The 123,609-nt window shown below is 43.1% G+C and overlaps 2 protein-coding genes across 4 annotated transcripts; one reads left to right on the top strand and one right to left on the bottom strand.

Moving 5' to 3' along the window:
* Positions 1 to 8,909: 8,909 nt before the first annotated feature.
* Positions 8,910 to 81,809, bottom strand: LOC126210319 (protein lin-52 homolog). 2 transcript variants are annotated; one of them, XM_049939517.1, is made up of 4 exons: positions 81,691 to 81,809; positions 81,512 to 81,595; positions 78,677 to 78,778; positions 8,910 to 9,882 (listed from the first exon to the last, which is right to left on the bottom strand). In XM_049939517.1, exons 1-4 carry the CDS (start codon positions 81,734 to 81,736, stop codon positions 9,743 to 9,745), a joined length of 372 nt encoding a protein of 123 aa, XP_049795474.1. In that variant the 5' UTR covers positions 81,737 to 81,809; the 3' UTR covers positions 8,910 to 9,742. The 2 variants fall into 2 exon arrangements, with proteins under 2 accessions (XP_049795474.1, XP_049795473.1); XM_049939516.1 differs by having other exon boundaries at positions 81,678 to 81,741.
* A 455-nt stretch (positions 81,810 to 82,264) lies between these two features.
* Positions 82,265 to 112,621, top strand: LOC126210376 (protein FAM177A1). Of its 2 annotated transcripts, XR_007540655.1 has the most exons (5): positions 82,265 to 82,494; positions 82,601 to 82,726; positions 84,870 to 85,034; positions 109,601 to 110,797; positions 110,850 to 112,621. XR_007540655.1 is itself a non-coding variant. In XM_049939605.1 (4 exons), the coding sequence occupies exons 1-4, from the start codon at positions 82,438 to 82,440 to the stop codon at positions 109,784 to 109,786; spliced, it is 534 nt and encodes a 177-aa protein (XP_049795562.1). In that variant the 5' UTR covers positions 82,265 to 82,437; the 3' UTR covers positions 109,787 to 112,621. The 2 variants fall into 2 exon arrangements, 1 of the variants encoding a protein (XP_049795562.1); XM_049939605.1 differs by having other exon boundaries at positions 109,601 to 112,621.
* The last annotated feature ends 10,988 nt before the right edge of the window (positions 112,622 to 123,609 follow it).

Here is a 123,609-nt window from a genome sequence, read left to right as displayed (position 1 = left end):
GCAGTTACTTGTGCCACTGGAATACTGCCTTTCTGGAACAAAAAAGCGTAGCCAGTGAAGGCCTTCCTATCTGATGAACCACTGGTTGAATCAGTGTTAATAATGTTATTTCTGTGGAATCTAATGAAACACCTGCAGAACCTCAGTTCGGTGGATACCTTAAAACTCCTAAGTCAGTGTTAAGTTTAATGAGTTATTGCAGTATTAACTTTTTTACAGCTATAATCTCTTATCTTATGAGATGTTGATATTCTACCCTCAGTTATGTATGCATCATTATTAACTGATTGGTATTCAACATTGTCACTCATTCTAGTGATGAAATTGTCAATACAGTGTTTCTTCCACATTCTCTTCTGTTGGTTCAGCCTCTTGGATGTATCTATGTCAGTATCTTTATCACAGTTCTGTGATTTTACTCTTAATGGTGTTTGTGTCAACATCAGCTACCTCATACTCTTTGATAGACTCACAACAGCCAACATAACATGGGAATTTGTGTTAGTTGGTGGGCTCAATATTCTCATACAGTGTATACAGTGAAACCTCTTTATGACATTCCTCCATATATTATTTCCCTTTCCATCTTTTCTGGTCCCAACCAAAAGCCCATACACACAATGCTAGTTTCCTCTTTACAACACTCATATTTTGTGAATCACTAACCAGTTATTTCTCTGTTTATAGCATTTAAGCCACTGATGTAGGTGCTTCGTTTTCTGCTCTGTGGTGGATTTGCACAGGCTCCAAAAGGCCAAGCACAGTGTGTGTCACACATCAGCATCAGTGCCCGAGTTACACGAGATGTGACTCACATCGTGCTTGTCGTTTGTCTCATTGGTGCTTTCTTTTTGTTTTGCTTTTTGTGTAAGCAAATTGTGAACATCTGTACAGTTAGTTTAACACTGTGTGCCTACTACACGATACACCTGAGGTGCGCCCATGCATACATCTTCGGAACTGCAGACTGGCTCATGTCGACCAATTACGTGGTTCACACAAAATATTCCTGTTGTGAATCCAGGCATGCACACTAGATGGAATAGTGCTTGAATACGTAAGGGGAACAAGTGTTTTTTTTAATCTGACAAGTGAGTTCAACACTTCTTTTAAGTAATATTCTCTTAAGTAGCTATTACTGAATTATGTTATTGCTATTCTGAAATATCGTTAAACTTTTGTATTATGACACTTGTTTGGTCAATATTATTTTATCTAAATTTATAACAATAATAGAAATAACAGTAAGGAGCAATATGTAAGATAAGGGAAAGGCAACTACTCACCTTCTATACAAAGGATCGATGTGTGGAGCATAGAAACACTGAAAAGAAACAGCATTCATACTAGCTTTTGCACATTTGTTGTTGTTCCAGCAGTAGTACAAACAACCACGCAGGTTTTACAATTTACTGTTTTTCTGTAGTATATCCTCAGTAAAATTTTACTCTACTTTTATCATCAACTGGAAGTCTTCCTCTTTAGTGTTTTATTCCATACAATGTTCACAATTTGTGGACCCTTAAAAAAAATGTTATGCAGAGGTTTCACTGTATCAGATTTTGTACCTGACCGTATCTCCAAAGAATCTATCAGTTGCTTTGGCAGGTAACCTACTGATAATATAGGCAGCTGTCATTGTTTCCTGTCCAGAACATGATTTTGCTCACAGTGTCAACATTTCTTGATGATAAAAAAAGTAATGAGGTCAGGCCATTTGTCTGTTTAAACCACTGTCATAGAACTCTTGCTCCAATTCCAAAAGACCTCCTTAACTGTAGGTGGGTCTTCCACATTTATAATTGAATCCAATAGGGTCATTCCATGTCAATTCAACCAATTTGAGAAAATGTTCCAGCTGATATTTTGCTGAAATTTAGCACACCAATGCTACCAAGTGTGGAACATTCGTGTACAAAATTTTAGTTTCCCCTGCCAATTAGTTCCAGAATTATGGCTTCTGAAAGAAGGTGGCATGACCTGGAAATTGCAACCCGCATCTGGCAATCTATCTTCAGACCCAACTTCAGGTCTTAATAACTTTGGAACTATCCTGCACAGTCTAGTGAAATTTTTACAACCCAGTAACATCAACTTAGAGAACACACTCAATGAATAAAAACACCAACAACATATTTGAGGGAAAATAATAAATTCCAAAATGTGATTAAAAAAAATGTAATATGTTAAAAGGTACATATTGTAGGTGCCCTCTATGCCAAATATAATTCACTCAAAAAGGGTATAAATTTTGTTGTGGTAAGCTTAATGTGGCCTAAACACACACAGAACTCATCTTGCCCATATCCATCACACAAACAGTTACATGCACACAAAAATTCAAAAATTACCTGAAAGACATGGATTTTCTAAGTGTGGTAGCACAAAAGGGACAAGTGATATCCAAGCCAAATTTCAAACACTGCATAAGTAGACCATAATATATGTGGCAAAATTTCAACTTGTTGTTGCAAGGCATTTGTGTACAATAAAAATTGACAGATGTATTTTATTTGGTTACGTTTCTTTTAACATGATTTAGCAAGTAATAGTGATGATGCAGACCGCTTGTTTCAGATAGAGCTGCAGCAATTGTTGGGAACCATTAGGCAACAGAAAGCTAAACAATAGTTTTCAGGGTCAGAATGAGTCATTGTTAGGCAGGAACAACAAAGGAAACAATTACAAGTTACTCATGTTTTTAAGATTCTAGTTCAGACTGGTCAATACTGTTGTGGAAAGTCAGTATGGAGGCAGAAGAGTGTACTAGTGGTGCTTTTGTTCAAACAAGTTGCAGTATTGGTAGAGCACAAGCATCTGAATGTCATAAAACAACATATGGAACAAAATGTGGCATTCACTTTGTACTGTATGATCTGGATGAATCGGACCAACATTTGTTGCTATAGAGATCCGGGATACGCCCTATGGGCACAAGAACTACAGTTCCAGGAAACTTAAGTGTTTCTGGATAAGTATTATTTCCTACAAAGAAGTTGTTTTGATCCATTTCGGATTCATAAGAAGACAGTGAAGTGTAGCCTCAGAGAAATTGATATAAAATCAGTATTGAAAGTGAATCAGTGCATGGGACTTAACATGAAACCAGGACAAGTTATGTTCCAGGTGTGTACACTGCTAAAAAATGAAGAAAATTCTGATAATTTACATGACAGTGATGAAGAGTATCAGCCACCTACAACCAGTGGATGAGCAATTAAATACTTTAGTGACTGCTCTTGGTTTGTCTCCCATGAAGACACACAAAGTTGGGAAAAAGAGACAGGCTCAGCTATGGTAGAAGGAAACTACAAGAAGCTCAAATGGAATTAAAACACAAAATAGTTCACACACGAATGGTGGAAGAGGAAGAACTATCTGCTCCAAAGGAACAGAAATCATGCCAGAAATGCTCTGATTTGGACAAAATTGTGCATGATTTGAAAGAAAAATGTGTCATATCCACATGCCAGAACAAAGTAGCTATTCTTACACTTGCACCTTCCAGCTAGTCTGTTGACTACACTGCAAAGGAATTCAGTGTTTCTACATATATGGTAAAGCAAGCTAGGAAAATAAAAGCAACCCAAGGAGTGCTTCCACAACTTCAGCGGGCTCAGGGTAAGCAATTGAATTCAGAAATAAAGGTGCTAATGTCAGAGTTTTATGAAAATAATGACTACAGCTGAATAATGCCTGGAAAAAAAAGACTATGTAACGGTGAAAATGGGAAATGTACGTGTACAGATGCAAAAAAGACTGTTGCTATGCAACATTCATAACTATATGTAGAATTCAAGGAAAAGTATCCCAATACCAAAGTAGGTTTAATCATCTTCAGCCAAAATGGGTTGTGCCTATAAATGCAAGGGGCACACACAATGTTTGTGTATGTGAGACCCATCAAAATGCTAAGCTGATGTTTGCTGCTATAAAGGATTCTAGTCTGGATTACAAAGGTGCAATGAAGCTGCTAGTGTGTGACATCAGTTTCTACCAGTGCATGATACACAGGTGTGAAAAGTGTCCTGGTAAGGCAAATCGTGCCAAACACATGAATAACAAACTGTTTCGTTAACTCCTTATGGATGACGGTGATCTTATTTCTTATAAATAATGGACACACACGGATCGCACAAGTCTAGAAACAAAGCAAAGTACAGTGGAAGATTTTGTCAAAAAACAGAAACTGGCTACACACAGCAACAGCACAATTGGCTTATCTCCAGTTTTGTAAGGATAGATTGAAACAAGATGAAACAGTAGACTTTTCTGAAAATTATGCATTTATAGGTCAAGATGCCATCCAAGGATATCATTGGGACAACAGTCAAGCAACTCTCCAGCCATTTGCAATTTACTATAGAGGGAATCAGGTGACGTGTCTGTCATGAACTTATGCGTTTTTAGTGACTGTTTAATTCATGATGATGCCATTGCAGTTCATGCTCACATTCGCACTGCCATGGCATATGTGAAAAACAAGTTGCCTCACATACATTTTGCGAAATACTTCAGTGATGGGGCAGCTAGTCAGTAGAAAAACTGTAAAAATCTCAAATTTATGCATGCATTACCATGATTTTCAGATTCACTCATAATGGGATTTTTTCGAAACAAGACATGGTAAAAATGTATGTGATGGTATCGGTGCGACCATTAAGCACATGGCATCACGAGCTAGTCTGCAGCACCCTACAGGTCACATTCTAGCATCTCTTCAATTATTTACCTGGGTACAGAAAAATATCTCTGGCATACAATCATTCTGTTTCAAAAGATGAGGTGAAATCAATTGAAGAGTTGCTAAAAAGCAAACTACAATACGTTAAAACTGTTGCAGGCACAAGGAGCCATCATCACTTCTCTCCAGCGACTCTGACAATGTGCAGATGACCAGACTGTCCGGTTATAACTATAGGTTCATGCACAACATGTGTCTTCAGTGTGTGTGACTCAGGATTCAGAAGCAAAAGCAGCAACATACAACCAGGTTGCTATGTTATTGTTGTTTATGATGACAAATAGTACTTAGATTGTGTAGCAGAGTGCTGTGAAGCAGAAGGTGATGTATTTGTGAACTTCATGGCACCAGCAGGACCATCAAGATAATTTCATTGGCCACATTTGGCAGACAGGTGTCGGATTCCTTTTGAACATATTCTTATGTCAGATCCAGTTCCTACCACAGTGTCAGGAAGACAGTACAATTTGCCACTCAATGTACAGAGTACAGTAGGCTAAAGTGTGGGAGAACTTCTGTTCGAAGCACAATCGACTGGCTTTTAGCAGTTAAGGTGCAGTAAACATTAATGATAGGTTGTGTTAATCTGTCTATATGTTGTTGCTTGGTGATTAAACAGTTGTGGGAGATGATAAGAAGAGGCAGAACAGTTTATGATATGTTTTTACAAAATTGTGTTGTGGAACAATGGCCACATCACCAAATACATCTGTCAGCTTCCATTGTACACAAATGTCCTGCAATAACATGCTGAAATTTTGAGATCTATCATTATGGTCTACTTATGCAGTGTGTGAAATTTGGCTTGGATACCACATGTCCCTTTTGTGCTCCCACACATAGAAAATCAATGTTTTTCGGGTAATTTTTGTATTTTCGTGTGCATGTAACTCAAGTTTTTGTGACTGATATGGGCATGACGAGTTCTGTGTGTGTTTAGGCCACATTAAGCTTACCTCAACAAAATTTATACCCTTTTTGAGTGAATTATATTTGGCATAGAGGGCACCTACAATATGTACCTTTTAACGTATTACATTTGTTTTAATCACATTTTGGAACTTTTTATTTTCCCTCAGAAATATGTTGGTGTTTTGATTCACAATGTGTGTTCTCCAAGTGTATGTTCCTGGGTTGTAAAAATTTCACTGGGCTGTGTGGAATAGTTCTGAAGATAGATTGGTCACCTTCTTTCACAAGTCATAATTCTGGAACTAATTGGCAGGGGAAACTAATACTTTGTACGCGAGCGTTCCACACATGGTAGAATTAGTATACTGAATTTCAGTCAAATCTGAGACTGAGCTGGAGCCCCTGATTGAACTGACATGGAATGACCCAATAATAAAATTGTGTGGGTACCTCTTACACAGTGCCAAAGTTACTAATGCTCTAAATATACTTTTACTGAGAACTCTCACACCTCATAAGAACCACGTACAGTCGACATGGAACATTTTGGTTGGAACTTTTGAAATATCAAGTACAGAAATAGCATCAGCATATCACACTCACAACAGTGAAAGCTCCTTTCTCAGCACCAACTCAAAAGACAAAATATCACAGTGGAATAAATAACTGCAAACTACATTGCCTCCGTGAAAAAAATTTACTGGAGTTATTAGCAATAAAAGAAGAGCCATTAAAAGTGGTTTAACATAATTACAGAAAATATAATCTTTCTTTACTTCTCAGATTATACAGAACATAGCCCCACAGCCAGCAAATATTTTGTTCCCTAATCTCAAGACAGTGTTTTGCATTCCAATATCTAAAAGTCTCACTCCAGGCAGAGAGAGAGAGAGAGAGAGAGAGAGAGAGAGAGAGAGAGAGAGAGAGAGAATGTGCCATGTACCACTATTACAGGCACAACATATTGTTGAACTTCAGGTCTTTTCTGGAAGTACCACAATGGTTTACAACCCAGTCATCCTCCAAACATATAGTTAAAGCACATTTCAAAGTTTAAGCTTAGGCTTATGAATTGTGAATTAATCCATGGTGATGCATAACTCATTTGAGTAAATGCAATCAGACAATAAAAATGAAAACTACAGTTATGTACCAAAAGGCAAAACGTGGAGCAAATTGACATGCAGAATAATTGGGAAAGAAGGAAGAACATACATGGAAAGGTAGTGCGCATTAAAAGAAGATATCCAACATCAAGAGAGAAAACAACTGTATGAAAAATCTGGTCATTATTTGTTTTATATCTATGCAAGAATTAACATTACTTACACTTTCAAATGATAGCTCCAATATAAAATGTTTACTATTCTTTTATAATGGTAACCTTTAATGACAAATGTTTACATTTAAAGGCACATTATTAGGCATACTACACAACTGCAGATTCACTACTAAACTTTACTCAGTTGATGTTGCTATTCCAGCACTAACTGAAATGTGATTACTGGAAACAATCCATACCATAGCAATTCTGTACATGGGCCCACTAGTCAACACGCAGTGGGCTGCATTTACAACTGTAACAGTCATTAAAGAAAAACAACTATAAAGCAGCTCAAACTGGATTGCTATTCGCCATATGGCAGAGATCTTCCGAGTCACCCGGACAACAACAAAGATGTCAAACAAGTAAGCTAACTCACACACATGATCGCAGTCTAGCTGCAGAGGCTACCGTATTTACTCGAATCTAAGCCGCACTTTTTTTTCCGGTTTTTGTAATCCAAAAAACCGCCTGCGGCTTAGAATCGAGTGCAAAGCAAGCGGGAGTTCTGAAAAATGTTGGTGGATGCCGCCACAACTAACTTCTGCCGTCGAATATATGTAGCGCCACACAGGCATGCTTTGTAGGCACAAAGATAAATACTGGCACCAAAATCTCTGCGTCAGTAAATAAATTTTAAAAAAAAGTGGAAGACGAGCCTTTTTCCTCTGCCCACCACTGCATTTTGGTACATTATCCAACGAAGTAAATACAAATTTTGTATTGTTCTTCGAATGTAGCAGCATTTCAATGTACTACGAAAATCCGACTGGCAAGACTGGGATGTTTGTCAATATGGCCAACTCTACGTTCTGAATTTTTTCCTACCTGTGAGAAGAGATGGTTGCTAATAGCTTTTATGAATTGTGAATCACATGTAGTATTCTCTTCGCCATAAGATTAATACGAATATAAACATTTTGCCATGTATTGTTTCGTGTTTGCTACTATCTCATTTAAATCCTGTCTGCCTAATAAACTACGAAACTAGAGTGAGACAACAGCAAACGCGGAAGAATGTACATATCATGTCATGTTTATATTCGTATTATTCTTATGCCTGGTAGTGATACAGTCAGAAATGAAGCACGGCAACTGACTAGATTTTTAAATCTAAGATGACTAATTTCTGTGCAGAATGTAATGAACTAAAGAGGCGCCTGCAAAGATTTTGGAACGGAGAAAAATTTTCGCTAAAATTTCGTTCAGAACATCATCTATCATACGCAGTCTGTTAGTTGGTTCTTGTTGATCATTATCAAAGAAAGCAGTAGTGTAAGTAACAACAAATGTTTCGCTAATGAGACGACTCCTCTATTTTTTATTTGTAAGCGGCAGTAGCGCGCACAAAAGCAAGCCACGCCGCGAGTGGCGACAAGCCGTAAACACGCACTATCAGAATGCGTCAAACAATGCATGACACATTGCAGTAATGCATTTTCAGCTTGGAGTGACGTAAACACCTTTAACAAAGAGAACTGCACTTATCAGATCAAAGAAAAATAAGCAATCAATTCAAACCAGACGAAGCACGTGAAAAAGGAAGGATATCCGTATAAATACGGACGGAGCGCGTAGCAATGGCTACCTGGTAAACCGCTACTGCTAAGCTTACGACTCGAACCAAACTACTGCAGCTGTATCGTCATTCATTCGACCTAAATTGTCGAATATTACAACTAGACGAACTTTGTTTCGATTTGGAGGTGCGACCTAAAACTTTTCTCTCACCTTGAATTTCGAGTCTCAAATTTCAGGTGCGGCTTAGATTCGGGAAAAAATTTTTTCCTTGATTTCGAGTCTCATTTTTCAGGTGCGGCTTACATTCGAGTAAATACGGTAGTCTGGCCTTTAATCTCTGGCTGTAAAGGTTCCCCCCCCCCCCCCCCCAGTTTTCCACGAGTGTACATGTGTATGCTATCTAATGCCTTTTTTTTTTTGCCGAAAGCTTACTTTTTTTTAATAATCTTTCTGTTCTGCCTATCTGTTACTTGGCATCTGCTATATGGTGAGCAGCAATCTATCCTTTCCAAAATATTGTCATTATTCCATGCTGGACTTCCTATTTTTTGAAGCTCAAACTAGTTATCTCCTTTTTAAATTACAAAAAAGGGAAGGGAGATAATTAGGAAAAATGTAAGAACAGATTACCATAAGTGAATGGAACTTTGCTTATTGGTTTTCTTAAACATAACTGTAGCAAATTCTTCTGTGACATGAAAAAAAATAACAAAACAACCTGACAGTGCTGCAAGTATGCACAGCCCAGATATTTCTGGCACACAGACAGATAACATTCCTGGTAGTATGAGAACATATTAAATGTAACATTACATTTTAAATTGAATCTTTCAAGTTAGCAGCTAACAGTAATATAATAAAACAATTAGCAGCTAGAGTGGAAGATTCAATATAAAATGTCATATGACAATGCATTTCATTTCATGCAGCTGACCCAACTGTACAAAAAAATGTCGTTCTGTTGCAATGACCAACTGCAGATCCTAATATTAGTCTTGTCACATCATCCAGGGGAAAGTGAAAGAAAACTGCTGGAAATGGCATGTCACGTTGAAAAGGACATCAAAAGTGCAACAATTGATGAGATTTGTATCTCTCTAAAATAAATGAATAATTAAACCTTTCCCTCATTTTCTCTAGATGGTAAATTATATAATCAGGCTAATTTGGGGACACAAATTTTATCCACACATTTTGCTTTACTCCTTGAAACTGTATGATAATGATAGCAAGCACAAGTGCTAATGCTGACTGCGACTAAGGATGTTCAGGTACTTCCCACGTGTCATCTCCTTCGCTTCCTGGAGTCCCAGCTCATATGCTATATCGTGTAGTTTCTTCACTTCTCCAATGAGGCTGGCAGCAGTAAGGCTGCCAAATTCTGAAACATTTTTTGAATACAAATCAGTAAAAAAAGGGTCTCATTTTGAACTGCAATTGCAGCAAATACTGTAGACATTTTAAAGTTTGCCACATGATGCAGACAGCACCAGGGAACACTTTAAAAAATTTGTTTACTACACACAAAACTAGGAAATACAAGGTGGCACAAGGAAATGGAAAAATTTGAAGTAAATCTCACGAAAGTGACAAATTTACAAATTTTATTGTTGAACTTAACTATGCCGAGATTTGGCATAACACTGAAATATTTCCAAGGGAATTGCAATGATTTCTTAGAAACTGATCCCTGTAAGAAATATGGTAACCCGCAGTCTTGTCCATGCTAAACAGAAATTATGGGATGGCAACAGAGAGTGTTGAACAGTCAGCTGCACTGCTAATGGAAACACTGCTTCGTTGTGACAAAGACTAGACAGAAGATCAGCATAGATTATGAACTACATTAGCGGAAAACTATAGAAACAATAAGCTTGTGTCCTTTTGCAGCAGAAGAAATTAGGCAGATAATTCTCAGGCAGATAAAAGAAAAATCTCCAGGACCAGATGTGATCCCTGCCAAAATCAAAGACTACTGGAAAGGATATACCCTCACCAATACAGGTTTAGCAGAGCCGAGTCAAGTGAACACACAGTTAACCCATTGGCTCATACAGCCAGTTCACAGATTTCAAGTCCGTTCTTACACTGCCAGCCGAGAGAGAGAGACCGAGCAGCTGTAGCTGCTTAGTGCTCCTTCTCCATACATCGCATACCATTGGAAAGCTGAAAAACTGATGTATTTCTTTAAATATTTTGCGAGTTATAAGCAACTGTTTTCAGGTTTTGTTACAAAGGTAGGAGCATGTGGAATAAGTTAACAGCTTGCAATGCGGCTTCCTGGAAACCTAGCGATATGGAATCTACCTGATGCCCTTCATCCATAGCTCTTAGTATGAGAAAAGGGAAAGCAGAGTTGTGCAAAAGCGATGCTTTCTAAAACCGTGCCAATTCGTAGACACAAGCTTTTCAGTCACAAGAAATTTTGCTATATTCAAACTGAGAAAATGTTCAAGGATGATGTGGCAAACAGAAGTTAGGGATATTGGATTCTAATTTTGCGGGTCCGTTCTTTTACCCTTCTTATATACTAGAGTCACCTGCATTATTTTTTACTCATTTGGGACTTTGTGCTGGGCGAAAGATTCATGATGAAGGCAAGCTAGGTTGGTTGGTTTAAAGGCGGGAGTAGGGACCAAACTACGAGGTCATCGGTCCCTTGTTCCTAATAAAACAACGCCACAAGTCTGAGAATACAACGGACGAAACATATAACAGAAAACGGAGCGGAAAAGCAACAAGAACGAAGGGAAGGCAATGAACACTGAAAGGAACAAAAGAGGACAAGAAAACAACAGAGAGACACTAGAAACACAACAGAGTAAAACATGAAAGATTACAGTGGCTGGCCAACTATGAGAATAAAGAGGGAAAGCCAGACACTCTGCAACACAGTAAAACCTCCACCCTAAAAGCACTAGGGTGGAGGACACAGAGGGACAAAGGACATACGCTAAAACCTACATAGAAGTATAAAATGTAAAACTAAAGCTGCTGTGGAGGCATTGTCGCCCAACACCGAAGGCAGGGTGCTGGGAAAGTTAAAAAGTCTGCCGCAGAGCGGGTGAAAGTGGGCAGTCCAGCAAGAGGTGGACAACTTTCATTTGGGAGCGACACTGAGGTGGGTCCTCGCGAAGGAGTAGCTAACCATGCATTAGCCACATATGGCCAATGCGGAGCTGGCAGAGGACATCTCATTCCCTGCGAAAGACCTGCATGGAATACTTCCACACATTCACAGTCTCCTTAATGACGTGCAGTTTGTTGTGCGTGCTGTTATGCCTATCTTCAGAAGCGTTTCCGCGTCGCCTGTCAGCAAGTTCGTTGGCGGGGATTCCGACGTGTCCTGGGGTCCACACAAACACAACGGAACGGTGGGATTGTTCCAGGACATAGATGGACTCCTGAATTGACAATACTAGAGGGTGGCGAGGGTAGCACTGGTGAATAGCTTGTAGGTGCTCAATGAGTCAGTACGCAGGAGAAACGACTCGCCAGGGCATGAGCGGATGTACTCAAGCGCACGAGATACGGCCGCCAGGTCTGCAGTGAAAACACTGCAGCCAACTGGCAAGGAGCGCTGCTCAATATGTCCTCCATGAACATATGCGAAGCCTACGTGACCATCAGCCATTGGGCCATCGGTGTAAACCACTTCAGAGCCCTGGAACACGTCAAGAATCGAGAGGAAGTGACAGCGGAGAGCGGTGGGGTTAACTGAGTCCTTAGGGCCATACAAAAGGTCCAGACGAAGCTGCAGCCGAAGCGTACACCATGGAGGTGTACGTGAATGGACCGCAAGTAGAGGTGGTAAAGGGAAGGACTCCAGTTCGAAGAGAAGGGACCGCATGGGAACCGCAATCGTTAGCCCCGATCTGGGCCACCAATGTGGGAGATGGACTGCCACAGGTGGGAAAAGGAGACTGTGCACATCTGATATGCAGTGGAGGGACACCATCCTCCACCAGTACACTGGTCACCAGACTCGTCCTAAAAGCTCCTGTTGCTAATCAAACCCCACAGTGGTGCACAGGGTTGAGTAAATGCAATGCTGAAGGTGCTGCCAAACCATAAACCACACTCCCATAGTCAATTCGGGATTGAACAAAGGCTCTGTAGAGCTAAAACATCTTACAGCGATCTGCACCCCAATTGGTGTTGCTAGGGCAACGGAGGGCATTGAGGTGCTGCCAGCACTTCGGTTTAAGCTGACGCAGATGAGGGAGCCAAGTCAATCTAGTGTCGAAAACGAGTCCTAGGAATTGATATGTCTCCACTACAGTGAGTGGATCGTCATCAAGGTAAAGTGCGGGTTCCGGATGAATGGTACGGCATCGACAGAAATGCACGTCACATGACTTTGTGGCTGAAAACCGGAAGCCTTGGCCTAGAGCCCATGACTGCACCTTGTGGATGGTTCCCTGAAGGTGCCGCTCAGCAACAACAGTACTGGAGCAGCAGTACGAAATGCAGAAGTCTTCTGCATACGGAAAAAGTGAGACAGAGGGCCCGACAGCTGCTGCTAGACCGTTAATGGCCACTAAAAATAAAGAGACACTGAGTACAGAGCCCTGCGAGACTCCTTTCTCTTGGATATGGATGGAACTGAGGGAATCACCAACTTGGACACGGAAAGTACGGAGCGATAGGAAGTTTTGGATAAAAATCGGGAGTGGTCCCCAGAGACCCCACTCATACAATGTGGCAAGGATATGACGTCGCCAAGTCGTGTCTTATGCTTTACTAGGTGTTGCCGTCTGGAAAAGGCTTTTCGGATGGCAGATGCGATGGGCACAATATTATCAGTGGTAGAGTGACCCTGGCAAAAGCCGCCCTGATATGGATCCAGCAAGCCACTTGACTCGAGGACCCAACCCAACCGCTGACGTACCATACGTTCCAGCAGCCTACAAACAACATTGGTGAGGCTGATGGGCCGACAGCTATCCACATCAAGCCCGTTTTTACCGGGTTTGAGCACCGGAATGATGGTGCTCTCCCGCTATTGGGATGGAAAGACGCCATCGCACCAGAGCCGGTTGAAGATGACGAGATGTCGCTTGTAGTCAGATGAGAGATGTGTAATCATCTGGCTGTGGATGCGATCAGGCCCAGGAGCTGGGTTGGAGCAATGTCCAAGGCCACTGAGGAGCTCCCACTCTGTCAATAGGGGTCGAACTACTGCGCGTTGAATTGAGCTCGTGTCCGCTTAGAGACTGCTGGTATTTCACCACCAGCAAGAGATGATGGACTACGCTTCATTGTGTGTCATCCGCCCTGACGCCACCCACTCCGACCAAGGGCCCTCCCCACGAACACCACCGAGCCGCAGTCAAGGCCGGGAGCCCCAATGCCCCAGGGGGATGAGCATCTACCCCTTGGCATACACGGGGAGTTAACGGTGCAGGCATCAGCAGAGCGACCCCTGTGTGGTCAGGGGTACATGGCGGTCCCACCACAACAGACTGGCAACCATGCTGGATATTGGCTGCAAAGAAATCCACGGTCATCGTTGACACAGAAATCGACACTGCATAGCTCATGGTGGAAAACGCAACCAGGAATGTGTCCTCGCCCAAGAGATGGAGAATGGGCAGGTCTGCGATACAATGAGAAAGTGGGCAAAAGATCTCTTTTTGCATGTTTTGTTGAATTTTATGTGCTGTATGATCTTATGGATACAGCACATAAAATTCAACAAAACATGCAAAAAGAACGATTTAATTCCAAGTTACATTAATGTAAAGGTTAAAAACAGTTCTACAGTGGCACAAAAGTCAAAATCATTTGCAGAATGATATTGGTTACTACATGAAATTAAGATGCACTATTCGAAAAAACAGCACCTAAACATGATGCTCTATGAGACTCATCTAGAACTGGCAAAAGGCGTAGGAAACGCCGCAGTTTTCATGGCACTAGTAGAAAAAACTGAACACAACACATACACAACAATGAAACATTTACAAAACAAACAAACAGAAAATAATGAAACTAACAGTAAAAAAGACGCAAAAATACATTTACATTTTAAATGTGAAAACACATGAACACCAACACACATTACATCCACACTCAGTTAACCTAAAGAGACAGAACTACACGAAAATGAAAAAATGCTCTTGGAAAAAGGTTTGAAACACTGCACCAATAGCAAAGTGAACAATCAAGACATAGAAAATCTCATAGTAGAAACTGAACACATTCTTACACGTGAAGAACAACAAAATAATTGTGAAATAAACATAGGACTGACAAGAGAACTAGTAAAAGAAGAAATAAAAGGCATAATAAAACAAACACAGCAGACACACAATAAGAACAACCAAACAGAAACAGCCACTATGAAAAGGTTAAAACAAAAGTTAACAAACAATAACGTATTAATAACAAGAGCAGACAAGGGAAATGTAACAGTACTCATGGATAAAGAGCAATACATCACAAAAACCAAGGAATACATAAACACCAATGCCATACAAAAACTGAAGTCAGATCCAACCACACGATTCCAGGCAAATGTGAAACAAACACAGAAACATTGAACACACACTCACAGACAAACAGAAATACTACTTAACACAGAAAAACCCACAAGCACCAACACTCCACAGTCAACCGAAAGTACATAAAGACGGAATACCAATGAGAGCTGTTATCAACTTCAAGAAAGCCCCAACATACCGCATAGCCAAACACCTCCGAAAGTTAGTTACAAAACACTATAAAGTAGAAAACAGGACAGTGATAAACACAGGAAACCTAACAGAACATACAGGTACCACACACAGCATCACTGATTTCATTCGATATAGAAAATATGTATACCTCCATCCCTATCACAGAAACAATAGAAATCATAGAACAGAATCTCTCATCCCACAGCAACCTCACCACAGATGCAATAAAAGAAATAACAGATATGCTCAGACTGACAACTGAACAAAACTACTTTCAGTTTGAGAAAGAATATTATCTACAAACTGATGGACTGCCCGTGGGATCCCCAATATCAGGAACACTGATGAAAATGTTTGCTAGTCACCTAGAAAATCAGATATTTGAAAAGATAACCACAAATGAAAGTTTCAAAATCATATATTGGTACAGATATGTGGATGACATTATTTGTCTGGTAGGTGAGCCAAGTGAAAAAAATAGATGAACTCCATTCAGAAATAAACAAAGCTCATCAGAACATAAAATTCACACTTGAAAAAGAAAAAGAAAATCAAATACATTTTCTTGACATTACAATTAAAAAAGAAAATGGCAAACATACATTTAACATCTTTAGAAAACCAACAGCCACAGACACAATAATACATTCCACATCCAACCACCCCCTCAGCCAGAAACTTGCAGCACTACGACACGTGTTACATAGATTAAACAGAATCCCACTCAGCAAGAGAACCTATGAACAAGAAATGAGTACAATCATACAAATAGCTGGGAACAACGGGTATGACACACATGTGGTACACAGGCTCAATCAAAAAAATAAAAAACAAACAACATTTCCAGAATACAAAAGAACTCAGAAGCTGAAAACTTACAAACACACACAATGAGAACACCACACAGAAAAGAACCAGATGGTACACCATGACCTACACACATAAACTAACACACAGAGTTGCATACATCCTAAAGAGACAGGGCTTCAAAATAGCATATAAGCATGGGCAAACCCTTCAATCACACCTAAGCCAGCCAGCTACCAAGAGGGACAAATTCCAACAATCAGGAATATATGAACTTGAATGTCAAAGTTGTGATGCGGTATACATAGGCATGACATGCAGGAATTTTGAAACACGATACAAAGAACATATCAGATGTTGGAAGTATGAAACAAACCACTCCACATTTGCAGAGCATTTAAAACACTACAACCATTATCCTACAAACATGGAACAAGAAATGAAAATAATCAGAATAAGCAACCATGACAAACATCTTACACAAACGCAAGAAAACTTCCACATCCAGAAAGCCATATCAGAAAACAAACATGTGATAAATGAACAAACACACATCAGCACAGGTTCCCTACTGCACTTAATAAAGGAAATGATAACATAAAACAAAAAAACTCTTCCCCACACCATCTGGACACAAAAAAAAAATCGTACCACGTCAAAATACAGACACACACACACACACACACACACACACACACACACACACACACACACACAAAAATGCATACACGAACAGACCACAGATACTTCAATAGTTACACTCATAAGTTTGGCAATAACATTCGATCTTTGGCAAAAACATTTGACGGTCGACAACAGAAACCAAAACATTGCAATTAAAACAGGCGTTCAGTGCATAGTGCTGTGGAATGTCGAAAAAACCGCAAATTGGCGATCATAAGAAGAGAAGAACAACACCAAAAATGCAACAGGAGCGTAATATGTAAGAAATTTTCCACGCAACCTGTAAGTACAGTTCGAAACATTACTACTTAATAGGAAATACCAACCACCACAACTGTTTATAACCTATAGGGACAGTGACAAAAATGTAAATAAAATAGCTAACATATGTACATATTCTAGGCCACTGATGATGCCTTGCAGAAAATAAAGGCGTATGGCACTAAAACTGTGTTTTATTCAGTTGCTGTCAGACGGTCGATAAGTAAAAATTATCAATATACCGGCACATTCGTATGTCCAGATTCCCAATGAAGTAGACCTCGACCTGATATTAAGCTTTCAGTGTGGTTTTCGGGATGTAAATTTTCTTGGCGCACCAGTACTGAATTATATCATGTTTTGTTCTTTATTATGCCATAATGCCATACGTGCTAGAAGATGAAAACGTGTATTTGAAATGCAGCAAACAGTTGAAACTAGCCAGTACTGTGGAATTAAACATTTCGTTTCAAATACATTGACTGCCTCTGCGGAAAATGTTAACAAAACTCAAATTTCTTTAGCAAACAGACAAAAGTAACTTCTTTGTTCCGCAAGGTGATTAATGCTCGACTGTCATAAAGGTGGAAGTAAAATAAAATCTGAAACTAATGACATATTTCAGTCTTCCTTAATTACGTGAATGTGTTTTAATTCACTCGATAGCTCCCAGCCACTGATATTCGTTTTGTTTTCATTTGACGTGAGAGTAAATGAAGGGAAACAGCAAAATCACTAAATGTAAACACGGGTCACTATAACTCAGACTGCTCTACGCATCAGCCCCGGATCTACGACATTTGCGAACTGGGTCACAGCAGAACGATGGCTGGTAAAAATATCCAACAATTAACTTGGTGTCACTTACAACTGTTGTACACAACCAGATGACTTCACTGTCACACTTAACTTCAACCTCAACAGAGACAATATTTTTGTCAACAGCAATAAACACTCTGCCTACTATGGCCTCTAATCTGTCTTTCCGATATACATTTCACGAATCTCTAAATATCTTGCAGCTTTCCACTTCGGGTTTCAGCCGTCTCTCGGTTCCGAGAATAATTTGAGTGCAACAACTTATCTGGAGGGCAGTAAATATGCTAGGCCCCAAAGCATCCCTGAGCAACAAGTCAGGCTGGCACATCTTTGATGATACTGCAGCTGCAATATACACGAAGGTGAAAGGAGACTTCCCTAGGCATTCAACTGCACGGCAGTACGCTACCTTCCCGGCGAGATGAAATACTGTACAGATAGAAGGAGGCAACTGAGATCGGGACCACAGAATGCAACTGTTTTCAAGAATTTATATTGTGTCAATGAAAGTGATCACAGAAGTGTGAATTTTGAGACATTCCAATGAAATGTGGAATTGTTTGGAAAGTGGAAATGCTATTGATGTGCTGCTCTAAGTCCAATGAACCCAACAGACAACTGCTATTGGCCATGGCAGTACGAGGGTGGATACAGCAGCGGAAACAAATGCGAATAGTTTAGATGCACCATAACAAATGGCCATACAGAAAAGAATCTGTAGCACTGAAGTAGTGTTAATAGCTGGGTATTTGTTTTTTTATTGATTTTTTTGTGGTATGGAATAATTTTAGTAGTAGCATTTTTGTAGAAGTGACTGCATGATCTATGTTATCTTTCTAGATAATAGGCTGTAATATGCATAATGAATAACTCAATAAACAGATAAATAACAATGTTTATATTCTATAACACACCTTCCAAACTTCTGAAGCAACAGATAGGTGAACAAAGGATAACAGCAATAGTGGTAAAAAAATGGTGTAACAACAATAGGATTCAATACGAATGGGAAGGCAAGGCAAAGCGTGAGTTACTGTGCACAGTCCAGCTGTAGGATTAATTTCATCAGAACCAACAGCAAACCAAACTGACAACAATAGTACTGATATACGAGACTATATCACAAGCATAAAATGAGATGCGGAGCACGTATAAGGACATTCTGTGGGTAACTATTTTGTGTTAACAGAGAGCTAACAAAGAACACAGGCTCAGTAATAGAAATGATACAGGAGAAAGACCACGAGTTCTGGAATAAATATGAGCTAACAATAACAAATAAGCTTTCGAAGTATACACTCAGCAAAGGCCCAAAGACAGGAACAGATATTCTGAAATCAGATAGTGGACTGTAAGGCACACCCAGGAGCAGATATAGATTCACATCACAATTCAGTAATGATGAAGAGTAGGCTAAAGGTTAAAGGCATTGTCAGGAAGTATTGTGATACGACTTCATGTTCATTCAGAGTAAGATGTTGCACATCTTCCTCACAATCAGATGACAGATCCTCGTGTAAAAATGTTCTTTACGTAGTAGATATGTAGAGAAATTTCCAGTATACACACAATGGTCTGATGGCTGCACAAGTCCGAGCAAGATGCACGAGCATATAACGACACCGACATGTGACTGTGATCGAGCCTCTCCAACCGCTGTGAAGGGGTCGCTTACACTTTTGGCGTTTTGGCTCGGTGGTGTTTTGGAAGGCAGAGAACAAGATATGATGCTGACAATGACAATGCCTGGCAAAGTAGTGGACAGAGGCTTTTGCAAAATGTCATTTAATTCTGTTCTGAGATTCTGTTCTAAGAGTGTTTGGAGACAATGTTCTGAGGTACTGTCGACCGGAGTGGCCGTGCGGTTCTAGGCGCTGCAGTCTGGAACCGAGCGACCGCTACGGTCGCAGGTTCGAATCCTGCCTCGGGCATGGATAAGTGTGATGTGCTTAGGTTGGTTAGGTTTAATTAGTTCTAAGTTCTAGGCGACTGATGACCTCGGAAGTTAAGTCGCATAGTGCTCAGAGCCATTTGAACCATTTTTTTCTGAAGTAATGGTTATAAGAGGTCTGTTCACCCAACATTATAGCTGTTACATTGGAACAAAAAATACACAAGAGTTATTGAAACACATTTATATTATTTAGTAGCTCGAATATATCAATGCTTTCTTCCAGCCCTCAACCCTCTGTGGACAGAGAAGAAGTCACAAAGCAAGAGTTGATGGCAGTGCCCAGTAATTCCGCTGCATCGAGGTAATTCAAGAAATGTGACCATACAAGAAAATTATTAATGGAAAAAGGAACCCAGCATACCACCAGGGTGACATCGTTTGGAAGGTAACAACATCTGGGCTCAGTGCAGTTGCAGAACAGTGAAGCTGCATTCCATTTTGGCACCCTAAGTGCAGGGCACAGATAACAGAGGGTAGAGAAGTGAGTTTTATGAAAAATACGAAGAATTTTCAAGACAAAATGTATTAAAATATGACGATGCCTAGAGTGATCGAGATAACCAGTGAAGGATATATAGACGAGCACACATTTCAGTGTTGCCCAAAGTAATTAAAATATTTAAGAAGAAAGAATTTCCATTTGGTGAAAAACCGAAGGAATCTCAATTGTTGCACAGAAGTGAATGAAAGGAAATAGCTGGCCACAGTAACCAGGCCAACAGCAAGATATATTCACGTGCTCAACTCAAAACTTTTGGCATACGAGTCGAAAAGCAGTACGCCACTGGTACGTAAGAATTCAGAGTGCCGATTTCGAGGCTGCGAGTGGAGCAGCAATCTTCAACAGTTTCTGTGGCAGCTGACCAGCAAAATGGCAGCACTTATTCATTTCACAGTGCAGTGGCCAGTCAGCTCATTACACTCACTGTAGCGTCGCTCTGCCCCCGCATGACAAACTGACAGTGCAGTATAACTTCCTGTGTGCCCGATTAGATGATGTGTAAAAAGCCCCAGGCTGAGATCTTTCTAGTGGTTTGTCATGTGGAATTTTAGATATCCATTTGTCTAGAGTCATGCTGTGGTGTCTAATTATTTGCCGGGTATAAAGTTGTTATTGTGTGCCTGTCACTACACACAAAATGGGGGTCAAGAGAAGGAAGGCTAAAACTCGTCAGCTTTGACTGTCTATGTCATATTTAACTTGTAGATGATAATTAGTTTATTTCTGAGCCAAATGGAAGAGCTAATAGTTCTCACAAAAGTTCAAGTGGAGGAATTAAAAAATTACCAGATGTTCTTAAACACATTAAACAATTCTCTGACAGTACGAACACCAGAAACACAAGGAAAGGCAGTAGCTTTTACTTTAGTAAAATTAACTAAGGAATTACAGCATGAAAAAAAAAAAAAAAAAAAAAAAAAAAAACAGTGTGATTTACTCCAAGAGGAGGTTGTATTGTAAAACAGTTTAAAGAGGTAGATGGCAAAACAAAACAGAGGAACTACCCACTAGGTAGTTCGAAAGCATCAACAACCGTACCTCACACGTGCAACATCGGGTAGTTGCTTTAGAATGAAGTAGAGAACTGATTAATGTAACAAGTGACGCAAATGCTTTGAATACTTTGGAAGAACAACTACAGGAATTTGTGGAAATAAAACTACATAAGAAAGCTGAGCATCCTTTGACAATATTGTAGCCCACGAGCAGGAATTTCTAAAGTTCAAACCAGATGGTTCAGTACTCCCCATTAAGGAACTGTTAGCCAAAGGCTGGGCAGATTCCACTAAAGTTAACTTTATTGTTAAACATGACAACATGAAGCAGTAGATTGGAGTTCTAAATGCAAAGATAGGTCTAAGACATTGATTCAATTTGAAGTGTAAGAGAAAATTTACGTATATATCCTAGAAAGTATACTCGAGTATATGACAATGGTAAAGCTAATTACAAAAAAACATATAAACTGTAATGAATACTCGGAGGAGGAATTAAGCATTGTGTGTGTGTGTGTGTGTGTGTGTGTGTGTGTGTGTGTGTGTGAGGGAAGTTTGACAACTAGTGTAGATGCTAAGATATTCATTATTTATAACCATTATTATAATGAAAATAGGAACATATATACAAATGGAGTACTAACACTAAAAGGACCGCACTAGTCTATCTGACAGGTGAGTGTTGTTTAATAGTTAATAAATACTGTAAGTTTTAATTGATGGGGCTTGAATTTCACGACTTTTGATATACTTTGGTGGTTCATCATTTCTGAAAAAGACAAACAACTGTTACAAAAGCTGAACGAATTATAAACATTTTTACCTTAAAGGACAGTAGCCAGTCATTTCAACCAGCATGCTATTTTTTTAGGTTTCATGTATCTAAAAAGCATAATAATGGATTTTTACATCCGCTCATCTAATTTTATTTCATTGTTGTCATCTCGTTCACTCTTTCCCTTTACATTTTACATCTACATCCATACTCCTCAAGCCACCTGCTGGTGTGTGGTGGAGGGTTATTTGGTCGAACAGTGGGCATACTTTAATTGCTGTGCCCTGTCAATATGTTGTGCTCTCCAGAAGTTAAGTGCACCTCGTTATTATGGTGAATGGGTGTTTGCATTCAGATGAGCTTTTACAATTCCATAAAATTTGGAACTAATATTCTGGACCAGACATCTCGTCTGGTCAGTGCACTGTCTAGTACAGCTGCTGAAGATGGCCTATGCACATTTCTTTTCAACGTGCTAGACCTTGCTGAAAGCAGCGCACGGATCCTTTACAGAGAGACGACAGGAGAAAAGGTTACCCTGTGAATGTTTCTTTCCAGATTAGAATAATATCTCTTCTATTTGAATGTATAATCAAGGAACGGTCCAGTTCATACATTTACTGCCACTACTGAAATACATAAAGTATCAGTGTGAAAGACTTGCCAGATAGGAGGATGCACAAGTCATACAAAACCAAAAATCTGCATGTGCAGTGCATGAAATTCATATGGGATCCATATGTGGAACATGTTCAGTATGGATGTGTGAAGTGTTTTGATAAAGATGATGGCTTTGACTGAAAACAATGTTAAAATTAAAGACTAAGTTAGGAACACTTATTTTCTTGTTTTCTCCAAAAAATTTCTGCTCCAAGATACTGCCCTCCAAAGATGACACAGCACATACCATTTTGAAGATGCGAATTTTGGAAAATATTTTAAAATGCTGTATCTCTGGAACAGTTCTAAGTATTTTGTTTTTTTTTTTTTTTTATTATTTGAAAGATAATTGCTTTAAGATTACAAAGAAATCCTCCATTTGGACTTATCTGTCAAAGTTGTGAACTTATTTTATAATTTGTGGATTTTTTTTCCAAAAATGCCAATCCATAAAATTTTGATTTCTTTTTCTGTTGATTAGTACCATATAGTTCTACATTCCCTGAAAAGGAGAGCTTCCACTTTCAGGCTGAACAGGTTTTACAAACAACTGAAATTTTTGTCATACATAAAACCTGTTCTATTACCACATTATCGCATAACAGGCTCACAAAAATAAAAACCTAGCCTTATTTAACATAATTTTAGTTTTGAAAGGTGAGTAAGAGACTTATTTCAAGCATTTTAAATGGTTCCAAAATGTATGCGAGAGGTCCAAAGACTTAAAGGTTTCAATTTATACAGCTTCTGTGCACTCTGTTTTGTGCTGAAATTAGCCAGTCAATGAACTAAAAATCTTCCTTTGATATAGACTTATGCCTTCTTTTTGAACCAACAGGAACTGGAGCACATACAATCTTCAAAACATTGTAAATCGGAAGTGAACACTGATGGTGTTGCTGCTGTCCTTCACATGGAAACCTATATCCAGCAGCTGGTCCATGTGGTAGCATAAAGTTCACCACAATTTCATTTAACTCATAACTGGTGCCTACAATCTCTACAATCCACTAGTTACAGTCATTCACACATGCCACAAACATCCCTCTTCTCAGGTTGTGAATCTGAATATTATCCTGCTGTTACTGAGGTGTTGGCCGAACAAACGAAATTTCTTCTTTCTCGCTCTTTAAAGTGCACGCAGTACAGGTTTGCCCATCACTTTGAGTCCAAAAATATGTCTTCTGAATTCCTTTCACAGGAGTCGTTTGTTTGGACCATTCTGCTTTTTCCTGCTCACAGAATTCTTCGATTTCCTCTCAGTACAAAAGAATGACGGTTGTGGATGTGTAAAATTTCACGAGTCTCGTAAAATCCTCCGCATTCTGAATTGCAGCTGTATTTGGTCTGGAAAGATTGCGTTTTTTTTTAGCACAGTGCTTCAGTAGGCCTCGTACACCATCATCACTAGGCCCCTTCCCGTGACCAGTAGCATTGTAAACCCAGTCAGTTGGCACACGCGACTTACTCAATTCAAACAGCTGGCAACGATTTTTAAAATGACTAGGAGCACCATCAGAAATACTGAAGGTCTTCTCTGCCTCTGTTTGCAGTTGAAGAGTTTTACACATTGCTAGCAAAGCACGTGCTGAGTCGTGTCCTGTGTCATCACTTGTAACTGCAACACTTGTGGTCTTGTTTTGAAAGTATGTGACTCCTGTAAATATTGATACACTTGTACTTCTTGTGGGAGAATTAGAGACCAGTTCTCAGAAAAATCACAGTGAAGCACTAAACATTGTTCTTCAGCCTGTACACTCCCTTTCACTTCTGCAATGTGTTGCTGTTGCAGTGTTACTGCTTTCACTGACCATTTACCAAGTTCATCAATGAAACTGTCAAAGGCAACAGTTTTCTTAAATTAGTTTACTTTCCTCCCATGTCGCATATGTAATTTCTGCAGAGTTATCTGCTATGTCTTCCAGGCCAAGTGTCTGTAAAGAAAGTCCTCCCTTTCCAGGGCAGTCACCACATTATTGCAACAAACATGTCTCTCGCTTTACGTCACAGACTACTAATGACTTCACATGCCCAACCGAGGTGTCATATGTCACGTGTTCAAGTAAGTTCTTCATCAAAGCTACCACACAAAGCTCAAATTCATGCGGTACACACATAAACAGCCATCTGGGCAGGTGTGGAACTACCCACTTAGGTCGTAATGCATAAAATTTGTATCTTTCAATATGTGAAATTGTATAGATGCTCTTATAAATTGTGAAAGTTCAAATGGTTCAAATGGGTCTTAACATCTGAGGTCATCAGTCCCCTAGACTTAAACCTAACTAACCTAAGGACATCACACATCCACGCCCAAGGAAGGATTCGAACCTGCGACCGTAGCAGCAGCACGGTTCCGGACTGAAGCGCCTAGAACCGCTCGGCCACAGTGGCCAGCTAATTGCAAAAAGTTTCTTTAATACTGCGAGTCATGTACTTCTTCACTTTCACAATTTTTTGACCTTCAACTGTTACAGTTTTAGTGTCTTTTTTTGTTGGCACTCTGGCGAGAACAGTCCCATGTATCTTCCACATAAAATGACTGCACTATTTGAACTTTAGCTGCTTCTACAGGATGACCATAAGACTCCAAAGACTCCTTTTAGATACCTCACATTTCTTGATTTGTCTATCATGTACTTTGATACTGATGGAATGTGGTTAAAAATTGTTTTCTTTGAAAATGTCTCTGGAATAACAGTTAAAACTTGCACCTTTTCACTGTAGGACACACAATATTCAATAGCTGAATTGATATTTGTGAAAAATTCCTGGCAAGAGGTGCAGGAGTGCTTTGGTTCATTTTCTTCTGGAGATGGAATTTCTACTTTGAAGAGTGTGGTCAGTTTTGCTGTAGTGTATTCATCCATAGCTTTCTTGATACATAGAGTTCATGACTTGACTTCACTGACCATGGTTGCTTCACAGGAGTAACACATACCTCTGTAGGTGACTGATTCAGGTTATTTAATTCTTCCTCTATTAATGCAAAATCTGCACTATGGGAGGCCTCACCTTGGCCAGATACTATCATTGTTGTTATTCTGTCAAAACATTTAGAAAACAAAAAGTCGTCACTGGAAACATCTTCACTTTGAAACAGTCTTCAAATGAGAACACTTATTCCCAACCTGAACAAAGTCTTTTTTTTTTTTTTTTTGTTTTTTGTTTGTTTGTCTTATATATCACCCTTTTACCGATATGCACGCTTCACTCTCCTGTGGCCCCAGTTAGAAGACATTTCAAACAGTCCTTTTCAAGACATTTCAAACTGTCCTTTACACAAAACCCACTGCAACTGTGTCAACTGGCAAAATCCTTACAAAAACAACAGAACTCACTGGATGATCTCAGTGTTCTTAGAAGCCTCTTCAGTAAACAAATTAGCACTGAACAAGTAAAATACAGAAACCTGCAATGAACAACCACGACAAAGAAACTGACAAGAAACTACCACAAAGTTTAACAAATATCTGCCACAATGAAGTGAATAAGAAATGACTGCAACAATGAAAGTGGATAAGAAATGACAGCAACAAATACAATAGAAATAAACATTGTAACAAAGAAATTAGTAAGAAACAACTTCAGTGAAGACTTACCTTACCCTTGAACAAAAAAAAATAATTTTTTTTTTTTTTAAGTAACACCTGCCCAACTTAAAAGTGGAAGCTCTCCTTTACATAGTTACATGGTACTAATCAACAGGATGAAAAAAATAAATAAATTCTGTAAACTATAAAAAAAATTCAAAAGGCGACAGTAAAAGAACTTTGAAAGATATGTCCAAATGGAGGATCCATTGTAATCATAAAGCAATTATCTTTCAAATAAAAAACTAACAAAAATCTAGAACTGTTACAGAGATACAGCATTTTAAAATTTTTTCCAAAGTCACAACTTCAAAATGGTGTTCGCAATGTCATCTTTGGAGGCCCATATCTCAGAGCAGGAATTTTTTTTGAGAAAACAAAAAATGTGTGTTTCTTACTTACTCCTGAATTTTAACAGATGCTAAATTCAATAACATCTGAGACTATGAAGGTAACCTTGCCTGAAGTAATACAGATTATGCCGTTATTTTCTCGTAATTGCCACAGCAGTTTACGTCAATTTTTCTTTGTATTTCCTAATAAATGTATGTTCACAGACTGTTTGGGGCTTTAATGGAGAACCAGTCATAGTGATAAAAATGGTATTTTATCATTGTATGTTTTTTGGATTTGTAAGTTGAGTAACATGGTTTAGTTTTGTGAATACTGTATTTACACTGTATTCTTTACTTTGATTTTTTAGTTAATTATAGTTTCTATAGAAAACTTGAAGTATAACACATCAATACGGTGAGAAAAATATTTTAGCAACATTTAAAGTCACCACACTGAAGTAAATTAACATATTACACTACTACACTACATGGGGGAGGGGGGGATAAATGTCACCGGTCAAACTGACTGGTAGCAGTCATTCCAGGTAGTTTGCTAATGCTGGTCCTATTAGTGTTAAGCTATGAATGCATCTTACGTAACAGACTGTCAATTGTCGAAGGGAGGAAGTTCGTTAATAGTGGAACCTGTGCTATTTCGAGCATCCTACTTTCTGTAGACGAACAGTATTTACTAAGAACAAGGGTACTAATCAACACAAATATGAAACTTAAAAGATTTAAGATATATCTATTTTCATGATCCTGGAGGTGGCTATCACATATATTAGGATGATATTATGGGTACACTGTGCCTCGCACAACCAGTCAAAGAGATGGAAAATAGACTCATTTATTTTAGTTGTACAATTATATTTGCCTGAATGACTTACCTGAGGCATTACTGGTTCATAATTAAAAACAATTTGACTGAAAAGTTTAAGTTTTTTTGTAACATAATGAATGTTAAATACAATAACTGGTTCAAGAGCAGAGCACAAGTTTAACACTTCGATTTTTTTTTTTTTTTTTTTTTTTTTTTTTTTTTTTTTTTTTTTTTTTTTTTTTTGCAGGCACTAAGGACTTGCTGCTTATTAAACCTTGTATTCACTTTAAAGAAACTGAGCATTAAAGAAATATAATAAGTGTTGAGTATTTATGTTAGTGATGTGTAAAGCACTGGTTGGTTGGTTGGTTTGTGGGATTAAAGGAACCAGACTGCGATGGTCATCGGTCCCTTTTTCCAAAAAAAAAATTAAAACCGCCCAAAGAGAATAAAAAAAACAAACAGCAGGAAAGACGTCAGACGACACAGGACGAGAAAGACTCCGACAGAGATCAGACAAAACAAAGTAAAACACACAGAGTGTGACGGTGGTTGGCCGACCATAGAGAAAAAAAGAGGAAAAGCCAACCACCAAGAACACATTAAAAACTCAGTTTAAAATCAGAGGCTAAAAGCCAGAATCAACGCTAAAAAAAACACTCAGATTAAACTATAAAAACCCCCTGCCCGAATAAAACGCAAAACTAAGTCCACCATGGCAGAGTCATCTAGTAAAAGGGCAGGGAGCGTATCAGGCAGTGCGAACGTCTGCCTGAGCACAGCTAAAAGCGGACACTCCAATAAAATGTGCACCACAGAGAAAACGGAGCCGCAGCGACACAGAGGTGGGTCCTCACGGCGCAATAAGTGGCCGTGTGTCAGCCGAGTGTGCCCAATGCGCAGCCGGCAGAGGACAACAGACTCCTGGCGGGAGACCCGAATGGACGACCGCCACACAGTCGTCGACGCCTCGATACAACGGAGTTTGTTCGGTACGGGCAGGTTGCGCCATTCAGCGTCCCATAAAGCGAAAATTTTGCGGCGTAATAGTGCCCGCAAATCAGTCGCCAGGAGGCCAATCTCCAGAGGTGGTTGACTGGTGGCCTCTTTCGCCAGGCGGTCAACATTCTCATTCCCGGGGATCCCAACATGGCCTGGGGTCCAAACAAAGACCACAGAGCGGCCGCAACGGTCAAGAGTAGACAGGGACTCCTGGATAGCCATCACTAGACGGGAACGAGGGAAACACTGGTCGAGAGCTCGTAAACTGCTCAGGGAGTCGCTACAGATAACAAAGGACTCACCTGAGCAGGAGCGGATATACTCTAGTGCTCGAAAGATGGCGACCAGCTCAGCAGTGTAAACGCTGCAGCCAGCCGCCAAGGAACGTTGTTCGGACTGGTCCCCTAGAGTGAGCGCATAACCGACACGACCAGCAACCATCGAACCGTCAGTGTAAACAATTCCAGAGCCCTGATACGTGGCCAGGATGGAAGAAAAGCGGCGGCGGAAGGCCTCTGGAGCGACTGAGTCCTTCGGGCCCTGTGCCAAGTCGAGCCGAAGGTAAGGGCGAGGAACACACCATGGGGGTGTACGCAAAGTGGCCCGGAAAGGAGGTGGAACAGGGAAAAATCCAAGCCCGGAGAGAAGCTCCTTAACACGCACGGCGATCTGACAACCCGACCGGGGCCGACGCTCTGATATTTTCTCCTTTCATCAATTAAATTCAATATTTCTTCTGTTACCCAAGGATTTCTACTAGCCCTCGTCTTTTTACATACTTGATCCTCTGCTGCCTTCACTACTTCATCCCTCAGAGTTACCCATTCGTCTTCTACTGTATTTGTTTCCCCCATTCCTGTCAATTGTTCACTTATGCTCTCCCTGAAACTCTGTACAACCCCTGGTTTAATCAGTTTATCCAGGTCCCATCTCCTTAAATTCCCACCTCTTTGCAATTTCTTCAGTTTTAATCTACAGTTCATAACCAATAGATTGTGGTCAGAGTCCACATCTGCCCCTGGAAATGTCCTACAATTTAAAACCTGGTTCCTAAATCTCTGTCTTACCATTATATAATCTATCTGATACGTTTTAGTATCTCCAGGATTCTTCGATGTATACAACCTTCTTTTATGATTCTTGAACCAAGTGTTAACTATGATTAAGTTATGCTCTGTGTAAAATTCTACCAGACGGCTTCCTCTTATTTCTTAGCCCCAATCCATACTCACCTACTATGTTTCCTTCTTTCCCCTTTCCTACTGTCTAATTCCAGTCACCCATGACTTAAATTTTCATATCCCTTCACTACCTGAATAATTCCTTTTATCTCAATCTTAGCCAAGAAGAATGAATGGAATTTAATTTAAAAGGAATATTTACTCATTTTAACGCACAGTTAGACAAGAAGTCAATTCATTCTCAATATTTTAAAAGTGCAGTGGTTAATATATATTTAAATATTTTCAAGAAAATATAAGTACTAATATTATACGAAGTTAGAAATAAATCAAGTGTAGACTATGGACAGTGAAATACTTTGACTTTGGTGAATTACTCCTCTATTTTGATTTTAACTTTTACGAGTTTGGAGAAGTTAAATTATGAGGTTTCTCTTTCTCCTCTTTTTTTTGGTGGTCAAAACTCTTGTGAAGCCTTAACCACTGTGGGTGTAGGAATGTAAGAAGAGTAGGTAGCTCCAGGATCCACAGTGCGCAGTTCCCACAGCCACAGGCCGGTGACGGGCCTCTGATATGTCAATTTTGTAGGGGAGAGAGTCGTGTTGGCAATAGACACCGGCTGCCGCTTCTCCACGGCACTGCTCCTGACTGGTACAGTATGCACGATGGGGAAGGACCTGTCACTCCAAGGTCGAGTTTACTTGTGAAACTGTCGGATGTTGGCATCGAAAGAGTAAATATTCGGGGTACAGTCAATATCACAGAGATTCAGTAAAATGATCAAGTGTTTTCTGAGCTCGAAAATATGAGAGGCAGTATGTGTGTGACCTTTAGTTGCCAGATTTTGCATTCCTTAAGTAGGTTACCACATTTGGGGGATCGAGGAGGGCTGCCATTTCCTCAGCTGATGCGGACAGGTGGTATTTTTGTGAAGTGGCCTACCACAGTTTCTACAAATCGGGCTGTACATATACTGGGAAGTCACACACCCGAAGTGCCAGCATTTAAAACATCGCAGCAGAAGTGAGAAATAAGCTTTGTGTCACCGCAGCAACACACGATTTTGACCTTTTCTGAAAGCGAACCCTCTTCAAAAGTGAGGATGAATGCACCTTCTTGTTCGGCAGACCTCGATGTAAGAGATGTATGAAGTGCTTCCAAGTGTTTGTGTACTTCTTCGCCCGTCTGCAGGGCTAGTTGCAGTGGAAAACCTGTATCTTTTTGAGGCCCTTATTGGAATGTGAAGGAAAAACGTACATCACCAAGTTGTTTACAAGAGAGTTACGCCTAGGACTAGCTAGGATTTATTGCCGACCGAGACAAATGCAGCAACAGGGAAGTAATGGCTTTTGTGTCGTTTACGAGTTCCTAACCGGGAGCGAATTTTATTGTATCATCTGTGTTCTTTAATAGTTTAGTTTCTCGAGTTTCTGCATGTAAATTTAATATCTAATACCCACAGTAGCTGCGTTTTCACTTGCGTCGGAAAGTAAACAGATTTTGTGACATTTTACAAGTTCCTAATCAGGGCCAAATTATTTGGTTTCACCTGAGTGCTTTGGCAGTTAGGTTTTCGAATATCTGCGTATTACTAGACACCGTTTGTGCATTTCTGTCAGCACGTGCCGATAGTCCGTTTATCTGCATAGTTTAGTTTTCCACGGTCTTTAGAATGGACAGGGACTGCGATTGGTGTGGGCGGATGCAAGCCGAGTTGGTGACACTTCACTCTCGGCTTCAGGCTGTGATGGCTTCGGTTACAAGCTCGAGGCTGCAGTGGATGGGCACCACTGTTGTGGGCCGGTCGTGGGGATCCAACAGACGTCCAGCACGTCAGAGTCCTCCGATTAGTCCTCACTGGTGGCCAACCCAGTTACTGCTCACACTAAGGCTGACCCTTCACCTGTGGTCGAGTGGGAGGTCACCCTGTGGCGAAGCAGGCAGTGAAAAACTTCCCAGACGGCTGCACGTAAGGCCTCCCTGGTTTGTCTTACAAACAGGTTCCAGGTGCTGTCTGTGGCTGACACTGTCACTGAGCCAGATGCTGTCGCCTATCCTGTTTCAGAGGAAACCAGTCAGCCTGCAAGATCCGGGCACTTGCAGAGGGTGGGGTAGTTGGTAGCTCCAACGTTAGGCGCGTTATGGGGGCCCCTAGGGACTTGGCTGACAAGAAGGGTAAGAAAACCCATGTGCACTCTGTGTGCATACCGGGTGGAGTCATTCCAGATGTAGAAAGGATCCTCCCGGATGCCACGAAGAGCGCAGGTTGCAGCAAACTGTAGGTGGTTGCTCACATCGGTACCAATGTGTGTCACTCTTGGATCAGAAGAGATTCTCTCTAGTTTCGAGCGGCTAACAGAAGTGATAGAGGCCGCCAGTCTCGCTTGCAAGATGAAAGCAGAGCTGACCATATGCAGCATAGTCGACAGGACGGATTGCGGACCTCTGGTACAGACCCGAGTGGAGGGTCTGAATCAGTGGCTCAGACGGTTCTGCGACCGTGTAGGCTGCAGATTCCTCGACTTCTGTCAAAGGATGGTTGGGTTTTGGGTTCCGCTGAATAGGTCAGGTGTCCACTATATGCAGGAGGTGGTTACACGGGTAGCAGGGGCTGTTTTTTAGGGGAATGGGCTGTTTTTTAGGTTACAGGGTCTCAGGAAAACACAAGAAGGGCTTCAGTCACAAAGGGTGCAGGCTGAACTCAGGAAGCACGTAGATACAGGAACCATTGGTATAACAGTTGTAAATTGTCATAGCTGTGTTGGGAAAGTACCAGAGCTCCAAGCGCTAATAGAGAGCACTGATGCTTAAATCATTATAGGCACTGAAAGCTGGCTAAAGCCGGATATAAGCACAGCCGGAATTTTAGCGAAAAACCTAACGGTGTTCCGAAAGGATACACTTAACAAGGTTGGCGGTGGCATGTTTGTTGCTGTCAGAAGTAGTTTATCTTGTCACGAAATTGAAGTAGATACTTCCTGTGAGTTAGTACAGGCAGAGGTCATTGTTGGCAACCGGAATAAAATAATAATTGGATCCTTTTACTGACCTCTCAATTCAGATGATACAGGTGCTGAAAGATTCAAAGAAAACTTGAGTTTGATTCCAAACACGTACCCGACTCATACTATAATAGTTGGTGGTGACTTTAATTTACCCTCGATTTGCTGGCAAAAATACATGTTTAATTCCAGAGGTATGCATAAAATATCATCTGAAATTGTGCTAAACGCATTCTCTGAAAATTATTTCGAGCAGTTAGTTCACGAGCCCACACAAATAGTAAACAGTTGTGAAAACACACTTGACCTGTTAGCAACAAATAATCCTGGGTTAATAACGAGCATCAAAACCGATATAGGGGTTAGTGAACACTCGTAGCGAGATTACAATATTCAATCCCCAAATCCTCGAAAAATAAGCAAAAAATATACCTATTTTTTATATATAAAAAAAAAAAACAAAAAAAAAAAACACCCACTCATTCCAAATTAATATTATAAGTGTAGAACAGATGTAGCTTCAATTCAAAGAAATAGCATCCAGCAATTGAGTGATTTATACCAAATAAATTAACAAACGATGGAGCTGATCCTCCTTGGTACACAAAATGGGTTAGAACATTGTTGCAGAAAAAATGAAACAAACATGGCAAATTTAAACAGACGCAAAATCCCTAAGATTGACCATCTTTTACAGCAGCTCGAAATTTAGCAAAGTCTTCAATGCGAGATGCCTATAACAGTTTTCACAACAAAACTTTGTCTCGAAACCTGACAGAAAATCCAAAGAGATTCTGGTCGTATGTGAAGTATGTTAGTGGCAAGAAACTATCAATGACTTATCTGTGCGACAGCAATGGAGATACTATCGAAGACAGTGATGCCAGAGCAGAATTACTAAACACAGCCTTCCGAAATGCCTTCACAAAAGAAGACGAAGTAGATATTCCCGAATTTGAATCAAGAACAGCTGCCAACATGAGTAACGTAGAAGTAAATACCCTCAGATTAGTGAAGCAACTCAAATCACTTAACAAAAGCAAGTCTTCTGCTCCAGACTGTATACCAATTAGATTTCTTTCAGAGTATTCTGATGCATTAGCTCCATACTTAATCATATACAGGGTGATCAAAAAGTCAGTATAAATCTGAAAACTTAATAAACCACGGAATAATGTAGATAGAGAGAGAAGAATTGACACACATGCTTGGAATGACATGGGGTTTTATTAGGGGGAAAAAAAAGGGGGGGGGGGGAGTTCACAAAATGTCCGATAGATGGCGTGTGAAAGGTCTCTTGCACGCGTCGTTTGGTGGTGATCGTGTGCTCAGCCGCCACTTTCATCATGTTTGGCCTCCCAGGTCCCCAGACCTCAGTCCGTGCGATTAATGGCTTTGGGTTTTTTTTGTGGTTTTAGGGCGCACAACGTCAACGGTCATTAGCGCCCAGACTACTTTAGGAATGCACCGCGAGTCACAAGTTTAAAACAGCAACAAAACGGAAAACACGATGAAAGACATACTGACAGGCATAGGATTAACAAAGAAAACAGCATAATCAAATGTCCTTTGAGAGGGTTGTCAAATTGATAAAATGAAGAACGCGAGCAGCTGCTCGTGGGTCATCCGCTAAAATGGCTTCTACAGTACATGGCAGGCCAATATCGAGACGTAGGGTGTTAAAATTCGGACACGACGTTAAAATGTGGCGGACCGTCAGCAATTGCCCACATGGGCAGAACGGCGCCGGCGCAGCCGTCAGCAGATGGCGATGGCTGAACCGGCAGTGGCCAATTCGCAACCGGGCCAAAACTACCTCCTCCCGCCGAGAAGGGCGTGAGGAGGACGTCCAAGCCACGGGTAGAGCTTTCAAGGCCCGAAGCTTGTTGTCTGAAAGTGCAGCCCAATCGGCATGCCACAGCGAGACAATGCGCCGACAAATTACCCTGCTACAATCTCACGAAGGGACACCACAAGAAGCTGTCCGAGGCTGGAGGACCGCAGCCTTGGCCGCGGCATCTGCAGCTTCGTTCCCAGGGATACCGACATGGCCAGGAATCCACATAAAGCTAACCGGAGAACCGACGTCCACCAGCTGCTGAAGAGAGCGTTGGATCCGGTGCACGAAAGGGTGAACCGGGTACGGATCACCGAGGCTCTGGATAGCGCTCAGGGAATCGGAGCAGATGACATATGCAGAATGTCGGTGGCAGCAGATGTAAAGGACAGCCTGGTAGAGGGCAAAGAGCTCAGCTGTGAAGACCGAACAATGGCCATGGAGCCGATATTGGAAACTTTGTGCCCCGACAATAAAAGAACACCCGACCCCGTCATTGGTCTTAGAGCCATCTGTATAAATGAAGGTCATATTAATGAACTTCGAACGAAGTTCGACAAAACGGGAGTGGTAGACTGAATCGGGGGTAACCTCCTTCGGGAGCGAGCAGAGGTCAAGGTGGACGCGAACCTGAGCCTGGAGCCAAGGTGGCGTGTGGCTCTCGCCCACTCGAAAGGTGGCAGGGAGTGAAAAATGAAGGTGTTGAAGGAGGCAACGAAAGCGAACTCCAGGGGGTAGCAGGGCGGAGACATACAACCCGTATTGACTGTCGAGAGAGTCATCAAAAAAGGAACGATAAGATGGGTGGTCAGGCATTGCCAGTAGCCGACAGGCATACCGACAAAGCAGTATATCGCGCCGGTAGGTGAGTGGCAACTCACCAGCGTCAGCATGAAGACTCTCGACGGGACTAGTATAAAACGCTCCGATCGCAAGTCGTAAACCCCGATGTTGTATGGAGTTGAGGCGGCGTAAGATGGATGGCCGTGCAGAGGAGTATACGAAGCTCCCATAATCCAGCTTGGAGCGGACGATCGACCGATATAGGCGAAGGAGGACGGTTCGATCCGCTCTCCACGACATACCACTGAGAACACGGAGGACATTGAGAGAACGGGTACAACGGGCAGCCAAATAAGACACATGTGGAGACCAACTAAGTTTCCTGTCAAATGTAAGACCTAAAAATTTTGTTGTCTCCATGAATGGGAGAGCAACGGGACCAAGTTGTAAAGACGGTGGGAGAAATTCTTTGTAGCGCCAGAAGTTAATACAGACCGTCTTCTTGGCAGAAAAACGGAAGCCATTGGCGACACTCCAGGAGTAAAGACTGTCAAGAGAACGCTGAAGACAGCGCTCCAGGAAACACGTACGCTGCGCGCTGCAATAGATGGTAAAATCGTCCACGAAAAGGGAGCCTGATACATCAGCTGGGAGGCAATCCATTATTGGATTGATCGCTATGGCGAAGAGAGCGACGCTCAAAACTGAGCCCTGTGGCACCCCATTCTCCTGGCGAAAGGTGTCTGACAGGACAGAACCCACACGTACCCTGAACTGTCGATCCATTAAAAAGGAACGAATAAAAAGAGGGAGGCGACCGCGAAGACCCCATGTATGCATGGTGCGGAGAATGCCCGCCCTCCAACAGGTGTCGTAAGCCTTCTCCAAATCAAAGAACACAGCCGCGGTCGGGCGCTTCCGCAAGAAGTTATTCATAATGAAGGTCGACAAGGTAACCAGATGGTCAACAGCAGACCGGCGCCTACGAAATCCACATTGTACATTGGTAAGTAGGCATCGAGACTCGAGCAGCCAAACCAATCGAGAGTTAACCATTCGCTCCATCACTTTACAGACACAGCTGGTAAGCGAGATGGGTCGATAACTGGAGGGCAAGTGCTTGTCCTTCCCCGGCTTAGGAATCGGGACAACAATAGACTCGCGCCAGCATGCGGGAACATGTCCCTCAATCCAGATGCGATTGTAAGTACGAAGAAGAAAACCTTTACCCGCAGGAGAAAGGTTCTTCAGCATCTGAATATGAATAGAATCAGGCCCTGGAGCGGAGGACCGTGATCGGCCACGTGCGTTTTCGAGTTCCCGCATGGTGAATGGGGCATTATAACTTTCACGATTCGAGGAGCGGAAGTTAGGTGGCCTAGCCTCCTCTGCCTGTTTGCGGGGGAGGAAGGCAGGGTGGTAATGAGCGGAGCTCGAAACCTCTGCGAAAAAGCGGCCGAAGGCATCGGAGACAGCCTCAGGGGCCACAAGGACATCATTCGCGACCGTCAAGCCAGAAACTGGTGAGTGGACTTTAGTGCCAGATAGCAGGCGCAGGCTACCCCAGACAACAGAAGAAGGAGTAAAACTGTTGAAGGTGCTTGTGAAAGCAGCCCAGCTGGCTTTCTTGCTTTCTTTAATAATACGACGACACTGTAGGGTGGCGTTTAAAGGCGCGTAAAGCACGTCGACGAGCACGTAGAGCGTCTCTACATGCTGCGGTCCACCAGGGGACCGGTACGCGACGTGGAGAAGAAGTAGGGTGAGGGATGGAATATTCAGCAGCAGTGAGAATGACTTCCGTGAGGTGTGCGACCTGACTATCGCAGCTTGGGAATGTTTGATCCTGAAAGGTCGCCCTTGAAGAGAAGAGCCCCCAGTCTGCTTTGGAGATGTTCCAACTAGATGAGCACGGAGAGGGGGTATGCTGCAGGAGATGGATAACACACGGGAAGTGGTCGCTCGAATATGTATCAGAAAGAGCATACCACTCGAACCGGCGTGCAAGTTGGGGAGTACATATAGAGAGATCTAAATGGGAATAGGTGTGAGATGTATCCGAAAGAAAAGTAGGGGCGCCAGTATTGAGGCAGACGAGATTGAGCTGGTTGAAAAGGTCTGCTAACAGGGAGCCCCTCGGGCAGGATGCTGGAAAGCCCCAAAGGGGATGGTGGGCATTGAAGTCTCCAGTTAACAAAAATGGTGCAGGTAGCTGAGCAATAAGTTGCATCATGTCTGCCCTGGTAACGGCAGACGACGATGGAGTGTAAACGGTACAAATGGAAAATGTAAAAGTGGGGAGAGTAATGCGGATGGCAACTGCCTGCAGGCCGGTGTGCAACGTGATGGGATCGTAGTAAATATCATCCCGGACCAGCAACATAACCCCTCCATGAGCTGGGATACCTACCACAGGGGGTAGGTCAAAACGCACAGAGGTGTAGTGTGCCAAGGCAATTTGATCGCATGGGCGTAGCTTCGTTTCCTGGAGGGCTACGACGAGCGGACGTTGCAAGCGAAGCAGCAACTTCAAGTCCTCTCGGTTGGAGCGAATGCTGCGAATATTCCAGTGAATAAGTGCCATCGTAAGAAAAAAGGAAGATGAAAGAAGGGGTCACCTCGAAGGCCGCTGAGGGCCTGGCTTCGAGCGAGCACTGCCGCCGCTATCAGTAAGCAGACAGTCATCGTCCATTGGGTCTATAGGTTCATCGTCCATCTTGGGAAGATGGCCGGGAGGGGGAGCTTCCTCCGCCGGTGAACGGCCAGATGTTCGGCTACCAGCGGTGCGGCCAGGCGAAAGGGATGACGGCCTGGGGCGGCAACCGCTGGGTGGCGCAGGATAAGAAATGCGCCGTGGCGGAGAAGGAGAACTGTGCTTCCTATTAGCCTTCTTGGATGGTCGTTTGGTGGAAGTACCGGACGAAGGTTGGGAGGTCGAGGTACGTAGGAAGTCTGCACGGGACGGTTCCTTCTTGAAGGCCCGTGCATCTGACTTCTGGGTCTTCGTCTTAGCAGAAGCTGATGAAGGGGCTGGTGTCTGTGGGGTGATGGGACGAAGAGGAGACGTTGACCGCGCGATCTTAGCACTGGCCGAACGGACGACCGTGGTGCTGAAGGTCAGATCGCAGGTCTGGGTTGCCACCTCCCTGGTAGTCCGAGGAGAGGCGAGGACAGTACTGTATTTCCCCGCTGGGAGCAGCGTGGGCTTCCTACTAGCCAATAGCTTGCGAGCAGCCGAGGTGGACACTTTCTCTTTGACCTGAATTTCTTGGATACAGCGTTCTTCCTTATAGACAGGACAGTCGCGGGAGTATGCAGCATGGTCACCCTGACAGTTCACACAACGAGGAGACGGAGGTGGACAGTCACCCTCATGGGCATCCCTGCCACAAGTGACACATTTAGCCGCATTGGAACAAGATTGGCGAGTGTGATTGAAACGCTGACACTGGTAGCAGCGCGTAGGTGTCGGGACATAGGGGCGAACAGAAATAACCTCGTAGCCCGCTTTGATGCGCGATGGCAGCTGAACACTATCGAAGGTCAAAAAAAGTGTCCGGGTCGGTACAAGGTCATTGTTGACCTTTTTCATGACCCTATGGACAGCCGTCACGCCCTGCTCAGCGAGGAAAGATTGAATCTCCTCGTCAGTCAAACCGTCGAGGGATCTAGTGTAGACCACACCACGAGACGAATTCAAAGTTCGGTGAGCCTCCACCCGGACAGGGAATGTGTACAGGAGTGTGGCCCGAAGCAGTTTTTGTGCCTGAAAGGCGCTCTCAGTTTCGAGTAATAAGGTACCGTTACACAACCTGGTACAGGATTTGACAGATCCGGCTATGGCATCGACGCCCTTCTGGATAACGAAAGGGTTGACAGAGGAAAAATCTGTTCCGTCCTCAGATCGAGAAACGACGAGGAACTGTGGGGCAGGCGGTAGTACTTTTGTCACTGGTAGCTGGTCACGTTTCCGTTTTTGGGCAGAAGTCGAGAGAGATGGAGTGAAATCCATTGCGGAGAAATCCCCCATGATTGCCAGCGTCTCCGATGGCGCGCTCCTTCCTTGTGGGGACCCTCTCAGAGGGCACTCCCGCCTTAGGTGAATGTTTACACCTCAGGTCACACCTCCCGAGAAACAGACGGAGGGACCAATCGGCATGGTCAGAAGGTAACAGCTCAGGCAATCACCCCTCCCCGGGCCTGGCCTTTACCAGGGGGTACGCGCGTGCCTTACATGTCTACCCAGGGCGGGGAATTACGCGTTACCCCGTCACCGGCTACGCGTGCGAACGCGTGGGTCGGCCTTCAGGCACGCACAGGGAGGAAGGAAGAAGAGGAAAAAGGAGAGAGAGAGAAAGAGAGAGAGAGAGAGAGAGGACAGTGTCTCAAACGCCGAGGCGGAGACCAGAGAAGGCAAGGAGAAGAAGGCAATGAGAAGGCAATGAGAAGGCAAGGAGAAGAAGGCAATGAGAAGGCAAGGAGAAGAAGGCAATGAGAAGGCAAGGAGAAGAAGGCAAGGAGAAGGCAATGAGAAGGCAAGGAGAAGAAGGCAATGAGAAGGCAAGGAGAAGAAGGCAATGAGAAGGCAAGGAGATTATGCAGGGGAAAGAGTAAGGAAGACAGTGAGGTGGAGAAGAGCAAGGAAAGGAACCAACCAAAGAAAGGAAGAAACGAGAAGTGAAAGCAAAATGACCGCAAATAGAGGTCGTGGAACTGTCCGTCTCCGGACGCAGGCGCTAACTACCCCCTTGAGGGGGAGGGACTCCTTTTAGTCGCCTCTTACGACAGGCAGGAATACCTCGGGCCTATTCTTACCCCGGACCCGCAGGGGGGTAATGGCTTTGGGGTTACCTGAAGTCTCAAGTGTATCGTGTTCGACCAACATCTCTAGGGATGCTGAAAGACGACATCCGATGCCAATGCCTCACAATAACTCCGGACATGCTTTACAGTGCTGTTCACAACATTATTCCTCGACTACAGCTATTGTTGAGGAATGACGGTGGACGTATTGAGCATTTCCTGTAAAAAACATCATCTTTGCTTTGTCTTACTTTGTTATGCTAATTACTGCTATTCTGATCAGATGAAGCACCACCTGTCAGACATTTTTTGAACTTTTGTATTTTTTTGGTTCTAATAAAACCCCACGTCATTCCAAGCATGTGTGTCAATTTGTACCTCTCTATCTACATTATTCCATGATTTATTCAGTTTTCAAGTTTATACTGACTTTTTGATCACCTGGTACAGCCGTTTGCTCGACAAAAGATCCGTACCCAAAGACTGGAAAGTTGCACAGGCCACACCAATATTCAAGAAAGGTAGTAGGAGTAATCCACTAAATTACAGGCCCATATTGTTAACATCGATATGCAGCAGGATTTTAGAACATATATCGTGTTCGAACATTATGAACTATCTTGAAGAAAATGGTCTATTGACACACAGTCATCAACATGGGTTTAGAAAACATCGTTCCAGTGAAACAACTAGCTCTTTATTCGCATGAAGTGCTGAGTGCTATTCACAAGGGATTTCAGATTGATTCCGTATTCCTGGATTTATGGAAGGCTTTTGACACTGTACCACACAAGCAGCTCATAGTGAAATTGCATTCTTATGGAATATAGTCTCAATTATGTGACTGGATGTGCGATTTCCTGTCAGAGAGGTCACAGTTCGTAGTAACTGATGGAAAGTCATTGAGTAAAACAGAAGTTATTTCTGGCGTTCCCCAAGGTGGTGTTATAGGCCCTTTGCTGTTCCTTATCTATATAAACGATTCTGGAGACGATTTGAGCAGCCATCTTTGGTTGTTTGCAGATGATGCTGTCGTTTATCGACCAATACAGTCATCAGAAGATCAAAACGAACTGCAAATCTATTTAGAAAAGATAAATTGGAAGGAACACATGGAAAATGTTGTTGGGAAGGGTAACCAAAGGCTGTGTTTTATTGGCAGGACACTTAGAAAATTTAACAGATCTACTAAGGAGACTGTCTACACTATGCTTGTCCATCCTCTTTTAGAATACTGCTGTGCGGTGTGGGATCCTTACCAGATATGACTGACAGAGTACATCGAAAATGTTCAAAGACAGGCAGCACGTTTTGTATTACCGCGAAATATGGGAGAGAGTGTCACAGAAATGATACAGGATTTGGGCTGGAAAAAAAAAAAATAAATAAATAAATAAAATAAAAAAAAGTGCTTTTTGTTGCGACAGGATCTTCTCACGAAATTTCAATCACCAACTTTCTCCTATGAATGCGAAAATATTTTGTTGACACTGACCTACATAGGGAGGAACGGTCACCACAATAAAATGAGGGAAATCAGAGCTCATACGGAAAGATATAAGTGTTCATTCTTTCCGCGCGATATATGAGATTGGAATAATAGATAATTGTGAAGGTCGTTTGATCTACCCTCTGCCAGGCACTTGAATGTGATTTGCAGAGTATCCATGTAGATGTCTAATTAAAATGGAACAATTTCACCTATTGCAGGGCAGAGGGGAGGGGTGGGGGTGGGGGGGAGGAGGAGGAAGAGGGAAGAGTTCTCCAAATGAGTTTTAAATATTCTGTACAGGAAATACTGGTTTTGTACAGGTAAAGGATCCTACAAACGTTAAGGTGCACACCAGGAAGAGAGGTGAGGTGAGTAGCTGTCTGCATTGCCCCCAGGTTTTGTTGTTCTCGTAGGGCATAGCCAAGAAGGAAAAGTTCCTATGGGCATAACGATCAGCATTAAAATGCTGACTGAAAGTAGAGACTGCTGGGACCTTGTGATCCTTTCACAACGCCAAATGCCCACACGATACCACCTAGTCCGAACGAGGGCTCGTCTCGATGGTGACACCCAGCCACGGCCAAGGCCACCTGGATTGTGGCCACTGCATCGACTCTTGTTACGCCTTAGAGGACAGGCACATGTTAATATGCAAGGGGAGATGACTGTTCAGCACTGTGATCCCTGCACAGTCGAAGGTCTACCACCATATGGATACCTGGCAACCACACCTCCCCCACGTGCACTAGTTACTGTGCTGGGTATTGGGCCAACTACCCTGCACAGGCCGCATATTTGGTAAAAGATTTTGAAAAGGTAACTTTTATTCAATCACTGCATCTGGGTTTAAATGCTAAGTGAAATAACAGGAAAAAACAGGAGAAGCCAGAATATGTCCTGTGAGCTGAAAAGGTGCCGTGGGTGGTATTTAAGTGGGTGCAGGTACTGCCACTAAGACTCTGATCAACATTGGAAACAGATTCATCAACTAGAAGCAGAGATGGTATTTCCCCCACAGGAGCTAGCATGCATTTAGATCTCCTAGTAAGATGACAATTGGGGGTGGGGGGGAGTTGCCAGATTAAGGTGGTCATCTCAAGCTCCATTACTGCACTGCCTGGGGGTAAATACATTTCACAAATGGTGATCGCTGAGGTCATTCACACTGACAACGCTATTGCTTCCGATGTGGTACGCAGTGTGAAACTTGTGCAAACCAATTTACAGACTCCTCCAGACAATCTCTTGTAGCCACAGTACAGTTCCAGCATGAGACATGGCAGCCTCTAATAGTTGGAGAATGGTCACCTGTCTTCCTGGAGAGTGAAACACCTCATGGTGCGGGAAGACAGTAGTTATCATAGTCCTAGTAGATGATAGTTATGTCCACTGCAGTTTCACTGAATTCTTTCCGCGAGCTATACGAGATTGGAATAATAGAGAACTGTGAAGGTGGTTCGATGAACCCTCTGCCAGCACTTAAATGTGATTTGCAGAGTATCCATGTAGATGTAGAATTATCATGTTACAGGTGTGCCAGTTAAGTGTGAAAGGGCCAAGAGAACAGGTCACACTCTACCGTCAAAGGGGACGGACCAACACTGACAAACTTCAGTTCCAAGTCCAACAGTGATCAGATCTGGTGCCATTGAGGTCAACATAGCAGCTTTCAGACCCACATTTCGTGATTTCTCGAGTCACTGGCTGGTGTCTAATCACTGGCCTGTATTTCCAGAGAGAGGATTCCCTGAAGGGACCCAGTCACTGGTAAGAGGCTCCACGAGGACACAGCTTCTTCAGCCTGGTGCAAGAGTCGAGGTCCGTAAAGAGGGAGCTGTTGGAACCACAAGAAGGGACAGTCCCATCTCCCCTATGGGCTAAGCTTTGACCACTACAAGAGACCATTGTCAGTGGAATGTAGGGAGTGACTAAGCATACTCTACGTATTGCCGATGACTTGGCCACAGTGGTGACAAAATTCCAAACAGAGACAAATGGATACAACTAAACAGATTGGGAAGGAAAAGGATAGCACGGGCTAAGAAGATGTCATGGGGAACGTTCACAAAAGAAATAGAGGAAAATTTTAAGGACGGCAAGAATATATTATTCTGCATATTAGGTAACAGAAGGAAGCAGAAAGAAAATACTTCAAAAGTCAACAAAAAAGGAAAACCCATTTGGGAGGAAAAAGTAGTTTTGGAAGTATGGAACAAATACTTCCAAAATCTATAGAACTGGATAAAACAAGTACTCATAATGAAACATATAGACCCCTAAGAAATAGCACAACTGCAGAGGAAACAGAAAGAGAAGATCTGCAGATGTTGGATGTAGAGAAACCTGTATTAGAAATGAAAAATATCAATCAATGCTCCTGGCGTAGATGACAACACAGTGGAAGTGATGAAAGCCACAGGACATACCCGAATTTAGTGTCTGAATAGAGCAATGTGGGTAGTATGGTCATATGAAAAGATTCCTGACAAAGGAAGGTACTGTACCCATTCTTATGAAGGCTCACAATTTGTTCTGTGACAACTACTGTGTCACTGCATTAAGATTTGTGAAAAAACAATTTTGCAGAAAATCAAGAACAAGATACAACCACAACTGCGACAACAACAATGATACCGAACTGGAAGATCAGATGCCATATTTATAGTTAGACAGGTAGCAGAAAAGAAATATCATCGTTGCATTTGTAGATATAATGAATGCTTATCACACCGTTAGAAGGGAAGAATTACGGCTAGATCTGAAAAGACTTGGTATTATCAAAATGGGGGAAAAAGTCTGTTTTGTATTGTGGTGCAAAACAATTAAAGTCATATGCACTCATGTGCCAAAGAGACAAACAGAGGTCTTAAACTGAAGATTACGTGTCCATCATGTTGCTACAACGGGTAAAAATTAAAACGCAGTTGACAGCCCATGCGTCGTTCACTAAAATGTCCGATGACTGACGACAAACATAAATTAGAATGTAAGTGGTTAAAAGAAAGGGGCATTGTGTCAGGAAATGACAAACTGTTGAAGGTTGAGGACAATGAGCACAGAACGGTGGGAGATCACCACTTAAACAGCCACAGCTAAAAATGCAGTCCCCAATACCCAAACTAACTAAAATTATCCCCTCAAGGCGAGAGGGCCGAGAGGACGTCAGCCAGTCCGCTGGGAGCAGTTTAACTCCCAGGAGCTTGTTCCCATGAAGGGAAGACCAGTGGTGAGGCCAAAGTGACACCACCTGCTGACAGATGGCAACAAAGAGATCATAGGAGGGAATGGAAAACCTAGGGGACCAAGCTAGGATGACTGCAGTCTTGGCATCAGCGGCATCAGCAGCCTCATTTCCCAACAGACCAATGTGACCAGGGACCCACATAAACATCACAGTGGCTCCATCAAGAGTGAGCAAGTAAAAGCTTTCTTAGACCCACTGCACTAAGGGATGGACGGTATACAGTACACACAGCCCTGAAGAGTACTGAGACAGTGTAATGGTACTTTGACTACCACGCCTCCGCCAATACAAAGATATTCACGATCGCGCACGCAGAAGAGCGCTGCGCCAGCGACCGATTTTTATAAATAATTTTGTTCTTTTTTTTTACTTTTGCGTAGGTTTTGTTTTTAACAGCTAATTGATTACTCTCTATCTTGTCTCGATACGAAAGACGTGTATTTTTCCGCTCTGTGTTGAATGTGCTTTTGGGTGGAAATTAAAATTATATTACAAAGCGAGGTTGTTTCAATAGTGATTCGAGGTGGTTATCGCCAAATTTGTAAATTGATCATGACAGTGGCAACTTGAAGAAGTTTTCAACAGACGGAGAAAAGTGAAAGACGGATCGTCCTACAAGGGAATTAGGACAGCCATGAAGACTATATTGTAATTAGTACTGCATTTTTAACGAGATTATAAGGTAAATTTCCACTAGTTTCTGATGCTATTTCCGTACAGTCACTTTCTGTAGTGTTGCCGACCCGGTCTGCCATGCACGGTCAAATTACAGCACTATCTCAATCAATAATACGAAGTCCGCCTTATCCGTAACTGAAACCACCAAAATTCAAAACCCAATCAGATTTTCTATTTTATATTTTCACTGCAGAACCCCGAGTAAAGGAAACACTACAACAGTCAGAGCAAATGACAATTGACAGAGCAAATGACAATTGAAAAGCCTCTGTGAGCAGATGTACTGAGTGGCCTGATACAGGACGAAGAGCTCCGCTGTAAATACTGAACAGTGTTCCAGAAGCCGATAGCGAAAATCGTCGTTGCCAATGACGGAGGCACAACCTACACTATGGTCAGTCCAAGAGGCATCGTGAGTTCCATGTGAAGGTCGAGAAACTTACTCCTTAGGAAGTGAGAGAACTCTACGATGAACACGGGCTGCCGTACAAAGCCAAGGTGGTGAAGGGTTCACACCCGACGGGAAAGTAGCAGGCAGCTCGAAGTGAAGCTGCGGGAACAACAACAGAAAGCAAACTCCAGGAGGTAACAGAAGAGGAGTGTGCCCCATACTGGTGGTCAAATGAGTCACTGAAGGTGCAGGCATATGATAGGTGGTCAGGCATGGCAGCAAATGGCATGCGGATCCCTAAAGAGAACATTACATCAGTACGACAGCAGTAGTTCGGCAGCTTCCACATACAGACTCTCAACTGGGCACGTATAAAAGGCAGCAATGGCCCAACGGATCCCACAATGGTGGATCTTATTGAGATGTGGTAAGATGGATGGAAGTTCAGATGCACAGATGAAACACCCATAGTCTAGTTTTGAATGGACAAGAGATTGGTACAAACAGAGGAGAGTGATCTGCTGAGGACATGTAGAACACTGAGGGACCAGGTACAGTAGGCGGCCAGGTAAGATACGTGGGAGGAGCAAGAAAGTTTCTTATCAAGCATGAGCCCCAGAAATTTCATAGTGTCAACAAACTGAAGAGCAACAGGCTCAAGGTGTAAAGACGGTGGAAGAAACCCACTGTGCAACCAGAAATTCATATAAACAGTTTGTCAATGGAAAAGTGACAGCCACAGTCGACACTCCACGAGTAAAGACGATCGACATATTGCCGGAGATACTGCTCGAGGAGACAAGTCCGTGGAGAACTGCAATAGATCGCAAAATTATGAGCGAAATGGGAGGCAGAGATGCCTAGCAGGAGATAAGCCACAGTAGGGTTAGTGGCGATAGCAAATAGGACGACGCTTAGGATGGAACCCTGAGACACACTGTTTTCCTGGATAAAGTTGTCTGACAAAGCAGAACACACACGTATCTTGAAAATTCTGTCTTCTAAAAATTCCTGAAAGAAATGCAGCAAGTGGCTTCAGAAGCACCACATGTAGAGTGTACCGAGGATACCAGACCCCAGCAGGTGTCGTAGGCTTTCTCCAAACCACAAAACATGGCCACAGTCTGGTATTTCCACAGAAAACCATTCATGAAAGGGGTTGACAATGTAATGAGATGGTGAACTGCAGAACAGTGCACCCGAAATCTACATTGTGTAGTGATTAGTAAATTGTGAGACTCGAGCCACTATACCAGCTGCCCATGAACCTTACGTTTTTTTTTTTTTTGCGCACAACGTCAACGGTCATTAGCGCCCAGACTACGTGAGGAATGCACCGCGAGTCACAAGTTTAAAACAGCAACGAAACGGAAAACATGATAAAAGACAGACTGACAGCCATAGGATTAAAAAAGGAAAACAGCAGTATCAAATGTCCTTTGAGAAGGTTGTCAAATTGATAAAATGAAGAACGCAAGCAGCTGCTCGTGGGTCATCCGCTAAAATGGCTTCTACAGTACATGGCAGGCCAAGATCAAAACGCAGGGTGTTAAAATCCGGACAAACCGTTAAAATGTGGCGGACCGTCAGCAATTGCCCACATGGGCAGAACGGCGCCGGCGCAGCCGTCAGCAGATGGCGATGGCTGAACCGGCAGTGGCCAATTCGTAACCGGGCCAAAACGACCTCCTCCCGCCGAGAAGGGCGTGAGGAGGACGTCCAAGCCACGGGAAGAGGTTTCAGGGCCCTAAGTTTGTTGTCTGTAAGTGCAGCCCAATCGGCATGCCACTGCGATAAAATGCGCCGACAAATTACCCTGCTACAATCTGACGAAGGGACACAACAAGAAGCTGTCCGAGGCTGGAGGACCGCAGCCTTGGCTGCGGCATCTGCAGCTTCGTTCCCAGGGATACCGACATGGCAAGGAACCCACATAAAGCTAACCGGAGAACCGACGTCCACCAGCCGCTGAAGAGAGCGTTGGATCCGGTGCACGAAAGGGTGAACCGGGTACGGATCACTGAGGCTCTGGATAGCGCTCAGGGAATCGGAGCAGATGACATATGCAAAATGTCGGTGACGGCAGATGTAAAGAACAGCCTGGTAGAGGGCAAAGAGCTCAGCTGTGAAGACCGAACAATGGCCATGGAGCCGGTATTTGAAACTTTGTGCCCCGACAATAAAGGAACACCCGACGCCGTCATTGGTCTTAGAGCCATCTGTATAAATGAAGGTCATATTAATGAACTTCGAACGAAGTTCGACAAAACGGGAGTGGTAGACCGAATCGGGGGTAACCTCCTTCGGGAGCGAGCAGAGGTCAAGGTGGACGCGAACCTGAGCCTGGAGCCAAGGTGGCGTGTGGCTCTCGCCCACTCGAAAGGTTGCAGGGAGTGAAAAATTAAGGTGTTGAAGGAGGCGACGAAAGCGAACTCCAGGGGGTAGCAGGGCAGAGACATAAAACCCGTATTGACTGTCGAGAGAGTCATCAAAAAAGGAACGATAAGATGGGTGGTCGGGCATTGCCAGTAGCCGACAGGCATACCGACAAAGCAGTATATCGCGCCGGTAGGTGAGTGGCAACTCACCAGCGTCAGCATGAAGACTCTCGACGGGACTAGTATAAAACGCTCCGATCGCAAGTCGTAAGCCCCGATGTTGTATGGAGTTGAGGCGGCGTAAGATGGATGGCCGTGCAGAGGAGTATACGAAGCTCCCATAATCCAGCTTGGAGCGGACGATCGACCGATATAGGCGAAGTAGGACGGTTCGATCCGCTCCCCACGACATACCACTGAGAACACGGAGGACATTTAGAGAACGGGTACAACGGGCAGCCAAATATGACGCATGTGGAGACCAACTAAGTTTCCTGTCAAATGTAAGACCTAAAAATTTTGTTGTCTCCACGAATGGGAGAGCAACGGGACCGAGTCGTAAGGACGGTGGGAGAAACTCTTTGTAGCGCCAGAAGTTAATACAGACCGTCTTCTTGGCAGAAAAACGGAAGCCATTGGCGACACTCCAGGAGTAAAGACGGTCAAGAGAACGCTGAAGACAGCGCTCCAGGAAACACGTACGCTGCGCGCTGCAATAGATGGTAAAATCGTCCACGAAAAGGGAGCCTGATACATCAGCTGGGAGGCAATCCATTATTGGATTGATCGCTATGGCGAAGAGAGCGACGCTCAAAACTGAGCCCTGTGGCACCCCATTCTCCTGGCGGAAGGTGTCTGACAGGACAGAACCCACACGTACCCTGAACTGTCGATCCATTAAAAAGGAACGAATAAAAAGAGGGAGGCGACCGCGAAGGCCCCATGTATGCATGGTGCGGAGAATGCCCGCCCTCCAACAGGTGTCGTAATCCTTCTCCAAATCAAAGAACACAGCCGCGGTCGGGCGCTTCCGCAAGAAGTTATTCATAACGAAGGTCGACAAGGTAACCAGATGGTCAACAGCAGACCGGCGCCTACGAAATCCACATTGTACATTGGTAAGTAGGCGTCGAGACTCGAGCAGCCAAACCAATCGAGAGTTAACCATTCGCTCCATCACTTTACAGACACAGCTGGTAAGCGAGATGGGTCAATAACTGGAGGGCAAGTATTTGTCCTTCCCCGGCTTAGGAATCGGGACAACAATAGACTCGCGCCAGCATGCGGGAACATGTCCCTCAATCCAGATGCGATTGTAAGTACGAAGAAGAAAACCTTTACCCGCAGGAGAAAGGTTCTTCAGCATCTGAATATGAATAGAATCAGGCCCTGGAGCGGAGGACCGTGATCGGCCAAGTGTGTTTTCGAGTTCCCGCATGGTGAATGGGGCATTATAACTTTCACGATTCGAAGAGCGGAAGTTAGGTGGCCTAGCGTTTGCGGGGGAGGAAGGCAGGGTGGTAATGAGCGGAGCTCGAAACCTCTGTGAAAAAGCGGCCGAAGGCATTGGAGACAGCCTCAGGGGCCACAAGGACTTCATTCGCGACCGTCAAGCCAGAAACTGGTGAGTGGACCATAGTGCCAGATAGCAGGCGCAGGCTACCCCAGACAACAGAAGAAGGAGTAAAACTGTTGAAGGTGCTTGTGAAAGCAGCCCAGCTGGCTTTCTTGCTTTCTTTAATAATACGACGACACTGTGCACGTAATCGTTTATAATTTATACAATTCGCCACTGTAGGGTGGCGGTGAAAGGTGCGTAAAGCAAGTCGACGAGCACGTAAAGCGTCTCTACATGCTGCGGTCCACCAGGGGACCGGTACGCGACGTGGAGAAGAAGTAGGGTGAGGGATGGAATATTCAGCAGCAGTGAGAATGACTTCCGTGAGGTGTGCGACCTGACTATCGCAGCTTGTGAAGGTTTGATCCTGAAAGGTCGCCCTGGAAGAGAAGAGCCCCCAGTCTGCTTTGGAGATGTTCCATCTAGATGAGCACGGAGAGGGGGTATGCTGCAGGAGATGGATAACACACGGGAAGTGGTCGCTCGAATATGTATCAGAAAGTGCATACCACTCGAACCGGCGTGCAAGTTGGGGAGTACATATAGATAGATCTAAATGGGAATAGGTGTGAGATGTGTCCGAAAGAAAAGTAGGGGCGCCAGTATTGAGGCAGACAAGATTGAGCTGGTTGAAAAGTTCTGCTAACAGGGAGCCCCTCGGGCAGGATGCTGGAGAGCCCCAAAGGGGATGGTGGGCATTGAAGTCTCCAGTTAACAAAAATGGTACAGGTAGCTGAGCAATAAGTTGCATCATGTCTGCCCTGGTAACGGCAGACGACGATGGAGTGTAAATGGTACAAATGGAAAATGTAAAAGTGGGGAGAGTAATGCGGATGGCAACTGCCTGCAGGCCGGTGTGCAACGTGATGGGATCGTAGTAAATATCATCCCGGACCAGCAACATAACCCCTCCATGAGCTGGGATACCTACCACAGGGGGTAGGTCAAAACGCACAGAGGTGTAGTGTGCCAAGGCAATTTGATCGCATGGGCGTAGCTTCGTTTCCTGGAGGGCTACGACGAGCGGACGGTGCAAGCGGAGCAGCAACTTCAAGTCCTCTCGGTTGGAGCGAATGCTGCGAATATTCCAGTGAATAAGTGCCATCGTCAGAAAAAAAAAGAAGATGAAAGAAGGGGTCACCTCGAAGGCCGCTGAGGGCCTGGCTTCGAGCGAGCACTGCCGCCGCTATCAGTAGGCGGACAGTCATCGTCCATTGGGTCTATAGGTTCATCGGCCATCTTGTGAAGATGGCCGGGAGGGGGAGCTTCCTCCGCCGGTGAACGGCCAGATGTTCGGCTACCAGCGGTGCGGCCAGGCGAAACGGAGGACGGCCTGGGGCGGCAACTGCTGGGTGGCGCAGGAGAAGAAATGCGCCGTGGCGGAGAAGGAGAACTGTGCTTCCTATGTGCCTTCTTGGAAGGTCGTTTGGTGGAAGTACCGGTCGAAGGCTGGGAGGTCGAGGTACGGAGGAAGTCTGCACGGGACGGTTCCTTCTTGAAGGCCCGTGCATCTGACTTCTGGGTCTTCGTCTTAGCAGAAGCTGATGAAAGGGCTGGTGTCTGTGGGGTGATGGGAGGAAGAGGAGACGTCGACCGCGCGATCTTAGCACTGGCCGAACGGACGACCGCGGTGCTGAAGGTCAGATCGCATGTCTGGGTTGCCACCTCCCTGGTAGTCCGAGAAGAGGCGAGGACAGTACTGTATTTCCCCGCTGGGAGCAGCGTGGGCGTCCTACTAGCCAATAGCTTCCGAGCAGCCGAGGTGGACACTTTCTCTTTGACCCGAATTTCTTGGATACAGCGTTCTTCCTTATAGACAGGACAGTCGCGGGAGGACGCGGCATGGTCACCCTGACAGTTCACACAACGAGGAGACGGAGGTGGACAGTCACCCTCATGGGCATCCCTGCCACAAGTGACACATTTAGCCGCATTGGAACAAGACTGTCGAGTGTGATTGAAACGCTGACACTGGTAGCAGCGCGTAGGTTTCGGGACATAGGGGCGAACAGAAATGACCTCGTAGCCCGCCTTGATGCGCGATGGCAGCTGAACACTATCGAAGGTCAAGAAGAGTGTCCGGGTCGGTACAAGGTCATTGTTGACCTTTTTCATGACCCTATGGACAGCCGTCACGCCCTGCTCAGCGAGGAAAGATTGAATCTCCTCGTCAGTCAAGCCGTCGAGGGATCTAGTATAGACCACACCACGAGACGAATTCAAAGTTCGGTGAGCCTCCACCCGGACAGGGAACGTGTACAGGAGTGTGGCTCGAAGCAGTTTCTGTGCCTGAAAGGCGTTCTCAGTTTCTAGTAACAAGGTACCATTACGCAACCTGGTACACGACTTGACAGATCCGGCTATGGCATCTACGCCCTTCTGGATAACGAAAGGGTTGACAGAGGAAAAATCTGTTCCGTCCTCAGATCGAGAAACGACGAGGAACTGTGGGGCAGGCGGTAGTACTTTTGTCACTGGTAGCTGGTCACGTTTCCGTTTTTGGGCAGAAGTCGAGAGAGATGGAGTGAAATCCATTGCGGAGAAATCCCCCACGATTGCCAGCGTCTCCGATGGCGCGCTCCTTCCTTGTGGGGACCCTCTCAGAGGGCACTCCCGCCTTAGGTGAATGTTTACACCTCAGGTCACACCTCCCGAGAAACAGACGGAGGGACCAATCGGCATGGTCAGAAGGTATCAGCTCAGGCAATCACCCCTCCCCGGGCCTGGCCTTTACCAGGGGGTACGCGCGTGCCTTACATGTCTACCCAGAGCGGGGAATTACGCGTTACCCCGTCACCGGCTACGCGTGCGAACGCGTGGGTCGGCCTTCAGGCGCGCACAGGGAGGAAGGAAGAAGAGGAAAAAGGAGAGAGAGAGAGAGAGGGGGGGGGGGGGAGAGAGAGAGAGAGAGAGAGAGAGAGAGAGAGAGAGAGAGAGAGAGAGAGAGAGAGAGAGGACAGACTGTCTCAAACGCCGAGGCGGAGACTAGAGAAGGCAAGGAGAAGAAGGCAATGAGAAGGCAAGGAGAAGAAGGCAATGAGAAGGCAAGGAGAAGAAGGCAATGAGAAGGCAAGGAGAAGAAGGCAAGGGAAAGAGTAAGGAAGACAGTGAGGTGGAGAAGAGCAAAGAAAGGAACCAACCAAAAGGAAGGAAAAAACGAGAAGTGAAAAAGCAAAATGACCGCAAATAGAGGTCGTGGAACCGTCCGTCTCCGGATGCAGGCGCTAACTACCCCCTTGAGGGGGAGGGACTCCTTTTAGTCGCCTCTTACGACAGGCAGGTATGGGTACGACAGTGGCTTCGTGCCAACATCTCGCAAATGTGCCATATGCCCAGATGCGATTGTAAGTATTAAGGAGAAAGTGATTGCCCGCAAGAGAAAGGTGCCGCAACATCTGAACCTGAACACTGTCTGGCACTTGGGCAGAGGATCGGGACGAAGTGAAAGCACGATCTAGCTCCCTCATAGTAAAGGTGGCATTGTAGCACTCACAATTCTGAGAAAAGCGGGTACTGCCCGAGCCTCCTCTACTCGTTTCCGATGGAAGGAAGGAAGGGTGGAGCTCTAAATCTCCGCTAAATAGAGGCCCAAGGTGTCGGACATAGCAATATGGGGAACAGATGTTAGTCCTCCAGACCCACTGGAGGTTGGCCCACACGATGGAAAGAGGGAGTGGAACTGCTAAAAGAACTAGTAAATGAAATCCAGCTAGCTTTTTTCCTATCCCAAAGAACGCAACAATTGCAATAATTGTGCTACAGCACGCCTCAGTCTAACGAGGGACCGGGACATGGCGCAGTAAGGATGAAGCGCGAGAAATGGAACATTCTGCGGTGGTAAGAAAACGTCGGTAAGATATTCTACCTGGACATCACAACTGAAGAAATGTTGTTCGTTGAAGATTGACAGGGAGGTGTAAACCCTCTTGTTGGCCTTAGATAGTTGCCATTTTGGTGTATACATAGGTGGGGTAGGAGTTAGAAAACAGACAGCACACAGGGAATGGTCGGTAGAGTACGGGTCAAAGAGAACGGACCACTCGAGACGACGGGCCAGCTGGGGAGTGCAGAAGGAGAGGTCCAAATGGGAATAGGTGTACGTGGAGTCTGAAAGGAACACGGATGTTCCAGTGCTAAGGCAGACGAGGCTGCGCTGATTGCCAAGGTCAGCCAACAGGGCACTTCTCTGACAGTTTCTGGGAGGGCCCCAAAGGGGATGATGTGCATTAAAGTCACCAAGCAGCAAAAATGGGTGAGGGAGTTGCCCAATAAGCTGGAGGAAATCTACCACGGTGACACCGAATAACAGAGGGATGTAAATGGTACAAAGGGAAAAGGTGAAGTGAGAACGGAAAATGTGGACAGCAACTGCTCGGAGCTGGGTGGTCAGGGAGGTAATCTGACTACGATCATCATCCCCGATGTGCAGCACAACTCCCCCACGAGATGGAATGCCGTACTCAGGGGGAAGGTCAAAGTGGCCTGGAAAGAAATGCGAGATGTCAAGTGGATTCTGCAGTTCTGAGAGAAGCTGTAATTCCTCCTTACTGGATCTAAGGCTGCGAACGTTCCTTTGGAGGAAAGGGGAGGGAGAAAAAACTGAAGGGGTGTCAACTCGGTGGCTACCGAGTGCCAGCCTTCGAAGACAATGCTACACTGGGCGATTTTACAACCGACGGAAGTAGAAAGTCTTTGCAGGAGTATTCCTTCTGTCCTTTCTGGCCTGCCGTCTGTGTAGCAGGTGACTTTGCTCCACGAGACAAAAATTTTGTGGCTTCTTGCACAGCTGGCGGAGTAGGTGATTAGGATGCTACGACAGCACTGGACAATTTTATAACTGAGGTGCTGAATTTGAGGTCACACGTCTGCACAGCCACGTCCTTCGTGGAGCGAGATGTAGAATGGTACTGTAAGTGCTGGAGGGTAAAATGCAGGGTTTCTGAATAGCCAAAAACTTGCGAGAGATAGGATAAGGCACTTTTTCCTTCACCCAGATCTCCTGGACCGTGCACTCACCGAGATACACAGAACAATCTCAGGAGGAGGCTGCACGGTTGCCATTGCAATTGATACAGTGGGGAGGAGAAGGCGGATAATTGCCCTCGTGAGCATTCCTACCACAGGTCACACATTTGGACGGGTCACGACAGAACATTCGAGTGCTGTTGTAACAGTGACATCGGTAGCAGCGCATCGAGTTTGGAATGTACAGTCTGACTGTGATAACTTCATAGCCCGCACTGATCTTTGACGGAAGCACTACTCTATCAAATGTGAGGAAAAGAGTGCATGTCGGCACTAAGGGTGCATCTACCTTTTTCATCACCCGATGGACTGCAATGATGCCCTGATCAGAGAAGTAAGTTTGGCTTTCCATCTCAGTCAGACCACCGAGAAGCCTAGTGTAAATTATGCCCCACGAATAATTCAGCATTCCGTGCGCCTCGACATAAACAGGATAGCCACGGAGGAGCAAAGCTGCAAACAGTTGTTGTGCTTGAGAATTAGTTTCCAATAGTGAAGTGCCATTGCGTAAACAACAGCAGGATTTCACAGGGCCGGCAACTGCATCAACACTTTTCTGAATAACAAATGGGTTTACCGTAGCAAAGGACTGATCATCTTCAGTACGTGAAACCACAAGAAACTGTGGTGCAGCTAGGAATGGTCTTTGAATTGTCTAGCCTCATTCCATTTATGTTTAGTGAAGAAGGGGATTGGCTCATTGCGAGAAAATCCCCCACAAGTGCCAGCATCTCTGATGCCGTGCTCCTCCCAAATGGGTGCCGCCCCCCTCCCCCCTCAGAGAGGGGCTCACCCACTTTAAGTGATTGTTCATACCTCTTGTCACACCTCCCGAACTCCCAACACAAGGACCAATTGGCAAATGGGGAGGTAACAACTCAGGCAATCACCCCTTCCTGGGCCTGAACTGTACCAGGGAGTACACGTGAACACTACCTGTTGACCCGGGCCTGGCAATTACGCGTTACCCTGTCACCTGTTACACATCACACGTGTGATGCAGTCTTCAGGAGCACACAGGGAGGAAGAAGAAGAAGAGCAATGTCAAAAGCAGAAGTGGAGGAAGGATAGGAGAACTAAGAAAGAAAAAGGAATGAAGAAACAGTGGACAGCCTCGTCTGATGTCAGGATACTGAAAATGCAGAACACATTCCCAAAAACATCACAGACACGTTCCCCGAGGGTGGGGAAAAAAGAATAGCAGGAGGATAGACGTGCAGCGTGGCAGGGAAAAGATGCTACAAAGGCTGGGGCCCCACGGTAGCCAATCACGAACTTGCCAAAGAGGAAGGGGAGGAGGGAGGGGGGTTGGAACAGACAGTGAAGCTTGACTAAGAAGTGTGGTCTCACCAGTGTTTCTTTAAAAGTGTCATAGACAACACCATGCAGATATTTCACAGAGGGTCAACAGCAGATTATATTAAAATCATATGTGGACATAATGATTTGGGAAGATAATGAGCAGAACTTTAAAGAATAACTAACTACACGTTGGAGAGTAACTATTGAAGATGCAGGCATGAAAATAAGCTTAACAAAAGTGAGGACACAATCAGAAATGGGAAAATACCCGTCAAGGAAAAGATCATGACATACAAGTCATTATCTGCCAATTTTGACGTCTGGATCAGACTGTTGGACATGGACAAAGAAAGATTTAAGCCTTCGACCATAAATATAATAGACTGGCCCTGACGTCGTTTTCGTGGCTCCAACATCTCTGGGCTGAAGTCACGTGAATGTTGGCAAAACATGGTTGTTTCGTGTTGCGCTTATGGCTGAACTCAGCGTTTTGTCGGGGGAAATGGCATTACATTTCACGTGTGTTTCTATGATAGTGCAGATGCGTTTATTGAAATCTGCTGAAGTGACTTTTATATGTTTTTTACAATTGAAATAGAGTATCACGTAAATTAAAGTATTGAACGTGATGCCTGTACAGTCAGACTTATATTACATTTTGGAAAGTATCTGTGATAATTCGGTTACAGAAGTAAGTATAATCGTTTCTCGTTCCTACTTATAGGCTCCCTAAGGATGAAAACCGAAGGCAGCTTTGGATACAGGCCCTGAAACGGAAAAACTTTAAGCCATTTGCACATACGCGCCTTTGCTCGAAGCACTTCGCGGAGAAGTGTTTTGATAGGTTAGTTTTTATTTACAATGTATATCTATAATTTGTATTTACAGTGTCTGTCATTATAAACCTAGGCTCCAAAATTATTTTCTGAAACTTCAAAGTCTCACCTTTCATCTAAAATATAATTTTTTTAAAACTAATAGTTTAAACTTTTGTAAAAATAGTGGGAACTGAACCTTTGAAGTGCACCTAAAATTGATACTCTAAAATGGACCTACTCCTAAAGTCATCAATTTTGACACCTATAGTTGACATAATTCCCATATCCCATTTTCTTTTATAAGTGACTAGAGCTCAAAACGTGGTGAATCCAATGTTTAAAGTCTTGACACGAGCCCACTCTTACTGTTTAAAAGAATTTTAACGACATTTTACTCTAATCGATAGTTACAGTAATTTCGTCCCGCTGCCCACCAGAGTGGCGTCCGATGTATTTGTTAGATTTTATAAATGGTACTGTGAACAAATCCAGGTCAAATGTAGTTCTGGCATAATTTTCACAAATAAAAACTAATTTTTGTTGGAAGCGTTTGGCAGTCAATTGAGAAATGTGGGTAAAATACGATACAAACATAGGATGGCAGGCCGCTGATTTGAAATCCCGCCATGTTTTGCCAACAGTCACGTGGTTTATGTTGGAGCCACACTAGCCCCATAGCTTCTGCACAGCAAAGCCAGTCTACTAGTATCTATGGTCGAAGATTTAAGCAGAATACAAGTGACAGAGGTGTCCTTTCTATGAGGGATCCTGGGTATGACTAGAAAGGACAAGATAAGGGAAACATGTTTAAAAATCAGACCCCCTAAAATAAACTATAGGGAGAAATAGGCTGAAATGGTTTGCCCACGTTAAAAAAGGGGAAAATAAAGCCTACCGAGAAGAGCTCCAGAATGGACCAGAATCTGGTCTGCAAGAAGACCAATTGGATGGCTCTGAGCACTATGGGACTTGACATCTATCGTCATCAGTCCCCTAGAACTTACAACTACTTAAACCTAACCAACCTAAGGACATCACACAACACCCAGTCATCACGAGGCAGAGAAAATGACCAACTGGAAGATCACAACCAAGATAACATAAGGGCCAAGGATGCAAATGTGTGTGCCTTTTTGATAATTTTTGGAACCTACAATTCTCCTTTGCATAATCTATGAGGAATTTGTAGCAAATCAGTGATGGTGATTTAGTTATTGTAGCAGATTTTCTAACTAACAGATTGTATTACATCTAGTTTTCCCTTAAAGTGGAGTATCCCTATATGTATATCTGCATTTATCATATATTAACTCTGTTTTCAAATTCGCTAACAACTATAATTACCATGAAAATGTTTTAGTACACTAGCAATTTTTACCACAGGTTTTTCTGTTGCTTAATAAAAATCTTGTTTTTGTGTATCTGCCTCAGTTCTTATAGGGGAACAGAAACAGATTAAAAGATAACCAACAGGCTTAATTTAGAGTTATTTGTTCACTGCCTTGTAATACATTGCACCAGCCAAAATGCAGTCCCACTGTGAATGCTGTCCTCAAACATGCGACGAGTTGGCTGACATTTGTAAGCAGCTGGAAATCGCCCTGACTACTATTAAACAATTGGCACCTGTGTGTTGAAGAGCTCCCAAGAGTCTTATACCTGTGATACCCATACCAGAGGTACTACAAGTACTGTGCCCTCTTATGGATCCTGTCTCCTCTGCATGAAAGTACAGAATCTGTCCTTATCCATCCACTTGACTGAACGGCGTGTGAATGGCAGATCTAGGAGACCTTTACAGGGCGGACAGAGACCAGGAAGAACTTGGGGTATTATACCGATCCCCTAGTCAAAAAGTTTGAGATGCTGTCTTTCACAAACTCATGCTGAGCCAGTGGGGCTCAAGTCAGGAGGAGGCAAACACAAAACGGTAGGGTCTTAATCATTGGCAGTTCAAACATAAGATGAATGACAGTACCTTTAGGGAAATGGGACAGGAAAGGACACCAGGTACACTCAGTGCGTATGTTTGGGGGGCTTCAATAGCATGTTGTAGGTGCTATTCTGGAAGCCACTGAGGGAACAGGGTGCAACCAACTGCAGATTATGGCACATGTTGGGACAAATGATAACTGCCGTCTAGGCTCAGAGGTCATCCTTGGGTCATTCCAGCAACTGGCAGAGAAGGCCAGCCTCGTGTGTGGAGTTTCAACGAAACTCACAATTTACATCATTGTCCCCAGAACTGATTCTGGCCCTTTGGTTCTGAGTTGAGGGGAAGGACTTACCCAAAGACTTCAGAGGTTGTGTGTCGAGCTAGGCTGTGACTTCCTGACTTGCGACAAAGGGTTGAGAACTGTATGCTGCTACTCAGGTAGCTGGCTGTATGTGGGGTGCTTACAAAGGCGTTTTTTTTTTTTTTTTTCTTCTTTTTTTTCTTTTTTTTTCTTTCTTTCTTTTTTTTTTAGATTAGGCAACTCTCCATACAATCCAGATAACAATAGCTGTGGGATACCCAGGATTATCAGTGTAAGATCAAAAGAAATTCCTTCCACAAATGATAGTATTAAAATTCTAATGGTAAACTGTTGAAGCTCTTGCAACGAAGAGCCAGAGTTTGAAGCACTATGAAAAGCAGTGAAGCTCACATAATATTAGGTGCAGAAATCTGTTTGAAACCTGAAACTGACACCAGTATGATTTTTGGGGAAAATTTAACTGTATAGCGAAAGGATTGACAAATGGGGAATGGAGGTGGTGTATTTGTTGCAGTAGGCACGAAACTCAAATCCACCAAAGTAGAAATTGAAGCTGCATGTGAGATTGTTTGGGCAAGACTCCGTACCAGGAGTGGGCATAAAGTGATTACTGGATCCTTGATTGCCCACCCAACTCATCTTCCGATGTAACCAAATATCTTATTTCACTTGTACGTAAGTTCCCCAATCGTGATCCAACAATTAATTGAGAAAATCACAGTTTTGTTAGTGGGGGGCATGATAATACATCCTGTGAAACTTTACTACATGTCTTCTCTGAAAACTACTGGGAACCCCACTCATGATGGAAATATATTGGATCCAATGGCAACAAACAGCCCCGACCTCTCTGAGGATGCCCACACTGAAAGTGGTACTAGTGACCATGACACAGCTGTGGCAACAATGATTACCAAAGTACAAAGGATAACTAAAACAGAATAAAATTTCTCAGTTTTCAAGCAGCGTCAACTCGAATAAAATTCTCGAGCTTTCAATGGCAAGCTCTGTCATCATCGCCAGAAGTAAAACTACTGGCTGCCAGAGCTGGCATTATTTCTCACTTATATACCTACATTTATCGATGCTGACACCAATCAGAGAGGGCCAAAACAATGTGTGCTCGAAAGGCGAGTTGGGCAGCTCGTAGTAGCTGCTCCAAACCGCCGAGGGACCGAGTGATGTTAGGTGGCGCGAAGGGCCAGCACCCCATTTGCAACTGCCGCTCCCGCCTGCCTACAAGCGTTCTGGATACAGGGTACTTTTTCCGGCTCAATATTATGTAAAAATCAACACCTATTTCTTTCAGGCACTGATTATAATGTATAGGTTTTACAGATTTTTTTGTTGATATCAGGTAATGCAGCACACTTTCTAAACAAATTAGAAGAATTTTGAATATTTTTGAACCTACTTACAGTTATTAAAAAAATTACAAAGAAATTGATGCATTTTTTCCCCCAAAAATGCTTCCTCAAATTGAGGTACCATTTAATCCAATGTTATGCATTTGAAGGAGACCAAATTTTTACCAGATATGCATGACATGATGGCTGAGGTACTAGACCTATTTAATTCCTCCTATTATGTATATTACAAGGATAAAAAGTATCATCTTACATTTTAATTTTTATAATTTTTCCATAATAAAAATGTTATTTTTTTCTATAATCTAGTTGATTCTGCAATAAATATGGACTATTGCAAGTCACAGAAAAAAATTAGAGCATTGCTTTGTAAACTTTAGGAAATATTTGTACCTAAATTCTGAAAAATACAGCTTGCGGGAAATTGCGAGTGAAGATATGAGACCAATTAAACTGTGACTCAGAACATTCTTGAAGCATAGTCTTCATCCTGCAGCATTTCTTCCTCTTTATGCACCTGTTGTCTGTCACACTCAAGCAATTGCTCTTCCACATTAGAGCCACATTTTATGCCCAAATTTCTCAAGACTTCCAACCTCCCTATCACTATCATTGAAACATATCCCCTCATCGAGTACAACTACTTTTAATGTATTTAGTCCTACAAAAACATGCTTGGGCAATCTTTCCCATATGCGATGGTTGAAACTTTCATTTGTATTCCGAGTGCCCCCCATGAAGACATTTACTATGCAAAACGGTCACTCAGGTCTCTAAAAACTTTTTTTATTTCATTCGCAACAGGCTCAGGAAGACAATGCTTATGATGGTATATATTTGACCACTTTCTTTTGCTTTTGGTAACCACACCAAGAATCTGCTCCTTTAGGGCAAAGTCCATGAACAGGGTAGGGTGGTTATCTGTGGACAACTTACAGAAGTAGGTGGCCCACACAACTTTTCTCTTTGCTGTAACACCATTGCAAGGTGCAGTTCGTCTAATGATCAGTCCAAAATAACTCTAAAGAAGGTCTATTTCAGATTCTGTCAATCTGCCTCGGCCAGACAGATTTTCCATCAGACAGCAACTTCCCTTACATTTCCCTTCATAGCTTCCTCAATCTAGCACCCACCCTCTTTTGCACATGCCCACAACACTCCAGTTTTGTTACCAAGGTATCACCATAAACATTGAACTCATTAATTTTACTGAAAGCTTTAGAGTTCCCATCACCTATGTACTTCATATATCTAACGTTATAAATGGGCCTCTGAAATATTTTTAGAGCTCCATCACACTCCATACCTCCCACTGTAACCATCATAATTCTTAGAACACTGATGTTCAATATGTTCAGTGTTACCATGGCAGGTGTGGCAGTACTTAGGTAAGCACTCAACATCAACAACTTTTCCATTCTCCAGAGAAGTAGCACTTACAACACCATTCAAGGAACGATGTCCTCAATGTTGCCATGTCCCATCAAGTGCAACAGCAATGTCCCTGGTTCCACTAATATTTACAGTTTCTGCCATTGAACGTTTCATAGATGATTTAGACACAACAGTCAAGGCAACTAAAAGTATTTTTATGTACTTGCTGAACCTAATGGGAGGAGGAGGAGGAGGATCCATCAAACCACAAAATGTTTGAGCAGCCTTTTTTCCTTTTCCTATTGCATCACACTGTTTACATTTTGCCACTTCCTGTATCAAAGACAATAAGATGCCTACATCAGCAACAACAAATCCACTACAAAAAATTTGAATCACCAGGAGGCATGCCATGTGGGAGTTTCTTTCCTGAAGAACTGATACATAGGTTACTTTCAACAATGTGGCTTGCTTTGTTTGTTAACTAGTTACCATGGAATTTCCTTTTATTAAATTTCTTGATGCGTGGCATAGTTCTTATTTATTGCACATCAAAAGATATGTACTTCCACAAATATACGTAGCACTTGGGCAAGAAACATCCAGTAACACGTGAACAAACTGCTTCAGTGAAACAAAAGTAAATACTAGCAAAGTTAATCTTTTACAGACACTAAAAACATGCACTGTTACCAACATGTACAATGTATCATACGTATAATCACTGGAAACAGAAAGTTCACAGTTATTTTCAAAATAATACTGGTTTTTGTAACAGAAATAAAGAGGGTGTGGCAGCATACATGACTGTAACTTTAAAATTTGGTATATATAGGTCATTTTTCATTTGAAACCCTGTAACGTATATATCAATGTAATCAGGAAAGACTATAGAATTCAATAAAGTCACTAAAAAGTTTTGATTTTTCCACCATTTACAAGTACCCTGTATCCTTAATCATCCGTCACTGCTTCCTTTCAACATCCAAAGCCCACCCCACGCCCTACTCAGCGTGTAGACTTGGTCTCTGTTAAAATTGTTGCTGTTCATTCTAATCTCAGTCGCCTCTTTTATAATGGAGTCACAGTATGTTGACACACGAGCCAAGACTCTCGTGCTCTCAAGCTGTATTTTGTGTCCATTTTCAAGGCAATGTTCAGACTTGGCCGACTTGTCAAGTTCCCTTCGCTTGATCTTTCTCTTGTGCTCAGTACACTGCTCTGCAACTGTGTTAATTGTCTGGCCTATACAGATGCCGCCGCACTTGCGAGGGACACCATACACACTGGGCACATGAAGAGCTATGTCATGTTTAGTAGGGTACAACATGTATCTTGGGGGTGGGCCGGAACAGTGGTCTCAATCCACATCTCTGCAGTACACGTCCTAACTTGCTGTTTGTTGCCCCACAGTATGGCCAGGAAAGCGGCCGGCTAGGCTTCTGCCAATTCACAAGGCATCCTTCAGTGACACCTGAAAGTATTTGCAATGTCTCTTCAGCTGTAACCATTCTCCCTGAACACGTGTCTCAAATGCTGAAATTAAGACTGTAGGTGGTCGTCATCAGAAATAACTTTGGCTTTGTGTGTTAACATATTCAGAACCGCTTTCTTGTGTACAGGAAGGTGAAAACCACCGGTATTCAAATATTGACCAGTGTACGTTGGTCTCCTGTACACTGAAAGATCAAGCTGGCCTCCTGCCTTCCGCTCAACTAAAACATCTAAGAACAGTAGCTTGCCATCCTCCTCCTCCTCGAAGGTTGGGATCGTCACCATTCAAGTGGTCCACAAACTGCTGCATTTAAGGAAGCAAGATGGACGCAACATCAAAGTTTAGAGCCGTCTCCTCAAAGTGCTCCATGAAGAAATTCACAACTGCAGGTTACTGTGGTGAGCCCATTGCTGTGCCATCCATCATTTCATAATATTGATCACGGTACAAGAAGTTCTTTGTTGTTAGAACATGATGGAACAACTTGACAATTCCAGGTGGAAACATTTGACCCAAAAGATCCAGTGTGTCTTTCACTGGCACCTTCGTAAAAAAAGACACCACATCCAGACTAACCATTACGTCATTTCCACCTGTTTATTATTTTCTTGAGTGTTTCAACAAATATTACAACATGGTGTTCACAATGATCCAGTTTTGGTGCTAATAATCCTGCAAGATGTTTTGCCAGTCTGTAGTTGGGCAAGCTGTGGACCTAAGAGGGACCTGTTCCTTACGTATCTTCAGCAGTCCATAAAGCCTGGGAGGTCTGGCGGTAAGATGCATTAATTTCTTCACCAGTTCATCTGGTAAACCAGATACCTTTAATAACTTCCCTGTCTTCCTGACTACGGCCTGTGTCGGATCACGACTGAGCTTCCAGTATGCGTCGTCATATAACAAATGCAGTCTTCAGTGCTCAGAACCAGGTGGCATTTCCTTTGTGGGCTCGCACGACAACCAAGTCCTCATTCTCACACAATATGCGTAAACCACGTCATTCCTCCTGGATAATGTTTGATTTCGGTGGCTTAGCTTTTGACAATATATTGCTGGCAGTTAGTCTGACGTCCTCAGGTGCGTTGTGTGTGAGATGCCGAATGCACTGCTCTATTAACTAATAATCTCTAAAATTGGCAGATGTCACGGGACTGGTGAAAAATTAAGGCCTTTATTCAGCGCTACCACAGAGCCACCCTTCAATTCTTGTTTGGTGAGATTAACAACCGTTCTGTGGATCTTATCATTCCCATGTCAGTTCTGTGAGTTAGGCAATCAAACTTTTAACACTGCTCACACATTGTCTTTCACAAACTAGCATGCTGTTATGCTGCAGTGACTTCATCTACCCACCCCCAATCGAATGGCGACAAAATTGATAACAATCAAACAGGTTTCTGGTATTATGATCAAGTTCATATCTTGTCCGCTGTATCCGCTGTCTCACTACGGCGTGACTTGTCCTCTCGAAAATTCTGCCCACTGCAGCAGTTCCAATATGGTGCTTAATTAGAGCAAAAGTGAGGAAATACCTCTTTTGTTGCAAAAATGCTAAAGAACTCTGCAGATGTGATTTTTTCCGCACCTTTTCCAGCAGTCTCACACTGAGCATAACGTCCTCAATGTAGAGTAAAGATACGTGTCCTCTGAGTCTTTCACGGTGGCATGGCTGAACAAAATTTATTTATTTTATTTGCACGATAAGTTCCTTAGGACCAAATTGAGGATCAAATCTCCCCAAGGTCATGGAACGTGTCAATATGTGAATTACAGCATAAAAGTAATAACAGATAAAAATAAAATGTTTATGAACCCAAAAAAGTCAAGCCATAAGTTTAAGTAAATATAATCAACAATACAACAAGAATCAGCTGAATTTTTCAAGGACCTCCTCGACAGAATAGAAGGAGTGACACACGAGGAAACTCTTCAGTTTTGATTTGAAAGCATGTGGACTACTGCTAAGATTTTTGAAGTCGAGTGGTAGCTTACTGAAAATGGATGCAGCAGTATACTGCACACCTTCCTGCACAAGACTTAAGGAAGTCCAATCCAATTGCAGGTTTGATTTCTGCAGAGTATTAAATGAGTGAAAGCTGCTTATTCTTGGGAATAAGCTAATATTGTTAACAACAAATGACAGTAAGGAATACATCTATATTGAGAGGCCAATGTCAAAATACGCAGACTCGTGAACAAGGGTCGACAAGAGACTCGTGAACTTACACCACTTATTGCCTGAAAAGTCTGTTTCTGAGCAAAAAAGACAAACAATTAAAATAAAATCCTTTCAAAATAGGAAGAGTTTCCCCAAAATATGATACCACATGACATTAGCGGATGAAAATAAACAAAGTAGACTAATTTTCGTGTCACACGATCACTCACTCCAGATACCGTTCGAATAGTAAAAATGGCAGCATTAAGTTTTGAACGAGATCCTGAATGTGGACTTTCCACAACAGCTTACTATCTATCTGAACAACCAGAAATTTGAACTGTTCAGTTTCACTAATCATATGCCCATTCTCCCCTCCATGAACCATGGACCTTGCCGTTGGTGGGGAGGCTTGCGTGCCTCAATTATACAGATAGCCGTACCAAAGGTGCAACCACAACGGAGGGGTACCTGTCGAGAGGCCAGACAAACGTGTGGTTCCCGAAGAGGGGCAGCAGAATTTTCAGTAATTGCAGGGGAAACAGTCTGGATGATCGACTGATCTGGTCTTTGAACACTAACCAAAACGGCCTTGCTGTGCTGGTACTGCGAACGGCTGAAAGCGAGGGGAAACTACAGCCGTAATTTTTCCCGAGGGCATGCAGCTTTACTGTATGGTTTAATGATGATGGCGTCCTCTTGGGTAAAATATTCCGGAGGTAAAATAGTTACCTATTCGGATCTCTGGGCGGGGACTACTCAGGAGGACGTTGTTATCAGGAGAAAGAAAACTGGCGTTCTACGGGTCGGAGTGTGGAATGTCAGACCCCTTAATCGGGCAGGTAGGTTAGAAAATTTAAAAAGGGAAATGGATAGGTTAAAGTTAGATATAGTGGGAATTAGTGAAGTTCGGTGGCAGGAGGAACAAGCCTTCTGGTCAGGTGAATACAGGGTTATAAATACAAAATCAAATAGGGGTAATGCAGGAGTAGGTTTAATAATGAATAAAAAAATAGGAATGTGGGTAAGCTACTACAAACAGCAAAGTGAACACATTATTGTGGCCAAGATAGATACGAAGTCCACGCCTATCACAGTAGTACAAGTTTATATGCCAACTAGCTCTGCAGATGAAGAAATTGATGAAATGTATGACGAGATAAAAGAAATTATTCAGGTAGTGAAGGGAGACGAAAAAGTCATGGATGACTGCAATTCAAGAGTAGGAACAGAAAGAGAAGGAAACATAGTAGGTGAATATGGAATGAGGGTAAGGAATTAAAGAGGAAGCCGCCTGGTAGAATTTTGCACAGAGCATAACTTAATCATAGCCAACACTTGGTTCAAGAATCATAAAAGAAGGTTGTATACATGGAAGAAGCCTGGAGATACTGACAGGTTTCAGATAGATTATATAATGGTAAGACAGAGATTTAGGAACCAGGTTTTAAATTGTAAGACATTTCCAGGGGCAGAAGTGGACTCTGACCACAATCGATTGATTATGAATTTTAGATTAAAACTAAAGAAACTGCACAAAGGTGGGAATTTAAAAAGATGGGACCTGGATAAACTGACAGAACCAGAGGTTGTAGAGAGTTTGTGGGAGAGCATTAGGGAACGATTGAAAAGCATGGGGGAAAGAAATACAGTAGAAGAAGAATGGGTAGCTTTGATGAATGAAATAGTGAAGGCAGCAGAGGATCAAGTAGGTAAAAAGACGAGGGCTAATAGAAATCCTTGGGTAACGGAAGAGATACTGAACTTAATTGATGAAAGGAGAAAATACAAAATTTCAGGAAATGAAACAGGCAAAACTGAATACAAACGTCTCAAAAATGAGATCGACAGGAAGTGCAATATGGCTAAGCAGGGATGGCTAGAGGACAAATATAAGGATGTAGAGGTGTATATCACTAGGGGTAAGATAGATACTGCCCACAGGAAAATTAAAGAGACCTTTGGAGAAAAGAGAACCACTTGTATGAATATCAATAGCTCAGATGGGTACCCAGTTCTGAGCAGAGAAAGGAAAGCAGAATGGTAGGAGGAGGATGTAGAGGGTCTATACAAGGGTGATGTTCTTGAGGACAATATTATGGAAATGGAAGAGAATGTAGATGAAGATGAAATGGGAGATATGATATGCATGAAGAGTTTGACAGAGCACTGAAAGACCTACATCGAAACAAGGCCCTGGGAGTAGACAAATTCCATTACACTACTGAGAGCCTTGGGGGAGCCAGCCCTGACAAAACTCTACCATCTGGTGAGCAAGATGTACGAGACAGGCGAAATACCCTCAGACTTCAAGAAGAATATGATAATTCCAATCCCAAAGAAAGCAGGGGTTGACAGATATGAAAATTACCGAACTATCAGTTTAATAAGCCACGGCTGCAAAATACTAACACAAATTCTATACAGATGAATGGAAAAACTGGTAGAAGCCCACCTCAGGGAAGATTACTTTGGATTCCGTAGAAATGTTGGAACACGTGAGGCAATACTGACCCTACGACTTATCTTAGAAGAAAGATTAAGGAAAGGCAAACCTACGTTTCCATCATTTGTAGACTTAAAGTAAGCTTTTGACAATGTTGACTGGAATATTCTTTTTCAAATTCTGAAGGTGGCAAGGGTAAAATACAGGGAGCAAAAGGTTATTTATAATTTGTACAGAAAGCAGATGGCAGTTATAAGAGTCGAGGGGCATGAAAGGGAAGCAGTGGTTGGGAAGGGAGTGAGACAGGGTTGTAGCCTATCCCCAATGCTATTCAATCTGTATACTGAGCAAGCCATAAAGGAAACAAAGAAAAGTTCGGAGTAGGTATTAAAATCCATGGAGAAGAAATAAAAACTTTGAGGTTCACCGATGACATTGTAATTCTGTCAGACAGCGAAGGAGAGGATATAAGATGAACATCAACAAAAGCAAAATGAGGATAATTGAATGTACTCTAATTAAATTGGGTGATGTTGAGGGTATTAGATTAGGATATGAGACGCTTAAAGTAGTAAAGGAGTTTTGCTATTTGGGGAGCAAAATAACTGATGACGGGCGAAGTAGAGAGGACATAAAATGTAGACTGGCAATGGCAAGGAAAGCGTTTCTGAAGAAGAGAAATTTGTTAACATCGAGTATAGATTTAAGTGTGAGGAAGTCTTTTCTGAAAGTGTTTGTATGGAGTGTAGCCATGTATGGAAGTGAAACGTGGACGATAATAGCTTAGACAAGAAGAGAATAGAAGCTTTCGAAATGTGGTGCTACAGAAGAATGCTGAAGATTAGGTGGGTAGATCACATAACTAATGAGGAGGTATTCAATAGGATTGGGGAAAAAAGAAGTTTGTGGCACAACTTGACTAGAAGAAGGGATCAGTTGGTAGGACATATTCTGAGGCATCAAGGGATCACCAATTTAGTATTGGAGGGCAGCACTGAGGGTAAAAATCATAGAGGGAGACCAAGAGATGAATAGACTAAGCAGATTCAGAAGGATGTAGCTTGCAATAGGTACTGGGGGATGAAAAAGCTCGCACAGGACAGAGTAGCATGGAGAGCTGCATCAAACCAGTCTCTGGACTGAAGACCACAACCACAACCACAACAACAACATGCCCATTCCGTGAAATTAAAACGTCATGTTTTGTTGAATTGTGCGTTAGAAACTGTTAAAACTGAGTCTCACTGTGATTTAGTGATAATTTATTTTCTACAAGCCATGAACTTACGTCATGAAATGCACTATTTGAAACCGGGCCAAAGCTGCACACAACATCCTTTACTACCAAGCTAGTGTCATCAGCAAACCGAAATATTTTAGAGTTACCCATACACTAGAGGGCATATCATTTATATAAATAAGGAACAGGAGTGGCCCCAACACTGATCCCTGGGGCACCCCCCACTTGACCGTACCCCCACTCAGACCCCCCATCACAGCCATTCTCATTATTGTGAATAATTACCTTTTGCTGTCTGCTGGTAAAGTAAGAGGTGAACCAACTGCAAGCTACTTCCCATATTCTGTAATGGTTCAACTTCTGGAGCAGTATTTTATGATCAATGCAATCGAATGCCTTAGTTAAATCAAAAAATATTCCTAGCATTCAAAACCTTTTGTTTAACGTGTTCAGTACCTCACAGAGAAAAGAGAATATAGCACTTTCAGTTGTTATATGACTTCTAAAGTCGAACAGTACATATAAAATGATCAATTATTCTTACACACATGGCCTTTTCAATAACTTAAGCAAACACTGATGGTATAGAAACAGGTCTAAAATTATCTGCATTACCCCTTTCTCCTTTTTTTATAAAGCAGCTTTACTACTGAGAACTTTAATTGTTCAGGAAACTGACCATTCCTAAAGGTAAAATTACAAATATGGCTAAATACAGGGCTAACATATGCAGCACAGTACTTTGATATTCTGATAGGCACTCCATCATGACCATGAAGAGTCCTTAGTTCTCAGTGACTTAATTATTGACTATCTCCCTCTTGCTTGTATCATAGTTGAGTACTTCAGACATCAATCTCGGAAAAGCATTTGCCAAGAAAGTTTTATGATTCCCTGTAGAAACTTAAATTTTCATTTAATTCTACAGCAATGCTCAGAAAATGATTGTTAAATACTGTACATATATTTGACTTATCAGTACAGAAATATTTTTACTGTGAACTGACTATATCGCCGACCTTGTGCTACTGATCAGACACTTCCTTCACAACTGAATATATGGTTTTAATTTTATCCTGTGAGTTAGCTATTCTATTTGCATACCACATACGCTTTGCCTTCCTAATAACAATTATTAAGCACCTTACAATACTGATTGTAATGGATACTGCAGCTTGATTGTGACTACTTCTAACATTTTGATATAATTCTCGCTTTGTTCTACATGATATCCTTATCCCACTAGTCAGCCACCCGGGCTGCCTATTACTGCTAGTACCCCGTTTAGAATGTTGTAATGGAAAGCAACTCTCAAAGAGCATGAGAAATGTGTTAAGGAAAGCATTATATTTACCATCTATGTTATCGGCACTATAAACATCCTGCCATTCTTGTTCCTTGACATGGTTTAAAAAACTACTGTTGTTGGATTAACTTTCCTACATAGTTTGTAATTAAATGTGATATTTGTTTGAGTACTAAAGCCTTTCAGTGTTAAAATTTGTGTATCACGGTCTGAAAGGCCATTCACCCTTTTACTAACAGAATGCCCATCTAGTAATGAAGAATGAATAAAAATATTGTCTATGGCTGTGCTACTGATCCCCTGCACCCTAGTTGGAAAAAACAGTCTGCATCAGATCATATGAATATATGAGATATACCAACATCCTTTTTCTTGCCCCATCATATACAAAATTTATATTCAAGTCACCACGACTAATTTCTGGTATTTCCTACAAAGTGAATCAAGTACCCCCTCTAGCTTGAGCAGAAATGATCTGAAATCAGAGTTAGGGGGGCCTATACAACAACAACTAGAAGTTTATCTAAAAACAAAGATGATGTGACTTACCAATTTGGTAAGTCACATCATCTTTGTTTTTAGATATATTTTTCCTACGTGGAATGTTTCCCTCTATTATAACCATATCATTAATTTGAACCCAACTAGAAGTTCAGTTTCACTAAATTCAACGCCCCCTCCCCCCCCTTTATTTTTATTATTATTTTTTTATTTTTTATACGTACATAGGTACTCCCCCAGCCCGCAAGTAACTTCTTGAAAACTGCCAGCTAATCTGTATCCTGGTAAGGGAAGCCTCTGAATTGTCAAATTATTTCTGTGGTGCTCTTATATACCAATAATTTCACACTCAACACCTATAAGCAGTTCACTAACTTTATTTGTAATATCTCTTATATTTTGATGAAATATGCTAATTCCTTCTCTACTTGGAAACATTACATCCTCTGAAGGTGAGCCCTTAGTTAGAGGGACTTCCTTTAAGCAGGTATACATATCAGCTGACTTCAGTCTAAAAAAGGTGTAGCTCCAACACCAACTACTACAGGAATTTTTCCGCGAGTGATTGCACTGCATTCCCCCCCAATGAAAATACTTTGAACAAATTCCACACTGTAACCCACTACTCACAAACCTACACAGAACCCACACTACTTACTCATGGTAAAATTTTACAGCTACTGGGGGAAAAACTAAACATCTACATATATACTCCACTAGCCACCAAACACTGTGTGGCGGAGGGCACAATTTGCTACCTGTTTTTTAATTAGTGATATTGTACTATCTTTATTAAACAATTGTGCTCAGGGAGTGCATCTGTGTGGTTGAGGATTACATCATGCAAACATCACACTGTCAGCATGTGTTCAGTCCTGTTGTGTGGTGCGTGTGTTTAAGATATTGAGGGTTGTGCAGATTTGAATTCGGCGGTACTCTACATTCATTTGTTGGCCGAGGTAATCCCCGCAACAGCCAATAGGTAGCGTTCAGTGTAAACAAGAAAAATGGCGATGGTCGAAAGTCACACACATGTGCAGTGCAGCTTCAAGGAGATAGAACCTTTTCATCATGACGTAGCAAATAAGAGGTGAGTATTCATTTCACACAAAACAATTAATGATGTTTGTTGGATGTGATTGACATGCAAATACAAGAAAGTTCTGCATAATATGTAGTATTTGTGCAATTTTGTCTTAGGAAAACATGAGTTCTTCACGCCATCTTTGCGTGAACCATCCAGATGAGTTCTGCTACATTTGTGGTGAATACGTTCTTCAAAAGAACAGGAAGAATATCACTCCTTTTGTGAAGGAAGCGTATCTGGCATATTTCGGAATTAAACTTGGAGATCAAGACAAGGCGTGGGCACCCCATAAAGTTTGTAAATGCTGTGTGGAGTGCTTACGGCAGTGGACAAAACGAAAAAGGAAAAGCTTAAACTTCGGAGTGCCTACGGTATGGCGAGAGCAGAAGAACCATACAGATGATTGCTATTTTTGCATTGTTAATGTGAAAGGTTTTAATAGGTTCAAAAAACGAAAGTGGGAATATCCCGATTTGGAGTCAGCAAGAAGACCGGTGGTGCACAGCAACGATGTTCCTGTACCAACCTTCACAACATTACCCACGCTAACATCATCAGATGACGATGTGCATGGCGAGGAATGTACAAGTAGTGGTTCGGAATACGAAGGACGTGAGACACAACCCCAGCAGTTCGACCAGAAGGAGCTCAGTGACTTGATACGAGAACTCAATCTTTCAAAGCACGCATCAGAACTCTTAGCATCCAGGCTTAAGGAAAAGAACTGTCTTCATCCAAGTGTTAAAATAACAGCTTACCGGACGAGAGAAGAAAACCTTCTTCCATACTTCAACCAAGAAGAGGTTATAGTGTATTGCAGCAATATACCTGGACTTTTACTTGAATTGGGGCTGCCGGAATATAGACCAGAGGACTGGCGTCTCTTCATAGACAGTTCCACTAGAAGTTTAAAATGTGTTCTCCTACACAATGGCAATCGTTACGCATCTATTCCAATTGCCCACTCAACAAAACTTTGTGGAGCATATGCTAACATCAAGATGGTTCTGCAGAAAATTCAGTATATGCAGCACCAGTGGTTGATTTGTGTTGATTTGAAAATGGTGAACTTCTTGCTTGGACAACAAAGTGGATATACAAAGCACCCACGTTTTATTTGCATGTGGGATAGTAGGGCAAAGCACGAACATTGGAAGCAGAAAACATGGCCTCCAAGGGAACATATGGCTGTTGATGAAGCAAACATCATTAATAAACCTCTGGTTAGTAGGGACAAGATTGTTCTTCCACCATTACATATTAAGTTAGGACTAATGAAGCAATTCACCAAAGCTTTAGACAGAAATGGTAATTGCTTCACATACATCTGCAATACGTTCCCTGGACTCAGTAGTGAAAAACTTAAGGCAGGAATATTTGATGGTCCTCAAATTCGCAGGCTCATCAACGATACCAATTTTACAAGTGTCATGACTGTCACTGAAGCATCAGCCTGGAACAGTTTTGTCGCTGTTGTAAAATGTTTTTTGGGCAATCATAAAGCTCCCAATTACGAGGAACTGGTCAAAAACATGCTCACTAACTTTCAAAACTTAGGAGCTAACATGAGCATAAAATTGCACTTCCTTCACAGCCACTTGGATCGATTTCCTCGTAATCTAGGCGATTTCAGTGAGGAACAAGGAGAGCGGTTCCATCAAGATATGAAAGGAATAGAGGAAAGATATAAAGGAAGATGGGACAGGCATATGATGGCAGATTATTGCTGGAATCTGCAACGTGACTGTTCTGAAGAGACCTATAAAAGGAAGCGTGCAGGAAGCGGTTCGTCATGGACGGAAAATGATATACTTATAGAGAAACTTTTCAATTATGTTTTATACGTGGACAAATGCCTATCAGGTTTTCATAGAAGCTATTTATAAAGATTATTTTCTTTTTTCATTGTAGTTTGTAGCGCTCGAGTTCAGTATTAGCAATTTTTTCTAATTTTTTGAATAAATCATGCATTATCTCAAAAACTAGAGCCAAACTGCATAAATGGTTGCTATATTCGTCCTCAGCACCACTAACCCATCCTAAAGCCACTCAAATATCCTTGGCAAGAAACTGAGTGTTGACCAGTGTTATGGCCACTGGCACCAATTAGAGTGGGCCGAAACAATGCATCCGCAGAAGGTGTCTGCTGCAGTTGAGAATTTCTTCATCGAGCACTTTGAGGAGCAGGCTCTGACCCCTGGTGTTGCGTCCATCTCGCTCCTTAGGCATGTTGATGACACCTTCCTCATCTGGACTCGCGGTGAGAATACACTGTAGCAGTTCGTGGATCCTATGAACGGTGTCCATCCCAACATTAAATTTACCATCGAGGTGGAGAAGGATGGCAAGCTAGCGTTCTTGGAGGTTTTAGTTGGGCAGAAGGCTGCCTTGGTCATTCAGTGCACAGGAAACTGATGCACACTGATCGATATTTGAACACCAGTAGTTTTCACCACCCTGTACAAAACGAAGTGGTCCTCAACATGTTAATACAGAGAGCCAAAGTTATTTCTGACGACGACCACCTACAGCCTAGCACCACATTTCGAAAGCTTCTATTTTCTTCTTGTCAAAACTATTCAGCGTCCATGTTTCATGTCCATACATGGCTACACTCCACACAAGTACTTTCAGGAAAGACTTTGACACTGAAATCTATACTCGATGTTAACAAATTTCTCTTCTTCATACACTCCTGGAAATTGAAATAAGAACACCGTGAATTCATTGTCCCAGGAAGGGGAAACTTTATTGACACATTCCTGGGGTCAGATACATCACATGATCACACTGACAGAACCACAGGCACATAGACACAGGCAACAGAGCATGCACAATGTCGGCACTAGTACAGTGTATATCCACCTTTCGCAGCAATGCAGGCTGCTATTCTCCCATGGAGACGATCGTAGAGATGCTGGATGTAGTCCTGTGGAACGGCTTGCCATGCCATTTCCACCTGGCGCCTCAGTTGGACCAGCGTTCGTGCTGGACGTGCAGACCGCGTGAGACGACGCTTCATCCAGTCCCAAACATGCTCAATGGGGGACAGATCCGGAGATCTTGCTGGCCAGGGTAGTTGACTTACACCTTCTAGAGCACGTTGGGTGGCACGGGATACATGCGGACGTGCATTGTCCTGTTGGAACAGCAAGTTCCCTTGCCGGTCTAGGAATGGTAGAACGATGGGTTCGATGACGGTTTGGATGTACCGTGCACTATTCAGTGTCCCCTCGACGATCACCAGTGGTGTACGGCCAGTGTAGGAGATCGCTCCCCACACCATGATGCCGGGTGTTGGCCCTGTGTGCCTCGGTCGTATGCAGTCCTGATTGTGGCGCTCACCTGCACGGCGCCAAACACGCATACGACCATCATTGGCACCAAGGCAGAAGCGACTCTCATCGCTGAAGACGACACGTCTCCATTCGTCCCTCCATTCACGCCTGTCGCGACACCACTGGAGGTGGGCTGCACGATGTTGGGGCGTGAGCGGAAGACGGCCTAACGGTGTGCGGGACCGTAGCCCAGCTTCATGGAGACTGTTGCGAATGGTCCTCGCCGATACCCCAGGAGCAACAGTGTCCCTAATTTGCTGGGAAGTGGCGGTGCGGTCCCCTACGGCACTGCGTAGGATCCTACGGTCTTGGCGTGCATCCGTGCGTCGCTGCGGTCCGGTCCCAGGTCGACGGGCACGTGCACCTTCCGCCGACCACTGGCGACAACATCGATGTACTGTGGAGACCTCACGCCCCACGTGTTGAGCAATTCGGCGGTACGTCCACCCGGCCTCCCGCATGCCCACTATACGCCCTCGCTTAAAGTCCGTCAACTGCACATACGGTTCATGTCCACGCTGTCGCGGCATGCTACCAGTGTTAAAGACTGCGATGGAGCTCCGTATGCCACGGCAAACTGGCTGACACTGACGGCGGCGGTGCACAAATGCTACGCAGCTAGCGCCATTCGACGGCCAACACCGCGGTTCCTGGTGTGTCCGCTGTGCCGTGCGTGTGATCATTGCTTGTACAGCCCTCTCGCAGTGTCCGGAGCAAGTATGGTGGGTCTGACACACCGGTGTCAATGTGTTCTTTTTTCCATTTCCAGGAGTGTATATGCTTTCCTTGCCATTGGCAATACGAAGTGACCGACTCTTGTATATCTGATAGTGAAAGTTGAGTTTTGACAATGAAATACATACAAGTTCTAAACCATTTTATTTTCAATGATGAACCAGTACAGTTGTCGGTAACTTAACGTGATTCTCCATATCAAGAGCAAGTGTTGGAAACAACAGCTGATAATGCAGTTACATGGGAGCAGTTTCTGATTTACAAAGGTTGAAAAGACTGTTGTGACAATACACATCCTAGTGCTGAAGGGGGCAAAGAATCACCAACAGAAATCTTTCGTACACTATTCCCTCCAGAGTTGTTACTTACAATAATATATGAAACAAATCTAAATGCAATTCAAAAGATAGGTGGCTCAACAAATTTTGTGCGTACATTTGAAGATGAAATATGTAGATTTCTTGCAATATTTATTTACTTATTTTATTTATCCATCTGTAGACAATAAATACTATATGGATATTGTCCAAATATATGTCAGCTTACAGGAAACCATTTCAAGGAAATGGAACTTACAAATATGTGAATACAAGAATACAAACAAAATCCAATACATTTTAACACAGAATGATAAGATGATACAATACAAAGGAACCACTTTATATACATATATACTTATGGTATATTAATTGCAGTCTTTTTTTCCATAGGGCTTTACTTTTGTTCCCCCTAGACAGCAAATACTTATAAACACTACAGTGATAAAGTAGAGATTTTACATCACACAACAGCTGTCTGTAAGGTACGTAAATGTAATGGGAAGTTTAGGGGCAAAGACATTTTTCCATTTTGCCTTAATACAAATATCTGGAAATGTTTATTGTTCTACTAATGGGCACAAAGAGATCACCCAGTATAAATATCACCGGTCTTCTGATCCTGTGAAGTGAGTTACTTATATTTATTCAGTGTTCTCATGAAATATATTTCCTTGGTTGCTGGGCAACAATGTAAATGACAATGAGCAGCAGCCCAAGAAATGAGAAGGTGGCTATGGTAAATTATACAAGGTACATCCTCTTCTACATTTCCACTCCTTTCTATCACTCTTATCAATCAACAGAGAACCAGTGTGTGATTGAATATCAGACACATTGGCTGTTCCAGTGTGAAGCAATATTTACCCCAGAGGCCAACAAATAGGGGTTATAAAATATTGTTGCAAGCAAATGGAAACAGCTGCATATTACAGTTTGAAATGAGGTTAGATTACATGTACTTCTCATTCCAATTGATTCATAGTCAGGAGATCCTCTGGGATGTGGAACAGATAAGATACTTACTATAAAGCCGCAGGAAACACTACAAAATAAATAAAGGTGCTAGAGTCAAAATTACGACAAAGCCTTCATCGATTGAACCACAAGGCATTTCTCAATAATTATTTTACTTCGTTACCTCTGTTCACTGAGGGTGAGTTGGGATGTCTTTAGATTTCAGCAGTGAGAAGATGGTGGACAGAGGAGACTTCCAATTTGTCTGTTCTGAAGAAGAAATTGTTTCTATGTTATGAAAGGTTTAAAAAAAGCAACTCTTTCTCCAATTGACAAAACATAAAGGACACGTCAACATCCACAAGAAAAAAAATGACAGCACAGGAGCTGGGATATGGTGCCTACAACCTGTAAAAGATTACAATCCTCATATGGGATACTTGCATGGATATAATAAAATCCCTACATGAAACTGGCAAAAAAAGTAAAAAGTGGTGCCATCATATGCTGCGACTGTTGTGAACTAGTAGCCTTTTTCACAGAAAGATGTGAACAGGGTACATCCATGTCATTCCTAGTGTGTCACCTTGTAATCACTGCACGTCTTTCGAGAACTACAAAGTCAACCCCAAATGGTGGAAAGATACTGCCAATGGAACAGAACTCATTCAAACCCAACATAGCACATGGGAAAAGTTTCAATAACCTTAGATGTGTACTTTGTAACAAAGCAGCTAATACCAGTCGTACTAAGTGGAGTTGTGAGTGTGTGATGTAGGCATGTATGTTAATAATGTGAAGAACTATCCTGCATTGTACTGCGAACAGATTGACTGCCATATCTGAGAACTGTTCATTCTGGACTAGTGATTTTACAGCGAAACCACGTCCAGTAAAAAAAATGCAAGAGTAATCCTCTCATTCTTATTAGTGTAATTATTTTATATTTTTTCCCAAAATATATTTTGCTTTCTTGGGCCACAAAGGCTTCAATATTAAATGTATTAAGATATGCTTCTGTAGCACTGTATGTATAAATAATCTGAAAATTGTGAACATTTTGACTACATTCATACAATGCAGATTGCCTACAGGTGGATGAATGAAGTAATTAATTTATTAATTAATCAGTCCATAAGAACACAGTAACTCACGGTGCAGCAAGTTTATATCCTCACTGTCTAGTTCTTTGTTCCAAGGCTGGCCACTAGTATTAGCTGCTGCAGTTTGATTTACAAAATTTGACATTCCTGGAACTAACAACACAGTTTAAGTGCTAAAACTAAGTAAAGACTATTTCTATAAATTAGAAACTACATAACAGTAAAGTATTTAAAAGAATGTCAAGATCTTTACACTCTTCATGACTCAATGAATGAAGGCTAAAATGCAGTTTATATGCTGAAATTGGTTCTCAATTAACCCTTTACTGGACGTGTGGGGTCATTTTTGTCTACGTGCACGATCCAACTTGTCACATCCTAATACGCACCACCTGCCATTGTTTACATTTTCAGTACCTTCCCATCTTCACTGCAGTATGCCATTAGAGTGTTTCAGTCAACCTGCCAGTTACTATCTAGTTGTTGTGAGCCTTGCAAGACCTTTCTGACCCCACACACCTGGGAATGTGTCAGTTGGTATGGAGGTGAGTTGCTTTTAGAATTTTAATTCGCTATACATACTGGGGTAAATGATGTAATTCTTACTGAGATACAATGAAGTAAGTACTATATACATTCGTTTCAACCTTTTATATATATTTCGTTGCACTGACGACCTTTAAGATGCTTCATTATCATTTTTTTCCAATGTACCATTTCCAGTCACCATATTTTCAGATGGCTGCATTCTGCACAACCAAAGAACTATGGGAGGAATTTCGTTGGCGCGAGAGGGACGAAACAGATGAGAACTACGCGGAGGAGAGATCTTATTTCTGACACAGAACAAGAAGGAATTGAATCCAAAACAGGCTGCCTGGAGGATAGAATTTTTTTGTATCCAAAGAGAAACCTGTAAAATGGTAAAAAGGAAATACCAGCCAGAACCCTCGTAACCCAGAAACGCAACACCATAACCATAACCCAATTCACTGGAAGAAAGGTGTACTCCAGGTGTGTAGTGTGTCATCGATTCATTTTCTATTACATTTGATGAAAATATAGTGACCTCAGTAGTAAATTGCACCAATATATACACAGTATCAGTAAAAAATAAATATTCCAGAGAGTGGGATGCCAAATATAAGGCAAGAGAAAAAATAAACTGTTTTCAGACTACTCTATTTGGCTTTGCTTCGCAAAGCCACTCAAGTGGTTGGTTGGTTTGTGGGGGGATTTGAAGGTACCAGACAACAAAAGGCCATGGCCCCTTCTAATCATTTAAATTATGACAATTTATAAGAAGACATTCTTTCTTAGAATCATCAGATTTGATGACATCACACCCATGAAACAAGAAGAGAACATAAGTTAGCACCTGTAAGGGACTTTCTCACTGCTATAAATAATAATGGTAAAAATGCATTCAGCCCAAGTGAATACTGTACAACTGACAAAGAGCTTATACCTTTCAGGGGGGAAATGTCCATTTACACAATAATTGCTGCAAAAACCTGAAAGATATGGAATAAAGGTTTTTCACACCAGTAGACACCGCAATGAATTATTTAGTCATCTTTGATATATATATATATATATATGGAGGCACACAACTGGACAAGAGAACACTGTATTATCAACTGTGAACAGGTTGACAACTTGTTGCAGGTATCAACAGGAATATAACTTTTGACAACTGGTCTACAAGTTACCAACTAGCCTAGTTCAGTTTCTCCTTATGAAAAGATAACGGTTGTGGGCACTTTATGAAAAGCGTGAAGTTTCACCAGAATTTCAGCCTAGTATGCATAAAACAATGTATAGCAGTGTCTTTGGATTTACTAAAGATATGACTTTAGTATCATATGTTACTGTCAAAAAATAACAAGTGGCCTAATTTTATTATTAATAGTGCATCACAATGCAGCCATTAACTGGTGCGTACGCAACGGCCGAAATACTCACCTTTTACCACGGTACCAAAGGTGGGGTCGATACATGCAATCAGTTCAGTACAAATTTTAATATTGTTAGATGAACAAGAAGTTGGCCACTATCTATATTTTTCAATTTTCTAAATGTAATAGGTATAAATGAACATTTAATGTAGGCCTGTAACATGGCCCGAAAACAGGTTACCTGCTATGAAGAAAATTTCTAGAGATCTTGAGAGAATCATTGGTTGAAAACCACATCAAAATGTGGCAATGGATAGATAACATTCCCTTGACCTTCAGGAACAAAAATTGAATTACATTTAGGAGAGGATATAAAACCGTTTGGAGTGGTCACTGATGCTCCTGGATCTTCTTGTGGGAGGTGCAAAATGAGCCCCACAAAAAGATGACGAAGAACCTTCACAGAGACGTGCAACATGCAAATCCTTTACGTGCAAAGCTCATGCAAACATAATATGTGGAGACTGTATCGATGATTTAGAATGAACTGTATTTGGAGTATTAATACAAATTCTCCATACTCTGCGTTACTGTTTATTTTCAAGCGTATTCAATAAAATCGTTCACCTTTATTGTCTTATAAATGAGTTATTTGTTTCCTCTATCACGGAAGAATATTTCGAAGGCCATACAGCGAGAATTGCCATTACTGAACGTGTACGTACGTACTGTACACGGGGACGTAAATGACCCCAGGCGCCCGTAAGTCGGTATTCATCCCACGAGCCTACCTAAGGGTTAATACCCAATCTAATATAACAAATATTTAATGGGTCTCATTACTACAACAAACAACGAAACGACAATGTGCAGCATAGAGACAGCATTTTGCATATTTATAAATTCGAACGAGTTATTTATTCTTAAGTTTTAGACAAACACTAGCTGGCAACACAAAATGAAAACTACATTTCTCAGCAATACTCACTTTTTTCGGGCCACAATTCTGGAGACGCCCTATCGAGGTTTTCCATACTCAGCAAATTTTCGTCCAGTTCTGACATACTGCTTACTACAAATAAATTTCAAGTAGTGAAATAACCACGCCGAATAAGAAATATGCTACGAAAATCCTTTACATTATAACGAAATACCTTTCGTTCCTACCTTGATGAATTCTCGCATTTGAAGCATTCGCCATTTCCGCATTCATATGATTCTCAGAATTGAACAGTGCCGCCAATGACACCTTTTAGCAACACCACCTGTGGTAATTGTGGCAATTATATTGCTTATTTTACGAGATAAAAATGTGAACGTGAACATCACATAGTCATCAAAATACTGGGTTCATAAATATTTTTCAAAGGAATATGTATTTTGCAGTGCGTGATTCGGTAACTGGTATTGCTGCAGTAGTGTGACCACGCTAGCATAATAGTTTTATTTTTCAGCTTTTGACGAAACATATTTTGACAAATAAAAAATATGTACCATATTGTAACATTTGTGAACAATAAATGTTATGTTTGACCTGTGCTTTAGACAGTGTTACTACTCAGGGACCATATACGTTGAAAGCATCGATGAAGGCTGTTAATCATTTGAAATCGATTTGCAAAAGTTAGTAAATAAAGAAAACATGGTTTTGCGACTGGTTGTTGCTTATTTGGTAATTTTTATAAATGAAGACTCAGAAGGAAATAATCGATAGTGATGAATGACGTACATCTCTGATCATTGTGCATTCTGTATTTGTAACATAGTGAACATTGGATTTAATGTGACCCATAGACCATTAATAGTTTAATACTGTTGTGACGTTCTATATATGTGTGAATACGCGGAGGTTAGGTGTATTTTACCTTTTATTTTTCAGTGTTGTGATTTGGTATCTGATTTGCCACACCTGCAATGGAGGAAACAGAGGGGACTTTCAGTGACGTTTTAATGGATTCACATAATACACAGGTGACACAGCTTGGTCATGGGTTACGCCCATTTACAATACTTGTCCATTAAACGCGCTTGTCAGAAGAACGAATATGTGTATCATAAATACGTGTATGGTTTGTAGACAAGAGAGACCTCGAGAAGAATACTACATTTCAGCGATGGAATTTTAGAAGAATGCAATGCAGATGAGGTTTGTGTCGCTGAATCTGACGGGAAAACTTTGGACACCGTTGCGGCTGTCGATCCGGTATGTTACATATCTGTAACTTTATCACTATATTAATTACGCGGTTGAAATTGACAACCGGATTTCATTGTAAGGTCACAGGACAACAAAGTAAGTTATATACTTAATATTATATGTATATTGACAGATAATAATGGTAGAATTCACGTCAATATGAGATGTGAATAATACTCCTTGCCTCATCCCACATTCGTTGGCAATACATCTCCTGCCACTATTCGCTGTACAAAAGTAGAACGTCTACCTTTGTCCCAATGGTAGACGTGTGCATGCAAGGAATATTGAAGGAGAAATGACCCAGCTTGTGCTAGTTCGCAGCCCAGACAAGTAAACAATCGAAAGGCTCGATACGATGACATACCGTGGCGTCAGTGTGTTTACAACTCGACAACGGATTCCGCCAGAGTTGCCCTTAAATTTTAGAGTATATTTTTGATTCTTTTTACGAAAAATTTCAATCATAGTGTTAACAAGCTTATGTTACTGTAATAGTCTTTTCAAACACTTTCGGATGCCGTTATACAAGTAAATCATTGTGTTAAAAAAAATTGCTTCAGTATCTTGATCAATACAGAATTTAAAGCTACTTGGTGTACTATCATTTGCCAAAAACCTTGTTTTATATCTGGAATTGTTCACGAAATAAAATGGGTGTTAAGCTTTCCATGACTCACTGTGTATAACATCATAAATGAAGTCCTCTCTGAATTAAACAATAAGATGCCTTGCATGGCATTTGATTGTGGGAAGGGGGGGGGGGGGAATAAGATGTACACTCCCGCTTCCACAGATACATTTTTGGAATCACTGCAGAAAGTATAAGATTCCATTGACAAAAAAAAAGTTAGGTACCGAATCTACTGTTATATCTGATCTTTGTAAATTATTTATAAAAAAAGCTGAAGTAGCATCCTGAAATAGATAAGGCTGTAGATTTGGGTTGCATACTGCTTTCGGGTATTTTCACAATTAAAAATTCTTCCTTATTGCGCTCTGACATATGACCACTCAGCAATTTCTCAGAGTGTTTCACTGAGCCAGGTGTTGTTTTTTTTAACAATGACAGACTTATGTACTCCAATTCTCTCAGTGCATTATAAACTGTTCAACAGATGTATGCAGGTGAAAGTGATGCAGTCACTTTGGGACACAGTTACTGTAGTAAAGATGCAGGACGATGAGACGTTGGGATGCTCGCACTTACGTGACCTTGCTGGAAAGCTACACTGTTGACATTATTCTTACACCTTGCATTTTATAAATAGACGAGGAAAGCTTTTTGCTAGGGTCGCAAGAACTGATCCCGTCATGTACCTTTCATAGTGGACTGGTCAGATTTGTCCGTGTGTTCTGCCTCAGACATATTCCAGAGCTGTAGGATTTGAACATCCAGCCCTCCCCACATCCACTCGGGTGGTGTAATATGGTCGCATACACTATGGTCGGACTGCCCACACAACTGTTTACCTACCTGTGCTAGTGGGTGGGTATTCAAATGTAGGCTATTCCAGCAGGTAGTCACATGTATCACTGCTCTGGGCTGTGAATGGAAAATTGACTAGTATTAAGTTTTTTAGATAGAAGGGTGGTTAGTTCAAATGGTTCTGAGCACTATGGGACTTAGAAGGGTGGTTAGTCCAAATACTTTCCTGAACCTTGCCTTCATCAGCATCTCAGTCTGGACTTTCTATCTCTCGGCAGCTGCAGGTATTACCCATATGTATTTCTTTTTTTATGGTTCCCTTTTCACTTGATGGATAAGTAGATTTGGCCGCATTTTCAAGTTTGATTATTGGACGTTGTTGATCAAACTGTTCCTGTTTATGTGGCCAGTAAGTAGATGCCCCTCTTCAGTGTCAAATGTCATTAATATGAGATTACAGCTACACAATCTTAACTCTGTAGTACTTTGTTAAAATATTTTACTACTTCGCCAGGTGGAATCTTCCAAATTGGCCGATATTTTGGCAGGTAGCTTCCCGCGTGTACTCCAGTTGCTAGATGGCACTACAGCTTCCAAAACTGTGGATCAGCTACTCTCTGATATATCGGCAGATCTGGAGGCTTTTACCCAGCCACCACACCGTAAACTATTCATATAGTGTAGGTGTGGCGTTGACAAGTGTGGCGATTTCTTTTGTAGTCGACGATGTCCTGGGGACCGTGGCTGTGGCACAAGGCAGTCTCTGCTGGGTCCACTACCCTGCGAGCCTGCGACTACGTGGGGGAAACACTTGCCGACTTCTTTGGAATCACTACACCGAAGTATCAGCTCGAGATTGATGAGTACAAGAGGATGGTTCGAGAGGTAACAAAATTCACTGATTTAGGAAGAGTCTGTGTCCTAAATATTGTGATGTTGCCAGATGTAAAGTAAAAAGTATTGTCTTAATAGAATCTCTTCATTTAAATTTTAGGGTGGGAAGCTCAAAAATGTAATGCTGACAGATGTTAAATGTCACTGCTAAAGTCGCTGCCTGCCCAGTTCTTGTATTTCTTCATTTGGCATACTGAGTGAGCTAATATTTTCAAAGAAACTGACAGCTTTAAATGTTAATTTTTTTTTTAAATTTTCCCCCATTGCCATGAATGACATAAAGTTCAAGAGTAATGTAAATTCCCAGATGGAATAATGCATAAAATAAAGGAAAGGCAACCACTCACCTTTAGCAGACTGCCACGTGACGTAGATACGCTTAACAAAACACAGTATCGCACAATGGAAACTTCAGGTATGAATAGCAATAATGTATGAAAAGATAGATTGCTACTTAGCATAAAGAACACACATTAAGTAGCAGCCAGATACAATTAACACTTAACACAAAGCTTTCAGCCACAGCCTTATTGACATAAGAGAAACAAACACCATTCTTACACACAAGCAAGCGCACCTCATCCACACGTGACTGCCAACTCTGACAGTTCGAGCCAGAACACAGCTATCGTGTGGGATGGAAGTAGCAATCAGGAGGGGCTGGGGAAGGGGAAGGAATAGTAGTGTATGGGTAGTGGATGAGAGGAACACGGTCTGACGAAGTGTACAGGGACTAGAATGTCAACAGGCAAAGCATCTCCCGCTGCGGGTCCGGGGTAAGAATAGGCCCGAGGTATTCCTGCCTGTCGTAAGAGGCGACTAAAGAGTTTCAACCGTTTCGGCCTTCCATGTGATGGTCCCCCTTGGGGTTTGACCTCCTTTTTTCCAAATTCTACAGAAGTACGAGCCTTTTGGGGAAGGACACCTTACGTGGTGTATCACTGGTCCTCAGTGCACTAAGACCTTGGCACTCAGCATTGTAATGGCGTTGTAACCACACCCACTATTCCTTAAATTGGGCCTAAACGCCCGATGGGTTGCACAAGTTATGCCCATAGTGCGTCCCCATCTGCACCTACGATCATGATGGACTTTCCATGGCACCCGAAATCCAGCACGGTAGCCGGCCCATTGTGGTGGGGTCGTCATGTGCCCTCTAGGTTGTAGCCCCCTGACAACACAGGGATCGTACTGCCGATACCTGAGCTGCACCCTCCCCACGTTGGCCAAGGAGTAGATGCCCGTCTCCTTGGGGCATCAGGACTCCCGGCAACGGTCATCCTGCCAGGTGGCTCTTGCCGAGGCTGGGTGGCGCCCGTGGGGAGATCCCCTGGTCGGAGTGGGTGGTATCGGGGCGGACGTTTCGCAGATGAAACATTAACATGTATCAGGTCGCTTTGGGGCCGAGTCTTTTAAAAAGAAAGGTACTGTCTCTGGTTCTGGTTCTCCTGCCCTTTCCCCCTTGGCCACTCCCTGGGAGGAAGGACAGGCCCGCCGGCTGGGGGCGAAGTACTTCCCCCGCTATTTAGTCTGTTCTCGGACCGATGGGGGGACGTTCGCCACCTCCAAGCCCATGTTCTTTGTCCAGCACATCGAGGACATCTTCGGGGAAATCGAGGCTCTCAGTAAAATGCGTTCAGGGTCCGTTCTTATAAAGACCACCTCCGCCACACAGTCGGCGGCGCTCCAGGCGTGCGACCGACTAGGGGACATCCCAGTGTCCATTGTCCTGCATCTCGCACTGAATAGGACGCAGGGGGTTATTTTTCATCGGGACCTCCTGCTGCAATCTGATGAGGAGCTCAGGTCCAACCTGGAGTGCCGAGGCGTGCATTTCGTCCAGCGAGTCCAGTGCGGCCCCAAAGACCGTCGCATCGACACCAGGGCCTTTATCCTCGCCTTCGAGGGGGACGTTCTCCCAGAGAAGGTAAAGGTGATGTGCTACCGGTGCGACGTGTGACCTTACGTCCCGCCTCCTATGCGCTGCTTTCGGTGTTTGCGCTTTGGGCACATGTCGTCACGGTGTGAGGCTGAGCCCCTTTGTGGCGATTGTGGACGTCCTCTTCGCGAGGAACATACATGCACCCCACCACCTTGGTGCGTCAATTGTCCTGGCATCCACTCGCCTAGATCTTTAGACTACCCTGCGTATCAGATGGAGAAGAAGATTCAAGAATTATTAACTTTGGATTGTCTCTCTTATTCTGAGGCCAGGAAGAAGTATGACCGCCTCCATCCCGTGACGTTGACACCTTCGTTTGCCTCAGTCGTGTCCACTCCTTCCACAGTATCCTCACCCCTATCCTGTCCCCCCTCCACCTCCTCACCCCATCCGGGGTCTATGCCTCCGCCTCCCAAATCCCTCCCTTCCAAATCCTCCTCCCTCGCGATCCTCTTCTCAGGTGTCCATCGGGAAAACGTTCCGGACCCCGGCTTCCGAGGTCCGGTGTTCCAAAACGGACCCCGCGCGTGAGGACCTTCTTCGGGTCCAGCCCACCATCCCCGTGCCTCATCAGACTTCCAAGAAGAAGTCTTTATCCCCCTCTCCATCCTGGCACGTTTCGTGTGACGCTCCATCCGTGAGTCACTGCTCCCGGCCGTCCTCAGTTTTGCCGGGACGCTCTGCTGCCAGGCGCTCAGCTGGCCTCTAGTCGGCGAATGATGCTGCCCCTCCTACGCAACCCAGGAAAGCGGCCGCAGCTGGCAACGACTCGATGGAACACGATCTGCCTCCCGCCGGTTGTAGCGTTGTTCCCTCGAAACCTGGCACTCCGCGGCCGTCGAGGTGACCAGCTCTTCACCCGTTTCGTTCCCCCTTTTTTTCTGACTAGCGATGGCTTTGCTACATTGGAACATAAGAGGTATTCGATCTAATCAGGAGGAATTACAACTGCTGCTCCGCCTGCACTGTCCGCTTGTCCTTGGTCTCCAGGAAACTAAGTTGCGCCCAACTGACCGTATTGCTTTTACCCGCTATACCTCGGAGCGGTCTGACCTCACCCCTGTGGACAGTATTCCAGCTCATGGTGGGGTCATGTTGCTCGTTCGGGACGATGTCTATTACCATCCCATCCCATTGACCACCCCACTCGAAGCAATAGCTGTCCGTATTACTCTTTCTGCCTTTACTTTTTCAGTTTGTACCGTCTACACTCCATTGTCATCCGCAGTTAGTCGGGCTGACATGATGCACCTGATTGTTCAGCTTCCTCCGCCGTTTTTATTGTTTGGCAACTTCAATGCCCATCATCCCCTTTGGGGCTCTCCTGCATCCTGTCAGAGAGGCTCCCTCTTGGCGGATGTCTTCAACCATCTCAATCTTGTCTGCCTCAATACTGGCGCCCCGACTTTCCTCTCGGACTCTACTCATACCTACTCCCACTTGAACCTTTCGATCTGTTCTACCACTCTTGCCCGTCGGTTCGAGTGGTATGTCCTTTCTGACACCAATTCGAGCGACCACTTCCCCTGTGTCGTTCGTCTCCTGCACCACACCCCATCCCCACGTCCTTCAAGCTGGAACATACCGAAAGCTGACTGGGGACTTTACTCCTCCCTGGCGACCTTTCCGGACCACGATTTTCTCAGTTGTGACAGTCAGGTCGAATACCTCACGGCTGTTATCATCAATGCTGCCGAATGCTCCATTCCTCGTACTACCTCTTCTTCACGTCGCGTTTCTGTCCCGTGGTGGAATGAGGCTTGTAGAGACGCTATCCGTGCTCGACGACGTGCTTTATGCACCTTTCGCCGCCATCCTACGTTGGCGAATTGTATTGGATAGATACAAACGACTCCGAGCGCAATGCCGTAGAGTCATCAAAGACAGCAAAAAAGCTTGTTGGGCCTCTTTCACCAACTCCTTAAACAGTTTTACTCCCTCTTCTGTCGTCTGGGGTGGCCTGCGCCGGCTGTCGGGCATTAAGGCCAACTCCTCGGTACCTGGCCTGACCTCAGGTAATGAGGTCCTTGTTGATCCTGTGGATGTCTCCAACACCTTCGGCCGCTTTTTCGCGGAGGTTTCAAGCTCCACCCATTACCACCCTGCCTTCCTTCCCAGGAAAGAGGCAGAAGAGGCTCGGCGACCTTCCTTCCACTCGCTGAATCTGGAAAATTATAATGCCCCCTTTACTATGCGGGAACTCGAATGTGCACTTGCACTGTCCCGGTCCTCTGCTCCTGGGCCAGATGCCATTCACGTTTAGATGCTGGCACACCTTTCTCCGGCAGGCAAAAGCTTCCTTCTTCGTACCTACAATCGCATCTGGACCGAAGGTAAAGTCCCCATGCGTTGGCGTGACGCCGTCATTGTTCCTATACCCAAACCTGGGAAGGATAGACACCTTCCTTCTAGTTACCGCCCCATTTCTCTTACAAGCTGTGTCTGTAAGGTGATGGAGCGCATGGTTAACGCTCGGTTAGTTTGGATTCTTGAATCTCGACGGCTACTTACCAATGTTCAATGCAGCTTTCGTCGCCGCTGCTCCGCTGTTGACCACCTTGTGACCTTGTCGACATTCATCATGGACAACTTTTTGCGAAAGCGCCAAACGGTAGCAGTGGTCTTCAATTTGGAGAAGGCTTATGATACCTGTTGGAGAGGAGGTATCCTCCGCATTATGCACAGGTGGGGTCTACGCGGTCGCCTGCCCTTTTTTATTGATTCCTTTTTAACAGATTCAAAGTTTAGGGTACGTGTGGGTTCCGTATTGTCCGACGTCTTCCTCCAGGAGAACGGTGTGCCTCAGGGCTCCGTCTTGAGCGTAGCCCTTTTTGCCATAGCGATCAATCCAATTATGGATTGCATTCCACCTAATGTCTCAGGCTCTCTCTTTATCGATGACTTCGCGATCTACTGCAGTGCCCAGAGAACATGCCTCCTGGAGCGCTGCCTTCAGCGTTCTCTAGACAGCCTATACTCATGGAGCGTGGCAAATGGCTTCCAGTTCTCTGAAGAGAAGACAGTTTGTATCAACTTTTGGCGATATAAAGCGTTCCTTCCATCATCCTTACATCTCGGTCCTGTTTTTCTCCCATTCGTGGAAACAACTAAGTTTCTAGGGCTCACATTGGACAGGAAACTTTGTTGGTCTCTGCACGTCTCTTATTTGGCGGCCCGTTGTACATGTTCCTTTAATGTCCTCAGAGTTCTTAGTGGTTCATCTTGGGGAGCGGATCGCACTGTCCTGCTTCACTTGTATCGGTGCATAGTCCGATCAAAGCTGGATTATGGGAGCCTCGTCTGCTCGGCCATCCCTCTTACGCCGTCTCAACTCCATCCACCATCGGGGGTTACGTCCTGCGACCGGAGCATTCTACACTAGTCCCATCAAGAGTCTTTATACTGAAGCTGCCGAATTACCATTGACCTACCGGCGCGACGTACTGCGTTGTCGGTATGCCTGCCGGCTGTTGTCAATGCCCGACCACCCCTCTTATCAGTCCTTCTTCGCCGATTCTCTCGACCGTCAGTATGGGTTGTATGTGTCTGCTTTGGAGTCCGCTTTCGTCGTCTGCTTTGACAATTGGATTTTGCCCTCCCTACCACCTTCAGAGAGGGTGAGAGCCCGACGCCACCTTGGCTCCAGGCTCCAGTTCATATTTATCTCGACCTCAGCTCGCTCCCGAAGGAGGGTACTCCGGCTGCAGTGTATTGCTCACGGTTTGTCGAACTTCGTGTGCGACTTGCCAGTCACACCTTTATTTACACCGATGGCTCCAAAACTGACGATGGTGTCGGCTGTGCCTTTGTCGTCGGGGCCGTCACCTTTAAATACCGGCTCCTCGACCAATGTTCCAGCTTTACGGCCGAGCTTTTTGCTCTCCATCAGGCCGTTCAGTATGCCCGCCGCCACCGCCATTTATCGTATGTACTCTGCTGTGATTCACTCAGTGCTCTTCAGAGCCTTGGAGGTCCATATCCGGTCCATCCCTTTGTGCAACGGATCCAGCAGTCCCTCCATTCTTTTGCTGATGATGGCTCTCCTGTCAGCTTTCTGTGGGTTCCTGGCCATGTAGGAGTGCCTGGGAATGAGGCTGCTGATGCTGCAGCCAAGGCTGCGGTCCTCCTGCCTCGGCCAGCCTCCCATTGTGTCCCGTCATCTGACATTAGTGGGGTTGTTTGTAAGAGGCTTGTCATTGTGGTGGGATACTTGGTCATCACTTCAAGGAAACAAGCTCCGGGCAGTAAAACCGTTCCCAACTGCTTGGACAACCTCCTCCCGACCATCTCGGCGAGAAGAGGTCCTTCTGACCAGGTTGCGGATTGGGCATTGCCGGTTTAGCCACCGCTACCTGCTCTCCGGTGACCCAGCCCCGCAGTGTCCTTGTGGTCAGGCATTAACAGTGCGCCATGTTTTATTGTCGTGTCCCCGTTTTAGTCAATCTCGTGTTGTCCTGTCTCTGCCATCTACTTTACCGGATATTTTAGCTGATGACACTCAAACAGATGCCCGTGTTCTTCGTTTCATTACTTTGACTGGCTTGTCCAAAGACATCTAACTCTTTCACTTATTTTATCTGCATCTTTGTAAGAACTTTCTGGTGTCCCCCCCCCTCCCCCCCCCTCCCCCCCCCCCTTGAGTTTTACTAGATTCTCTGTGCTCTAACAACTGTGACTGGGCGCTAATGACCTCAGTAGCTGGGCGCCCTTAAACCCCCCCCCCCCCCCAAAAAAAAAAAAGGGGAGGGGGGGGCAAAGCATCAGGGGGTTGTGGGACATGGAAGTGAGGAAAAGGGACTGAAAAAGGAGAGGCCTCACCCTGCGGTAACAACTGTCCCCACTCCCTCCACCCAACAGTTTCCTGTCCTGTCCCCATCCTGTCATCTACCCCCTGTTCTTGTCTAGCACCCACTTTTGTTTGCTACCCTCTGCCAACACAACTCTCCATCTTTCCTTGCTCCTTTCCTTTTTTCTTTTTACCTCACTTCCCTGTAGGCCAGACTAATAGGTCATTTAAGTTAAGGTACAAAGAACATTGAAATGTTCATCAGCTTATAAATTTTGAGAAGCTAGCTGTAGCCATGGATATTCGTGAAACTGCCACCCTCCTTGTGTCCTCCGCCCCTTCATTAGATATGGATGAGGATCCTGGAACTTTGCATATGCAAGATAAAGGCAAGAAAGTGGATCTACTAGAACTTGGTGTACAGAAGTATTGTACTACATCATTTCAGTGCAGTAATGTGTTCATTGTAAGTAAGTATTATAGTAGTTCTTGTTCATTCAAAAAAGACTATCATTCCACTTGGGACCTGTGGAATGGTACATTAGCTTATTTGTTTGAGTTGTTAATATTTGTCAAGTATTATTGTTTTTCTGACATGTTCTACATCCTGGAGGACCTCCTCACTATGGATCAATTGGAATGAAAGTAAATCTAATCTACATATGAGAAACTATAGTGGCCCTAAAATAGCCTTATAAAAACTAAGTTCTGTTTAAAGTACATTATTACATGTGATGCAGCTTTACAACAAGATCAAAGGGCCTTCCTGGTTCATTTGCTGAACTGATTTCAAGCATCGTCTGTGTCCAATGAACATGCTGAGCCAGATGCAGTTGCCTGCCCCGTTTTAGGGGAAGCCTCTCAGCCTATAAGATGAGGGCAGTCACAGGGGGTGGAATTCATGGTAGTTCCAACTTTAGGCACATAATGGCAGTCCACGATGATAACGGCTGCCAAGGAGCGGAATTAACATATTATACGCTCTGCGTACATACTGTGAGGAGTCATTCCAGATGTAGGTCGGGTGCTTCTGGGTACCACAAGTACAGGGTGCAGTGAGATGCGGGTGGTGGTTCATGTCAGCACTGTTGGAATAGATTCTCACTGGTTTCGGGTCATTAGCTGACGTGGTAAACACAAGCAGTCGTACTTGTGAGATGAGGGGAGAGCTTATTGTCTGTGACATAGTTAACAGGACTGACTGTGGATCTTTAGTACAGAGCTGAGTGGATCATCTGAATCAGAGGCTGAGAGTTCTGTGACGATGTAGGTTGCAGATTCGATGACATGCATCACAGAGTGATGGTTGTTGGGTTCCGTTAAATAGGTCAGGGGTCCACTACACACAGAAGTGCCTACACGGGCATTGGACGATTCCTTGGTGAGACGGTCTCAGGGAAACTTAAGAAAGGGCATCAGTCTCAAAGAGTGCAGTGCAAACAGAGGGTGAGAGTAGACCTAGGAGCAATAACTATTGTAGTTGTAAACTGTTGTAGCTGCATTGGGAAAGAACCAAAGCTCCAAGCACTTACAGAAAGTGCTGAAACTCAAATCGTTATGGGTACAGAAAGCTGGCTAAAGATGGAGATAAGTTCAGCCGAAATTTTTGCAAAGGACCTCACTTTGTTCTGGGAGGATAGATTAAATACAGTTGGTGGTGGAGTGTTCATTGCTGTCAGAAGTAGTTTAACTAGTAGTGAAATTTAAGTAGATTGTTCCTAGGAGTTAGGATGGGTAGAGGTTATACTTGACAACCAGAATAAATTAGTAATTGGTTTCTTTTACCACCACCCCCCTTTCCCCCCAACTCAGATGATTTAATTGCGGAACAGTTCAAAGAAAATAAGTCACATTTCAAATAGGAACCCCACTCATTCGATTAGTTCCTGGTGACTTCAGTCTAACCTCGATATGTTGGCAAAAAATAAGTGTAGTCGAGGGTAGGCATAAAATGTTGTCCAAAATCGCACTGAATTCTATATCCGAACATTATTTTCAACAATTAATTCAGCAGGCCACTCAAAGTACAAAATGGTTTCAAAGACGTACTTGACATCTTAGCAACAAATAATCCTAGGGAAATAAGGATCATCATGACAGATACAGGGATTAATGACAGCAAAGTCATTGTAGTAAAACTGAACACCATAATATTCAAACACACAAAAAAAGTCGATTTAACAGAGCAGACAAATTCGCTTCATGTCTTCCAAAAAAAGACAATCTCCACTCCTACAAATGTGATGATGTAAGCATAGTCTATATATGGTCTAAACTGAAAGTAGTATTGACAGCAACTCAGAGGTCTGTATCAAATTAATAAGGGATGGTATTGGCCCCCCATAGTACATTAAAACAGGTCAGAACACTGCTGCAGAAGCTATGAAAAAAGTGTGGCAAATTTAAAAGCATACAGAATTAGTGAAATTTTATAGGAGCTTGAAATTTAGTGCAAATTTCAGTGAGATTCTTTTAATAGTTTCCACAGTGACACTCTGCCTTGAAATTGGACAGAAAATCCCAAGAGATTATGATCATATGTGAACCATACCAACAGCAAGATGCAATTGATATCTTCACCATGTGATAGCAATGGTAATGTTCCTAATGACAGTGCAACCAAAGCAGAGTTATTAGACACAGTTTTCCAAAATTTCTTCATGAAAGGAGACAGAGTAAGAATTCCAGAATTTTAACCAAGAACTGCCAAGATGAGTAACTTAGATGTAGATATCTTTGGTGTAGCAAAGCAGCTTAAATCAAAGGCAAGGCATTTGTTGCAGATTGTGTACCAGTTGGATTCCTTTCAGAGTATACTGATAAAGGAGCTCCATAATTAATGATCACGTACAACTGCTTGCTTGTCAAAGGATCCGTGTCTAAAGACTAGAAAGTTGCACAGGTCACGCCATTGCTAAAGAAAGCAGATAGGAGTAATCCACTGAATTACTGACCTATTCTGTCACATGCACCACAATCTGCAGTTGGTTACATCCTGTTCCGCAGAGGCTGCCACAGTATCCTCTTCAACATTTGAACGAGGCCTGCAGGCATACACACAGTGCATAGGGTGATGCTTCCCATCCTTTTCCGCCATTCTGCTAAGGAAGTACACCCCCCCCTCCCTGGGGCCCACGGATCTTTTGTGGGTACGTGTGTTATGTGCCCGGGGCCCCAAGCGGTTTCTACTCTCCTGGGCTTCATTCCCTTCCCTGTACAGACCCCTTTGCATCCTAACTCCCTGCCTTCTTGCCCCCCTCTCCCCTTTTTTTACCTCGGTGTTTCCCTTTATAATGACTCAACTATTCCCTTGGTTCTGCTATTGATGTCTCATTTTTCCATTCTCCCCTTTTTTCCACGAGATTTGACCTTCCCTTCTAAATTCTGTTTCTGTAATGTGAGCCAATTGGGGAAGAACTCTCCCTAGCATCTCAAACGTGGGTCCCGCCCCCTCCCCCACTAGGTCACCAGCATGTGTAGCCAGTCCATATGGTGGGACTGTTATGTACCTATCTTGTTGAGCCTCTTAACATGTGGATCACATTTCTGGTACCTGAGCTGCCCTGCCTTGTGTACGCCTAGGGATAGTGGGTCATCTTTTTGGGGCATCAGAACTCCCAGCAACGATTATGTCAAGCAATTTTCTCTCTGCACATACTTTTGCTTCCTTTGCCTTCCCTTCCCTGGCCTGGCCACCTCCTGGGATGAGGCCACTGGCTTTCCTCCTTACTTGGTATGCTCCAGTATGGATGAGGAGACTCATCACTACCAAATTACTCAACGAAGGTGAGTTCGGTGATGTTAACTCACTTAAGATGCGATCTTGTTCCCTACTGATGAAAACCTCTTCTAAAAGTTAGTCAACTTCCCTTTGTGGTTGTGAGCACTTAAGAGATGTACTGGTGATCATTAATCATGACCAGTTCGTAAATATGACCCAGGAAATTATCTTCCACAGGGACCTCCTCCATCAGTCTGATGAGGAACTCAGGACTAATCTGGACTGGCATGGCATTGATTTTGTCTGCAGAGTCCAGAGAGAACATAAGGACAAAATCACATTGATACTGGCATTTTCATCCTGACTTTTCAGCGGAACCCTGTTCAAACATGAAGCCCTATATCCCACCTTCCTTGTGCTGTTTCTGGTGTCTCTGTTTTGGTCACTTGTCTTCTCGATGTGAAGTGAATCCTATTTGCAATGATTGCATCCTTCCTCTCCATATAGGAAGTCCTTGTACCCCACCACTCAAGTGTGTGAACACACTGTTCCGGCCCACATTTTGCTGAATCACTGTATTGTCCAATCTCTAAAAAGGAAAGGCAGATTTGGGAATTGAAAAATCTTAACAATCTATCCATCTCAGAGGCTCGACAGAAATTGGACGTCTCCACACCTTATCTTTAATGTTTACCTTTGCTTCTGTTGTGTCCTTTCCTCTTCCTCAATCCATTTAACGAGTGGGAATTGGCCACCAACCTTGCTTTCTGCACTAACACAGTTCTTGGATCATACCGGTAGCACAACCAAAGGCTTATACACTTATCGGTGGCTAGCCAATATCCTGTACTTGCCCTTTTGAACTGTCTCTGGTGCGATGGGGAATTCCCTTCCCAGTGGCGAGAAGTTGTCATTATTCCAGTTTTGAAATCGGGTAAACTGCCACTCGGGATGGACAGTTATCGTCTGATCAGTTTAACCAGTGTCCTGTGTGACTTGCCTGAACATATGTTGAGTTGAAGGTTGTATTGTAGCCTTCAATCCCAAAATCGTTTTGCCAAAGGCACTCTACTGCAGATAATTTAGGCCCCGGAGTTTGCTGCTCGAAAGGCTTTTGCCTGGCATAGACTCATTGTTGCAGTCTTCTTCGATCTGCATGAAGTGTATGATAGCACATGGTACCATCACATCTTTGCCACCTTACATTTGATTTTTACCCGGAATTTTGTTGGATGCCAGACTTTCCAAGTACAGGTTGGCACCTCCGATAGCACCTCCCATCTGCAGGAGAATGGCGTTCTGCAGGGTCCTGTTTTGAGTGTTGCTCTCTTTCTAGTGGCTATTGACAGTATGGTGGTGGCTGTGAGGTTAGGGTGCCCCTCCTCTTTGTATTCTGCAGATTTTTTTGCATTTATTTTTGTTTGTCCATGACGGGCATTGCCTTATGCAGACTGCAGGGAGCAGTACAGTAAGTGCAATCTTGGGCTCTTACTCCTGACTTCCATTTTTCAGCTACCAACATGTGCATTATTCATTTACTCTGATGTGGCTCTATCTGGCAATGGTCCAATCCAGTCTAGATTACAGGAGTCTCGCATACTGCTCGGCATCACATTCGACACTCCATTGTGGGATACAATTGGCAACTGCTGTCTTTCAGGCTGGCCCCATGATTAGCTTCCTGTAGCAGAGGCAGAAGTTTCACCCTTGCAGGTTCTGCACCAACAAGAGTTGATCGCTTATGCGTTAGTCTGTTCCCGGGGCACTCGAGCTGCAATCTCCTCTTTTCAGATACAGACGTCCACCTCCCACAAGGGTGGTGCTGGCCAGGGGTTAAGATGCCATCTGTATCTGGTCCCATTTTTACAAACTTCAGCTTTCTCCTTAACCCCGTTCTCCAGGCCTGCTCAAGTACACCTCTGTGTTGCATCCCCCGTCTGCAGCTCTGTGTTGACCTATCACAAAGGCTGAAAGACTTAGCTCATCACTAGTCCCTCCACCACCAATTATTCTCCAGTCTCCCTGCAGTTCAAGGTTCAGAAGTAGTCTATACCGATGGCGCAATAGTTGCCTGTCAAGCTGGCTTTGTGTGTGTTCATGTGGGATGTAATAAACTCCGCTCTATGCAGATGGCAGAGTGTTTTCACTGCGGAGTTAGTAACACACTCTCGTGCTCTTGAGCACATCCATTCCTGCAACAGTGAGTCCGTCCTTACATTAATGATTCTTTGAGCAGTTTATGAGCCAGTGTTACCCTCGTCATCCCTGGGTCCTGACAATTCAAGGTTCCCTTTTTTGCCCTCGAACAATGTGGTTGTTCGGTGGTCTTTGTGTGCACCTTGGGTCATATTGGAATCCTGGCGAATGAACTCTCAGAGAATCTGGCCGAATTGGCTACCGGCAAGGCACCCCTCAAGATAGGTATTCTGGAACTGGACCTTTGATCAGTACATCTACGTGTACCTGATTACTCTGCAATTCACAATTAAGTGCATGGCAGAGGGTTCATCGAACCAACTTCAAGCCATTTCTCTACAGTTCCACTCTCTAACAGCGCACAGGGAAAAACAGAGCACTTAAATCGTTCTGTGTGAATTCTGATTTCTCTTATTGTATTGTGATGGTTATTTCTCGCTATGTAGGTGGGAGCCAGCAGAACATTTTCGCATTCAGACGAGAAAGTAGGTGATTGAAATTTCACGAGATGATTCTACCACAGTGAAAAATGCCCTTGTTTTAATGACTACCACCAAAATTAAAAATCAAAAGGTGAGAGATAAATAAACAAATACTAAACAAAATGCATACAAAACTCTCCCAGAGAGCATCCCAGAGTCACACAGAGAGCATCCCAGAGTGCCCCAGAGAGCTAAAACACTAAGAAGAATCGCTTCTCGGCTTTTGGCAAGATCAATGTGTAGAAATGTATATAAAAATATTAAAAAAAAATTGGCTGTGTGCGCCGCCATATTGGCGGGTGACCTTGGACGAGTTTCGCTTGGCAGCCGCAGCGCCGCGGCGGATCACGCTCTAGTTTTAACAGAGCGCGATCCACTGGAAAATTCAGCTTCCGGTCCGCCATGTTGCATTATCAGGGCACTACTTCCTGCCGCGCCCAGTTCTTATCAGTGGGAACTTCCGCAGTACAGGCAGCTGCACGCTCATTTGACTCGAGGCAGCCGCACTGAGCACACAGCCATGCCGTACAGGAGGAGAAGATATACAAGAAGATCAAGAATGCCTGTGTACAAGACTGTGGATACATTTAGTCTTACTCCTAATAATGTAGCACAAGAAGAGCTACTAAGTGGACCTATTACTTTTGTAGGAGCTAAGATTCACTTTTCTTGTACAACTACAGAGGTTGTAACTGGTAATAGTTGATTAACTATTGCTCTTGTGAGGGGCAGTGATAAGCCTCAATTAGGCTTGGAGTCCTATTATGACAGAGATATTATTTGTTACGTCCTTTCACTCTCTCCCCTATTTCGCGATAACACAAAATGAGCTGTCCTCCTTCGAACGCTTTTAATTTCCTCTGTCAGTCCCATCAGATGTGGATCCCATGTTGCACAGCAAAACTCCAGAAGAGGGTGGACAAGCATGTTGTATGCAGTCTCTTTAGTCCATCTGTTGCATTTTCGAAGTGCTCTACCAATGAATCCCAGTCTTTGGTTTGCTTTACTCGCAACTCTATGTGATCATTCCAATTTAAGTTCCAGAAAGAGATTGTCATGCTGCAGCGGAGTGTGTGCTGATATGAAACTTTCTGGCAGATTAAGACTGTGTGCTGGACCGAGACTCGAACTGAGGACCTTTGCGTTTCACAGGCAAGTGCTCTACCATCTGAGCTACCGAAGCATGACTCCAGACCCGTCCTCACAGCTTCAATTCTGCCAGTACCTTGTCTCCTACTTTCCAAACTGCAGTTCCTTCTCTAAATCCTCACACAAACGAAAAAATGGCTGACATCGAAATAAGTGTCCAAGGAATAGAAAAGCAACTGGAATCACTCAACAGAGGAAAGTCCACTGGACCTGACGGGATACCAGTTCGATTCTACACAGAGTACGCGAAAGAACTTGCCCCCTTCTAACAGCCGTTTACCGCAAGTCTCTAGAGGAACGGAAGGTTCCAAATGATTGGAAAAGAGCACAGGTAGTCCCAGTCTTCAAGAAGGGTCGTCGAGCAGATGTGCAAAACTATAGACCTATATCTCTGACGTCGGTCTGTTGTAGAATTTTAGAACATGTTTTTTGCTCGAGTATCATGTCGTTTTTGGAAACCCAAAATCTACTATGTAGGAATCAACATGGATTCCGGAAACAGCGATCGTGTGAGACCCAACTCGCTTTATTTGTTCATGAGACCCAGAAAATATTAGATACAGGCTCCCAGGTAGATGCTATTTTTCTTGACTTCCGGAAGGCGTTCGATACAGTTCCGCACTGTCGCCTGATAAACAAAGTAAGAGCCTACGGAATATCAGACAAGCTGTGTGGCTGGATTGAAGAGTTTTTAGCAAACAGAACACAGCATGTTGTTCTCAATGGAGAGACGTCTACAGACGTTAAAGTAACCTCTGGCGTGCCACAGGGGAGTGTTATGGGACCATTGCTTTCCACAATATATATAAATGACCTAGTAGATAGTGTCGGAAGTTCCATGCGGCTTTTCGCGGATGATGCTGTGGTACACAGAGAAGTTGCAGCATTAGAAAATTGTAGCGAAATACAGGAAGATCTGCAGCGGATAGGCACTTGGCGCAGGGAGTGGCAACTGACCCTTAACATAGACAAATGTAATGTATTGTGAATACATAGAAAGAAGGATCCTTTATTGTATGATTATATGATAGCGGAACAAACACTGGTAGCAGTTACTTCTGTAAAATATCTGGGAGTATGCGTGCGGAACGATTTGAAGTGGAATAATCATATAAAATTAATTGTTGGTAAGGTGGGAACCGGGTTGAGATTCATTGGGAGAGTCCTTAGAAAATGTAGTCCATCAACAAAGGCGGTGGCTTACAAAACGCTCGTTCGACCTATACTTGAGTATTGCTCATCAGTGTGGGATCCGTACCAGATCGGTTTGATGGTGGAGATAGAGAAGATCCAAAGAAGAGCGGCGCGTTTCGTCACAGGGTTATTCGCTAACCGTGATAGCGTTACGGAGATGTTTAATAAACTCAAGTGGCAGACTCTGCAAGAGAGGCGCTCTGCATCGCAGTGTAGCTTGCTCGCCAGGTTTCGAGAGGGTGCGTTTCTGGATGAGGTATAGAATATATTGCTTCCCCCTACTTATACCTCCCGAGGAGATCACGAATGTAAAATTGGAGAGATTCAAGTGTGCACGGAGGCTTTCAGACAGTCGTTCTTCCCGCGAACCATACGCGACTGGAACAGGAAAGGGAGGTAATGACAGTAACACGTAAAGTGCCTTCCGCCACACACCGTTGGGTGGCTTGCAGAGTATAAATGTGGATGTAGATGTAGAACTTTACAGAAGCTCTTCTGCGAACCTTGCAGAACTAGCACTCCTGGAAGAAAGGAGGTAGAGTACTTGCCTGGGAAAGGCAAAGGTCCTGAGTTAGTCTCAGTCAGGCACACAGTTTTAATCTGCCAGAAAGTTTCATATCAGTGCACACTCAGCTGCAGAGTGCAAATCTAAATCTACACCTACATGGATACTCTGGAAATCACATTAAAGTACCTGGCAGAGAGTTCATCGAACCACCTTCACAATTATCTGTTATTCCAATCTCATATAGTGCACGGAAAGAATGAGCACCTATATCTTTCTGTACGAGCTCTGACTTCCCTTATTTTATCGTGGTGATCGTTCCTCTCTATGTAGGTCGGTGTCAACAAAATATTTTCGCATTCATAGGAGAAAGTTGGTGATTGAAATTTCGTGAGAAGATCCTGTCGCAACAAAAAGCACTTTTTTTTATTTTATTTATTTATTTATTTTATTTTATTTATTTATTTTTTTTTCCATCCCAAATCCTGTATAATTTCTGTGACACTCTCTCCCATATTTCGCGGTAATACAAAACGTGCTGCCTGTCTTTGAACATTTTCGATGTACTCTGTCAGTCATATCTGGTAAGGATCCCACACCGCACAGCAGTATTCTAAAAGAGGATGGACAAGCATAGTGTAGACAGTCTCCTTAGTAGATCTGTTAAATTTTCTTAGTGTCCTGCCAATAAAACACAGCCTTTAGTTACCCTTCCCAACAACATTTTCCATGTGTTCCTTCCAATTTATCTTTTCTAAATAGATTTGCAGTTCGTTTTGATCTTCTGATGACTGTATTGGTCGATAAACGACAGCATCGTCTGCAAACAACCAAAGATGGCTGCTCAAATCGTCTCAAGAATCATTTATATAGGTAAGGAACAGCAAAGGGCCTATAACACCACCTTGGGGAACACCAGAAATAACTTTTGTTTTACTCGATGACTTTCCATCAGTTACTACGAACTGTGACCTCTCTGACAGGAAATCGCACATCCAGTCACATAATTGAGACTATATTCCATTGTTGTTGTTGTTGTGGTCTTCAGTCCTGAGACTGGTTTGATGCAGCTCTCCATGCTACTCTATCCTGTGCAAGCCTCTTCATCTCCCAGTACCTACTGCAACCTACATCCTTCTGAATCTGCTTAGTGTATTCATCTCTTGGTCTCCCTCTACGATTTTTACCCTCCACGCTGTCCTCCAATACTAAATTGGTGATCCCTTGATGCCTCAGAACATGTCCTACCAACCGATCCCTTCTTCTGGTCAAGTTGTGCCACAAACTTCTCTTCTCCCCAATCCTATTCAATACTTCCTCATTAGTTATGTGATCTACCCATCTAATCTTCAGCATTCTTCTGTTGCATCATATTTCAAAAGCTTCTATTACCTTTTTGTCTAAACTATTTATCGTCCATGGTTTCACTTCCATACATGGCTACACTCCGTACAAATACTTTCAGAAACCACTTCCTGACATTTAAATCTATACTCGATGTTAAGAAATTTCTCTTCTTCAGAAACGCTTTCCTTGCCATTGCCAGTCTACATTTTATATCCTCTCTACTTCGACCATCATCAGTTATTTTGCTCCCCAAATAGCAAAACTCTTTACTACTTTAAGTGTCTCATTTCCTAATCTAATTCCCTCACCATCACCCGACTTAATTCGACTACATTCCATTATCCTCGTTTTGCTTTTGTTGATGTTCATCTTATACCCTCCTTTCAAGGTACTGTACATTCCGTTCAACTGCTCTTCCGAGTCCTTTGCTGTCTCTGGCAGAATTACAATGTCATCGGCGAACTTCAAAGTTTTTATTTCTTCTCCATGGATTTTAATACCTACTCCGAATTTTTCTTTTGTTTCCTTTACTGCTTGCTCAATATACAGATTGAATAACATCGGGGAGAGGCTACAACCCTGTCTCACTCCCTTCCCAACCACTGCTTCCCTTTCATGTCCCTCGACTCTATCGCCCTTGTATAGACCCTCTATATACTCCTTCCACCTTTCTGCTTTTCCTTCTTTGCTTAGAACTGGGTTTCCATCTGAGCTCTTGATATTCATACAAGTGGTTCTCTTATCTCCAAAGGTCTCTTTAATTTTCCTGTAGGCAGTATCTATCTTACCCCTAGTGAGATAAGCCTCTACATCCTTACATTTGTCCTCTAGCCATCCCTGCTTAGCCATTTTGCACTTCCTGTCGATATCATTTTTGAGACGTTTGTATTCCTTTTTGCCTGCTTCATTTACTGCATTTTTATATTTTCTCCTTTCATCAATTAAATTCAATATTTCTTCTGTTACCCAAGGATTTCTACTAGCCCTCGTCCTTTTACCTACTTGATCCTCTGCTGCCTTCACTACTTCATCCCTCAAAGCTACCCATTCTTCTTCTACTGAATTTCTTTCCCCCATTCCTGTCAATTGTTCCCTTATGCTCTCCCTGAAACTCTGTACAACCTCTGGTTCTTTCAGTTTATCCAGGTCCCATCTCCTTAAATTCCCACCTTTTTGCAGTTTCTTCAGTTTTAATCTACAGGTTATAACCAATAGATTGTGGTCAGAGTCCACATCTGCCCCTGGAAATGTCTTACAATTTAAAACCTGGTTCCTAAATCTCTGTGTTACCATTATATAATCTATCTGATACTTTTTAGTATCTCCAGGATTCTTCCATGTATACAACCTTTTATCATGATTCTTAAACCAAGTGTTAGCTATGATTAAGTTGTGCTCTGTGCAAAATTCTACCGGGCGGCTTCCTCTTTCATTTCTTAGCCCCAATCCATATTCACCTACTACATTTCCTTCTCTCCCTTTTCCTACACTCGAATTCCAGTCACCCATGACTATTAAATTTTCGTCTCCCTTCACTATCTGAATAATTTCTTTTATTTCATCATACATTTCTTCAATATCTTCATCATCTGCAGAGCTAGTTGGCATATAAACTTGTACTACTGTAGTAGGTGTGGGCTCGTATCTATCTTGGCCAGAATAATGTGTTCACTATGCTGTTTGTAGTAGCTTACCCGCATTCCTATTTTCCTATTCATTATTAAACCTATTCCTGCATTACCCCTATTTGATTTGGTGTTTATAACCCTGTAGTCACCTGACCAGAAGTCTTGTTCCTCCTGCCACCGAACTTCACTAATTCCCACTATATCTAACTTTAACCTCTCCATTTCCCTTTTTAAATTTTCTAACCTACCTGCCCAATTAACGGATCTGACATTCCACGCTCCGATCTGTAGACCGCCAGTTTTCTTTCTCCTGATAACGACATCCTCTTGAGTAGTCCCCGCCCGGAGATCCGAATGGGGGACTATTTTACCTCCGGAATATTTTACCCAAGAGGACGCTATCATTTAATCATACAGTAAAGCTGCATGCCCTCGGGAAAAATTACGGCTGTAGTTTCCCCTTGCTTTCAGCCGTTTGCAGTACCAGCACAGCAAGGCTGCAATTTCACTATGAGCTGCTTGTGTGGTACACTGTCAAAAGCCTTCCAGAAATCCAGGAATACAGAATCGATCTGAAATCCCTTGTCAATAGCACTCAGCACTTCATGCGAATAAAGAGCTAGTTGTTTCACAGGAACAATGTTTCCTAAACCCATGTTGACTGCGTGTCAATAGACCATTTTCTTCGAGGTAGTTCATAATGTTCGAACACAATATATGTTCTAAAATCCTGCTGCATATCAATGTTAACAATATGGGCCTGTAATTTAGTGGATTACTCCTACCTTTCTTGAATATTGGTGTTGCCTGTGCAACTTTCCAGTCTTTGGATACGGATCTTTCGTCGAGCAAACGGTTGTATATCATTAAGTATGGAGCTAATGCATCAGAATATTCTGAAAGAAACGTAATTGGTATAGTTTGGACCAGAAGACTTGCTTTTATTAAGTGATTTGAGTTGCTTCACTACTCAGAGGATATTTACTTCTACGTTACTCATGTTGGCAGCTGTTCTCGATTCGAATCTTGGAATATTTACTTTGCATTCTTTTATTAAGGCATTTCGGAAGGCTCTGTTTAGTAACTCTGCTCTGGCAGCACTGTCTTCGATAGTATCTCCATTGCTGTCGCGCAGATAAGGCATTGATTGTTTCTTGCCGCTAACGTACTTCACATACAACCAGAATCTCTTTGGATTTTCTGCCAGGTTTCAAGATAAATTTTTGTTGTGGAAACTGTTATAAGCATCTCTCATTGAAGGCCGCATTAAATTTCGAGCTGCTGTGAAAGATGGTCAATCTTAGGGATTTTGCGTCTGTTTAAATTTGACATGTTTGTTTCGTTGTTTCTGCAAGTGTTCTAACCTGTTTTGTGTACCAAGGAGGATCAGCTCCATCATTTGTTAATTTATTTGGTATAAATTTCTTTCTGGTAACATCCCCAGGCTGTGGCTTAGCCATGTCTCTGCAATATCCTTTCTTCCAGGTATGCTAGTTCTTAAAGGTTCGCAGAAGAGCGTCTGTGAAGTTTGGAAAGTAGGAGATGAGGTACTGACAGAATTGAAGCTGTGTGGACAGGTTCCTAGTCTTGCTTGGGTAGCTCAGATGGTAGAGCACTTGCCCGCGAAAGGCAAAGGTCTCTAGTTCAAGTCTCGGTCTGGCACACAGTTCTAATCTGCCAGAAAGTTCAAATTTAAGTTACTCATAATTGTAATCTACAAGTATTTAGTTGAATTCATAACCTGTATATTTTTGTGATTTATTGTGTAACCAAAGTTTAGGGGAATACTTTTAGTATTCGTGTGTATGACTTCACACTTTTTATTATTTGGAGTCAAATGCCACTTCTTTCACCATACAAATATCTTGTCTAAATCATTGTGCCGTTGGCTTCAATTATCTGATGACTTTACAAGACGGTAATGACAGCGTGATCTACAAACAATCTAAGAGGGGTGCTCCGATGGGCTCCTTTTTATTAGAGATAATTCATTATGTTCAAATACAGAATATGTTCCAAAACTCTATTGCAAACCGATGTTAGTGATATGGGTCTGTAATTCAGTGAATTACTGCTGTTTCCTTTCTTGGATATTTGTGACTTGTGCAACTTTCCAATCTTTAGTTTCAAATGCTTTGATGAGCAAGTGGTTGTATGTCATTGTTAGATTGCAGCTATTGTATCAGCATATTCTGAAAGGAACCTGACTCGTATGTAGTCTGGACTGAAAGCCTTCGCTTATTATGTGATTCAAGCTGCTTCACTACACTGTGGGTATCCACTTCTAAGTTACTTATGTTGGCAGTTATTCTAGATTTGTAATATTTATGTTAGCCTCTTTGGTGGACGTGTTTCAGAAAAAGTTTAGTAACTCTGCTTTAGTGACACTGTCATCAGCGACATAACAACTGTTATTGCATCATGAAGGTATTGATTGTGTCTTCCCGCTGCTGTACTTTACGTATGATCAGAATCACTTTGGGTTTTCTGGCAGATTTTGAGACAGTTTGGTTGTAGAAGCTATTAAAAGCATCTCAGATTGAAATTTGTGCTAAATTTCGAATTTCTGTATAATTTCACCAATCTTGTGGAATTTGCATTCTTTTAAATTTGGCTTTTTTCCCCCCCCCAAGTGTGTTCTTATCCATTTAGTGGACCAGGGGGGGATCAGTTTCATTGCTTATTAATTTGTGGTGCAGACTCTTAACTGCAGTAAATACAATTTCCCTGAATTCAAACCACATCTGGTGTGTGCTTACAGTCAGATTGGAAGGAGTGTAGACTGTCTCTTGGATAGGTGTCTAACAAATTTTAAAAAAATTACTTTGCATTTATTTTTGGTGGGTTCTGATGTTACGGCATTCAGTCTTGCTACAACTGGTGGTCACTAATTCTGTATCCACCATGATGCCCTGTATTTGTTCAGGATTTTTTGTTGCTAGTAGGTCAAGTAATGTTGGCTCTTGAACTAATTATTTGAAATAATTTCCTGAGAAAGCATTCAGTGCAATTTCTGACAATGTTTTGTGCCTACTGCTGGCTTTAAACATATATTTCTCCCAACATATCGAGGGCAGATTTAAGTCCCCACCAACTAATATTGTATAAGTGGGGTACCTATTTGAAATGACTCAAATTTTTCTTTGAACTGTTCAGCAACTGCATCATCTGAGCCAAACCAATCATTAATTTATTCTGGTTGTCAAGTATAACCTCAACCCACATTAACTCACAGGGACTATCCACTTCAATTTCACCACAATTACTTTTGACAGCAGTAAACACTTGTCCACTGACTGTATTAAATCTGTCGTTTCTGAACACGATTAGGTCCTTTGAAAAATTTCGGCTCAACTTACTTCCAGTTTAGCCAATTTTCTGTACGATTTGATATTCAGTGCTTTCTATTAGCACTTGGAGCTATGGTTCTTTTCCAATGCAGCTATGACAATTTACAACTACAATATCAATTTTTCCTATCTCTACCTTCCTGTGTTTGCCCTGCACCCTTCTAGACTGACACACATTTTGTGGTTTCCCAAGACCCTCTAACCTAAAAAACCACCCAGTCCCCACTACCCATGTAGCCACTTCAAGTTTGTAGTGGACTTCTGATCTATTAAGCGGAACCCAGAAACCCACTACCCAATGACGCAAGTTGAAGGAATCTGCAGCCTACACTATTTCAGAACCTCCTGAGCCTTTGATTCAGTCCCTCAACTTGTCTCTGTACCAAAGGACCACAGGCTTAGTTCAACTAGCCAGCTGAAACAAGAGAGAATCTCTTCTGATCTGAAGTCACACACATTGTTTGGTACTGGCATGAGCCACCACCCACAGCTGGCTGCACCTTGTGCTCTTCATGGCTTCCAGAAGAACCTTTCCCATATCTGGAATGGCTGCACATGGAGTCACACTAGACTCCTTCCCCTTCTTTGCAGGCATATTCCTAAGAAGCCTCATTATGTGTCTAACATTGCAGCTTCCAACAACTAGCAAATCCGACTTCCTCTGGAACAGGAGGAGCGTCTTTATCTGGCTCTGGGAAATCATCAGCCACATATAGCACCTGAAACCTGTTTGTCAGACAAAGTGGTGTGACCTTTTGATCAGCCCCATGGGAAGTCTTCAGATTTCTGCCAGGCCCTGGAATGACCTCCCACTCAACCACAAGTGAGAGGTCAGCCTTAGTGCAGGCAGTAACTGGGGCGATCACAGCATTAGACCAAACGGGGGGGGGGGATATGTGGGATGTACTCGACTTCCCTCAGATCCCTGTGTCCGACCTCCCCCTCCCTGTCCCACAGTGATGCCCATTGGCAACAGCTTCAAGCTGTGTGATGGAAGCCAACACAGCCTAGAGCTGTGAGCAAAAGGTTACCAACTGATCTCGAATCTGTACGCAGCAATCACAGTCCCTATCCATACTAAAGACAGCCAAACATATACACTAGACAGTTAACAAATGTGGAACTGTGCTTGATAAATAAACATGCATGAAATTAACGACTTTAAACTAAAGAGCATTTAAACATGTAAGAAATTACGAAAGTAAACTAGTAAATATGCAGATAACTGAAAATAAGTCACTCCATTCAGAGTTTGTTAACCAAGCTTTGTACTTGGAAGTTTTGAAAAGATTGCACAGCAGTGTGCTGCGGAAGTGGCGTTATTTGTGTGGCAGTCGGGTGGCTAATTATTATTATTATTATTATTATTTCCCCCCCCCCCCTGCCCCCAATGTGACGATGCCCCTGCTTACATTGAACTTGACCAAAAATGGTAGGACCCCTTTTCCTCACTTCCAGTACCCACCTGGCCTTGCCCCATGTGACTCTTTTGTTTCCTAGAATCAAAATATGTGAAAGGAAAATATTTTGCTGATGTTGCGGAAGTGAAGATAAAATGAGAGGTACTGTCAAGCATCACAGAAGATGAATTTAAACAGTGTTTTGAAAACCTGAATAAAAGATTAGATAAGTGTATTAGTGCAATGGGAGAGTACTTTGAAGGATATTGAAGGTTTGTTCTTGAAATTTGAATAAATAAGTTAAAAAAAGTACAGTTCCCTCCGCTTAACTCTTGTGGTGCTGTTTACATGCCTGTGATGAAAGGCACAGTTCTTATTTGGGTTTTCTCCAATTTGTCTGTTAATTGTACCAAGCAAGAGTCCAAAAGTGGTGGGCAGTTGTGGAAAATTCATCAGTCTTCTGTACACCACCACCATTCATTGATAAAGCACACTTCTCTGATTCTTCCTGGTACCTGCCTTTCGCACAACTAGTGTTATTTCCACCACAAAGCACTCTGGACAAACCTCCCTAGCACTGGGTCTCAAATCAGTAGTTAAACACACTTTCATGTTAGCCTTCTAGTAACCACTTGCTCCACTACCCAATAATAGAAGAAAGTCCCAAGTCAGATTTAGAAAAAACACACACACACACACACACACACACACACACACACACACACACACACACGCGCGCGCGGCCCATGTTGTCTCAGAGTGCTAAGGCCTGATTGCAGACACTTCTGTAACTAATTTTTCATTAATTAAATAACAAATACCTGTTATAAAGCATCTGACTGAACTCCTCCATGTAGGAAGAAGAAGAAAAGAAACGACAAGACCTGGAAATGGGTGGATGGTCAGGGAGTGGCTCAAAAGATATTCTGGAGAAGAGTGGTGACGTGCAGATGGCATCACTACCGCTGAAAGGTGGTGACTCTGGCAAGGGCACAGCCACACAGAGTTCTGTTGCAGGATCAGAAGACCCGGAGAAATATTGATGCTCTGTTTCATCGAAAATATCCCATAATTTTCTGGACTGAGCAGATGTCTTGATGGATTTTGGTAGTACGGGCGAGGAGACTTTCTGTAACGGTAACAGCATGGTGTGCTTTGTTGTACAGAAAATGGAATTTACATTACTTGCAAACTAGCATTGTGCTTGTTGCCTCTGATTAATTTAAAAAATAACTGTATCTGTTTATGGTTACTGATCGCATTGTTCAACTTCTTTATGTAAAATGTTCTTTTTTGTGTGAACCTAATTTGTAATGCATGTGCTCTGAGAGGGAAAAATACATATTAATGTCAGCTCAGTATTTGTTTACAAATTGACAGGAAGTAGTACAAACATAAGAAGCAACATGAATTGAAGACCTGTGGATTAGTTTGCTAGCTCTTCTGTTTAGTGTATAGCCCAGAACTGAAGGTGTTATCTTTTACAGAAAAATAATTAACTAAACAAATTTTTGGTCTGTGCTAATCTGTCAGGTAGAATAATGTGACAGTAGCTAACATTGTGCTGGTAATGAGTTTGTCATAAAATGCATTACTAGGTACCTGAGACTGTAGCTGTTTCCTCTTTTCACTTTATTGAGTTCCACAAGGGATGAAATGTATTAAAATTTTAAAATCAAGTAAATAATGCCTTATAAAGTGAAATGATCTACTTAAGCACACTTACATACAATCATTTTAATTATAATTTTGAGCTCATTTGTATATTAATTCTTGAGAGCAGAATTGGGAACTGCTGTTATTAAGACAATGTAGCTTTTTTTTTTTCTTTTTTTTAAAGGTGATTAAGAAATCATTACCCTTGCAAGTGACACTTCCCGTTGTTCACATTTTCAGCGTTGTTACAGTGGTACTTTATTTATAAAAATATAAATTTTATCTGTTAATCAATTTCTAAGTTTATTGTATTGACTACATTGTGTCTATCTACCAGCACTTTCTCGTTTGGTAAGTTACAGCATCTTTGTTTTTTATATATATGATTACAGAATAAGGTTATAATAGAGGGAAACATTCCAGTTTTTAGATACATGATTACAGAATAAGTTATACTCAGAAACTGCCTCCATTATCTTGTCTTGAAAGTTGTATGCATGTACATATTGTTCATGCTTATACTTCCTCACACCTAGAAAATCAATTACGCTGCAAGCACATTAGTTTACTTGTTTTAAGTTTTTTTTTTTCCAAATTTGTGGAAAGTGTTCAAGAAATAAACACACATGTCCAAGAAATTAATCAATCCTACATAATCAGTTTCAAAATTCTACCATAATATTCATATGCTTCTTTAATTCTTTGTATTTTTATGTGAAAAAGATGAGACACCATTTTGCGGAGAATAAAGTTGTGTATTTTTTTAATGAACCGAGATACATAACACAACTTCCACAGAATGCGGTATGATTTAACAGTACAGATGTTTCTTCTCCCCACGCCAGAAATCTATTTATTATGAGAAATGTTTTAGCATCAAAGAGAATTGTGACATGACACAAGGTTTTCCACCCTTGCAGTTACCATTAATTTATTCCTATCACTGTCCCCTTCAAAGTTATGAAAATGTTACATATTGCCTTTATTTTTTATTATATTTATTTTTTATTTATTTATTTTCACTGTAAAGATGGAGGGCATATTATAGAAATGATACCTCTGTAAGGATGTGCTCTAAACATGGTACCCATGTTCTCGATGCAAATAGTCAGTTACATGTGAGTCACTCTCAAAACTCTGATTATCTAGTTAACCTTTTAATTTTACAATGCGAGGATAGTGACAATGCTAGTGGGAAATGCATTTCAATTTGTTTAGTTTCTCACACAAAATGATGATAATCTGACCCACACCCCACAAGGTGACTGGAGACGTTTGTCACAGAAGTTGAGCCTCGTGCCTGATGGTAGGTACTGTTTGTTGCTTATTTGAAGCTCTCTGGAGGAAGCAGTTTGCACATCGTACAGCTGGTGGCCTCTCTGATGTCGTGTCTTCGACAATTTATTTTCTCTTGGGCTTTAAGCATGAAGACTGTCAAGTGTCTACAGTACACTTACTGAGTCGGATATAATATAGATCTCATTTAATAAAAAGCACTAATTCTGCTTATCAGTGGCATCGTTTCTCAATCTAAAAATACAAAGAAAATTGTAATTGATATTGAGGAGTGGCTAATTTACCATGCTTTTTGTCTTGTGGTTGTATGTTTTTGTGTGGGACTAGAAACTGCTGTTTTTGTATTAATATTAGAATTAGGTATAGTAAAAATTTCTAATGTATCACACATAAGGAGTATCAGTTTACTGGTACCATCTACAGTGAGTGCTCTGAACTGTGACAGCTTGAGACAGATCCACTATGACAGTAAATAGCGTGTATTCAGTGTGGGACTCTTGTGCAGTAAAGACAATAACTTCGAGCTCTTTCTGTAATAAGTAGTTGAATTTTGATTTTGCTTGTATTCAATGCGATCACATCTTTATTAACAATATTTTTGTCTAAGAAAATACGTGCAGCTGTTCGAATGAATGGGAGTCCCAACAGTATTAACCTTTCTGCAGTTGCGTATACCACTTGCTTGTGTGGAATAAATTGGTGTGTGTGTGTGTGTGTGTGTGTGTGTGTGTGTGTGTGTGTGTGTGTGTGTGTGTGTGTGTGTCTTGCGGACAAAACGCTTCTGTAAAGATACCTTATACTGTATGTATATAAGGTGAATTGTCAAATTTGATGTACATTTGACATATTTGTATACAAAAAGTTGAACTGTATTTTTTGATGTTTGTAACAATCATTATACACAAATAAAATGATGTAACTCAGTGTTTGGAAAGATTTCTTTGATTAGAGCTTGTTATGTATTGTATGTATGTATGTTCATGCACATATTAAATTTATCCTTTAATGTGTAGGACGGGCTAAAGTATGGAGCAGGTAAAAAAAAAGTGTTACTGTAAATTGCTTGTAACAAAGACTCTCGGGCAACATAGATTTATGAAAATAGTTGCAGAGAAATTAAAACAATAAACTAGAACAAAAAAGAACCCGTGTGAAAAATACATCAAAATACACACAGTATTAGGATTGGTATACGTTGTACACATACATGACAATTAAAATACACTAGTATCCTAAATTAAAGCAATAAACTATTTCCCCATACTGTGTTAATTCGCGATATAATCATTCAAACTTTAAACAGGTGTGTGTATGATAGTGTTCTGCACGGAATATGGCATTCCGATCAATGGACGACCGTGCCGACAGTAACATCAGGGCACCTATCAAACAGCTTAGTGTTTGCTGGGTAGTCCCACATTCACAGCAATTGTGTACACAGTCACAGACAGTGCAGTGCAGTCTGATTGGCATCTCCTATGTGCTAGACGGTCACAGAAAGAATGGTAGCATGACAATTGCTAAATAACCAGTGAGCCATTGCCTTAATGTGACTCATTCTGTTGTTTCTCGGATGTGGTGACAGTTGAGAGAGACCAATCTGTATCCTATAGACAGAGTGCAGGGCAAACCGCGTGTGACATAAAGAGGACTGTTATTTGGCTGTAAGGTCACAATGGCACCACTTTAGTATTGGATGGCAACTAGCATCATCTGACCTCGCAGAATCCACTGGAACTGTTGGATCCAAGCAAATGGTGTACTGAAGGCTTCAGCAGAGCGGCCTTTGTCGGAGAATTGTTGTCTGTGTACCTCTGTCACATTTTCGCAGAACAGAACATCTAGAGTGGAGTCATCGACATACCACCTGGACAATCGGTGGACGAATGTTGTTTTCACAGATGAGTCCCGTTTTGGTCTGGAGAGTGATTTGATGGATTCACCTCTGGAGGGAATGTGAAACACGATTTTGGAACCTAAACATTGTGGAAAGAGGCCGATACCAAGGATCCCCAATGGTGGGGGCAAGGATTATGTTGACCACTGTAACACCTCTTCATTAAATTGTGCGGGTGAATTGGCAAGGTTTAAGTGCTGTCAAGTATCGTAAGGAGATTGTGGACCTCGCGCGCAGTTGTTGCGAGGTGCTGTGGGCCCAGACTTCGTATTGATGCACGATAATAACCCACTTCGTAGAGCAAAGGTATTTGATGTTGGAAATGGAAGATATTACACATGTCACACACAGACACACAGGCAGACATATGTAAAGGCAAAGAGATTGGGCAGAGATGCCAGTCGAGGCGGAAGTACAGAGGCAAAGATGTTGAATGACAAGTGAAGTACAATGTGCGGTAACTTGATATTAGCGGAGGTTGAGGCCTGGTGGATAACGGGAAGAGAGAGAATACCCACTACCCACCAGGCCTCAACCTCCACTAATTTCAAGTTGCCGCCCCTCGTACATCACTTGTCATTCAACATCTTTGCCTCTGTACTTCTGCATCGACTGACATCTCTGTTCCCCCTAAGGTAAGTCTTTCCGCTCCGGGGATTGGAATGACTCCTTACCCTCTCCCTTAAAACCCACATCCTTTCGTCTTTCCCTCTCCTTTCCTCTTTCCTGCTGAAGCAACCTTGGGTTGCGAAAGCTTGAAATTTTTGTGTGTTTTTTATTCTCTATCTACCAGCGCTTTCTCATTTGGTAAGTCACAGCAGCTTTGTTTTATATATATATATATATATATATATATATATATATATATATATAGGGAAACATTCCACGTGGGAAAAATATATCTAAAAACAAAGATGATGTGACTTACCGAACGAAAGCGCTGGCAGGTCGATAGACACACAAACACACACACAAAATTCAAGCTTTCGCAACAAACTGTTGCCTCATCAGGAAAGAGGGAAGGAGAGGGAAAGACGAAAGGATGTGGGTTTTAAGGGAGAGTGTAAGGAGTCATTCCAATCCCGGGAGCGGAAAGACTTACCTTAGGGGGAAAAAAGGACGGGTATACACTCGCGCACACACACACACATATCTCCATCCGCACATACACAGACACAAGCAGACATATTTAAAGACAAAGAGTTTGGGCAGAGATGTCAGTCGAGGCGGAAGTGAAGAGGCAAAGATGATGTTGAATGACAGGTGAGGTATGAGTGGCGGCAACTTGAAATCAGCGGAGATTGAGGCCTGGTGGGTAACGGGAAGAGAGGATATATTGAAGAGCAAGTTCCCATCTCCGAAGTTCGGATAGGTTGGTGTTGGTGGGAAGTATCCAGATAACCCGGACGGTGTAACACTGTGCCAAGATGTGCTGGCCGTGCACCAAGGCATGTTAAGCCACAGGGTGATCCTCATTACCAACAAACACTGTCTGCCTGTGTCCATTCATGCGAATGGACAGTTTGTTGCTGGTCATTCCCACATAGAATGCATCACAGTGTAGGCAGGTCAGTTGGTAAATCACGTGGGTGCTTTCACATGTGGCTCTGCCTTTGATCATGTACACCTTCCGGGTTACAGGACTGGAGTAGGTGGTGGTGGGAGGGTGCATGGGACAGGTTTTACACCGGGGGCGGTTACAAGGATAGGAGCCAGAGGGTAGGGAAGGTGGTTTGGGGATTTCATAGGGTTGAACTAAGAGGTTACGAAGGTTAGGTGGACGGCGGAAAGACACTCTTGGTGGAGTGGGGAGGATTTCATGAAGGATGGATCTCATTTCGGGGCAGGATTTGAGGAAGTCGTATCCCTGCTGGAGAGCCACATTCAGAGTCTGGTCCAGTCCCGGAAAGTATCCTGTCACAAGTGGGGCACTTTTGTGGTACTTTTGTGGGGGATTCTGGGTTCGAGGGGATGAGGAAGTGGCTCTGGTTATTTGCTTCTGTACCAGGTCGGGAGGGTAGTTGCGAGAAGCGAAAGCTATTGTCAGGTTGTTGGTGTATTGGTTCAGGGATTCCGGACTGGAGCAGATTCGTTTGCCACGAAGACCTAGGCTGTAGGGAAGGGACCGTTTGATGTGGAATGGGTGGCAGCTGTCATAATGCAGGTACTGTTGCTTGTTGGTGGGTTTCATGTGGACGGACGTGTGAAGCTGGCCATTGGACAGGTGGAGATCAACGTCAAGGAAAGTGGCATGGGATTTGGACTGGACCAGGTGAATCTGATGGAACCAAAGGAGTTGAGGTTGGAGAGGAAATTCTGAAGTTCTTCTTCACTGTGAGTCCAGATCATGAAGATGTCATCAATAAATCTGTACCAAACTTTGGGTTGGCAGGCCTGGGTAACCAAGAAGACTTCCTCTAAGCGGCCCATGAATAGGTTGGCGTATGAGGGGGCCATCCTGGTACCCATGGCTGTTCCCTTTAATTGTTGGTATGTCTGGCCTTCAAAAGTGAAGAAGTTCTGGGTCAGGATGAAGCTGGCTAAGGTGATGAGGAAAGAGGTTTTAGGTAGGGTGGCAGGTGATCGGCGTGAAAGAAGTGCTCCATCACAGCGAGGCCCTGGACGTGCGGAATATTTGTGTATAAGGAAGTGGCATCAATGGTTACAAGGATGGTTTCTGGGGGTAACAGATTGGGTAAGGATTTCAGGCGTTCAAGAAAGTGGTTGGTGTCTTTGATGAAGGATGGGAGACTGCATGTAATGGGTTGAAGGTGTTGATCTATGTAGGCAGAGATCCGTTCTGTGGGGGCTTGGTAACCAGCTACAATGGGGCGGCCGGGATTATTGGGTTTGTGGATTTTAGGAAGAAGGTAGGGGTGCGGGGTGTCGGAGGGGTCAGGAGGTTGATGGAGTCAGGTGAAAGGTTTTGCAGGGGCCTAAGGTTCTGAGGATTCCTTGAAGCTCCGCCTGGACATCGGGAATGGGGTTACCTTGGCAAACTTTGTATGTGGTGTTGTCTGAAAGCTGACGCAGCCCCTCAGCCACATACTCCCAACGATCAAGTACCACGGTCGTGGAACCCTTGTCCGCCGGAAGAATGACGATGGATCGGTCAGCCTTCAGATCACGGATAGCCTGGGCTTCAGCAGTGGTGATGTTGGGAGTAGGATCAAGGTTTTTTAAGAGGGATTGAGATGCAAGGCTGGAAGTCAGAAATTCCTGGAAGGTTTGGAGAGGGTGATTTTGAGGAAGAGGAGGTGGGTCCTGCTGCGACGGAGGACGGAACTGTTCCAGGCAGGGTTCAATTTGGATGGTGTCTTGGGGAGTTGGATCATTAGGAGTAGGATTAGGATCATTTTTATTCGTGGCAAAGTGATATTTCCAGCAGAGAGTACGAGTGTAGGACAGTAAATCTTTGACGAGGGCTGTTTGGTTGAATCTGGGAGTGGGGCTGAAGGTGAGGCCTTTGGATAGGACAGAGGTTTCGGATTGGGAGAGAGGTTTGGAGGAAAGGTTAACTACTGAATTAGGGTGTTGTGGTTCCAGGTTGTGTTGATTGGAATTTTGGGGTTTTGGAGGGAGTGGAGCTGGAATTGGGAGATTGAGTAGATGGGAGAGACTGGGTTGGTGTGCAATGAGAGAAGGTTGAGGTTTGCTGGAATGGTTGTGAAGGGTGAGTGAGTTGCCTTTCCGGAGGTAGGAAACCAGGAGATTGGATAGTTTTTTGAGGTGGAGGGTGGCATGCTGTTCTAATTTACGGTTGGCCTGTAGGAGGATGCTCTGAACAGCCGGTATGGATGTGGGAGAGGAAAGATTAAGGACTTTTATTAAGGATAGGAGTTGACGGGTGTGTTCATTGGCTGAGTTGATGTGTAGGTGAAGGATTAGGTGGGTGAGGGCAATGGATTGTTCAGTTTGGAACTGGTATAGGGACTGATGGAAGGAAGGGTTGCAGCCAGAGATGGGAACTTTAAGTGTGAGGCCTTTGGGGGTAATGCCAAATGTCAGACAAGCCTGAGAAAATAGAATATGGGAGCGTAATCTGGCTAGGGAGAAGGCATGTTTGCGGAGGGAATGTAAATAAAACTTAATGGGGTCGTTGTGGGGGTGCTGTGAGGGTGACATGGTATTAGAAGGTGGAAAGTGTAACATCAGGTGAAATGAAAATGAAAATAAAAATATATGGGGGAGAGATAAAGGTGGACTGGAAAGTAACTGGAGATCAGGTGTGAAAAAAGGTGAGAAGGTGTTGGTTACAGCTGGGCTATGTTGGACTTGGGTTGGTAGATAACGATGTGCACAAAGGTTAGGTGGTTGTGTTGCCGCCAAAACACGTTAAAGGACGGAGAAATTCGGGAAAATTTCGAAAAAACTGCGTGTAATATATTAGAAGGAGTGGTTTTGTGGTTGCAGATTATGAAAATGAGGCTAACAATTGTCTGACGAAGAAATAATGACGTTAAAACCTGTGGGAAGCGGATAAAAATTATCAGTGATGTGGGAAAAACGGGAATGGAAATAAAGCAAAAGTTATTAGAACTAGCCGAAATGGTTGTTTAAAAGGTGAAAGGAACTGTTTGTGAACAAGAAATTGTGGATTTTATAGCGGCGGTAGTGTTGAAAGCGGTAATAAAATTTTTTTGGTTATGGTTTGGAAGTGGGTTAAGTATATATAGGCGGGATAAAATTGTATAGCAGATTACGGTAAAAAGGAGACGGTGAATACAAAGTGAAACTACTGGCAAAAACAGAAAGAGAAAATAAGATGACAGAAAAGATTTCGAAATGCAACAGTGACAATAACGAACGTAATTGTTGGGTTCAAATTACTGATATCAATATAATAGAGGGAAACATTCCACGTGGGAAAAATATATCTAAAAACAAAGATGATGTGACTTACCGAACGAAAGCGCTGGCAGGTCGATAGACACACACACAAACAAACACAAACACACACACAAAATTCAAGCTTTCGCAACAAACTGTTGCCTCATCAGGAAAGAGGGAAGGAGAGGGAAAGACGAAAGGATGTGGGTTTTAAGGGAGAGTGTAAGGACGATCACCTGCCACCCTCGCAACTACCCTCCCGACCTGGTACAGAAGCAAATAACCAGAGCCACTTCCTCATCCCCTCGAACCCAGAATCCCCCACAAAAGTACCACAAAAGTGCCCTACTTGTGACAGGTTACTTTCCGGGACTGGACCAGACTCTGAATGTGGCTCTCCAGCAGGGATACGACTTCCTCAAATCCTGCCCTGAAATGAGATCCATCCTTCATGAAATCCTCCCCACTCCACCAAGAGTGTCTTTCCGCCATCCACCTAACCTTCATAACCTGTTAGTTCATCCCTATGAAATCCCCAAACCACCTTCCCTACCCTCTGGCTCCTATCCTTGTAACCGCCCCCGGTGTAAAACCTGTCCCATGCACCCTCCCACCACCACCTACTCCAGTCCTGTAACCCGGAAGGTGTACACGATCAAAGGCAGAGCCACATGTGAAAGCACCCACGTGATTTACCAACTGACCTGCCTACACTGTGATGCATTCTATGTGGGAATGACCAGCAACAAACTGTCCATTCGCATGAATGGACACAGGCAGACAGTGTTTGTTGGTAATGAGGATCACCCTGTGGCTTAACATGCCTTGGTGCACGGCCAGCACATCTTGGCACAGTGTTACACCGTCCGGGTTATCTGGATACTTCCCACCAACACCAACCTATCCGAACTTCGGAGATGGGAACTTGCTCTTCAATATATCCTCTCTTCCCGTTACCCACCAGGCCTCAATCTCCGCTGATTTCAAGTTGCCGCCACTCATACCTCACCTGTCATTCAACATCATCTTTGCCTCTTCACTTCCGCCTCGACTGACATCTCTGCCCAAACTCTTTGTCTTTAAATATGTCTGCTTGTGTCTGTGTATGTGCGGATGGAGATATGTGTGTGTGTGTGTGCGCGAGTGTATACCCGTCCTTTTTTCCCCCTAAGGTAAGTCTTTCCGCTCCCAGGATTGGAATGACTCCTTACACTCTCCCTTAAAACCCACATCCTTTCGTCTTTCCCTCTCCTTCCCTCTTTCCTGATGAGGCAACAGTTTGTTGCGAAAGCTTGAATTTTGTGTGTGTGTTTGTGTTTGTTTGTGTGTCTATCGACCTGCCAGCACTTTCGTTCGGTAAGTCACATCATCTTTATATATATATATATATATATATATATATATATATATATATATATATATATATATATATATATATATTCCCATGTGGAATGTTTCTTTCTATTATATTCATATTACTATTTATTTAATTATTTCACTGATCAGCTAGAATGTTATGACCACTGACCTACATTAACCATGCAGGTGCTAGCAGTCACTTGGTGAGGAATGACTGCTAGTCAGACAAAGCAAACTGCATGTAGTAACAGTGAGTGTGCTGTCCATGTGTAGAATTGGGAAGGTGCACGACCTATCTGAGTTTCTGAAAGGCAGATTGTGACAGCCTGGAGACACGTCAGTAGCGTTTTGGTAAGCACAACTTGTAGGGTGTCTGAGGAGTGCTGTGGTGAGTACATGGCAAAACGAAGGTGAAGCTGTGTCCGGAAGTTGTGGGATTGGGTATCCACCCCTCATTACAGATGTCGGACGTCTTAGGCTGGACAGACAGGTGGCGAACTGTGGAGGAACTAACATCAGACTTTAATGCTGAGCAGAGTACAAGTGTGTTTGAACACACAGTACACGGAACACTCCTAACGACGGACCTCCACAACTGACGACCTGTGCATTGTAACGGTACTTTGACTACCGCACCTCTGCTGTTGCAAAGATATGATTTACGATCGCACATGCAGAAGAACGCTGCGCCAGCGACAGATTTATTATAATATTTTTGAGCAATATATATATATATATATATATATATATATATATATATATATATATATATATATATATAACAGAGGGAAACATTCCACGTGAAAAAAAATATATCTAAAAAGAAAGATGATGAGACTTACCAAACAAAAGCGCTGGCAGGCCGATAGACGCACAAACATACACACAAAATTCTAGCTTTCGCAACAAACGGTTGCTTCGTCAGGAAAGAGGGAAGGAGAGGGAAAGATGAAAGGAAGTGGGTTTTAAGGGAGAGGGTAAGGAGTCATTCCAATCCCAGGAGCGGAAAGACTTACCTTAGGGGGAAAAAAGGACGGGTATACACTCGCACACACACACACACACACACACACACACACACACACACACACACACACACACACACACACATATCCATCCGCATATACACAGAAGTATTTTACATAGTACAAAAAATATTTTCAGCACAATATATATATATATATATATATATATATATTTTCTATACTGCCACACTCGCTTGCGAAGAGTGTCAGTAGAGAAGGCATTGTAATGGTACTTTGACTACCGCATCTCCACCGGTGCAAAGATATGATTTACGATCGCGCATGCAGAAGAGCGCTGCGCCAGCGACAAATTTATTATAAGTTAATTTTTTTTATAGGTGCTTGTTTCTAACAACTAGTTAATTACTCTCTCTTTTCTTCATACGTTCAAGACGTGTATTTTTCGGCGCTGTGTTAAACAATGATTTTAAATGGAAATTAAAACTGTATTACGAAACAAAGTTATTTCAGTAGTGATTCGCAATGGTTATCGCCAAATTTATAAATTAATCCTGACAGTGACAACTTCAAGAAATTTTCATCAGATGGAGAATAAGAGAACTGGCGAACAATGAAAACAGGTCATCCTACAAGAAAATTAAGAAGTTTCCAGACGCAGCCACAGAGACTATATTATAATAAATACTACGTTTCTGACAGAATTATAAGGTAAATTTCAACTTATTTCTGATGCTATTTCCTTACAGTCGCTTTTTGTAGTGTTCCCGACCCGGTCTGCCATTCACGGTCAAATTACAACACTATCTCAATCAGTAATACGAAGTCCGCCTTATCCGTAACTTATTCCATCAAAATTCAAAACCCAATCAGATTTTCTGTTTTGTATTTTCACGGCAGAACCCCGAGAAAAGGAAACACTACAGCATGTGCCAATGTTAACACCACAATATCGGCAACTATGACTGACATGGGCACATGACTACTGACACTGGATGTTGGCACAGTGGCAGAGTTCTGCACGGTCTGACGAATCCCAACACCTTCATCGTGCCATTGGGACGGCACAAATCCGTCACCTTCGAGGGGAACTTCTCCCCGATACCCGTGCTGCGGAACAGAGACGAGCTGGTGGTAGCTGCATTATGCTCCGAGGGCATCTGTGGCCCTAGTGTGGCTTGACCACATACACTTCTTTGTGACGATCACGTTTCCAGACAGAAGTGACATTTTCAACAAGATGAGGTGCGATGTCTCAGGCACAGGAGTGTGATGAAGTGATTCAAGTATTGATTTGATTTTAACAGGAGAAGTAAAACAGCTTAGGTCTAACCCGCCACTGCCTGCACCGAAACTAGGTTTATTGTGCGGTATCGCTCCCTGTGTATCTAGTAAAGCCAATCAGTGCCCTTAAATAGCGCAAGGAGTCCCTCTACCAGTTTTTTGTTAGACACAATTTCTTCAGGTCTAGTTGTCCTGAAGATTCTGTATCTTTTACTCTCCAATGCCATGCATTCAAAGATTAGGTGTGATGCAGTTCTACACCCTCATCACAGATCCTACATTTAGGGTCCTCTTCCATTATACCCATTGTGTGTAGGTGTTGTTTGAAGTTCCCATGGCCAGTCATCAGTCCAGTCATGAGTTTGATCTCTTTCCTGTTCAATCCCAGAATTACAGAGCTTCTTTTAAAACATGGCTTGGGCATCATTACCTTGCCATGTTTTTGTTTATGGACCTTGGTCCAATATCCTATGTGCTGTTTCCTAAGCCAGTTCTGTAGTTCAAATTTGATCATAGCCTTGGTGATTGTCAAGACAGGTTCCGGTCTAATAAATGAAGTTGTTGCCCCCATCCTAGCCAATCTATCGGCTTGTTCATTGCCACAGATCCCCGAGTGGCCAAGGACCTACACTAGGTACACCCTATTGCTTCCCCCTAGCTCCACCAGAGCCCTGTGGCAATCTGCAACAATCTCAGATCTTGTTGCAGGAGCTGCGAATGATTTCAGGCCTGCCTGGCTGTCTGAGTAGATGTAGCTGCTACGATCATTGTAGCACCTACTCATATTCTCCGCCACACATGCCCTGATTGCAGTAGTTTCAGCTTGGAATACAGAGGCCAGTTTTCCTAGAGAGATGCTGCTCTCCAGTCTTGTCTGAACCCCATACAACCCTGCCCCAACGCCTTGATCTATTTTCGACCCATCGGTGAACCAAACGATGTCCCCGGTATGGTGTCGAACTGTTTTCTCCCACTGCTCCCTACTTCCAATTATTATGTTGTAAGGCTTGTCGAAGCAGTTTGGAGTTATTATATAGTCAGCGGGCATTTCCCCAGCCATACCTATATTTACCTCACTCACTATTTTAGTGTGTGATTCTGGATATCCGAATGAGACCCAGTTTTGGCCAGTTTTCAGTCTGTATGCCCCAGCTGCTGCCTCCATCTTAACCCAAAGGCGAAGGGGAGGTGTATCCAGCATGGCTTCCATTCCAGCGGTTGGTGTGCAGCTAATTCCACCCGTCATGGCTAAGCAGGCCAATCTCTGCAACTTAGCAAGCTCTTTAGCAGCAACCCGCTGTTCTACCTTCTTCCACCACACTACGGCCCCATAGGAAATCCTAGGTCTAACCACTGTGGTGTATATGCAGTGCATACCCCTGGGGCTTTTTGCCTTGGAGCAGATACTCTTAATATGAGGGGTCCAAGTTAACTTCTGTGGTGTCACAAGGCTTAGGCCTGTCCCACCCCTCATTAAATCGACCAAGAATTATACGAATAATTGTAAGAACAGTTATTATTATTATTATTATTATTATTATTATTATCTTCTTTAAGTTTG

This window comes from Schistocerca nitens, chromosome 10, assembly GCF_023898315.1.
Source record: "Schistocerca nitens isolate TAMUIC-IGC-003100 chromosome 10, iqSchNite1.1, whole genome shotgun sequence".
In the NCBI taxonomy this organism is placed as follows: Eukaryota; Metazoa; Arthropoda; class Insecta; order Orthoptera; family Acrididae; genus Schistocerca; species Schistocerca nitens.
Note: the sequence above shows the minus strand (reverse complement) of the source record. Positions and strands in the feature narration are given on the sequence as shown.

Coding starts and splice junctions, on each gene's coding strand:
- LOC126210376 (XM_049939605.1), top strand. CDS start 82,438: ATGGAGGAAACAGAGGGGACTTTCAGTGACGTTTTAATGGATTCACAT. Junction 82,495..82,600: donor TGGATTCACATAATACACAG/GTGACACAGCTT, acceptor TATGGTTTGTAG/ACAAGAGAGACCTCGAGAAG. Junction 82,727..84,869: donor CCGTTGCGGCTGTCGATCCG/GTATGTTACATA, acceptor TTTCTTTTGTAG/TCGACGATGTCCTGGGGACC.
- LOC126210319 (XM_049939516.1), bottom strand. CDS start 81,732: ATGCGGAAATGGCGAATGCTTCAAATGCGAGAATTCATCAAGGTAGGA. Junction 81,596..81,677: donor CATCAAGGTAGGAACGAAAG/GTATTTCGTTAT, acceptor ATTTATTTGTAG/TAAGCAGTATGTCAGAACTG. Junction 78,779..81,511: donor AGAATTGTGGCCCGAAAAAA/GTGAGTATTGCT, acceptor CTGTGTTGTTAG/TTCCAGGAATGTCAAATTTT.